Source organism: Parus major, chromosome 2, assembly GCF_001522545.3.
Source record: "Parus major isolate Abel chromosome 2, Parus_major1.1, whole genome shotgun sequence".
Classification (NCBI taxonomy): Eukaryota; Metazoa; Chordata; class Aves; order Passeriformes; family Paridae; genus Parus; species Parus major.
Genome location: NC_031769.1, coordinates 69,536,555 through 69,663,214, shown reverse-complemented (window position 1 = coordinate 69,663,214; position 126,660 = coordinate 69,536,555). Strand labels below are relative to the sequence as shown.

Below are 126,660 nucleotides of genomic sequence, written 5' to 3'. Positions count from 1 at the left end.
ATCACTCTCTTTTTTTCTCTCTGGATAAAAGATTAATCCGCAAGTCTCATCTGGGTAAAGAAAGAGTTAAAATCTTGCCCAGGCTGTTGTAGGTAGTTCTGTGGCCTCGGCCGATGCAGGGACTGGAGCCGTCTGTGATGGAGAGTTCCTCATGGCTGCTCTGGAGAGTGTAGTCACCGCCCCAGCCCGCTGCAGGCCCAGAGTGTCTCTCCTTCTTCACTCAGCAGTTCCTAGTGAATTTAGTTACAGCAAAAACCCTGCAGCCGAGCCAGAGATCGGCCCGGCCCGGCCCGGCCAGAGCCTGGGGAAAACCCCTCCCGCAGGGCCCGCATCTCCCAGCCGGGAGACGCGGCAGGCCCAGCCCTGTCCCCACCCGGCCGCATGGCCTGGGCTGGGAACGGGAGGCCGGAGCTCCACCACTCTTCACAGCCAGGAAACAAAGAGAACTCAGAGAGCTCTGGTTTTACACTTTAAGGTAGGGTTCACAAGTTGATCCCACTTTTCAATGGCCTAAACTGCTGTCAATTCTCAGCAATGACCGATAATTGGTCAGGAGAAAAGACTCCAGGCAGTTCCTAGAAACTTCAACTTTTCTTAAAGGCAAAGTAACTCCATGACAGTCATGTTAGGTGAATCTTCTTCAATGCACTGGAAAAGATGAAAAACTATAATTAACAATGCTATAAATATGATTTTCCAAGGAATTTATTAATAAAGTGACTTATAAAAGTGTTTAAGAAAAGGAAGTTAACATGGAAGGATTTTTCTATCAAAACAATAAAAAAAAAACACCTCTGCCAAGCAGCACACAATTCTATCATTTCAAGTGTGGTTAAAATATGTGACAATTACACTGAACAGAAGACTGAGAGAACTTGTAAGGTTTTAAATGAAGAGAAGAAGAAGAGGAAGAGAAGAGGAAGAGAAGAGGAAGAGAGAAGCCGGTGTATAGCATAAAATTAAATGAGTAATTTTTTTCTAGACCAGTCAGAGAAGCACCACTGCAGAATACTGAATAGTACACAACAGAAAGTCCATTTATGTAGGAATGCATAATAGTGTTCCATAAAACATGTGAGTTAACAAGCATATTATGAGGTACTCCGGCCAAGCTAATGTACCTTGAACATTTTTCAGAGATGCTGTTTTGGTATAAATACTGTAATATTCATGCAACCAACCGAAAGAGATGAGCATGTCAAAATTTACACCTTGATTTGTGTAAAGTTGCAAAAATAATGTGGGTTTCTTTTCACTCTGACAATGGTAGAGGGCAAAGCTACCAATAAATGCAAGGATAGTAGATGAAGATGAAGACAGTGCTCAATAGCATAGAATTTAGTAGGGCTTTCTGAAACTACCCGGTAGAAAAATCTGCTGAGTGGGCTGTCAAGTTTCTGAAGGCTGCCAAAAGTATTTTAGATTAGTCTCATCTTCTTGAATACTGCATCTTTGGAATTATAATATGTTGCATGCACTTGGGATACATTAAGTGATTAATTTTCACAACTATATCTGAAAGAAATTACCTTGAACATTCCTACATCTGCCAGAAGACCAGTAAGAAACAGGTCCTCATATCAAGTCCTTGTGGGACTGAAATTAGTGATTTAACTTTATCCTAGTTTCTCCAAGCAGCCACTATTACTTCATTAGGATGATAAAATAACATCTAAGTTTAAAACTTTTTTTTTTTCCTTTTTAATCACATATCAGTTCTTTTCTAGGACACTCACCATGGTTGAAGAGATACATAATTACACCAACTATCCTCATGTAATTTCATGTTTTTTGGATGCCCTGTGGAATTTTTTGTCTTTTAGGGAAGAATTTCTCTAAAAGATGCTCAACATAATTTGAAGTGTTTCTATTTCAAATCATTAAAAAAAAAGTATTTTACCTAGTATTGATGATTACATTTATTTATTTTCAATACATCATTCAACTGGTTCTTTCTGCATGTTCCATTCATTGTTCATTTATCTGAGCACAAGCACTTTAATAGAGAAGGAGATTTCTGTAAATTTTCTTTTCAGGAAATAAACCCTCTGTCTTTCTGCACCTAAAATAAAGACCAAAGTGGTATATTTGATGTACAATTTTGTCAAAAAAAAGGAATTAAAAGTAACGTTCCTTGAACCTTCTATGCAATTCCAGGAGGTATTTTCCCTCAAAGAAGAGATGACTTACTGATAAGAAAAAATGTAGCTTGAACAAGAATATGTTCTGTAGTGCAAGTAAATTTCTCTTTGAGGAACACAGTCTTCAAAGCAGTGAAAACACACACACATAAGATTACCTTTTTTAAAAAGTGCTCTTGATAGCTGATGTATCCTTTCAGTGAAATTTTTACTCAGTCTTATATAATATACAAAAGAAACAAGAAAGACAAAATGGTCTTATATAGATGGAGGAATATGAAAAGTTTATCAATTATTTTAACAAAAGGAAAAGAGATTCACAATTTTACAATATGAAGGGGTCTAATAAAAGTGGAGACAGTGTAAGGTTTTTTTTTAATTTTTGTAATGGGCTTCCCTCTTCCACATGAAATCAACACTTTGAGAGTATTTCTCTGTTACTGGAAGGCATCCAAACAAGTTTGCTCCTCTTGATTTTAAATACTTCTTACTGAAGGGAATTGCAAGAGGTTTTCAAAAGCAGATTAACAGTCATGGCTATGAGATTCCTGTGTCTAGTAAGTTGGCCTTCTGGAGCTCTGACAGGGAATCTTGTTTATTTTGCTTTTAATTCAAACCCTTGACATTTACAAAAGGTTTTAGAATTTCATCTTCAGAAACAAAAAATAGTAATAGGTAATTGTTTTTTTAAAAAGAAACTGTTTGGTGCTAGCATATAAAGCCCTGATTTTCATAGCTTTGGGACTTAAAGTTTTAGCAGAAGGAGAAAATAAGAGGGATAGTGTACACAACTGTGAAGAGCTGAAATACACAGACTGCAGCAACACACTTTAGGGTGGCCAAACAAGGGACCTTATTTTCATATTTACAGATTTACAAAGCATTTACAATTGTGCTTAAATAAGCTGTTATTAGTCTCTATGAAATTAGGATAGTAGCCAGTTTGGTTTTGTTAAAAGTCAAAGTAAAAATGGTAGTATTTGATTTTCATATTCTGGAGAGTATTTGACTGAGACTCAGTAGCTGAGAAGTTTTTCGGTCTAGACAAAAGTTTTATATTTAACTGAAACACCTTATATTCTCAAATACAACATTAATTTTTTGAATTTCTCAAAGGCCTCTGGTATTAGGATGTGGTTTTGGTGGCATTTTCTGGATTCTCTGTATTGCTTTATATGACCGTAGTCATTCAAACACTCAGGTAGCTCATTTTTCTGCTAATTTTCTGAAAATGCCACTAAAGCACTCTTTAAGCAAGAGGTTAATGGGTTTTTTACAATTTAAATTAAGATCAAATCCTTCATATGGATCATTATACTCGATTAGTATACTATATTGGTACATTATATTGATATACTAAAGATTAGCTTTGTATGGAACAGTTTGGTCCAGTTTGTCTCTCTTAGACTATTTAAGCAGAAAATGAAAACTCTGACACCCCCATCTATATGTTTTTGGACCCCTACAGGTTACACAGAGAAACCCTGAATGGTGGAGAATATTTCTATTTTCTCTTCTTTCTCTGCCATGAAATATGTTTGACTCCAATAGTCTGAGTCAGACAATGGCACTGGTCCCAGAGATACAATGAAAAATGGATGGGTTTACTCCTATTGTTGAGGAAAAAGTTCTCAACATGGTAAGAAATTAGTCTGAATCACATCCTGAATCCAAATCTGGTCTGAAAGGTCATAAATTAGGAAATCTGGAAAATAATAGTAAAACTACTGTTTCAACAAACCGAATTCACTTTAGTGTAAAGCTTTGATTTTGCAATTGCAGGTGTGTGCATCTTTATTTCATCCTTTCAAAATTCACAAGTTAATTTTAGGGCTTGTACAATGCTCATTTCATGTTAATCCTTCCTGCACAGGTGTCATGGGGTAGCCTTGTAAGTCTGTGAACAGAACACAGTTTAAATATGGCTATGGGATCAAATATTGATTTCTGAGAAAATGGACTTTAAAAGAGTGAAGGATAAGTTAAAAACAGCTTGGGTTCAATAATGCTTGAAGGATTCATGATGGGAAAAAAATGTGAGGTAATTAAAATGTCTCTTTCATGAGACTTGAGTCCAAGATGCCTTCTAGCAAAATAAAAGGGAAAACAAAATTGATATGGTTAGAATGAGAGATAATAAGTATACTGAAAAAGCCCTCCTCCACTTAATTCCCCATGGATTTCAATAATATATAGGAACATGTTGAGTGCCCAACAGGAAACACTACTTCAATTTCCACAAAAAGCAAAAAGTTTAAAACAAAAAGTGGTGTTCTGCCTACTCTCAGTAGTATAAACAAAGCATATGAGATGTCTGAGACATGAGCTTTGCAGGTCAAGAAACACTGAGCTGTACTAAAAACACCCACCTCATAAACACTGCAAACAAGGGTAGGGATCCTCCACCTCTCCCTCTCCTCTAACAAACCCTCAAAGGGGAGCTCCCCCTGGAATCCCAAGAAGAGAGCTATTTCTGCACAGACAGGGCTAGTCACATCTGACTTTCTCTGCCTATGCTACAAAGTGGTCCGAGATAAACTGGAAATTACAAAACTCTGCTGATACATTTCTCTGGCTCAGGGCAGCTTCAAAGCTGAGAGTTTCAGCCTGAGCACAGCATGATGCCAGTAGGGTTGTACATACAGTTTCCAGCACAGAAGTAGCTCTCACTATTGGGAACACAGATGGAGTGAGCTATGGACTTGATGTGTCTTATTTCAGCCACCCAGAAAGAGCATGCCAGGGCAAATTATTGAGTTTTCAGAATATTCCTACAAAACTTTTCTTCTTATGAGGTTATTTATATACTTTTTGTTCAGAAATACTTGACTACAAGTGTTATTGTGTGGTAGGCACTTTTCACTAATGTATTTTGCAGCCCAGCACCTGAAGTTCTGCTATGACTGCACATCATGTGTTTCTCTCCGCTTTAGATCACTTCTTAATGAGTTTTCATGGAAACCCACTGGAAGCCCATTTAAAGCTTGTCCTCTATGAGAGAAGCAATGTGTTTCTCTAATGTTGGCTTGTGTTAGAGAAAAGGACAAGTGGAAATAAGCAGCACTGAAGCTAAGCAGTTAAAGCAAATGAAACAAACGTCTCACCAGCAGTGTCATTTGGGGAACATAGGAGGAATACATTTGAGAATGGCTTACTTTCATTTACTTTCTAAAGAGGAATGAAAAAAATCCCCCAAAAACAGGGTCTTGCCTTTACAACTGGACTTGCCTGACTGTAAAATGAGAGACAATGTGCTTCCAGCAGTCTCAGGAAAATGTGATAAGCCAGGCTACTGAATTCAGCAGGGTCAATGCTGAATTCAGCAGAGCCTGGCTGCAAAGCTCTAGGACCCAGTGGGGATGCTCTTTGGCTTAGAGGGGTTAGAGTTTCTGTATCTGTTCTAGACACTGAACTTGATGGAAAGACTTCTGACTCCAGTCCTGAACCTCAAAGTTCATGTCATCAAGGATTCAAAGGAGCTGTTTGTGCCATGTAGATGAACATATTCAGTTTGTTAAATGGTTGTATTTACTTGTGTAATTAATCATGGCAGATGCAATCAAATATGTAGAGTCCACAAGAGAAATCCCAAAGGGTGTGTTCCAAATCTATGTTCAGCAAAAATGATTAATGGTTCACACTGTGGAACATACTAACAACTTTTATCCTGTATCCAATTGCTGAAAAAGTTTAATTCACTGCTTTCATTTTTATACAGCACTATTCAAAGAAATACTTATTTCACTGATAAATGCATACATCTATGTCAAATTAAATGCGATACATAGAAAAACAGCTACACTTTTTTCTAAAAGATGGAAAAGTTTAGCCTATTACAGAGCAAAATGGTGCTTCAGAGAATTTTATAATCATGACAACTTTTTTCAGTATTTGTAGCTAGTTACTTCCATATCATCTTGGAGGTCTCTTCCAACCTTATTGATTCTATGATTTTTTTTTAAAAGACTGACTACCTGGAAGAATTTCAACATCTTTAGAACAGAAACCATGGCACTTTTTCTTGGTTTACTCTAATTTTGGCTTCAAAGTTTTAGAATTTATTTGCACAGGAAAAAATAGTTTTCATGTTCCTCAGATGTAAAAGGACATTTAATACTGGGTACAGGAAGGTCACATTTAAAATGTCTGCTATTTTGTGCTTTACTTCCAGATTGGTTGTGAGAGCTGGTGTGACAGAGCAGCTATGTTATGTTAAATCTGATGTAATCCTGTTCTAGGGAAAACATGGTAACATTCAAGCTATTGCTGTTTTGTACAACCTCACCTAAGGATATCTAATAATGGCGATAGGCTGTTATGTCTACAGATATCCATTAAGCTCTTTATGAAATGCCAGGTCTATACTTACTCTCAAATCTACCTTCCTAGACCTCTTGTTGCTATGAATGGTTGTTGGACTATTCTATAGGGCAAAATTGCATTAATTTATTTCTGGAATGCACCCCTTAAAAATATTTTAGAAGATCATTGAAATGGGATGGCATTTAAAATTTTGTGTGGAAGCTCTTTCCCTCATTTCAAGAAGACTTATGAAGGTAAATGCTCTGCTAGATCAGGGTAGCAGTCTGTCTAGCCCACTAGTCAACACAAAAATCTCTTTTCTTGGCTGCAGCCCTCTGTTGCGAATCTTTTCACAAAAAAGATTGGGAATGGCTTCTCCCAAGGTGTATGTCCTTACATTTTCTACACTGATGCAGTTGTGATGAGGTCCCTCTTCACTGCTGAACTCAGCAGGTAAAAACTCTGCCATCTCAATGAAGCATCAGTTCCATTTTTTAAATTTAACATGCCAGTGTGCATGTTTATCTGAGGAAAGTGTTATAAACAACTTCTCACCAGTGCAGTTAGTTCAGAAAAAAAAACATTTCACGTGGCCATATAAGAAAAAGCATTTAACGAACCTTGGTTTGGTATTGAGACAATACTGAAGAAAACACTTGCGTAAGTCTGGAAAAATACAAAACAAATTTGTTTCATGTGGATCATGCACAGAAGAAGACTGCTGAACTCCACAGACCTTTTAAGGAGTGTTTTGAGTGTTGTATTTAGATTGCTGCAGCTGGTACCCAATTATATGTATTTAACACACTTAAAACCAAAGTCAGTAAGCAATCTGTAGGGATTCAGCATGTGATCCATATTACATGTTGAAGCTTACAAATAAGGAAGGGCAAGGCAGGATCTCTGGTTTCACCTCAATAGCAGGAAAGAGGAGTTGCCAAAGCTGGAACTTCAGAGTCTCCACCTAGCTAGTGATGGTTCTGCTGTCCCATCTAACATGATGATCAACAATGGGTAATCAGTGGATTAGGGTGCAACTGGAGATGCAGACCAGATTTGTATTTTGCTAACTGATCTCTGTCTTAGCATGTGGGCTCTCATCTCTCCTGAAACCAAAAGTGTCAAATTTAAATTTTCCTCTTCTTTTTTTTTTTTCTTCCTTTTTTTTTTGTAGAGCAATATATGCAACTCATAGGCAGCACAGCATGCCACACTAATGTGTATTGAGGTGTGTTGCCTCTGTTGTGGGCTTTTGTAAACCACAGAATGCAGTCAGAACTTTTTGTCAGCCTAAACATGTTCCAGCAGTAAACTCAACACACACACACACATACACACAAAAAACCCCCCAAAAAACCCAAAAAAAAAGCAACCAATTTTTTTCTTCATGGATTAACCCACATGTTCTTCAAGCAAGATAGCATTCTGCCTTTCTTTTTTCATTTTGGGAACCTCCAGGGAACAATAATTTCCTGTACTGAATATGATTAAAATATACTGCTGAAAAGAAACAGAAAGACACAAAAAATTTTACATGTAGAAGAACGCAACTGCACAGTGATAATGTATGCATTTATGCATAAATGTGTTCAAGGCTGCAAATCACCACAGGTTTGATTATTCTGAGAAGCTGCATTGTTGAGCATTGATCACAAACCCTCTTCTAACACCAGCTAGCAGGAAAATAGGTGGTATTTTAAAGACTACGTTCAAATCACTTACAGCAATCAGCTGTGTATTTTAATTTTGCTGTACATGTCTAAAATATTTATTTGTGCACAAGTGTGTGTATGGGTGTAAATAAACTTTAAGAAAGTTTGATTACATTTGCATTACTTGTGATGTGCAAAGTGTTTTCACTGTGGGAAACAGCATATTCTGGCATTTTAATTTTCATCACAACTCCTTCTTCCTGTTTCAAACTTGTTATCTGTCATCAGACATATCTCATCACATGTTTAAAAGTCCCTGCCACCTGAAATACCTAGGAAGCAAGCAGCACAAATTAAGGTGGTGAATGTTTCTAAGGAAGAAAGAGCTAAATAACTGATCAAGCAAGAGTAAGATTTGTAACAGAAACTCACAACTGACTCTTTCCACACACGACATTAGATAATTTCTTCGATAATTTTGCCCTCAAGGATAAAGAGGATAACTGAGACTACAAGACAAACTTGTTCAAGGACATGGAAGGAACCAAAACAGAATTATTCAATAATTAAATTATTTATTTAACACACGGGTTAAAGAAAAGATATCCAATGGACAATAACTATTAAATTGTACATAAGTCTGACATGATTTTCACAATAGACTTTATTGTATCTTTTTCCCTTCTCCCCATTCTGTATCAATTGATTTTATAAGTTAACTATGCATCCGGTTGATAAGATTAATTATATAATTTAAAGTATAGTTACATTATTCTATGACTCTTTTATATTCTTTTTTGTAAATATCCAGTATGAAGCAAATGGAAAATTATATATTGCTACAACATTTTTCATGAAGATTATCGCTTCCTTTAGTTCAATAGATTAATTCTGTTTTTTGGTCTCTAATACCTGCACCCAATGCAATGAGCAGACCTCTGCTTCAAGAGGGATGCTCAGGAAAGAATTCAAGGAGATGAGCCATTTCTTTTGCATCCCCATAGAAGGAAATTAGAAACAAACTGCCAAGGCCTTCCAGTATGAAGGACTGAATGTTGCGGTTTGGCAGCAGAGGTGTCCTCCCTTTGTGCCATGGGCCACCTCCTCTGAGCTTAGCCATAGAGACCCAAAGCCATAGTAAAGAAAGGATACTGCAGAGCCAGGCACAAGGCTTAAACAGGCTGTTTGGGGGTCCAATGGAAATCTCTGCTCAGTCCCTTCACTTGTCTTTGTAGGGGACCTGCTGGCCCTGAACCAGCATTGTGAGTGCAGAAACCTTCAGGTCAGGTGCATTGACCTGCTGCATCTCTCATAAATACTTACTCTTGTTTGAGGATTGAAAGCAGAAAACAGACCTTGTCAAGTGACACGTCTGTGTTGGTTATCAGAGTTATGTGATGCATATGTGAAGATTAAATTGGTCCTTTCCTGTTGTGCCTACTCTGTGCCTCAGAACTAGTATTAAAAATATACCCCAGCTCCTGTCTGGCAAAAGTGATGTTATAAAAGGCTTTGAACTTCTTGCCCATGGGCTAAGGAGGTTTTGTGAACTAACTGCTTTGTTCAGCAGTGACACCCTGAATTTCTGTCAAGCCTCAGTGGTACAGTATGCTATGAAACTATCTCAAGAGGACAATGTTATAGCTCATAATATTTATTTTTCAGTTTTGAAAAATAAGAGAAACAGTTTGTTCATTCTTATTTATTTTAATGCAGAGATAAAATGTCATCTTATTTCCTTTAAAGTGCTTGTTTCCAAGTTATTGTCTTGCTTTGTATCTAAGAGGAAAAAAAACAAGTAATGAACTGCTGAGCAGTTGACCTTCCTGTCAGTTTTGAAAATGAAGGCAGAAGAATGTACAAAGCCAAAGCAGCTAGTAATCTGTTGTTTGTATTTTGTTTGAGTGCCCATGTTTTGTGCTGCTGCTGCTGGTAGAGTAGGAGCAGGCAGGGCTCTTTTTAAAATTGCTGTTGACAATATGATCCAGGAGTGATCCATTTGAGAGAATGACTCAGAAAGCACCATCCTCATTTCCTGATGCTGAAAGCACCACAGAGTAGTTATTATATAAGGTTCAGGCTTTAGATAGAATAGATTAGTTCAAAGAGGAAAGTTGATCCTATTACCTTTGTCTGGGAGAGAAGGGATTCCAGACCCCACATTTATCTCAATGATGCCTATGTAGGAACAAACCTCTCTCTTCTTTCTATGTTGTATAATGCCAGAGGCCAGAGGTTATTTTTTCAGGAGCTACCATATCCTCTGTTTTCTACACAATATTTTATGGATCTGGACTTTGTAGAATATGCTGATCCCTTGCACAAGCAGTAGTATCTTTTCTAACAGAGTTTGTGCATCCTAGAAAAAAGGAAAACATGATCTTTTCTTACAACCCCAAAACTGGATACTGTGGCAGACTGTAGTCTAAATAAACTACAGTCACTTGCCAATAAAACTGTCAATAAAACTGTTACAATTAACAAAAGTGTGGTTTTATTAAGTTCAGAGAGGGTGGCAGACTGCAAAATCACACTCTTATTTCTGTAAGAAATGTTATGAGCAAAGCCTTCCTTTAATTTATCTTTCTGTACCCTTGATTTTGTCAGTCCAAACACTGATGAGCATGTAGAAGAGAGGTGAAGAGACAGAAGCTCTGTTAGCTCAGTGCACATAATAAAAAAAACCCCACCCCATATTATTTAAAGTACTTTGCTTGCTCAAGAAGCAGTTGTTCTAGGTCCCATGAAAAAATTCAGTAAACAACGGTATTTACTTCATAAAGTCTATACAATCAAAATAGGGAGAACTAGCAAAACAGCAGAGGGAAGTGAATATTGAATTATGTGGTTAAGAAATTTTTCTAGGCAGGGGCTTTAAGTAGAGTTTGAGTCTCAAAAATCCTAGTCCCACTCTTGTATTTCTAAGAAAATTGAGGTTGTGGCCTTGCTGTTTTATGTCGTTTGTGGCCCTGGACTCAATTTGCATGTGAATCATAGGCAAATTCAGCGGTCACTTAAGATTTAGATTTTTAATTTTGTAAAGATTTTCTATTTTATGTTTGTGCTTATTTATTCTGAAACTTGGGACTTGCATTAGATTATCTCTCTTGTGTATCCTCAAGATCAATGAGAGCATATATTAGTTATGATTTTAAATAAATAGAAAGAACTAATCTACAGAATAAGAAAGGTGGTTTTTTACACTTCAAGAGGAAAAAGAATGAAGCAAAACCATGCAGTATTCTTTTGATATTGCTTTTTACATCATCCTCAATTAAAATAGAAAATATGAAATCATATCAGGAAACCTTTTATTCTTATATCATCAATTTATTTTATTTTTTTTTTTAATCTGTCACAATGTGAACTTTATCAAAAAACCAAACAGGCAGCCTTTAAAATTCATATTTATTTAAAATTAATTAATCTGTGACCTTTAGGCACAGGGAGGCTAATTTCTTTTGCTACACTTTATTAATGTCTGATTTAGTTTGATTCTCTGATAAAAATGAAATTTAATGCAAAGTCAGGCAGAAAATAATAGAGCAGTGGGAACATGCACAAACTGAACACTGATATATTTGTTATACTCTTACTTGTTTCAGCTGTGTTTTGATATGAACTGGAAATTCCACACTCTTCATTACTTTTTCTGATTTAAGTCAGGAAGATTAAAAAAACTACAAACAATGTTAGAAAATATCTGTTTCAGGGTTTGATAGAATTGGATAATTTGGATAAGTTTTTAGATTTTTCTGGGATAACTGATTATGAGTGGTCATTGCTTTTTCTTGCATGTCTTGGGAATTCTTTGCAAAAAGCATAATAAGTCTTCACAAAATAAGAAAGGGACAAAGAGAAAGGGACAAAAGAAACTTATATATCACCTAGTTTATTATCTAAGTTGAAGAAGGTATCTATTTTTTTGAAGGCTGTTCCCTTATTCTTTGCATTTTTTGTTGATTACAAAAATGTTTTCTTGGACACAGATCTCATTTTCTCCAATGATCTGTCAGCCTTAACAGAATGGTCTATACTTATTTCTCCTTGGACCCTTCAGCAACAATTATCCTGTAAATAAACAAGCCATTACAATCTTCCTATGTGACATCTATAAGTAAGCTAAACCATTTTGTATAATGAAATTTTCATTCATTCTTGTTTCTAACAGAACAATTAGAATTAATGAGGTTTGCTTTTCCTTTTAATATTTTTTCTTTGTCAAATTTTAGCATTAACTGCTATAAACATAAGTTTATTAAATCTACACCTTTTAAACCAGCTATTTAAAGCCATAATGAGAACTGGAAATGAGCAAGACCCAAAGGAATTATGGCTCAATGTCATGCATTAAGTGTTTTTTTCTTACTGATTTCCCTAGAAGTTTTACCATATTCCAATCAATTCAGGTGCAAGAAAACTATACCCCACTTTTTTTTTTTTTTCCATGAAAGGAGTGAGTGGAGTGTCTGTGAAATGGCTTAATGCAGATGGAAAAGCCACCTTGTGCCTGTCATGAGTATTCTTAGAGTAAATTCCCATTTTGTGGTTTTGGTTTGCTTTGCCTGTTAAAGGTTTTCAAGACTCCATTACAGGGAATGCTGATATCCTAAATGTTCTCTAGCCAATCTCATTGACCTACAGCAAAAGAAAGGTTGATTTTCATTATAAAACTGCAAGTTTCTTTGTTGGCAAAATAAAGAGCAAAGCAGCTTTATTTTAACTGGTACATGTTTTCCGACCTGAAATAAGATGAGCTTAGGGTTCTGAGAAAGGATGAGAATTTTTCAGAGAAGTGATTACTTGGTGAATGGCAAAAGTTAGAAGATTTTTACAAAAGGACCAAATCAGGGATATGGGTGAGAATGAACTGTACTACTTGAAGGAAAAGAAATATTCTGACGATTTCATAAAAAGCAAAGCTTTTCACAGTATCTTCTAGTGAACAACATTCATTCTCTCTTTCAGATTATATGATGACTACATTAAGCTATGACACAGATTTGAAAAATATGTTCAAAAATAATTCTAGGCAAAACAGTGATGACAGTCTAGTCTAATGCATAGAAAAATTGTGAATTATTTCTACTTGTATCTTGCTGAAAGTCTGGTTGCAGTTGAGAAATTAATACTATTTCCTTGGCCTACATCATCTAACCCGTTTATAAATGCAAGTTTCATGAAGGACAGTCATGCAGTGGACTATCTGGGTAAATTGAGTCAGAGAGAGAGCAATAAACAACTCTAATTAGGGAACAGAAAACTAAACATTTTTCACATACACCTCATCTGGCTAATTTCTTAGGCGGTAACTACTGAACTCATTTGAGATGGGTCAGAAGTAAAAACCAGGACAAAACCCATTTATTATCTTTGAGATGGTATTAAGCAGCCCTGAACAGCAGCAGCAGCAGCAGCAGCATGAAGACAGGCCAGGTGAAAATAAAATGCTGTAAGGGTCACAGCCTTCTTGTGACATGGATTGGTTTTCTCAATTACTTTTATAGAGTCATTATGGTCATGATTTTTGGTTGTTTTGTTTTTGTTTTTTTAAATTCTGAAGAGTGTGGTATATTTTGTTCAAAGACATCTAGGCTGTTTTGAGCCTTGAAATGGGAATAAAAGAAGGGAGACAGGAAGAAGAAAGGTTTATGATTGACAACCAAGAAGTAAATGAGCCCACTTGCAGAACACACAGTAGTGATGAAGGAAACACAGTAAGCTTAATGCTTAGTAAAAAAACATTGAGTCCTATGCAAAAGAGTGCTAGAATTCTTTTTGGAGAAAGAGTGTTTCGGTTCAATGGCTATTTTGGGAAGGGATATTTTTAATATCATTTTAAAACTGAGCACTCTTGGAACCTCTACTTGATAGGAATCAAAAGTTATCTCTTAGAAAGAAATATTAAGTCATATGGATGCCCATTCTAATGCTCTTTTTATTTTTTAGAAATCCCTGGGAACTAAAATGAGAAACCAACCACATGTCACTTGAATTTCAAATGTGATTTTAGTAGAGACTCTTCCACTGAAGTGTGAGATACCTAATACAAGTTTTACTAATCAGGAAAACAACTGTCTGAAATGCTGCTTGTTGATCAGAAAGCAAAGGCTGTAGACATTGAAACAAACTGAAACACTGCATTTGCAACAGGGTGCTCTCAACATGTTATGTTTCCTATTTGGATTAATTTTTCTCCTTGCACAGTGAAACCTGTACCATGGCCATGATAACTTGACACAAAGCCCACAGATTTAGAAAGCCTGAATTAAGAAATAGCAAATAACCACGGAAGAGTTCTTCGATAAAACATTTGTGAACTTACAGGCTTTCATGAATTATGACTGCATAAGAGAGAATATTTCTCTCAATTTCAAACTGCTAACCTATGCCATTTTGTGCTTAGGCTGAGCAAGGTATTTTTCATGAGTGATAAACTGAAAGCTTGTCCTTCTAGTTGACATCTAAAGATAAATTTAGTAGTGAAGATAAATTCCCTACACTCTTTCCAGTTTGATAGTTATATTTTGTGTTTAAAACACTATGCATTATTCAGGAAAATAACACAGAATACAGCAATCAACTAGTATGCTCTCTGTTTGACAAATTCCATGCAGTGTTCCTGGATAATACTTTTACTTTAAGTCTGAGCTGTGAGTTTTGTGTTTAGCATGTAGAAGTCACTCCTGTATATTGTTTTTAAATTTTAGATATTTGAAGTATGGTGGCTTTGCTTGCAGTACTTGGCTCTTATAATTTATATTCAACTGATTTGAAGCCACAGTGAGCCACTGAGGTAATCTGGGGTATGTTGTCCCACAATATCCTTGCATTTTAAAAAAATATCTCTGAACTGAAATTTCTGTGAATAAAAGTGTACTGCACAGGATTCTGTCAATATGATGAAACAAGAGGAAGGAAAATTACTAACTTTGTGTATTTGTTAAAGTTAATAACATGTGTCAGAAAGTGTAAGTTAGTTCACTTCTGCAAAATAGATAGACTTTGCTGTAATTATCAGCTGAAGTGTTCATGAAGACTGGACTCATGACAGGATTCATGTGTCGGTGCCTGGAGATACTAAAGATGCTGGAGTATCACAGAAATTATATGAGTCCTTCCAGTTCAAAGCTCCAGTCATTTCATAAGTGCTTACATGTTTTTGTGGATTCTTCTGTTAATAACTATGGTTAACATGGTGCTCTGCACTCTGCAAGTTTGAGTGCTGTAAATGAGCACTCACATAGAAAAAGGCACTGCTTTAGGAAAAAAAAAAGAAGAAAATTTCTTTAGTTGATATGGATATGTTGATACATATTTTTCACTATCTTTCTGAATTGGTGAATATTATTATCTGCAGTAGAAATTCCAACATACTGCCCAAAATTTGCATGCATAAACAGGTTAGAGTTTTCAGTGTGTTTGCTGCTGACAATTCTCCATAAAATTTAATATGGGTTTCCTGAAGTTAGTTATTAAACTCTCAGCTGCTGTTCTTGAGACCAGGAAAACCTTCATCTTGATACACTAATCTACCTCCTCCATATATTTGTGACAGATAGTCCACCAAAAATGTAATCTTTTACAGGTAAAAGTTTGAGCTTTCTCAGCTTCAGCATTTGGGTGGCAGGTCTCAGACTCTTGGCAGACCCTGTCAGCTCACCTCCCAGCTTGGCTCTGTGACTTACAACCTGTCTGCAATGTTATATAAATGTTCTCTTACATGACAGCAGAGATACTCTGTGATTCTATGACCTCTTAACCTTCCTTATAAACACAATGCTGTGAGCTCCTTCAATGTCTGGTTAAAAAAATCCTGTTGTTTTTTTCCAGAGCAGGAACTAATTTTTGCTGCAGCTTACTGAGCTCTATTTTTCCGGGCTTCCAGGTGTGACTGGATGCAATGTGCAGTAGTTGACTCACTCCCATGGATCACAGGAACAACACCCGGCCCGAGGGACTGGGGGAGGCTGTGAATGAGGAAAGAGAGAGCAGCACCCACAGCAATGTTGATGAGAAGTCTCTGGCAAGTACAGAGTAGCTTTCTAAGCCCTTTAATCAGTTTTTCTGGAAGGCAAATGTAAGGCCCCTGAAGACCAAGTTCAAATACAGGCTGATGAAAATTATGGCACGTTAAAATCTACTGGAGATACATCACTATAAGTACTTCATCCTGGAGCTGCCATGCTGACAGATGCTATGAGGATGCACATATAGGATTTCTTCCCATATACTTAAATTAGGCAAAGATCAGAAAATGACAAAAAGACTTCTTAAAAGCAGCACCAAAGCTGATTAAAAAGAAGCACAAAGGCATTTTATAAATAATACATCATCTTCATGGTATTAGGCAAATAGATGAGAATTAAAATCTATCCCCACTCACAGTAAAGTATGAGTGTGACCTCTAAAACTGCTGTTCTCACAATCCTGACATAGATGTCACGCATTCCTGGAGTTGCCTCCGTTCTTTGCCTCAACACAAGCAGCTGGGGACTGTGAACGCCACCCCTAAGACTTACACATTTCATTGGGATGGTTTAAAAGGTTGATATTGCAGGGCTACAAGCTATTTCTCAATTCTATTTTTCTTTTTATAGGACCCTAAAGCCAAGCCATGTAACTATGTAACATTGGTGCCAGAGAAATTCCAGACATGCTGGTGGAACCTGGCTGATTTATAGAAGCCAAGGATCTGTTGCAATATGTCAAATAGTCAAATACATTGGAGTGCCCAAAATTGCAAACAGAGAGCTCCTTGGGGAAGCATCAGGGGGTTGTTATACAATAAGACTAGAAAATATGTAAGTACAGGGCTTCAGACTGCAGGAGAGAAAGCTTCTTGCTTCTTCCTAATAATCTTTATCTTCTATTAAAGTAGTCAGCTAAACTGCAATGAAAATATTTGTTCAAGTAATCAGGCTTCATTATAGTCGGGATAGATTTTTGGGGGTTTAATTTGTGTGTGTGTTTGTTTGTTTTAGCAAATAATGGAACTGAGTTAATTTCTTTCACACCTTGCACTTGCATCCTAACAACGCTAACAGGCAGCTGCTTCCCAAAATAAAAATAAACCTATTCTTTAGGAATTTGAGTAACACGGGGTTTTAAGATTAGGTTTTGTTTAGCTCCTTTAATTTTGACTGCAGAAGAAAGACTTGGTCCCTGTGGGAGATGAACACATTTTGTAGCAAATATGCTTGTTATTGGATATGTAAGTGTTAATCCCGCCCTTAATTTTCTGTATTAACTTTTCTGTCTGCACCATGATGATACATAATATTAATCTTTCCATTCACACTGAAGGAAAATCTTCCCATTTGACTGTTTCCCTGTACTTCAATTAAATGCAGAAAGAGTCTAAAAAATTTGACAGAATTAGAGAAAATGGGGAAAGTTGTTGAACACTGTAGGAACTACATTTCTTCAAGGCTTTTTCTGTACATTACTTCTGGTGATCCACTGCATTGTAATACAAGCCTCAGGTTCTGAAATATGCAGCAGCATTCCTATTTAAATGACTTGTATTTCCTTATCTCTTGTCTGACACTCCCCTGTGTGGAACTGTACAATTATGGCTACATTCAGGTGGCCCAAGCTTCACATGCATCCCTAGGTCTAGTGTTCTGCATTGGTGTGAATTTTTATTTATTGTGTTTATTTTGGTTTTTTGATTGTCTGGTTTGGTTTTCACCTATCTAATGGGTAATATTAGACACATGAAAGCAAGAAGAATTTAGGCTTTCTTCTTGAGAGCTTCTCTGTATGTAAAGTTTTGGAGCATGCTGTTCTACAAGTTTTAACAGGTACATATTGAGTTTGAATAGATTAGCAATGGACTGAGCCATTATGTCAAAAAAGTGAGTGCATGCTCTGTTTTATGCTTGCACCTACCCATTTCAAGTAAAGGAAAACCTCAGCAAGACCACACAATTTGGTTTGGCACCTTACAAAGGCTTCAAGCCTTGCAAGTATGCAGTAGATAGAAACCAGTTCCTAGATCTCCCTGAAAATTCTTCCCATTGCAATTTTCTTCCTTGTACTGAACAGCTCCCTCACACTTCACTAACAAATAGGAAACACCTTCATTAGTTCTGCTTGCTTTTGTTCTGATGATATTATGTGTTACTGCAGAAGATATGGGAATGCTTCTTGCAAATCATTGAGCTCTTACCATCAAGGTGCTCACAGCTGCATTGCAAATTTTCATGCTATAGGAATAGATACCTATATATACACACACTCTATATATATATAGTATATATATATAGGGTATATATATATATACACACTATATATATATATAATGTGTAAATATATATATATATACATATTTGCATAAATGTAGGTAGAAGACATTTAAGGGAACAATAATAGCAAATCTAGGATAGATGTGGATTGAGTTATTATATGCATTATTAAAAAATTACATAGATTAAAAATTAAAAAATTAAATAGATTCCTAAAAAACCATATGGGGTTTTTCTTTACTTGCACATGTGAGCTTGAGGGAAGAAAACCTGACTGGGAGCCAGATATTTCTGTGCTGCAGCTTGTGCTGTGGGCTACAGCTTCTATCTCTAGCTACCAAAACGCAGCCAGAATGAAAATAACCCTTCACTAGTGCTTCAGTTGTCTCCAGAGAATACTTATGCATATTTGCAGGTATGGCTTAAATTACTGAATATGTAGGGACATAACTAATAGCAGTTTGTAATTTGGTGACTCTTGATGCCAAACCAATATGTTTCAGATGGAAACTGGGACACAAGCTGTTTTCATTTCAGTAGTTACTGGGCACTGAGTCTGGTGAACATAAAATATTAATGTTTCCCTCCTGCTGGTTTTCTCTTTTATTCACTCATAACAAATATTTGACTGATCTATCTTATTGACTCTTTGTTCTAGTTTTTCTTTCTCTTTTCCAAGGGCAGTATGAAATAAATTGAGTTTCCCAAGGGGCTGGTGGGTTCTCCTTCAGTGCCTGTGTCTATTGCCTTAAAGTTATTTCAGGTTTGTATGACCTCTCCAGTTTACAAGTCCCAGCAGCTACATCTGATCACTAAAATGTCAAAGGAGTTGCAACAGTATATTAAGCCAAAAGAAACACTGAATCCCTTTGCCAACATGCGTGTGCCTGTGTTTATGCATGTTTGCACATTAGTGTGAGGTAAGGATGGGGCAGCGTACCTTGATTCTTACCCCAGAAATGTTCTGAATTTGAGGTTCTATAGATAAAACTTGGACAAATCTTTAATTAACCACAACAAAAGTAAGAAGGAACTGAATCTGTAACACTATACTTGTCAGAACTGATACAAAGTAAACTGCTTCTATTATGGGAGTGAACTCAGTATTTCTGAAATTCTATCAGAAAGCACCTAGTTCACATTTTCCAAACACTCTGAAAATTCTCAGCGTGAACTAAAGGAAAAAAAATAGCCTGACATCTCTTTATTAATATGCTAAAAAGCAAATGGGAACACAAAATGTTTTCTCTCTTGAAGGAACTGAAGATACCTCTCAGTCTCAAATTCCTAACAAATGTTTAAGATAGTAAATATCCTCATTTATGAGCATAATTCCTTTTGAAGAATAACTGACTCTTTTTCTGCTTTTTCCTTAGGTCAACATTAAGCCCTCATGATGTGTTATAAGAACTGCAAGCACAAAGAAATAAAGTTAACAATAAATAGTGAAGAAGAGAATCAGTACCTGTATTATTCTCCTGATGGTATTTGAGCTGGGCTGCCCTATAAAACTGACTCTGCAAAGAGGATGGGGGTATCTATTTCTACTTGCTGTATGTCAACCAATAGGAATATAAAAATATCATCTTTCTCTGGTTTACTTAAACATTCAAAGCCATTAAACTGAGAAGTTAGGCCAGCTGGAAATTCTGCACTCAGCCTTGTGGGGGAAGATGGAGAGAGGAAAGAAACAATTTGCCAGCTTGGGAAACCTGTTGTAGAGGACCTATCAAACTGCAGATAGACCTACTTAATAAAAAAACTAAGGCAGCAAGAACTTAACATTCCTCCTGCTTAAAATTTTTCTTTATCTGAGCCTATATCTGGGAAATGTTGGCATGTGCAGCATGATAGTATCTAGAATAGGGCAGTGTGTGTTGGGAATGTCAAATGCTATATCAAGGTGATTGAAAACATCCATTCTTTTGAAGATACAGCAGAGGGGGAGAAGATGTTGCTTGGAGGAGGAGACTACCAGGAAGCATAACTTTTTTTCCTCTTTCTAATGTAGCACTGTGCTGTCCCTAGCACGTTTTACTCTTTCTTTCCCTCTACATCATCTCTGGGGAAAAACAGCTTTAAAACCAGAATGATGCTGGGGAGCAGCCAGCTGGTGAGTTGGAGTTTGAAGTGGTGCTTATCCATAGCAGGAGCAGAGAAGGAAGAAAATCCGAAGCAGAGGGTCTGTATCATCCAGTGGAGACCCAACTGTACCTTCTTGCTGCTCTGAAACCTCGTTTGTGCTGTTCCATCAGGCACTACTCATTGAGCTTTAGCAATCAGCAGCAGCACCCACAAGCAGTTAGCAAATCTATTCGGAAAGAAGCTCTCCAAAGTAAAGATGATCTTTATTTTGTCCATACAAACAAACAAACATTAGATTCTTTGGCAACTTGTTTTTGTGCATGACCATCCTTCTTCTATAACAGTACTGCTTAAAAGAAAAAAACTCTCTGCAATTGTTCTTGGTTGGGCTTAATCCTCTTTTAGTTGAGATTCCCATGTCAAGTAGATAGACTTTAAGCAACTGCAAACTATGAAGAATATAAGAAAAAGCAAGAACACACTATTTTAAAACTGTGTCAGAGGACCTTTGAGGAAGTCTGGACATAATAATATATTTTTTCATAATTTCAATTGTACAAAACAATCATCTGATTTCTTTAAATAGCAGTGACTAATTTACAAAATTAATTCTCTCCTGCTGTTGTCACACATAAAAATGGAATTACCATGCTTTAAAAAATTGATAGTTACACAAGAGCTTATGACTCCTACCTCAAATCAGAAAAATATCTGCATTTTTTCTTTAGTTAAAGGAAAATTCTGCTACAGAAAGTCTCTGAAACATAGCGATGTTTGCAAAGAAAACGAAGAGCTCTACATTCTCAGTGAGAATCATCCAGACCCATGGCATATGTGAATCTTATTGTGTAAGGTAAAATTGACTTTGGAAAATGGTTTTCACTTTTTCTCATGTGAGAGCTCCTGACCTATTATGGATGTGGAGCTCAATAGTATGCAAATTACTGCTACCAGGGACTTGGCCAACAGCTACAGTTTGGCAGAAAAAGACCTACAATTGCTGGCTCTGTGGGACTTGGAAGGAGAAATTTGAGGAAATATGTTGAGAATTATTCTGTTTCTGTTGGCATACATGAATGAAAAGCACAGGAGTCAGGACCATGTTTCTGTTTCCCTGGATTCTGAATGGAAGGTGCATGAAAAGTGATTAATTAACCATTTCTGCTATCTACTGAATTTGCAGCTGCAAAAATAACAATCCAAATCCTTCCTGATTAATTTTTAATGAATGGATATTTTTTGTGATCATTGTAGATAATTTCTAAACATTATGGAAAGGATTTACTATATAAACAAACAAAAATTAAACATAAGATTCTTAGGCAAATTTTTAATATAGTTTTGAATAATGTAGTAAAGTACAGTGTAACAGCATTAGCAAAACAAGCTCAGAGAGCTAAGCATCAGTCATGCAATAGTGTAAATATAAATTCCATTAACTTTACTGACTCATGGTTCAAAAGAGACACAGACAAGCTGGACAAAGTCCAGAGAAAAGCAGTGAGAATGACCAGAGGTCCAGAAAACATGACCTACAAGGAAAAATTGAATTAACTAAAGAGGAATAGATAACGAGGCATATAAACCCAATAGGCAAATGTAATACAGCAGCAAAGATTTAGGAAAACCACTGGGAGAATAAAATTCATGCAAAAGAATAGAGAGTCAACCACTGCCAGCTGCCTGAATAGTGGCTGGAGGGCTGTCTGTCACATTTGTGTGCATAGAGAGAGCTGAAAATGCTGAAGGGCTCCTTCTTACTACATGGTTCCTCAGGGGAGTAAAGTCAGGGTTGAAGTGTCCAACCTCAAATAAACCGACGAAGGCCATCAACATCTCCTATAGGCATCAAAACATACACAGAACCTTGAAGAAGTGACTCATAACTTGTCAATACTTCTCTTTTCCACCCCTCTCTCAAGAACTGAGCTGTGAACACCATCATGGGTGTTGGAAAGACAGATAGAGTCTGCTCTTATGCCACACCACTCTTATTGTCAACTACAAGAAAATTTGTCTTCATTTTCACATTTGCTGCACAGTGCTCACATTCCTACAGGTTTTCCCAGGTGGAACAATGAACAAAGATCATCCATGGGCAATACAGCAGTGGCAATAGCTGCAATGAGCACCACTTTCATTGACCATCACAGAAAACTCCACATTGTTTTTTCTATATAGTAATCACCTATAAACATGCCAGCTGGCTAATGGAAAGTTTTATATTTGCTGTGTTGAGGTGAAGTTCAGAATCATCCTGCTTTTTTGTGTGCTGCACACTGCCAGAGTAAGAGTTACACACACTGCAATTATTCTGGAGTTACTTAGTTGAACAATATCCCTAAGCATGCTCTGTATCCAATTCTATAGCACTACTTATGTTTGGTCATTGACATCCATGCCAATTACATCTGGTCATCTCTGTGTAAAAAAAGAAAAACAATGTTTCATTTTTATTTCAATAAATTATGAATCTAGGTATCATTGTATCAGTTCAGTGGTTTATCTCAGCTGCAGTTTATTTCTGTCTGCCACATCCAGAATTCATTAACCTGAACAGGTTATGTAGAGATTTTACAGCGTCAAAAATCTTCAGCTTACTAAAACAAATATTTTAATGATCACCAAACCTTGCAATCTTTTAATTCTAGAAGCTTCACTGAATACTAACTTGAAAATTTTCTCATTAAATTCTTCTGTACTTGTCTTGACTTTCAGGAAAATGTCTAGAACAGCTATTTGAATGACATATCCTTTTTCAGGTGAGTGCAGCAGAAGAAAAAAATTGTGATGATTGAAGAAACTTGATTAGGAAGTGGTCAAAGGTAGTTTGCCATTACACATTTTCAGTGAAAATGGGCCAAGAATAGTCACTTGTTACTATTTGCTTTTCAGTCCTCTTCTAGCAGCTCATGATGATGATATTTTTTTAATTTTTTTTCAGGGGGATTTGAATTAAATTCCTTTTGCTTCAGCTTGGAAAATTCTGTTGGGCCCCATGTCATTGTCTAGTTAGGGTGTAAACATTGCAATTAAGGAAGTAGTTTAAGTTTATTCCCACAGAGGAGGAAGAAACAAAAAAAACCCTTGCTTCTTGCCTTGCTTCTAGCAGGAAGGCAAGCAGGAAGAAAGGATTATAGGCTGATGAGAGCAATAATTTTGTACAAGGAGGAGGAGTATTGCAGAAGAACAGTAGGATAACTCCAGCTCTAGATCTCAGCACACTCGCAGTGTGGCAGAGCAGAGCAGCTCTGGTGGCAGCACAAACCACACACAAGTGCTCCAGCACAGTGCACAGGAGGGTTTCCTGAAACATGGAAATCTCAGGGCAGCACAAGGACCTACCAGGAGCCTGAAGCTCATGCCACAGTGACTGACAAGGTGTGGGCAGGGTGAGGAGGAGAACTGGGCAAGGCCCTACAAGGGCCTTCTCCTAATCTCCTCTCTGAGGAGCCCCAGGGCATCACTAATGGCCAGGACAGGGTGCAGCAGCTCCCCAAGACAGGCACTGTAACACCGGGGTACCCCTGGCAGAGGGGCAGATCCTCTCGAGCCTCTCCACAACTGATGCAGCTTCACAGGTTGGTGGGATCCCGGTGGGATCATGCAGGGCACATCCCAGTGTGTGGTTATGTGATCACAGCTAAGCCACAGCTGCAGGTGTGCCCTGCTCCTCCTCCAGGACCGGCCACGAGCATCCCTGTGGGAGATGCGCCCAGGTACAGGAATTCCTTTGTACTCCCCGGTGCAACACATGCTCTGACAGTAACTGCAGTGCTCATCTATCTGAAATTATTCTCACTGTGGTAGCTGGGAGCTTGTTTGCTCAGTTGGTTAAAGCGTGATGTTGATGACATCAAGGTGGTGAGTGTGATCCCTGTACGGGCCATTCACTTAAGAGCTGGACTCAACGATTGTTTGGGCCCTTCCAACTTAGAGGATTCTGTGATTCTGTAATGAATTTCACTTTTTCCTTTCCTCCCACCCCTGTACTCTACATCCATTCCTGGAATAGGTGCATGTGTTTGTCTGTGGTGGCACTTAGCAGAGAAATAACTGAACAAAACCCCACTGCATATTTTGATTAGGAATTAATTTTGAGACAGACCAACCCATTATTTTGAACTATATTTTCTGAGTCAGTTACCAGTTACTCTGCCTGTCTTTAGAATTCATGTACTTTAGAAGAGGAAAAGAGAGCGTTCAGTGCATTCAGCATGAAAAGCCAGCAAGAAAAAAAATGGTGTCTTTCTATTTCTTAACATGCAGAGTTTTGCTTTAGTTGCTGTTGCAGACAGCATGTCCTGGTTGATGGGTCTCCTGCCACTGCCTAGTGAAGCACAACCACAGCAGATCACTTTCCCTACTTTAAGAGGTGATGCCTGGGTTAGCTGATATGTCTGACTTCAGAAATATCTGCTAATGCCCCCAAATGTATATTTTATACACTAAGTTTATAGACTCAGACATGCAGTTCAAAGAAATACTAACACACAGGTATATTATACTACTTTTCCTAATCAGCTCAAAGTAATAGAGTGACTAATTATGAGGATTTTGTGGCTGTTTTGGCTGAACCACAATTTCAGAGCATTAGGAAAAAGAGCTGGGATTTGCCAAAGAACTGCAAAGAAGAAAAAGAAACAGTGTTTGGTTTGTTTTTTATTAAATTTATTCTTTTACGATAAAATTTGCTAAATTTTACTATGAAAATTTTAAAGTGGGAAAAGAAAACATATTTTAAAGAATTTTTTCGCTCCAAAATATTTTTGACTGGGTTCACTAATGATACTTCTTTAGTTTCACATATAGTTTTCACCAATTTGAGGTAGGATTTTTTAGTGAAAAAAATATTTTGTGAAATTATATTAATCCATCCTGAATAATTTAATATACTTTTTTGTGTTATCTGCAATTGCAGTAAGAGAATGTAGCAGGACTCTTTGCCCTTGGAACAGTGACAAACAATTCCAACCATGCCCTGCTTTGTGGGCCATCAGTGATGAGCTGAGAGGGGGCTGCCATGTGCTGCTTTTGGAGTTAAATTTTGCTAAAACCAATCTGGCTCATCAGCCCCAAGTTAACATCCTGATAGTGAGGCAAAGGTTTGGCACACAAGCTGCCAAGCTGACCTGGGGACATATGACTCCAGTCAGTCACTTTACACTATCAAAGTCCAGCCCACTTTCAAACTGTAGGTTCCTCAGACATATTCCTTCTTGGAGTGTGAGTATGATGTTCCCTCTCTTGAAGTTGGGATGCCTCAAGGTCAAGTGACAGAAATCTGCCCACAAGCTTTGGTGTGGTGAGTTACATTGATCTCTATTCAACAATTGTTCCTTTTTGCTAGCTTTAATATAATTGCTTTAATGTATTTGGTTTTTTATAGTGCACTATATTGTATTACACACTACTAGCAGTTTTAGCTTTTATACTGGGTAGCAAACAATTCTAGTTAAGATATTTTATTTTTCATGATAAATAATTCATTTTATATAAATATATTTGATTTGCCATCTTTAATCCCATGGGACAAAGTTACTTAAGCTGTTGAAAAAGATGGTGCCTAAGACTGGATCCAGCTTCCCCCCCAGGCTCCTCTCTGAGAAGGAGCTTAGAAAGCAAGAAGGTTCTTTCTGCACCTCACAACTCCATGGGAGGGCTCCTCTAATAAACTTTGAAGCTCCCACTTTATCTGTGACAAAGAGCTTATAAAGAACTGTATTAAATCAGTTCAAGAACAAGCTAAGAAAACTCTTAAACTGAAGCTGAACTTCATACAAGTAAAAAGTTCTATTTCATGTGCAGAATTGCAGCTTTATGCAAAGATAATTTTTGATGGGATTAATTTGCATATTAGTTGAATTTGTGTATTCCTCCCAAGCCATCATCCACACAGTATTTACATAAAGTAGAACAATTTCTTAGGACATATAATTTCAGTTCATTTATTCTCTGTTGCTTTAAAGAGTACAATGCTATATCTGACAAAAGTTAGTCCTGTTCACTGTAAATTGATGATTTCATAAAAAAGAGAATAATTATAGTCACTGTCACTAAGGATGGATTACTGGTTTCTCAGTTATTTGGCAAATTGAATAGATGCATACATTTCAGAGTTTACTCAGTCTTTGTTTTGTATGTCCTAGCCTAAATGAAAGATGGATAACAAAAACAGATTTGGGATAACTATAACTAAGATAGAGAGGTATTTAATGAATTAGTACATTTTTTTCCATTAATTTCAGAAGACCTCCCACAACTGAGGAATAACAAAAGGTTCATACATTTCCCATGTATTCATCATATATTGTTTTAGCAATATATTCAGCAGAAGACACTGCATTTCTAAAAATGATATCATTAAAGAGTTTCAGTGTCACTTTTGAGAATAAAATAAAAAACCAAACTTTTATGGTAATTTTTTCTTTTACATTTTTTTAGATTAAGCTTCCGTGACCCTGAAAAGAGCTTAGGGAACTGAATTTGTATTTCAGAAAAGGATATGATTCAAATGAAGGTTTTAAAGTAAATGTAATAAGTTCTAGAAAACGTCTCAGCCTGATTGGGAAACTCAGAATTAAACAAAGTTATGATTCCCACTGTGCATGAAATAACTTAAGAGGAGAATGCACAACTCTTTCTTGCAGGAATGTAGCAATGGGAGAGAACGAAATGCTGAAGTCTCTATCCAGCCATAAGGTACTAAGTCTGACCACCACTTTAAATTAATTTCAAAACAGCAAATGAATGGAAGACATGAGAAGGTAAAGGGTATTTATTGTTTGAATTCAGAGAAGTAATATGAACAATAACCCAGGCTGCAGATAAGAAACCTACCATATACAAACACTGAATAGGGGAGACCCTGTGGTCTAGAAAGCATAAAGAAATGAATAAAATCCCCAAGTTACACTAGAATATTCATGAGTATTTTGTAGCATTATAAAAGTAGTAGTTTTTTTTCAGGAAACTTGTTCCAAAGTGTAGCTTGTTAATTGTATCTGCCACTGACCCCTGCAGAGTTGGCTTGGAAACTGTGTAGGGTAGAAAATGTCACATGATGCAGCCAATAAAAAACTACAGAGCTGAGCCTCTCATGAAGTTTGACCTTTTCCTTAAATGGCTTGCCTTTTAAAATTTTGATTGAAGTTGGTCTCTAGTCCCAGAAAATGCTCTGAATTAATAGGAATAGTGAAAACTGCACCACATTGATTATTTTGTGAGACTGGGTGCAGTATAGATTTCTCATTTAGGTCAAGATTGTAGAGGCCAGGAAAAGATTGCTTTCCCATACAATACTCAATCCACTCTGAGATGACAATTGTTCTTTGAGGACTATGGTGTCTATGACAGTGGGGTTCCATGCTCATTTGATTCCCTCAAATAAATATATAAAACACTTGAGATGAAATCCTGTGAATAAGAGGGATGATCTGCTAATTCTGCAGATACTGATCTGCAAATGTTAACAGAAGATTTTCTTTAGAAATCACATACCTTTAAACAAGCTTTCCTTCATGCCACTGACTTTCTAAAAGCATAGAAAGGTTTCAACTTGCTATTTTCATTAATTTTATGTCAATATGTATGGAAAACTGTCTCTGGGGGCATAATGCAAGATGTAAAGAAAATAATATATATTTTATGTGAGAGAATTCACCTGAAATAAAACATCACTGACCTTTAAATTGCTTGCTTGTTTAATACAAAGTACTTAGGCACTGTCATACAGCAAGCAGTGGGAGCACATTGCCATATCTTATAGTTAAAACAGACCAGTAATACTTCATCCTTCTTTCTCTTTTCTCTCCTGTAAATGAATTGAAGTGCAATTACATGTCTTCCATGACTCTGAGACAGAAAACTACTCTCTTTTGTCTCAGAGTGATTTCAAAGAAAATCACTTGCTTGAATTTTAGTGACCTTGCTAATTATCATTTGTGTGGATTTTCTGCTAGGAGAGGTAGGAAAAAGGGTGATAAACCTCACAAGGAGCTTGTTATACTGTGTTGCAGAAAATCCTTTTCATGCTTCTAGCTAACCATACAGAGAGATGCTTATAAGAGCTATTTTGAAATAAAAATCTTTCAGGACTTAGCAGTGCTGGCACTTCCCAAGAGATGAAAGTCACACATACATCTACACTCAGAAAACTTGATGGGGAAGGTTGTGCTCTTTCCATCAGTGGATTCTCAGCTGAAGTTAGGTCTGTTTTTCATTGCTTCTCAGAACCTTTGTGGGTTTCACAGGGGATATCAGCTGCTCTGCCAGTTATAAGAATGTCTCATTAAAATCTGAAGTAAACAGAGATACTTCATTTTGCTGAGAAGTTGTCATGAGGAAACTACGGCTTTGTTTAAGGCAGTGTTGCAACTGCCTCATTCTTTATATTTCTGGCCATGATGTGGCATAATTGAATTAGTCTGTCACTAAGCATGGGATAAATCATACAGATTTATTAGCACAAATAAGCTGGTTCACTCCTCTGTTTTACTATTCTCCTTCTGTCTCAACAACTGCTTTCTAAAATTATAAAGAAAATCTCCTCAAAGGCAGAGAAAAAAGATGCTTTTTTGATGTCTTTGAAAGAAGCTCTGAATTTCATTTATTAAAGAAAGGAGGATGAAGTAGAATTTTTTAGGAAAACACAATATATGATTTGATTATACTTTGTGTATCTGAGTTTGAAGACAATCAGAAAAAAACACTGTAGGGTTTATTCTTAAAATAACTTGCTAAAGAAGTTCTCTTGAATACTATCAGGAATAATTGCTGGAAATTGTTGCCCTTCTCAGAAAGGAATCTGAACTAGTCAGCTCTTGACTGAGCTGTAAATTTTACCATGTAAATTTTAAATGAGCTAATAAAAGCTTTCCAGGGTGATGAAAAATCCTTCTGGTTGCTTGGGCATTTTTTACAAGTTTCTTAATTTTCTGTGATTTTCTTTACCTGATTAATTTTTTACCATTTTCATATTTTGTTGTTTTTTTTTTTTTTCTTTTAATAATTTTTGTTAGTTATCTGCAGCTATTCAAGTATCCAAAGGTGTCACCTGCTGGCATGTTGATATATGGTTGTCCAGCCTAAAAGTCCTTGGAGGGATTTTAGCTTTGTTTTCTGTTTTCCTTTACTGGAAAGGAAATGCAATATGCATTTAAATTGGCTTTGTTTCCCTTGCACCCCATGTTTACAATTCTCTACCTCATTCTTGAGAAAGAAATCTCATCTCTGTTGCTCACATAGTGCCACAGTAAGATTCAGTCTGGAGCTGGGGACTAACTGAATGAGTCTACCCAAACTGGCCATTTAACATCCTAGTTTACACAGCTACAGAGACTCCCTTTCTCACTGAAAAGAATCTGACATATGGCACGAGGATCCTTTGGCACTTTGTTTTTCCCTGTTTAACTCTCAAAGGTTTCAAACAACCCTCTAGTCTCACAATTAAACAGTTAGCTTCAACAAAATCTCTTCAAAGACAGATAAAATAATACTAACACATTAAAGAATTTCAGTCCAGCTTGAGAACTTTGGGGCTTTTCTTGGTCACTTCTCAAAGGTGGTATACCTTCACCCACAGTTCTGTAGATTGCTTCTGAGCCTTATCAATCTTTAACTCACTTTTGGGATTTAGACTGCCACCAGTCCCATCTTGTCTGTTGAAGTAAAAGCATCTCCTAGTCCAGTTTGATTTCTCAGCCATCAAGGTGATAAGTGTTACCCTTCTAGCACAGCTACCTTCTCTCCCCTCTGTTCTTTTTTTCAACAACCATAGAGTGTGGAGTTTTGAACACCATAAAGACACAAGCTACTCTATTTAATTTATTTATTACCCTGTATATTACTCTATTAATTTAATTTAATTTGTTGCACTGCTGTCATATATACATTCAACCTTTCATTTTCATGAGAGTCTGTTATGGCAGAAATCATCATCATCAGCCTCTATCAGAGGAAGCCATAAAATCTGTATGCCATGAGTATGGAAGAAAATTATTTATAGGGCATGCTTTCTCCTGAAAAGCAAAGAAAGGAGACTCTACTGTGTTTATGAAATATAAATCTTCAGAGAGGGCTAGAAGTTCTCAGTAATGACCCAGATCATCTCTGCTATTCAAAAACAGGAATTGGTTCATGCCCTTGAGTTTTAGAAGACTTTTCTGCAAGAGCTTTGAAAAGAAAATATTTCTGCTTTCCAGTGGGTCAGCTTCATTATCAATATAATCTTGTAACTCAGACTTTTTAAAGTACCAGAGATCTTCAAAGGAGGAACAACAGTTGTCTCAAGATGAAAGGGGTATTTTTCTTCACCATGTGCTGATGATTGTTGTAAAGAGGTTATCAAGAAATCAGATCAAGAAATCACAGGCACACTGCAATACTTCAGAAGTCTAGACATTTTGTACTTTCCCCTTCTGTGGCCAGTTCTGAGAGAAAACAATGACAATTTTGAATTGTGTGTCAGTGACAATGCACTTACCTCAGGGAATTACTCTCAGGGTTGTCCTTTCATCTAGTCTTATCCTGACACTGCTGCTGGCTGACTCACTCACTTGTCACATCAGCTGGTGCATCTGCTTCATGTCTTATACTAGATTATGACTCCAGTTGCTTCAAAGAACTCCTATGGAGGAAAACAATTCACAAGTAGCTTAAGCACTCTCTGTGGAGTCTGTCCAAGTCTGCTCCAATATCTCTGCTAAGAAACAGAGTGCTTAGAGGAGCTACCAAAATGAATGGAAACTGTGAAAATCCACTGTGCAGATACATATATGTATATATATACACACAAGATTTTGTGCAGAACATTCAGGAAGGGTTAAAATAATCTGATTTTTGGTAACAGTGTGTATGCATGTATGTAAGCCCCTTCAGACACAAATTATGCACCTTTAACTGTGCCCACTAAGTACACAAATCTTCCTTCAGTAAAAGCTACTGAAGAAATGATGAAATGGCAATGTCTGACTTTTTCCATTGGAATAACAACAATCACACTCAGAGGTGACTTGACTGGAAGAAAAGACTCAAGCCAGTTAGTAGCTTTCCATCTCACACTAACTTTTGGTTATAACTCCACTCAGAGGACTTTTCTGAGAAACTGACTTGGAGTGATCTGACAGCACACAAAACAGCTGCTTTTTTCTCACAGCACAATCCTGGGCTTTCTTTAGATGATGATGTGTCAGGTTTTCTGCTGTGGCTCTCTACTTCTCATTCAACTATAATGAGGCATACCATATTTCATGGTTAGACAGCTGGACTGACTATATTGTTTTTTGACTAGAATAAAATGTTACTGCATTTCTCACACAGATAAAAATTGAATACCATTATGACAGAAAATGAAGATGATAAACTAGAAAAGTGAAGATCTTTTGAAACTTCATAATATAAAATTATCTCATGATCTAAAGACAGACAAAGAATGGTAGTGCTGAAAACAGCCCTGTCAGGTGCATATAGGGAGTGAAGAAGCATGTGTAGATGTTAGAAGCATTACTTCTGCTATATTTATGTTCAAAGGTCATGAGCAAAGGAAAAGACCAGGTTAACAGCTTATTTTAAAAAATCATAAATAATTTAAATAATGGCTTATTTATTAAAAAAATAAATCAATGTTATTGTTTTTTGGTTTGTTGATCTGTATTGATGGCAATATTTATTTTGTATTTAAACCCAGATGTTGCTGTATTTCTTTTTGAGAGATGTTTGGAGAGGGACATTAACACCAAGGAGATTGTGGAGTAACTTGGACAAAGGTCTTCAGATGAGTCTCAACAGACAAGCACCTAAATTTACAAGCAAGGAAAAGAAATTTGATTATTTGTGAGAGATGGGATGAAGGAGAAAGAACTACAAGAATGGTGATTGCTGCATTGATTTCAAATTAATAATATCAATGATCACAGTATTGATCACAAAATAGCAAAGAGATCAGATTTAAACAGCTTGGTGTTTAAAGCCTCTGTACTTCACATGCAATTTAAATGAAAAACATTCCCCTTCTGCACATTTACAGCATTTTCAAGTAAGTGAAAATGTATAATTTGCCAGAAAAATCAACATTTATGTGCTTTCAGTCTCCAGATTGACTAAACTGTTCTCCTGTTCTTGTAACTAGCAGACATGAAGAAAAGAGGCAAGCTACCAACACTCCTGCTCTTGACACTGTAGTCCCTTGAGTTAAAACTTACTTTCACTTTAAAAGAGTAAGATTATGAGGCTATCAGTGCCCTAAAATAAAATGCTAGGTGAAAATGTATTAGACCAATTTCCCACTGACCAGTATTTTTATTTGCATATAGTCCCAAAAGTTAGGACCAAAATCCTGAACACTGGGAAACAATAGAATTTGGGAATGATTTTTTATATCGCTATCACTAACAGGGATGTCAGTACAGAATGCCTCACCCAGAGATTTGCAGGTTGTAGTAAGCTGAAGGGGTGAATGGTGGAGACCAAAGAGCAGAGATTTGATCCAGAGGGATGTTGTGAAACCAAAAGAAAACTACTGGTCCAAAAACATGAGCAAACAAATGTCCCCATAATGCTCAAAGTCTAATTTAGTGAACTAGAAAGAATCAAAGAAGTGCTTCCAAAGACATTTGTGGATAGGAGGTAGAAGTATATTGCATTATTTTAATAATTTTTGGTGAGCATTTTGAGCGTTAGATGGAATTTGCCACTGCTGTAACATAGAGAGATGATGCAGACTAAAACCTTATAGAAGCTTCCAAAGTTTAATTGCCTGGCTCTCTTTTTTTAAAAAAAAAATAAAAAAATTCAAAACCAGCATGCTAAAATATACATTTTTTACTGTAGTTACAGACTTGAGATTTTGAATGCAGAGAAAAACTGGATCTGAGCACATGTAATCAAACTCATCCATGAATTACACTTGTGCATGTAGATGCAGCATCACATCAATACCAGTGCGCTCACACAACATCAAGGGACTGATTAAATGTTAATAATCTGATTCTTTTGGTTCCTCCTTCCACCCAGCTACCAACAGCCACCCTTCTATTTTCACTTACAGATGCTGGAGTGCTAAATATTACCTCTGTGCTGGAGTAACGTGGTCATGGGATTCAAAGCGATCTCCCACACTGTGCATTTGAGCAAGAAAGGGCCTGGGCAAACTCCCTCCACCTTTCTTTTTCTCCCACAGTGGACCTGTACAGCCTGCTCATGTCTCTGCCTGTCTACTTGTATCACTTTTGGGATTGCTCATTGATTTCAGTGAATGCTTTTTTCTGACTTTCAAATTCAACTGCCAGAGGATAATCCATCTCTCAAAAACATTGTGAGGTGGAGATGACTGTAACCCTGTCTGGAAGGTGGATGTCAAAGAATATCTGTAAACAGAGCATAGAACATGAGGGAATTATATTTAAAGGGGAGACTTTGCTCAAATCTTTGTTGATGGTTTATTTCTCTTAAGAGCTGGAGTTCATATTAGTATATCATTGTTATAAGTTTCTAGTTTTCTGCAACCATGGCTGGTTTCCCATGGTGCTGAAAAGCTTGCAAGCCACCACTTTTAAAAGAAATACAGCCTCAGCTTTAGTTTTTAAAATTCAAGAAATAATTTAGGCAATATCTGTTATATAGTACTCCTATCATCTTTGAAATAGATAATTGAAATATTAACGTGTCTTCAGGCATGAGACAGCTAGGATACTTTGAACAATTTTAGCATTATATGGTTTACTTCTTATTAAATGGCAGTCTGAGACATGCATCCATCCTTTACCATGGAAGTAATTAGACATATATACATCTTCTCTCATTTTAAAGAAGTGCTCATATAGCATGTTTAACCTTTTAGTTAGAGCAGGCTGATGGTACATCACCTCTTCAGTGCTTCAACTAAGTTGCTAAGTTACCTTAAGTCTGCTGCTTCCAGTCATGAAACTTCATCCCACAAATATGAGTGGTGAGCACCAAAACAATCGTGCCCCAAGAATGCAGAGCATAAGCAGAAAATTGGAGTGGAATGATGACTGTGGGCTTTTCTTTCCATTGTCATAACCAATTTTACATTTTTAAGACACATTCAGTGAAAAATCAAAGATGGAGCATCATCATCTGGATAGCTTCTGGGTGAAGAGAGCAAATGAAAAGATAAACAGGGATGTGCAGAGAAAGGGAGGAGCCAGGAGGGGAATAGACAGACAGATAATTGGAACAAATGGGGCAGTCCTCCCTGGAGGACTTTATTCTCTTTATTCTTGCCAGGCTTACCTGATCTAGGTCCACCTAAGTAGGTGAAGGGAGAAATCCCTGTGTTGTGGGCACTTCCAGCATGGAGAGGTTCATGAAAGAGGGTTGCTGAATGGCTACTCCCCTGGGATAAATTGAAGATTACACATTTCTGGATGCAGGTGTAGAAAAGATAGGTTATCTGGGGGGATGCTGTTCTCCCACATCAGACTTTGTATAATTTTTCTGTAGTTCTGTTCTTTAAGGGTTGGGTGTGCACGTCCTGTCTGTGGCAGGAGATAGTGAATACTGTATAGTAGCCTGAGGAACAGTAACTAGATAAATCTTTGAATTCTGGCTTGCATTATGTTTTGACTGGAAAGCAAATCTCACCCTTTCAGCAGCAAACTATTTAATTTCAAGCATGCTGCTGGTAAATGGTGTATTCTAAACTGATAAATGTGGGATTTCCTGTGCCACGAGTTATATTGTTTGTCTTGGTGGTTTATGTTTCAGCTTTATGAAGCAATCTATCTGAAGTAGGGGCCAGAAAAAATTGAGTGAGGCTTTTCTTCCAATATAGGTCTTCATAACCATAGGTCTACAGCAAATCAAAATGTGAAAGTAAAATCACGATTCATCCTGATGCTGATATGTTAAATACCAGGTAAGTCTACTACATGCATTCTGTCATCCTGTACCTCTTTATTAGCCCATTGACTTTAAACCAGGTAGTGCACAGAAGATGAAAACATTTTGAGACGTTATAGGAAATAGTCTTTTGCATCAGATACAGACCCCTCCAGAGCCTTCCTGGTAGTCAGCTGGAAATGTTCTTTCAAACAGTTTCCTTGTAAACATTATTGCCAGGTGCAATGACTAACTTTCCTATGGCCTTTAAATTCCATTTGTGTTATAGACTTTTTTCAGCATACCTGTTTTTCAATCCTCAGTTGCAATGCTTGAAGATGTAACAGCAAAACAACTTTTGTCCTGTCTCTTTGTGTTACTTCGGCATTCTTTTCTTCCTTATTCTCAAGGGCTTTTCCTGACAGACTGCACACAAGCTGATTTTTACCTCGTGGCCAGCAAGGCCAGGGATATCCCTGTGCTTCTAGGGCTCCTGGGCTATATGGACTTTTAGGAGATTTTCTTGATGCTTTTGAGTCATTGCCATAGTATGATCTCTGTTTCTTACTTTACCTACAAATGTTCCAACTTTGTCTCCTGCTGATTTGTTCTAAATACTGAATTTTCTTTTTCTGCCCAGTATCTTAATTCTTGACAGTGACAGGCCTTCTGCAATGAACTCCATTATATTTTTTTCTCAATAATAAGATTTTTAAGAAGTCTATTACCTGGAAAAAAATACTTTATTTACGACAGTTTATTAAGCCATTTGTGACTTTGGGTCATGTTGGTTTTGGTCTGTATCTTGCCTCCAAATCTTAAAAATTATAAGAATCTTACTAGAGAGTATAATGCAACCTTGCAACACACCTTGGAAATGGACAGCTAAGGCATAGAAAAGTAGCAAGGCAAAGGGGACCTGGCAGAGAGAACCAAGAGGAAATATATGTATTTTTTCGCTTCTTTTCCCTGTTCTTATTTTGCCACACATACGAGGCAGAACAAGTTTGTGCCACAGAAGGAGCGAGAGTAAATCAAAATCTGAAAAATAAAATCTATCACTATTGCAGCAAGAATTCTGTAAGATTGCTAGTACTGTTCTAAAAGTTTTGCTAATTGAAAATCAGTATCAAAATATTATTCTGCTAAGCTAAAGAAGAGAAGCAAATCTCTGGCAGCTTGTCTGCTTTCCTGTAGCTCCTGGTAACTTGTGCTGCATCTGAACCCGCTGTGCCGTGTTTCACAGAGGCTCAGAATCAGCAGCCCCTCCACTTTCTGCGGCTCCTGAGTCCCATTGGCTGGAAAGGAAAAGCAGAGGCGGAGAATGCCCTGAATATTTTCCCCTTCCACACACGGCAGCCAGCATGCACTGCCTGACAGAGAGACTGGTGCTTGCAGTTTGAAATAGTTCCTGCTCCGCAGCAGTCACTTGGGCATTTTATGATCGCGTCTCTTTAATGGAAAGCACCAAAAAAGCCTTGCAGCATCCCAGTGAACTAAGCAGGAACTGACCATATGGGAGAATCTGATGCAAACATAGGGACTGTTGGGACTCCGTGACATAGATCACCAAGGTAAATGTGATGATGATCCGAAACTGTGTCTGTAAGGGTGTAAACCAGTTCTTCTGAGTCTGAAATCTTGTTTTTTCACAGCAGTCAAAATGTTCTGAACAGCTGCCTGCCTCAGTCCTAGCTTATTTTTCTCTTTTTTTCCAAGCTGAAAAGTCAAAGAAGCTTTTCAAAGGAATGCAAAAGGAACAGGAGTTTTAAAAGCAGGAAGCCAAAAGGGATCTCCTAAGATGAATTTCACCCAGCATCGTGGGACACTCCAGCCTCTCCATTTCCGGAACCACAGCTACAGACTGCACGGAGGAGCCAGCGAGCCCAACGCGAAGGGCCACTCCTCAGGAGGCTGCTACGAGCAACTCTTTGTATCCCCTGAGGTGTTTGTGACTCTGGGCATCATCAGCTTGCTGGAGAACGTCTTGGTCATTGTGGCGATAGCCAAGAACAAGAACCTCCATTCGCCCATGTACTTCTTCATCTGTAGCTTGGCAGTGGCTGACATGCTAGTGAGTGTATCTAATGGATCAGAAACCATTGTCATCACGCTGCTAAACAACACCGACACAGATGCACAGAGCTTTACCATAAACATTGACAATGTCATCGACTCAGTCATTTGCAGTTCCTTGCTTGCATCAATTTGCAGTCTTCTCTCAATAGCAGTGGACAGGTACTTTACCATCTTTTACGCCCTCCAGTATCATAACATCATGACAGTGAAGCGTGTAGGGGTTATCATCACATGCATCTGGGCTGCTTGCACAGTCTCAGGCATTTTGTTCATCATTTACTCTGACAGCAGTGTTGTCATCATCTGCCTAATCAGCATGTTCTTCACTATGCTCATTCTCATGGCATCCCTCTATGTCCACATGTTTATGATGGCTCGTATGCACATAAAAAAGATTGCTGTTCTTCCAGGGACTGGCCCTGTTCGCCAAGGGGCCAACATGAAAGGGGCCATCACTCTCACCATCCTCATTGGAGTTTTTGTTGTGTGCTGGGCTCCATTTTTCCTACACCTGATTTTCTACATCTCCTGCCCCTACAACCCTTACTGTGTGTGCTTCATGTCCCACTTCAACTTCTACCTCATCCTCATCATGTGCAATTCCATCATCGATCCACTTATCTATGCATTCCGGAGTCAGGAGCTCAGGAAAACATTCAAGGAGATTAAATGCTGCTGTAGCCTGAGAGGGCTTTGTGATTTCCCTGGCAAATATTAAACCGAATGGACGGATGTGTTACTGTGTACACAACAGGCAGCACAGATTTCCAAGCCTTCAGATCCTCCTTCACAGCAGAATTTGGTTTAAATCTTTAACAGTGAGCACCTCCTTCTGCCTCCCCCCTCCACCCCCCGCCTCATTCTGCGTCCCATTCATGTGGAATTCATATTTCTGTATAATGTTTATGATGTCTGTAATTTGTAATTTATTTGGCTAGAAAGAACAGTAGCACTTCATACCAATTTGTAAGTAAGCAAATAAATGTAATGATAAATGTGAAATAGTAACAAACATGAGCAGCTATATATTCCAACTGCTGACAAAATAAATATCTTGCCTGACTTACAGTACATATTGGCTGATATCATTCCTTTTTCTGTTGAAGTAATTATAGCTATTCACTACACTATATTAATATAAGAATTGAGCATATGTTTTTACATTAGTGAATTACAGGTTCTCTGGAATTAGAAAGCAAATTTTTCAGAAAGGCTAGTGAAACCAACAAAATGTATTTATTAATTTTGAACTCTTTGTTTTGCTTCACAGCAGGAATTCTGATTTTTGTTACAGCTGTTGCCCACAAGAAGATTTTTCAAATACTTGAAACTCGGCCAGTTGAATGCTTGGGCTTTGGGCTGGGTTTGTTTTCAAGATGATGACTGCTGTATGTCTGAGAGTACCATTTTGCAAAATTTAAAGTGCTCCCCGGAGCATCAGGTAATCCTGGATATATCTGCTAGACTCACATCCAGCTAGGCTAGCTCCCTCCATTGAGGCATGAAACAGGTACAATATTAACTTTGACAGTGCCAGCAGCAGTGTAAAAATTCACCCAGAGATTTACCTGGTGAAGATAAAGAGTGAAGTTCAATTGGAACATTCTGTCCTTGTTCTGAGGTGCTGTGGGGAATAAGGCATCTGTGCTCCAGATGAAAATACATCCCTGTTGAAAACAAGCTGTCCTCTGTTCTGAAGCATGGTGTCAGCAGATGGGATCCACTAGGATCTTTACACAGGGGTCAAGGCAGGTGTTAATTTGGTCTGAGCACCTCAGCCCATACTGTGAAGCATATGGGCTTTGGAGGGGCAATGCTATCACATGGAATGAGTGCCTGCTGCTGAGTCTGGTTACCCATGCTCAGCATCCGGCAGCTGCTTGAATTCAATCCATTTTTGCAGGCATTTACTTGGTGTGTTCTCAGTTTCACCCTCAAATTCCACTCTCTTCACAGGTTGATTTAAGGACCTTGGGTGCTTGGTGTTAGTACTTTTTGTCACATTTAGTAGTCACATTTAAAATATAAATGTGACTACACAGGATTCCATGAAGATGTCCCTTAATATCTTGACGATATCAGTTTCTATGTAAGGAGAAAAAAAAAAGTAATTTAAGTATTCTCAGAAATTATAAAACATAGTGAAACTTGTAGAAGTTCTGGAAAGTTGTGATTTAAAAACTCAAAATTAAAACACAACTCAGGTTTTAATTCTGAATGCCTGCTTTTAACAGATTTAAGATGAACAGTGAATGAATGAATGAAAAACAGGATGATCAGTCCTATTTGTTTTCTTGGAAGCAGATTATTCTCTCCAGCTGCTTGTTTCTTCATCAAAGAAAAACATAAAATGAAAAGCTATTAAAAGAGAACAGTGTTTGCTATCTTGAATTGTCCAGATAAAAGCTGATATTTCAGTTGTGGGTAACTTTTCACGATATCATAAAACTACGACATTTGGTCCTCTGTTAAAGAGCATGAAGGATTTAGGGTGAGTCTTGGTGTTTTTGACTTCAGCTGTTTACAGGAAGGGCAAGAAAATCCTTTGACTTTGTGCATCAAAGTCCCTTGGTAGACCAACAACACCAAAATCAGGTCTCCTACAGCCTATTCTTGTGCTTGGGCCAATGCATGGACCATGCAGCTTGCAGCACACCACTATTGCCTTTTCTCAGCTTTAACAAATTATATTTCCACATCATAACAGTCACAGTATGAAGGGTATTGAAATATATTTACTACATTTACTCTACTATTTTCCTCTGGAAGAAACTATAAATGTTTCAGTAATACCTGGTTCCACTGGGCAGAGAATGAAAAATGCCAAAGAAGGAGAGTTAAAGCCCAAGCAGAGAAAGAAATGAATGTATTTAAATTAATATTCTATCAAAAAAATCCAGTGGGCTTTACTAAAGGCCTTTCCTTCTCCCACAAGACATGATACAAAAATGCTCAGGTAGTAGTTTAAACAAGGCATAAATCCTCCTTGATCTTTGCTTTGCCTCACTTTCTGTAGATATTTCAGGACTGTAAATCATTACACTGGGGGTTACAGCTTTCCCTTTTGTAGTTCATGGGTGCAGAGAGGGTCCTGATGAAAGTGACTGAAGAGCAAGATACTACCTTAGGTGCTCTGAACATTACCTTGAAAGTCTATTTCTCCCCTTCAGATGTACAAGGAGCAGATACCTTTGAATTCTGAAGATGCTGTGTTTCAAAAAAACCCAATGTGCATCTTTTTTATGCTTATTTGGACTAAGACTAGTCAAGAGAGCTGTGACCCCGTTAGGCTCTAAATTTCATTTATAATTTTTAAAACTAGGTTGTTCTAGAGCTTTAGCAGCTCTGAGCCTGCATAGCAGCACTTCTGTCTTTATTTCATAACAATAAATGTATATACATATTTTTTAATGGATTTTCTAATCAAAGAGGACTTTTTCATTTCATAGTATCATTTGTGAGAGTGCAATTAATTGAAATTGCTGGAACACCTGCTACACACATAATTTTCCTATTCCAAAATAGTCTATTTCTTCTGAGTAGCTGAATCAGTTTGCCAGAACCATAGAAATTATTGTTGTGAAAGATAAATAAATTAATCTAGCTTGTTGGAGAGTAGGAGGAGTGGAGGATTATGTTCCACAGTCAATTTTCTGGAGCTTTGTTCTTCTATTTGAAAATATTCCAGGAAAATGTGATTTCTTTCTTTAAATGACTGGGACTGTAATTGCTTTAGTTCTTAGCATTTTAGGTCATGTTGGTAACTGTAGTGGGCTGACCCTGGCTAGATGCCACCAAAACTGCTCTCTCATTCTCCTCTGCAGCTGGAAAGGGGAGAGAAAATATAACAAAGGGTTCATGAGTTAAGGACAAAGAAAGATCACTAATGAGTGATTTGTTTGTGAGCAAAACAGACTCAAATTAGAGACATTAATTGAATTTATTACTAACAAAATCAGAGCAGGATAATTAGAAGTAAAATAAGACCTTAAAAGCACCTTCCCTCCACCTCTCCCTTCCTCACTCCCTCACAGCTCTACCTCCTCCCTCCAGTGGCAAAAGGAGACAGGGACAGGGAATCAGTCAGTTTATCACACTTGTTTTTGCCACTCTCAAGGAGAGGAGTCCTTCCCCTGCTGCACCGTGGGGTCTCTCCCAAGGGAGACAGTTCTCCATGAACACCTCCAATGTGAGTCCATCCCATGAGCAACAGATCTTCACAAACTGCTCCAACGTGGGCATTTCTCCACAGGGAGCATTCCTTCAGGTACAGCCTGGTCCAGCATGGATCTCCCATGGGGTCACAAGTCCTCCCAGGAATCCTGCTCCAGTGTGGGCTCCCCTCACCTCAGCTCTGCAGGTCCCAGCAGGAGCCTGCTCCAGCATGGGTTTCCCACAGGTTCAGAGTTCTCTTTTGGGTATCCACCTGCTCTGCTGTGGATCTCCTCCATGGGCTGCAGGTGGATCTCTGCACTCCCATGGACCTCCATGGGCTGCAGGGGAATCTCAGCTCCAGTGCCTGGAGCACCTCCTGCCCTTTCTTCTCCACTGACCTTGGTGTCTGCAGAGCTGTTCATTGCACACATTCTCACTCCCATCTTCTCTGGCTGCAATTAGATCTGCATTCTTTTTTTTTCTTCTTCTTAAACATAGGAGTTCTTCTTCTTCTCCTTCTTAACATAGGAGTTACCCTAATTTCTAACTAGCTCAGCCTTGGCCAGGAGCAGGTTTGTCCTGGAGCTGGCTGGCATTGGCACTGCCAGACCTGGAAGAAGCTTCTGGCAGCTTCTACAGAAGCAGTTGATGCAATCCCAATACAGTAGCAATGGCATATATCTCTGCAGCAAGGAAATGGTCGTGTCTCCACTTTACAGGTCTAAGGATTTACATTTTCACTTCTTCTGAAAAAGAGAGAGTCTAATGGATTTATTCATCCTCCTAGAATGAAGTCTTTTCCTGAGCTAGAAATTGATGGTGTTCTCCACATTTTCCCAATAAGTGGCTTCAATGTCACACATAAAACTTTTGAAAGAAATGTCTTTCCTCTTCAAGAGGGACATTTCTTTAGCTTTGAAGTAGTTTTAGAACAAAGCAAAAGACTCCGAAAAGCACTTAGAGACTGCTGGTCTCAGTACAACAGGTTTTGAATGATGACCCAAAATCTCTTTTACACCTGAAGCATGTTGTTATCTGGAAGCAAGTATAAATGCTCTGATAAATTCACAGTATTAATGTGCAGCAATGCCTTCAGTTATGCGTTTAAGAGATGTTTGATGTATATGTTATTAATGTAATCCTAAAATTACTCAGTGGATATTAAACATCCTGTTTTACAGTGTGTTTATTGGGGCCTCCTTCATCCTCAAACTTAATTCTGGTGTAGAACTTTGATGTCATTTATAATACACTGTATTGTTTATAGGCTTGAGTAAGAATTGCTGTCCCAGACCCACTGGAAGGAACTCTCAGTAAATGTACCCTTGGGCATGAAATCTTCATTGTTTGTCCAGAAATTACCTTAGATTTTAAATAATATTCTGATCCCTTTCATTATATCTCAAGTATCTTAAAGTTTTCCCTTTGGATAAAATACTTCTCTCACTTACTAAAGAAAGACATCACATGTCATAGGTACCCTTAACAACTACTACAGATGCTCATTGTCATATAAGCCAGGTTATGAGTTGACCCTTCCTGGTTTTTTTTTCCTTTTTTTTTCTCAATGGTTCTGTTTTCCTAGATGTTTTCCATATTTTTGCTCACTTTGTCCATTTACAAAGACATTTTCAGATCACCCTCTTCAAGCTTTTACTGTGAAAGTATTTATCTGTTCTGCTTTTACTGGTTTTGCTCCCTTGCAAATATTTTTAATTTGTTTCAGTTCTTAGCCTTCATGTTTGGTCTATTTCTGGATTTGTGTATTTCTACACTGCCACCTCCAAGTTCTCCAAGTCATTCCCTGTCTGTATGGTGGGGCTCACTTTGCTCAACAGCAAAACCTCATCCAGTTGCTTGCTCACGCCTCATGAGTGGGATAAGGGGACAAAACAGGAAGAACAAGAATGAGAAATCTCATGGGTCTGGATGAAAAGAGGATTACTATTTATTTATCACTATCACAGACAAAACAGACTTGATTTGGGAATAATGAACTTAATTTATAAAGAATTTAAATATTTGCTTACTGATTCAGCTAGTGGAAAAAAATGCAAACACTAAAATAGCACCATTCTTCCCCAGTGCTTCTTCTCAGCTAGAACCTCATTCCTTCATTCCATTCCCTCCATGTCCTCCCCCCGAGCAATACAGAGGGATGGAAAATCGGGGTCTGCAGCCAGCTCACACCACTGCCACTTCTTCCTCCTCACACTTTTCCCTGCTCCATCCTGGGGCCTTCCCATGGGTCCCAGGGAAACACCTATCCCAGGGGGGCTGTGGGGCTCAGCTGTGCCCTGCCCTAGGCAGCTGGAGTTGGCTGTGTCAGGCTCAGGGCAGCCCCCCAGTGCTGCCACCACCACTGGGGCACCTGTGCTGGGCACAACATGGCAGGGGACAACACTATCAGCAGCATGTCAGGTGGAATCCCATTGCTCTGTACATCCTAGTTAAGTTTCAGAGAAAACTTCTCACTTAAATCATATGCCTCTTTCATGTCCATAGTGTCTCTTTTATGTTTTGATAGTTTTTCCCCTGAGATGAACTAATCGGCACAAAATGCTCCCTTCTTGGGCTCCTTCCTTCTGAAGAGCTCTCGCTATAGAGATTCAAAATCTGCTATTAGCTTCTCAGTTAATCTTTGAACATTTCACTGTTGAACCCTGTCCTACTTCTATTATCTTAATCCTCAAAACTATCCGCTTTTCCTAACTGACACTCAGACAGTCTTTTCCTGTGGAAATGGCAGCCAGACTTGTACCACCAAGTCCTGTCCCTGGCACAGCCCCCTGGACACAGCCCTGCAGGACTGGCAGATGAGGCTGCCTGCAAGCAGGGGCTCCACTAAAAATCCTGCTTATGTTGTGCCACACATTGATGAAAAGTCATTCACGTGACCTTCCAGGTGGCCAAAAGAAAACCGAAAATCATGTAGGTGTGCAATTTGGTGTACTTAAATGTTTTTGAAATAAACATGCAATAGCATATTAGAGCTTTATTCTTTGTAAATGCAGCAGGTGAGTACAGAAACAGAAGTCCAAACACATTTGGAGCTGCTACCAGCAGAGCATAAACAAAACACTTCTTTACTGCAATAATCTGCAACAACCATTTTCAAGTGTAGAGGAATTAAAGCATATAATGAACATAATATTTGTTATAATAGTATCTTCTCTTGCCATAACATCTCTGTGAAGTTCTGAGATTTCTTCTCATGCAAGCTCAGGTCAAGCAGAGTTCAACATACACCCCTCAAGTACATCACAAAAAACACTCAGTGAGGTTTCTAAAGCTGTATTCAGTACAGCCTGAAAGCTGATTTATGAAAAAAAAGTTGAACTTTGTTTTCTGCTGTAAGGGGGAAACAAAAGAAGATGTCTGAATTAAAAAACAAAAGGTAAAAATTAAAAAAATTAAATTGCTACCATTGAGGTAATCACTTTTCATACTCTCCCAATTTAGCCTTTTCCAAGTGAGCCTGAAAGCTTTCTGGAAAATGGTAACTATGCAGATATCTCTCCAGAGATTTAACTGTCTATGCACTGTTGATTTCAGATTGACTCGAGGGTTTTTACTTTAAGGCATTGAAAGTCATTTTATAGTGTACACCATAGATCATCACTGATGCTTCAAATTATCTGAATACACAAGCAACCACAGTAAGACTGGAAAAAAATCCTGGCTGCGCATGAAGACAAGCACAAATAACGTAGGTTGAATAAAAACAAATATTATACTAAAGTTTTTTCTGGGGAGATGAGCTGAATGCAATTTCTTTCCTATTATTATTTTCTTCAGCTTTACCCAAGGAAATACAGTGCTCAAAATAATACAGACAAACTTAATTACTCCTCTAAGACAAGGACTGTGTTTCTCTGTAAGAATTGTCTCCAGGTTGAATAGGATGTTATTCTATGCAATATTAAAGGCATTGCTGGTCAAAATTCTCCTTATTTGTGTACAGTGTACCAGTGTACACCAGTACCACTCAGTTTGGGACTATTCATCACCAAATAGCTGCCCAAGGCAAAGGACTGAGATAGTGAATCTTCTGAGGGGTCAGCTGAAGCAAGAGATGACTCATTTTCATTTTCTTTTTCAAACCTCGTTCAGACTTTAAAATCTGTTGGCATATCAGGAATACAAGACCAAACACCTGGGCATTTCAAGAGAGATTAAACTATGGATTTGGGCTGTTTGGACTGTAAATTCTGTTCTGACCCCAGCATGGAGAATCTATATCTGTGAAGCATTCCTTCAGGAAATCCCATGTTTCTCACTGCCTTAGAGGAACCAGGGGACCCCAGCTGTTCTCTTCCCTGAAAGCAACAGATAGCAATTGTCTGGCTAAGGAGAATGGGGCATTGGTAAAAACTCAGAGGTAGAATCTGAGCAAACAAGTTTGATTTTAGCTCAGGTTATCTTCTAAAGATGGTTTCATGCTCTTACAGGCCTTTGAACGGGCCATATTTCACATATATCGTTGTACCAACTTCAGAACTACTGTCCCAGTAAGAGCTTTGTCAATAATAAAACCTGCACTAAAATGAAAGTAGTATGGAACTTTATACACCCTGTGCATGTCATAAAATACATATATTTTAGCCACATAAGCTTTAAGAAGGCTTTACCTACTTCTGCATACCATCCATAGAGAACTAAATATCTCTGATTTTGGATGCACAAAATTAAGATCCTTTGTGTATCCAAATATCCTGAATGTTCAAGTATCCTTTGAGTATTCAAATATTGTGGTCACTTTATGAAACCTCAGTCACCTCTGCCACATGCAGTGCCTTAGTTATCAAATAGAATTATAAACAGGGCACCATCTGATCCATTCCCAACTTTGAAGATTCGTTTGATCTCAACTGCTTTAGCTCTGAAAGAAATGTTGTGATGGTATGCATAGAACCAGAATGTTTGTGATGCTTTACATCACATAAATTGGCTGTATGTAGATATTGAAAAACACTACCATGGACACTAATGGGATGAAGAGTTCATTTCTCCCTTCAAATAATTGCAATTTTTTGATTTGTCTGTGGGAGTAAAATCAATGAAGTGAGTAAGGTGCTGTCTTGTTAAGTGGAATTTAGATAGAAAGAGATTTTTGAGGCAGTGTAGGACACTTTTTTACTTTAAATGAGCCAAATGAGGTTTTCTGATGAAAAAGCTAATGGAATCCTGGGCTGCATCAAAAGCAGCATGGCCAGCAGGTGATTCTACCCCTCTGCTCTGCTCTGGTGAGACCCCCATCTGCAGTGCTGCATCCAGCTCTGAAATCCCCAGTACAGGAAGGACATGGACCTGTTAGAGCAAGTCCAGAGGAGGCTATTGTATTACTTCATTACTACTACTACTACTACTTCTGCTACTACTTGTTGCTGTGGTATTTTGGTTTCTTCAGGGCTGTGTTCTTCTGGGATGCCTCCTCAAAAGGGAGTTTCACTTATCTCAGTTCTGTTTCAGCAAAGATTCTCTAAAGGCTCGTTAGCTTCTTGTTTCTCATGTTTATTCATATATAATTAAAAGACTTGGCAGTCCTCCCTAGATTTTTTTGCACAAATTCAACCCCCCATAGCCTGGGTCAGATTGGCTTTAATAGCACAAAATGGCCCTGAACTACTCTTTATCTTTATACTTATTTTTATCCAATTAACAATAAACACATAAATTATTTTTCTTAATGACCCAATGACCTATCACCTGTATGCTGCACTGCAGCATTCTCTATCCAATCAGCTATTACTACCCTAAAACCTCTAGAAAAAGAACATGAAGAAGAAAGAAGGAAAAGAGACAACACCCAACTCTCCTAAACCCTCCATCTTGTCTTCTGTTTTCTAAACTAGCTTACACTCTAAATGTTAACTTTTTCACCCAGTGACTTAAGAAAACTTTCTAATCTACACACTTACACGTTTACCTTTTCTATTTAACTTTAACAATTGTTTTCACGATGTTATATGAAATTCAGTGTTTTCTTGGATGTTAGAGCTAGGTATCAAAGACAAGGGCACAAACTCTGTGTCTCAGATTCCAACAGAGGCCATCAAGATAATTAGAAGGATGGAGCTCCTCTCCTGTGAGGAAAGCCCAAGAGAACTGGATTTGTTCAGCCTGGAAACAGAAGGCTTTGGGGTTACCTGATTCTGGTCTTCTGGTACCTGAAGGTAGCCTACAAAAGAGGTGAAGAGGGACTTTGTAAAGGACGTGTAGTGACAGGACAAGGGAAGATGGCTTTAAACTAAAAGAGAATAGGTTTAGACTAGATATTACAATGAAATACTTTATTAAGAGAGTGGTGAGACACTGGAAGAGGTAGCCCCAAGAAGTTGTGGATGCCCCATTCCTGGAAGTGTTCAAAGCCAGACTGGATGGAGCTCTGAGCAGCCTGGTCTAGTGGAAGGTGTCCCACCCCATGGCAGAGGGGTATAACCTAGATGGTTTTAAAGGTCCTTCCAACCCAAAGCATGATTTTATAATCCTGTGATTTATCTCCTTTCAGACTGGATACATGTCCTCTCTCAAGCTGACTTCTACTCCAAATGAGCCTTCACCTCAAACAAACAGTTAATAACTCTGGAAGTGGTAGTAGTTTTTTACATGGAGAAATATTGAAGCAGTAAGTGACACTATTTTACCTCTATTATCACTGGGCATTTTAGTTTGCAACCACAGAGATACTTTGGGAAGAGCTACGACTTCAAATTTCTGTATTTTAATGTGTATGTATATGCTAGCATATACACCTATATAACAAAAATAATTACAATTGGTTTTGATACTTCATCAATCATGGAGCTTGATCTCAAATATAGAATGTTCATCTGCTATCTTCATCCATCTTTTGCTTCAATTTTGTGATTGCTATTCAAATATTGGGACACTCAAGAGATAAAGGCATAAGTGCTTAATGGAAAACTTTATTCTGAAAAATATAATTTTTAACTGTCATTTAGAAGGATGTTCTGAGCTCAGGAAATTCAAAAGAGAGATGCTCAGGGAGATGAGAATTTTTTTGTGTGTCTTGGTAAACAAAGAAAAGCAGAATTTTGAATTTGTGTCCTGAGGTACAAGTTTCCCACACACACATTATATTATGGACACAGCAGGTTAGCCAGCTGGTGCCTTATGAGACACTGTGAAAATATGTCTTCATAAAGTCTTAGTTTTCCTGCAGGATATGGAAAGAAGAGGTAAAATACATTCACAACCTTTCTTACCTTTCTGTGTTGCTTTAAGAAATAATGAAAAAAAAATTATTGTAGAAAAACGTAATTTTACTACAAAACCATTAAGTCCTTATTTAAGTCAGAGGAGCTCTGAGACCCTCTTGGGCTATTTTTCTTGCCTTCTGAGATTTAGTTTCTTGTCCTGAATATTGTAGTCATCATATATTCTTATCTTCATTCCCCTAAGTAATATCAGTGAAACTTCTTGATTCACTGTATCTGATGCCTAATGAAGGAATTCAAAATGCAGCCAGAAGTTATGATGTCTGTTTGGCATCCCTCCTTTCTGTTGCAGTGCCTTCACTGACAACCAGGAAATCTCAGCTGTAAACAATAATTTCCTAATGATGACAACAGGGGCAAGAAAAGACATTTGTATGTGTTCTTTCATCAATTTTCTGCTTTAAGGGCATCAAACCTCTTCTTGTGATACAGCTGCTATAGACTCTGTTTTAATAAAGGCCCATCCTCAAAAAGATTGGATGTGATCTTGGTAAAAAATGAATTAAACCCAACCCATAATATTGCTTCTATAAATCTGACAGCTACTTAGGTTCGAAGTGGACTGCTAGCTGTACAGTAAGCTGTGGCCTGATGGCTCCCAGTTCAGCTTATATCACTATTTGTTGTACAGATCATTCTTTTATTTTATTTCATGAAGGAACACATGAAGGTGATACAAGGAGGTAAAATCTGGTAAAACCTATTTCAAAATACAGGCACTCTTTTTCATATTAGATGCTGGAGCTGCAGAATAAAGATTCTGTGGGTTTGCCTTTTTTTTTTTTTAATAACATTTTCCCTTTTATTAGCTCATATTCTCAAAAGACTTTAAATATCTTGGAGATTTCTAATTAGATGGGCAAAAATCAGATCTGAGAGGGAAACAATTTTGTAGGCCAGGTAACTAACTCTACCTTGAGATTCATGAAATATTGAGTAGAAAATCTTCGTACCTGATTAATCTTACCTTATAATTAATTTATCTCTGTTTCTCATTTTTTCAAAATGGGTGTTCTGGAGCAGTAATGTGAGTACTAGCAGTTCAGGGGTTAGAAGTAATTTAGAAATGCCAAATGTTTTAATGCTAGAAATTAACTACAGCATAAGATGCACCCTCGGGACAGCTGAATGTAAAAAGCCCTGGTTACTGAAGAGTGTCCAGGGAAGCAAGTTCAGTGTCTGACAAACAGGAGCAGAAGCTGCTCTTTGACCTCAGACCTATAAAGCTTCTTAACTTACAAATCCCTCCATCTAACTCTCCAACCATAGCACCTCCTAAGAGAAAAACCAAGCCAGACAAAACAAAAAAACAAGCAAAATACTGTCACATGGGCACATTGAGATGGTAAATTTTTGGCATGCAGTTTAAATGTTTAATTCCTGAGAATCCTGTATTCTTTGCTAGGTGAAGAACTTCAGTTGTATTAAACAGTTTCATTTCTAAAAGAATTAATCACATATCAGTATATCTTTGGGCTGACATGCTTAGTTTTTTGGGTTATACCTCCAGATTCTTTCATCCTTCATCTTGTGTTGCCCTCTCCAAGTTCCACATCTGCCAGAAAAGTAAAGGTGGCCACATCTTCAGAAGGTAACACTGCAAAGACTGTGTTCTCTTGCTGCAGATCCTGATTCAAAAGAGAAAATTTCTAAAGCATAACCTTGGTGAGTGAAGCAGCTGGAGACTATTTTGTATGCCACAGACTCAGTATTAGTTTAATGAGTTTGCAATTCAGGGCCACGGTCAATTCCTTTTTCAATTACATCTCTGCAATTCAAATGAAATAATGAGCACCAGCAACATTTTTTAACAAAGAAACTGAATTTTTCAGTTTGAGAAAGAAAATGTGTGAAGTTGTTTTCTTTTTTTACAGCTTTTGCATAGCTTGAGGAAGTCTGGCTTTATAGCAATCCTGCAAGAGACTGCGCAGTCCCTCTCAAAAACGTGCTCCTTTTGGCAGTCTTAGCTGGGATCTCTAAATGACTGAAAGGAATTGCAGTTTCGGGATCCAGGTGATGAATGATTTTCACAGCTTCGTGTCCTATGAAGTATAATACATAGAGCATTTGTCTGTGAAACTGGGGAGGTTTATCAGCTCCTGAAGGACTTTTCAGTCGTGCTTCCAGGCTATTACTGTGCTCCAGAGGTCACATAATGCTTTAACATTACCAGTCCAAATAGCATAAGATGAGCTTCTGAGCTTCCATTTATTGTTGCTCTATAAAGGAAACACAGAGGAAAATTTAGCTCCAAGGTGAATTTTAAGATTAAATGGCCTGACAGTAGTAAGGATTTCAACAGTCTGAAAGGGCTGATACCTAAATAAATTGAACAATTAAGACATTATGAAGAACATGACTGTAATCTCCTGTGCTAGAAACAGAGATTCAATTTAGAGGAATTTACTTAGAATTTCCTGTTACAAAAGTACTGATATTTAACAGGTGCTAACTTTGATAGGCATAGACAGTAGAACATCAGAAATAAGCAGAAAAGCATCCACTTTTCTATATACAGATAGTTTAATGATTGCTTCTAATGAGAACCTGGCTTCTAATTACACTAACAAATGTACTTTGCTGAAATCTGCTCCCAAAATTAATTTTAAAAGAAAGATTACAATGCAACTTGATTCAGGAAATATTACCTATTTTTTAGGTTTCCTTTGCACTGCTTTTACTGGTTAATTCACTCGGCTGTCATTAGCATCCAAGTTTTCTTTACCACTGTATCTGCAGCATTTCGGGGTAGAGACCTTAAGTGCATTTTAGTTACATTCCAAACATACTCCCAGGTGACAGCTGCAAGAATCTTAGATGAGCCAGCAGTGCAAAAGTAAGAAATACATTTCAACTCTCAAGCAGTTCCTTTATTTCTTAGATTTTTGGCCATAAGATCAGCACAATATAGAACTCTGTCTGCAACAGCCCAATAAGATTGTGTTGATGACTAGAGCAAGTCTGCAGCAGATTATTTTAAGTATATTGCATGAATCTCAGATTGTCCCAAAAACATTCCCAGTTTCAAGCTGTGCTCACCTGTTTTGGGACATTGAAGTCTTCAACAGTTTTCAAGCATATTGGAGTTTGTTTTTGTTTAATACAAGCTTTCCATCCCTGCTCAACCCTAAGGGAGTAAGTGTTCAGCAAAACTTTCCTAGTGATATATCAGATTGGTTAAATGATCCTACAAAAAAATATGATGACCTCTTCCAAGTGATTTAGTATTTCTTCTGTGTTATTTTCTTGTTTGTAAAACAAAATATAATATTGATTGACTGCTCTGCATGTCCATTGAGAGCTTTATTTAATTTCATTTCATTTAGAAATGAAATATTTTTTACATTAGCTCCTAAATCCTGTAACCATATTGGATTCCACTGTGCTTTACAGCACTTTACAGAAGTATGATAGACAAATGTCATCTCAAAGACCATTCCTAGAGTAAGTAATATCTAGGTAATTTGATGAGTGTGTCTGTGTGTATATATATATAAAGTAGTTGTTATTAGTACTGAAACAGTGGAAGCTCTTTTTCCAGCTGGATTTCTTTGATATGTCATATGCTATTGCAATAATTTCCCAGGAAATTAAAATAATTTCTTTAAAATATATCTCCCTCTCACCACTCCCTCTCTCTCCTTCAGAAGTCTCTGCAGCTTTTGGAGGGGGGGTGATTAAAGCATTGGCAGGGAAACCCCAAGAAGGTTTCTTTTTTTCAATTGTAAGAATCAGAATTAATCTTTTCATCCCAATGCATTATGGAAACTGATGAGAAGGCAATACTAGTGGAGGAGCAGTGGAAGGAAAAATAACAATATGTATTTAGAGATTATAAACCTCCTTGGTGAAAGTTTTTGGTCCAATTCTGGTCTCTTTGTTGTGGTTAGGGAACCTGAGCTGACTTTGGTGAAGTATTTCACCTCTGACATTTAAATGTCACTGTTGTTCACAGTTACTGGGAATACACAAAGTGCATTATAAAATGAGAATAACCTTTGCACCAAGGTTTCCATCCCAATTGCAATATTCTCTGATGACATCTCATCATTTTTTCTATTCTTTTTAATGTCAGAGTGGCCACTTGAAAGACCCCAAAGGTCCAGGTGCTATTTGCACAAGCTTCTACATGATCATATAAATCAGATTCTAAACACTCCTCAGAAACCTCTGCCTTAACCTTAATCTCTTTTTCTTCACATGACTGATTCTTTCCCAATAAGCTGGACTGTATATTTACTGCACATATAGATATATAGACTATTCTTTCCCCAATAATTCTTCCTCTACTTTTTTTTCCCCCCATGTTTCTGTGCATCCCACCAGAGTTTCCACTGCTGGGAGGAGCTGAGCATGCCTAGCTGGAAGGCATGGTTGGGCGGCCACAAGAGCAACACTGCAGCTAGGGAACACTTGTTACAGCTCTGGTGTGATGGAGAGAGTGCTGGGGAGAAGGGGTTTCACTCATTTTTCTTAAAGGTGGAGGGGGAATAGTGCAAACCACACTGCAGATCAGGAATGTACAGAAAAGTGGTGGTGAAAGCAAGTATGGGGAAAAGTAGGAGGTAATTTGTTGCCAATTTTTTCACTTTCCTTAATGCATCTTGTGCAACAGAGCTGTGCCAAAAGGTTGTTGTTGTGACAAAGCACACTTTGGAAGTGTGACAAAGAACATGATTTTTAGAGACTGACAGCTTTTTCCAGGAGTTTCACACAAAGAAAGGTGCTTTCACTGCAAAGCTCTGGCCAGCTCTTCACACAATGCTGCCCACCACACACTGTTTTCAACTGCATAAACCCAAGTGTGGGAAAAAAATTCATTCTTATGACTTACTTTTTCATGGATTCTTGGGGTTTAGCTGAAAAAAAATGTTTTTCTCTTCTCTGTAAGTAAAGTCTGTAAGTACATTAATCTTGTTCTGCTTTCACTGCCTCATCTGAGGTTTACCTGAAGTTTCTAGTGAAAGGATTTTCAGTGCTTGCCATAAAAAAATGGAAAAAGGCCTTTTTCATAGCAGCTTCCTGTGAGATTAGAAAACAAAACATTAAACATTGATTCAAAACTCAAAAGCTGAATCTTTAGGCAGCACCAATAAATATGACTTACCACAAATGCAGCTTCTCTTTGGTCACCTGGAATATTTTTTCATGTAATTTCAATAATATTCCTATTTCAAACCTGTGAATTACTACATTTTGAATGTATTTTCTATTAAGGAAAACCTGTGTTACATGACATTGTTATATAACTTAGAACCAAAGCCTAGATTTCTTATGAATGGGTTCAATTCCTGCTCTTTTTGAATATGTTGACTTTATTAGGTTTAATTTATATTTTCAGTATCTCTGTACTGAAAAAAAAAAAAAAAAAGTTGCTTTTTTTTGCTTGTAACATTTCTTAGATAATAGAAAATCAATACTTAAGGAAAATAAATACAATTCATCACATCTCCTATAACAGCTTTATTTATTACTATGACAGCATGAAAATAAAGGAAATATTATGAAGTTTTTTAGAGTGGCCAAAAGCCTCACAGTGAAAATGTAACAGTCATTTAAGGCACTTTTCATTGTGCTTTTAATGCATAAGTACAAAAAACGTGAATTTGTTGGAAACAGGTAATTTTGGAGTACGGACAAAAATTAATAACATGTAAGGTGTCAGTGAACTGTGCTGCAAGAGAAAGCCTTCTGTGCTTTTTCTTATGTTGCCATTGAATGAAGTCTCCTGGCTTTGCCAGCTAATTCATGATGATTCTAAGTGTAGCTCCTCAGGCTAGGCCATGGCAGAGGGGGAGACATCTGCCTATGCAGAGATGACACAACCCGGCTTAAGTGTAGCAAAATGCATTCCCAGATCTCCAGTTTTCCAAAGATAGGTCTGCAGGACCACTAAACTGCAGGTAAATGTGAACCAGAACAACCTTTTGGCAGCAATCCTAGGGAACAATAAGCAACTGATGTCCTAGACAATTGTCTCTTATAAGTAAATTTTTGTTTATTACAAACTGAATTGGAGATTTTTAAACCAAAGTGATAATGGGGATTCAAAATCTTTAAACTGTACCTTGAAGGTGAATATAGCTCTAGGTAAGTGATATAAAGCCCCAAATGCTATTTCATTCTAATGACAACAATAACTTTTTTGTGTCACTCAGGTAGGAAAGCTCAGGTGTGTTACTAGAGCTCAGGACTAGATACCAAAATCTGTCTGCATGCAGTTGGGATTTTAGAGACCTGTTTGTTTGCCTGCTAAGTAATTTATTTATTTATTTATTTTTTACATACTGCAGGTGTTTGGTATTTGCTTTATATTTGAAGCAAAATTAAAAATAGAAGAACTGGATATCGTTCATATTACTTTCACAAGGGAAAATTCAAGATGGAGTAATGACATTTGAAATGCTTTTGAAGGATTTTAAATTGAAGAAGATATAGTCTTCTTAATACAAATTCAGAATTTCATTGCAGCACATTTAGTGTTTTCTTTCTCTCTTTTTGCTTTTTGCCTGGCAATCTCACCACATCCTTCTACCTAGAGTTGTTCCTACTTATAATTATCTTGATCCTCCTCTCTGATCCAAGTCTCCCCATCTATGACTTCCAAAAGTCTTTGTAAGTTACCATTTGGGTGAGTCTTGCTGCTGGTTCTCAAATGTGCTGACTGTCTGGACAGTCTGCTCTAAGTTTCATGCATGCTCTCTGAAGTTCCCCTGCATAAGAAGAAGTTCTTACTGCTCTAAGGAGACTTATTATTTAATTTATTTCTGAAAAAAAGAACAGCATGTAGCAAAGTGACTGACAATTGAAGACTGGGGCATTAAGCAGAGGTCTGGTTGGAGGGGCTGGGAGAGGAAAAGATGTTTGAAGAGAAAGCTCTGAATCATCTCCTGAATATACTGGAGAAACATTTTAAAGACCAAAAATCTATGGGAAATTAATTAATATTGTGGTGGTTTGACTCTGACTGGACACCAGGTGCCCACCAGAGCCACTCTATTACTCCCTTCCTCAGCTGGACAGGGAAGAGAAAATATAAAGGCAGCCTCCTGAGCTAAGTGCAGGGAGAGACCGCTCACCAATTACCATCATGTGCTAAACAGACTCAGCTCAGGGAGATGAGTTAGATTTGTTGCTAGTCAAATACCAAATCTTAAAAACCTCTTCTCCACACCTCTGCTTCCTTCCCAGGATTAACTTTACTTACAATTTCTCTACATCCTCCCCACAGTGGTGCAGGGGATGATGAATGAGGTTTGTGGTAAGTTCCCCACACATTGTCTCTACTGCTCCTTCCTCCTTAGTGGGAGGACTCCTCACACCATTTTCCTGCTCCGTGGTGGGGTTGTCCAGTGGATGCAGTGGATATCTGATCCACCATGGACATCCATGAGCTGCAGGGGTATAGCTGCCTCAAATTTCTGAGCAAAAAAATGAGATCAAGGCAAATCTTTTAATAAACTTTCATTATCTTAATAATTATCTCTCTTAAAAGTTTCTAACAATACTTTGCATTAACAGAAGCAGATTGGTCTGCTGATTTTTGGGGTGTCTGCTCGACTATTTGTAGCAATGTTTTAAGATGAAAAAGTAAACCAGAGGGCAGCTGCACAGTGTGCAAACTTGATGACTATCTATGGAGATTCAGTTGTCTTAATCCAAGCCTTTTAAAAGTTAGGTCTGTAGACTAAATTACTCATCTGCTATTCCCTCTTCGAACAGACAGGAAAAAAGTGCCTCTGGAGGGCAACTGATCCCATTTTCAGATAAATCATTGAAGATGTTATCTAGAAACGCCAGTCTGACTTCATTACCTTGTCTCAGGCTCCCTCTATAGTCAATTCCCCTGAAAGTTCTTGACAGGTGTCACTAGCATGTGCTGCAATGCCCACTGTTTGTCTGAATTCAAAACTGATCTTCTGAAATGCAACTGTGTTCTAAAAAAACAAGTCAGCCAGAGCCCTGGCCTCTGGCTATATGACAAAACAAAAATTAGAAATTCTGTCTGAGGCTTTGGTGAAGGAGTAAGAATTCAGATATACTTAATCCTTTGTCTGTAGGGAAGTCTACATTCTTCTCTGCTGAACCTGAAGGACATTTGGGATGCTTTTTTACATGTCCTTTGTTTCCCAGTGAGCTGTGTAAGGAGTCAAAGAATGTCAGCTTTGTGATTGGTATTTTGCATTAGAGGCCAGGTACCTTAAAGGAAGCAGGATATAGTCCTCTACTGTGTCCATGCCTTAAGGGTCTGCTGAAGTCTGCATGCCCAGAAATGTATCTGCTGAGCACAGCCTCAGCTTCCTCAGCTTTCAAATGAGCAAAATTTAATTGAGACTCTTCCATATTCAGTGAAGGAGCAAAAGAATCAGAGTTCAAGCTCTGTGCACAGTAAAACTTCCCAGCAGTGACGAATGGGAGTGAAATAACTCTAGGTTTTTAGTTGTTTTTTTTATTTGAACCAGAGAGCATTTTCTGATTGTGTGGCCACCAGGGCAGTGACCATCCCCCTGTACTCAGCACTGGTGAGGCCGCCCCTTGAATCCTGCATTCAGCTCTGGGCCCCTCACTACAAGAGGGACATTGAGGTCCTGGAGTGAGTCCAGAGAAGGGCAACAAAGCTGTTGAAGGGTCTGGAGCACAAGTCTGATGAGGAGCAGCTGCCACAGCTGGTGTTGCCAGTCTGGAGAAAAAGGAGGGTGAGGAGAGACCTTAATGCTCTCTACAAACTACTTAAAAGGAGGGGACAGGAAGGTGGAAATTGGCCTTTTCTCCCAGGTAGCAAGCTATAGCAGGAGAGGAAATGTCCTCTTTTAGCACCAGGGGAGATTTAGATTGAATATTAGGAATAATTCCTTTATGGAAAGGGTTGTCAATTACTGAAAAAGGCTGCCCAGGGAAATGGTGGAGCCACCACCTCTGGAGATATTTCAAAGATGGGCAGATGTGGCCCTTAGGGACATGGTTTAATGGTAGATTTGGCAGTGTTATGCTAACAGATGGACTTGATGATCACAGAAGTAGCTTCCAACCCAAACAAATCTATAATTCCATGCTGTCTTTCTGAACATCACTGCCACTTGGCAAACAAATGTCTGTGTCACCAAAACTGTATCTCTGTTCTGCTGAATGTACTAACATTCACCCCAAAAATGTGTGCTAAATGGCAAACCAGAATATTTGCACAGTTTCTCACCATTGACCCGTCTTCATATGAAATTTCACTGCGTGCCAAAAAGGGAGGTGGGATTAGTTATTAACTGGTAGGAAAGTAATAGCACTGTTTTCTAGACAGATTTTATATAGTTCATACTAATGGTTTGGACCAGAGAGAAAAAGAATAAAAAGAGGAGCAGCAAAGCATGATAGTCAAATAGTAGAGCATCTTTTCATTCTGTGAATGGGACAGTGTTGTTTGAAAATGTCAGCAGCAACACACAAGCACAGAGGTGGGTTTAAGGCTACTTCATATGGTGTAGAAACAGCATACTTTGGAAAGCTGCATTTGGAAAAAATACAGTAGCTGTTTGGTCCCATGGGAAAGTTTTGCACTGTTACCTTTCTGGGCATAGAGGTATTTGCTCTGAGACCCCCTGTGACATGTTTGAACTTCCCCAGAAGTCTGTCCTCCAGCTGTGACAAGGATTTTGGAGGCAACAAGTCTTGGTTCCAACAGCCTGAAGTAAGGATATATTCACTGCAGGCGACAGCAGTTTCAGAGGAAGTTTATCTAGACACCAGAACATTTTTCAGTGAAAGATTAGGGCTAATATTTAAACTAAGTACTTACACACTTATATGGAAAACTGAAGATAATTTAATTTTCCTGTTTGCCTCTACACTCACAAAAAGAGATCAGTATATTAATCAAACTTCATTTCCCAGTGATCAGATGGCAAGAAAAACACCCAGAAGCTATGGCAAGACAGGGGCTTTTATGAACATTAGTATATCTGAAATGCTAATAATACAGACATAAGAGAGAAGCTAGAAGACCTGTGAATGACTATGGAGAGGCTCTAAAGTAAAAGGGTGAGCATACTTCGTGGGGACATGGGAATCATGAGTACCCTTAACAAATACCTCTTTCTGTTTGGATTTCTGGTGGTGTTTTTTAGCTCTCTTTTACCTGAAGTCATTACATTGAACTATTCATATAGCCTCTGGACTTCCAAAATAGCATATTTCTTAGAGGCTGGGGACAGAAGAGGAGTTAACTGGAGCTTTGGCTTCAGTTTCCATGTTGATGCTTTGTGTATGCTTGTGCTTCCTGCTTTTCTGTAGTGCTGGATTGCTCATTTTAGACTCATCAATGGTACTTCTGGCACCATTGTGCATGTCTCTCTTCAACTTGAGTATGAAGTGAGTATTACCTTAAAACCTCTGACAGCTCCACTCATGCATCTGCTGAAGAAATCACTGCCTCTTTTGCATCATCACTCTCACACAAATGCTTTCTGGGAAGTGGGATAGGTGGGGTGAGACAGCTTTTCTTGTCCAAGGACTTCTAGGGCCATTCCTGTCCCACTTGCTAGGTTATTTTTCTGTTAGTAGTGCTCCTGGTTTTTGTCTGTCTACTGGATTGCTCCTTCCTTGTATCAGAGTAACAAATTTGGTGCTCCTCTCTATCTATGAGTAGATGGTTTTCATTACTGGAGCAGCTGGTGCTGTGTAAGTGATCTATTTCTAATATAGCACTTACTGTTTCTTTCAGAATTTTTTTCTACAAAACTTGTCCAGCTGCCTAATTGTGGGTAAGAATATGTAGGAGCTCAAGAATAAAAAAAAACAAACCCAAAAGCAGTATGGCATGGTGGCTCCCAGCAGTATTTTGTATATTCTGTTACTGAATGTGACAGCTCTCACCCGTGACCTGAGATACAAAGCTGGCCTGGGAGAAGGAAGCATCATGGCAGAGGTCCAGAGCACCTCTCTTGTCTTGACAAGAAGCAGGCATGAGATCAAGTCTGACATGTAAAGTCTTTATCATAGAATCATTAAGACTGGAAAAGACCTTCAAGATCATTGAGTCCAACCTTCATGATTGATTAATGGTCAATAACCCTTGTCTTACAGTAAACAGTTTAGTGGCTGTAGATTCAAGAATCTTTTTAGGAATATTTTTTGTCTCTAACTTATCAATAGATCAAGGCTGTTATTCTGCCCTGTGCTCTTTTTTTATTTCTGCTGGTAAAAGGGATAATAATCAACTCAGACTACTTTCTTGAGTATTTCCAAAAGGCAGCAGTGTCCTTAAGGGCCTGACAAAGCAGCTTTATAATCAGATTTCCAACATACCTACCAGCACTGCACAGGAGCAATGAGGAGATGTGATCAGGATGCTCATGGTTTGTTTTGTCCATTGAGATTTACTGCTAGATATAACTTCTGCATATTAGAGCCAACTAAGCAAAAATATTAGGAACCAAAGATTTTTCTTGCAGCATCTCACTGATGGATATCTAAGGTATTTTTTCTATGCAGGCATTCTTGGCCAAAATTGTCAATTTTGTCCCTCCCTTTTTCAGCCCAGTCCAGTATCAGAAACATGTCTAGGATGGAAACTATGAAAACTAAACCCAGAAATAATTAAGGTGAGATGACACATCACATCCAAGGCAAAACTGAAAATCCCACACAGTGGATTAAACCTGTAGGAGTAAATATTTATTATACCATTAATACCTCCAGCCACTGCTTCTCCCTAACCTGCTAATGCTTCTGAGTTAAGAGTAGGAATTATTAAAGTACAGGGTGTTGAAGAAATATTCTGCTATGGTCCACTGTGAAAGAAGCACAAGCAAAAGTAGATGTGACACAGAATGGCAATTGCCTGGACTGCCTGGTGTAAATAAAAGCTGATGTATTTCAAAGGGCATGGCACCCTGACTTAGTTTGTAATGGAAAAACAGAGAGATTATTATTAAGTGGTTTTCTGTTGCCTTTCTCTGCATGAGCTCTTTTGTTTGGCTGGTCCTGACTGCAATAAAGAAGAAGACAAAAGTCCTCCCTCCCTCCAGAGTTTCCACTTCCTCTGCATTATAGCTCCAAGTTCATCACGTCCTTTTGACTAATTTTTTCTTGTAGGTGGAAATGCAGAGCTGCTGCTTTAAAATCTCCCCTTCCAGCCAATCTCTCTCTTGCTTGTCACAATGTCCTGTCCCAGGGCACTGCTGCTCTGACCCTCCATCCTGACTCCAAGGGCAGCTGTGTCCCTGCTGAGTGCAAATCACTTCTCTGGGCTCTGTCTGCAAGTCCAGGGCCCTGCTTGCCTCAGCCTTGCCTGACTGCAGAGATGTAACATTTAGTTTTCTTTTTTCAGACCTTATGAAGCGTGAAGTGTGATTTCAGCCACAGATGTTCATAAAACACAAAGTGGGAACCAACAATGCAGCAGCGTGTTCCAGTGACTCTCTGGCTGTCCTTGAATGTGCCAAATCGACTCTCAAGAGGCCTGAGCTCTTCCCTCATGGCCCTTGGCCCTCTGTAGAATCCATCTGTGTGCATATCCAAGCTTTTAACCACGCACAGTTGGTTGAAAGGGAGTACAGGTTGCCTGTCTGCCATTCCAGCAGCTAATTATCTTGATGTGGTAAGGGTCTGGAAGTATGCAGATGTAATCATGTGAAGGTATCAACATTTGTTGATATGCTTGGTTATCCTCAGTGGGCAGGTAAACACCAACCTTTCTTTTGTCTTCATCTTTGCACAGTAGCTAAAACCACAGCCAGGCTTTTGCAGATACCTTAAAGCTGGTCTTGCCCTATCATTAATGTCTTTTCGGACATCTATTGTATTTATTCTCTTAAATAAAGACTCCCTGCCAGGAACATGATGGATTGCTGAAAGAATAAAAATGATGGCTATAGCGACATTACATAGCTTCTTAAATATAAATAAGGAACTGGTGTCTCCATGCAAGTACATTTGGGATATTAATCAGCCTTTCTCTCTTATGGAAAGCATAATTTCAAGCTAATATCTTGCAGTAACATAATTTCAAACAATCTGGCGTAATTCTATCATATTATTAGGTTTCACAAGACTGTGTGCAGAAAAAGAAAGGTAAATTGAAGTGAAAAAATTTCCTGGAATTATTTTTTCTGCCTGTCAGTTAAAATCATAGCAATTTGTCATTTGCACATTAAAACACCTGTTTTTTCCATAAAAATACATATTTAGATTCATGAAGTCTGCTGTTGGGAATTATGTAGGAAGGATCATTACAGTTGATCAGAATGTATGGACTCTAGCCAGAGACAACAAAACACTCTGGCCTACTATAAATTCTGCAAATACTCTTGTGTAAAAGAATGATAGAATTTGACAGATAAATTATTCAAACTACCAATAGTTTTAATACGCTATTAAAAAAATCCAAATTCTTAACATGCAAAAATGAGACCTATGTGTTTCATGAGGAGGCAGAACCCTAACCAGTTAATTGCATGTTTTAACTAAATATGCATTATTTGTAAATTCATAAAACTGCCTGTCAGTTTATCATGGGCTTGAGTGGTTTGAATTTATGGCTCTTTACTCTATTTGGTTCATTCTGCTGCTGCATTCTCTCAGAGAAAGCTCTATATTCAAAAGCTCAGCTCGGCCTGCCAAATTAAAAAATCAGTACAGAATTTTTTTTCTTTTGGTTTTACACAAAAAAAATGACTTCTCTTTTTCATTGTCATGAGAACTCAAAGGATATTTACAAAGCATTTTCTTTTAGAGGTCTTTTTTATTTTAAAGACAAATTAAAGTAAATTTTGTAACATAAATCAATACAGTCCACAAATCAACCCCTTCCTGCAGACCAGTGCAGGTATGTAACCAAGGTTTTGGGTTTCCTTCCATACAGTGCTCTGCTTGAAGCCCCACAAGAGCTGGCAGGTCAGGCTGGCTGCCCATGAGCACCACCAGGTACTTTCTGCAAGCAGCCTAGGCAGGCAATTGAATGTGGGTGGAATATGAGGAAATGCTGGGGGAATTGAGTTTGTTCAGCCTGGGGAAGAGAAGGCTTCATTGTGACCTAATTGTAGCCTTCATGCAGCTGAAGGGAGCCTTCAAGAAAGATGGAGAGGGGCTTTTTACAAGGCGTGTAGTGACAGGGCAGGGGGAATAAAGAGGGCAGGTTTTGATTAGATATTAGGAAGAAATCCTTTACTATGAGGGTGGTGAAGCACAGGAACAGGTTGCACAGAGAAGATGTGGGTGCCCCTTCCCTGGAAATGTCCAAGACCAGGTTGGACAAGGCCTTGAGCAACCTGGTCTAGTGGAGAATGTCCCTGCCCATGGCACGAGGGTTGGAATGAGATGATCCTTAAGGTCCCTTCCAACCCAGGCCTTTCCATGATTCTATGATTACTTGGTACTAGCATTTTTTTTATAAAGCTTGAGCATTATGTTTTGCTTGATATGATCATGATATGGTCCCTTCAGCACAGAAACATGTTCTGGTTTCTTCTAGTGGAAGGTCAGGATCTAATTTCTGGGAAATGTTTTTTGTCTGTAACTGTAAGAGCACATTTCGTGTTTCTCTCAGTTTATTCCAATAAATAGAGCTTAATGCTATCTCATCTGTGGTCCTTCTGTGCACTTATGTCACTTCCATAGGCTTTTTTTGTCCCACAGCACAAACCAAATTTCATATGGATTAGGTTTGACCTCGTGGAAGGATTAATTGCAGTGTGTCTTTGTTTCTGTTTCATCACGTATTTCTATAATTTACTTTAAAGTAAACATTTAAATAATTGTTTTCTTCATACACGTTAGTAAGCTTTTAGAGTTATATATATATAAAAACTGTTTTAACAGTATCTTTTGTTTTTCCATCTTGCTCATTTTATAGGCTTATGATACATCCTCCTGTCATTAGTAAATAGGATGAATCCAGCTGCTTAATATCCAAAGTAATGGAACAGTCCTTTTTCCTGTGCAGCACACACAAAATGCAAACAGATGTTTTCTATTGTGGGTAGTGTTTTTTTTAAAAATTTCCTCCTAGGGAACTTTGTGAAGTGGAATTTCATCAACAGACAAGGGGAGAAGAAACCAGGACAGGACCTAGATAGGACAATGCCAAATCTGCTTGTCTGCTGTGCAAACTTCCCAGTCATTTTGTTGCTCCAGTGGCCTTTAGGACATATAGGTCATCTTACTAAGAGCAGGGAGAGGTGCTGTTGGGAGATGCAGATGCTAGTAAATATTTTCTTCTTTTTGGTTAAGCCACTTTGAACTATTTATTTTGGGGAAAAAAAAAAGTGGAATTAATTTGTATGTCCGACAAGGCTGTAGAAGCTTTGAAAGCTTTTTGAAGACATTTATTATTGCAAAGTCAAGCTGTCACTTTCAAAACTGGGAGAGGCGATTGTGGGACCTTGGAATTAAAGGAAAAGAAATAAAAATGATTAAGAAGTTTCCTAGTTACAACCCAAATTTGTGTTTTAACACAGGAAATTGAAAAACAAAGCTAGCAGTAATGCTACAAGCCAAATAGCACCAATGAAAATGTTCTTCATGTCTGCTATCCCTGCTAAGGCAGAGAGCAGCCCTGGTGGGAGCTGTGCTGCACTAAGGAGCAGCTCTGCAGTCTCTCAGGCTGTGCTGACTGCCAGGGTGAACTGTGAGCCTCTGCACAATGCAGCAGTGAGGTTTGAAGGTGTAGTGACCTCCAGATTTCTGCCAGGAACAACTAATAGTAAAAAAAAAATAGAGTTTCATAAAGTAGATAAAGCTAGAATAATAAACAGCCAGTCATTTTGTGCCCTTGGGCTTTCCTTTCCCAGAACATTCTGGTTGTGTTGTTAGTCTGAAACCTTGATGGGCAAAGTGGTTGACTCAGTTCTTATTTCTTTCACCTCTTCTTGACCCTTAGAAGGTGATATCTTATTCTTCTTTAATATGTGTCTGCTTGGCTTAAAAATATTTCCTGCAGTACAAACCAAATTGATTTTATGTGTATTTTGGACCTTTTTTTAATTTTTATTTTATTTCTCAGTTCAGGATCTCCCCCACAACTCCCCACACCACAAAGACATGTCAACAGTAGCGGTTAGAAAATACTCAAATTACATTCTTCTTTGATTGCTTCCTCTTTTCACATTTCAACTCCTTAAATTTTATGTATCTTTATCTGAATGCTCCCAAAGAGTTTCTGTTGCCATGCACAATTTTATGATGACCAACTTGACTGAACTTAATCCCAATTCCTAACACTTTTTGTCATACTGGAGCTCTGCAATGAAGCCACGAATAAGAGCTCTGATATTCCTTTGGCCCTCATGTGTGCTGCTGGAACTGCCAGGAAAGTTTCTGTCACTTGGTAAAACTTGATACAATGATTTTATGCCACTCTCAGTACTTCAGAGAATGTTTCTTTCAGAGGTGAGGCTCACATAAAATCAAGAGTGGTCCCATCACTTTCAGCTGCCTTGTTTCCCTCAGACAGGCACACACCTTTCTCTGCAGCCTTAACATCTCTCAAGAATTTGTCATATAACTTATGAAACTACACGTGTTACAGTCATTGTAGCTTGATTAATTTTTACTTCTGACTGAACCAGCTGGGTTCAAGCTACTTGAAACTCTACATAGAGTCTGCACACTTCTAACAGCATTTCCAACCCCAGCCTAGGTGTCTATTCAGGCATCATCACCTAGCAGGTTTTTTCCTCATCTTTTAGCTGACTCTGATAAGAGCTAAGCAAAATACTGGATTGTACATTCTATACAGAGGTCATAAAACCCTCTACATTCAGTTCTTTTTATTGAGGAAACTTTGTTGTTTAGTTAATATCTGTACAATTGATCTCCTGTCAGAGGCACCTCACTGTATCACTCAGATACGGTTTTGGTGTGGGATAGCAGGGTAATAGCAGATGTGTCTATATTATGGGAATTGCTACAGAATGCCACAAATTGAAGGGTATTTTTCCAGAGGAGTCAAACTCTAAGGTTTTTTAAAACCAAATTCCAGCAGCTACCAAAAATATCTAGCTTCTCAGCTTGCACAGGCATTGAAGTTTCAGGTATTGAGGTATTGTATGTTTGTGTAGTGAGCCCTTAAGTGCCAGCTACACCATGTGACAATAAAATACATTTCCCTTTACAATCAGTCTCTGTGAGATGATAAACAAATCCAGGTATATTCACTCTTGAAGTTGTTCTGCTTTTGAAACCCTTATCATCCTGTATTTCTTCTCTGAACAGTACATTCTTGTTTCCCTTTGTTCTGAATTTATTTTTCTGATCTCAAGTACTAGTTATTTTTGTAAAATGTATTTCCAACAAAACTCATCTTCCATTTTCTCTGACACTTGGATAGGTTTTGAAACACTGGCTGATGCAGCAGTACTTTTCCATGAGTTTTCAACATGTTACTTGATGTTAAACCTTTACAGAAGCCTTACAACCCGTCTATAGGGCAACAGATCCTATCTCTGCACTATCTCAGCACTGTTACTTTGCAACGTGATGTACGACAGCTAGAACACTCATGGACTCCATGTATTAGTATTAGTATTAGTATTAGTATTAGTATTAGTATTAGTATTAGTATTAGTATTAGTATTAGTATTAGTATTAGTATTAGTATTAATATTGTATTAGTTTATTTGGATGAAGGTTCTCAAAATTTTGAGCATTTTTTTTATCAATACTGAGGCTGTTTCCACTACTATCTTGGTACAAAACCTCAGCTGATTTTGGAGTGTCTCACTGGAAAGGCCTGCTCATCATGGTACCCTGGGCTGATTGAAACATCTCTGTAGAAGTAAAAGGAAGGTTTTATCCATGTCAGATTTGAGGAACTTCTTTTCAGACTAATATTGTTTTGTAACAAAGAGTTTATTACAGTCTCTGTACTGTAATAAGCTGCAATACAAATATCATTTTATAAATAAACCCAAAGGCTATTGCACAATGCAGTTGAGCACACCCAGAATCAAATCAAGTGTGATTACACTGTATGACCTGGCACTTGGAAATCTGTGATGAAACTTGAAAAAGATAGCCGTGAATCACTACCCACCTACTTGAATTTAATTCACATCCTGTTCCAGAGTGACTGAGAAAGTGAATTGAATGTGTGCTGATCAGGAATCTAGAAAATGTCTTACATCCAAACATCTTCTGTACTAGGAATTGACAAACCAGATAATTATTTATAAATTAGTTTACCTTCTCTCACTTCCCTCCAACAGGAAAAGTAGCTTTTAAAATGAAGAACATTCCCACTACCTTTTTTTTAAAACTACAGAAGTCCAGTTAAGGCTAAGCTGATAAGAAAAAATAAGTTTCAGGTATTTTCAGGATCAAGAAGGGGAGAGGAGATAAAATTGGTTTACCTTGCCAAGATTCCTTTTTGATTGTCTTCAGGGTGACAAAACTCAAGTGTCTACTTTTTCTATTCTCATTTTCTTTCGCCTACAGTATAAAATAGGACAGATTCCTTATGGCTACTGAGAACCAAAAGCAGGTTTTGTTGCTTATGTTTTGACTGTCTTTCAGTAGATCCACCAATTTCCAGTGACTCCTTCTTCATTCATTAGCTCTACAAGCATTTTAATTTGGGGGATTTGGTTAAAGAAATGACAGAAAGCCACCACCATTTCCCATTGGTTTTGTTTCACAGCTTAGTGGGCTGCAAAACCAGTATCAAGGTTTGTTTTTTCATGTGTATGTTGACATGGGGTGGTTTAATACAGTCTATTGATTTAACTTTTTTTATCAAGGTATCAGAGATGACATATCTGTGATTCATGCCCACAAAACTGTGACTGATGGGTGCATGCTGCAGTGTTGCACCTTTTTTATGTTTTTATATATTTAGAATGCATTTGGTGTGAAGGGTCCCCAGACCAGCAGAAATCATGAAGAATGCTGATATTTCTGATTAGTGGCTGAAAGTAAAATTAAATATGTTGTTGAACATGCACTGACACTTGAAGTCCAGAGAGATCATGTGTTCTTGACATCCTGAAATTCACTTCTGCCCTCCTGCCACTGACTTTTTTGGTATATTTTCCCCGTTTCATTCTCTCTGCAGAAATGATGTTCCTGTCCTCTACAGCAATTGGAAAATTCCTAGCTATCTCTGGCAAAGCACCTCTCAGGAGAGTTGTTCTATCAAGGACTGAATAGAACTTCAGCCCAGGACTTTGCTGAAGGTGTCTGCATGTCTAGACCTGTGCTTTAAGGTAAATTATAATTCAGCTTTCAGCAGAGGAGTGGAATCCTGATCTAATCACCATGAATTTATTTTCACAGACTACGAGAGGTCCATTTTAAAGCAGAAGAGTGCTAGAATAAAGTAGAAGGGGATAGAACAGAGCAACAAAATTTTTATTTGGTGTTAGTATGCAGAAGGCTTAAAGTTATGCAAATAAAGATGCAAGCATGGTTTTGCCAGACTCTTTTTTTTTTTTTTTTTTTTTAATTCACACTACAAGTGGTAGTTCCACATCTGATGATTAGGATATAGATGTAATCAGGGAGATAAAATTCCAAAACTATTTTTGACAGAAACCAGGAGAAGAGACAAAAAAATGGAGGAATCTGGACTCCTGAACAAAGGAAAAAAACCCCAAACATCTCTGTCTTATAGAGATAGTATGAATCTTTCAAGCACATGACATAAAGTGTGCATATTGTTCTGGTCCAACGTGGTGACCAAGGCATGTGCTGGTGCCAAAGAAATATGGTCTATATGTGAGAGTACTGATGTACTGATTAGGAAGGAGCAGACTGGGCTGAAAATTGGCTCAGACCAGAAGTACGCAAACAGAAGTTTAAATGTTTGTAAATTAAACCTCTTTATAAAGTGTAAAGAGCTCAGCTATAGGCACCTGAATTGGAAAATATCTGAGTGCATGGCCTTCATGACACATTGGCAAAATAGCACAGACATGAAAAATGCCAGTATAGTCCTAAAATACTTGAAAAGAAGTATTTCTGGTGGAAGAGGGGTAATTGACATCAATATAAACAGCTCTGCTGTTGCCTCATTTGTAAATATCCTTTTTGCTCAACTGTGAGAAGGACTTTGAGAAACAATGAGCCCATTTTTTTAGGGGAAGCTAGAATGCTTTGGCTTAGATGGTATATTGAGAGCTAGAAGGGGATATGATTATGAAAATAAATGAGATTAAACATCAGGTCATAATTAAACTGAAGGACAATGTCACCATAGGAACAAATGGCTATAAAAAGTGCACTGATTGGTTAAGACTGTAAAACAGAAGCATCATGATTTTAAACAATCTGTTTGGGTCAGAACAAGCCCCAAATTCACAAAACCCCACGATTAAACTCACAGTGTAACTTGCTTAGCTGATGAAAAGGTGCACATAAAGCAGTGAAAAGATGTTACAGGATATCATTTAGTGACTCAGGACTCTTTCAGTTCCTCTGCTCCTAAACATTACAAAAGACATTTTTACCTAACGATGATGAACACTGGACTGAGCTCATACTGCTGAAAGATATCAAATGACGAGGATATGAAGTGCTGCTCCCAGCAACCTGGACAAAAGGTAGAGTGGCTAAAAGGTAACTGTGCAGGTCTGGATTTACCTCCCAGTCCCTGGAAGGTCTCAGAGCTGCTGGGATCTCTGCCACTGTACAGGAGCCGGCTGTGTGTTTGGAGGCTGAGGCAGAGGTGCTGAACTGTGTTCCTGTGCTGTCAGTCCCCGTGTGCAGTGAGGGGTGAGCGAACAGAACACGGCTTGGAGAGCCTCAGTGCGAGCACTAAACTGGGGAGAGCTGCTCCTAAACTATGACAACTTTTCAGTAAACAATATGAGTAATGTCTCATTTCTGTTTTCTCTCTCATCCATGTTGCTCTAGGAAAGCAATTTACTTATACAAATGGACTGGGGAGAATTTGCTCTTTGCCTGGGTGCTTTTTCTCATTTTGGGGAAAGATTTTTTTTTCTGCATGTCTCCCCTTGACTCTGCCATTCTTAAGTTGCAAACAAATAATTTGTTCTTTCCTCCTCTTTTGTGTGTAAGTGGTGGAGGAGGGATGTTGATTTCCTCATCTACCTTTGGATGTCTGGGCCAGGCTAAAGAAAAACATCTTCAATTATTGCAAGTCTGCAATTAGACTTGGCAGCTCCACTGTTTTTCAATAGGTCCAGTTCCCTGCCTCATGTTTAACTTCAGCAATAACTGCAGGAACTTCACTTCATGGCTTTGCTCTGCCTACAGTGACTAATTGCAGGGGACATAATCTGTAGCTAACCACTTATTTATATATTTTTGCACTAATACCATGCCTGTCTTTTCTGTGGAATGAATGTTCCCAGTTTTACCAACTTTGATCTAATTGGAATCAATTTTCTGCTTTCTCTTTCATTTAGGTGCAATGGCACTCAAAATAAATGTTCTTTCAAACATGATGTTGGACCACAGAACACACAGCAAAATAATTCCAGTTGCAAGAGCCATTTAAGTATCTAAATTTCTACCCCAAAATTGTTTTCTGTGTCTTCAAAGACTCTTATTTTCCTCAAACTGAGATGGAAAAAAATAAAATATTGGATTGGTGGGAGGAATGGAAACATCTAGAAAACAAAATGAGTCAGAACTGACCCTGCAATGTCTGATTTGGATTTATTGACTTAAAAAAGAGACTCTCCTTTGTGTCTGGGTTTTAAAATTGGTTCTACATGCCCACATTAATAAAAGCAGTAATTCAGGGACTTTAGGCCAATTTCCCATTTCTACCAGCCAGGCTACAACACTTGCACTGACTAAAAGCTCTTGGTGAGCTTTAATAACACAGTAATATTGAAAAAGACACAGATATTGCCAGAAAAGAATGTATACATGTAAATATCTCTGACTTTGCTTCACCGCAGGCAGGATCAGTAATATAAAACCCTGTCCTGGTGGGCACTGAACCCTGTTCTCCCAGCTTCCACACCCAGAGAAAATAACAAACATATTTGGTCTGACCCATCATTAAGGAAAATTATTCACACAGTATGTCTGGGTGGGAAACCAGCCAGAAACTGGAATGGTTTGGTGGGGATGTCTCCACTTGAGCTTTAGCTACAGTGGAGAATGTGGCTGTCTCCTCACTGCTTGCTTTGTAACTGAGCATCTGTGAAAGCCTTAGTGTGATGCATTCAATATTTTGAGGAGGAACCCAGATATCTGCCTAGAGAAGGTAGTTTTGACACCTAGGATGTCCTCATTTTGTCATTCACAAGGATTCATGTGAATTCATAAAGATTCATATGAGTTGTGGTTATAACAAATAAAAAAGGTGCATGAATATAAAGACAATTTATTTATTGGGTTTTCATCATCTTGTTGAAATCAATATAGCCATGAATGCAAAAAATCTTAGGAACCAGAGCTACATATGACCATACAGCTTCACACAACCTTAGCTAATAGAGACCCTTCTCTGACTTTCAGGAAAATTCGTTTGAAAATATTTTTATTTTGCTTTTCTTCACAGAGAAAGAAACCCTCTGTGTCATGGGAATTTTTAATCTGAAGTAATTTTATGATAAATTTAACAAGATACTTCTGTCCTTCTCCAACTGATATTACATCCTCAGTGGTAAAGGTCCAGAGTAAGACAAGCAATAAAACTTCCTAGGGGACACCAGCTGGATTTCTTCTAAATAAAGTAGGTACAGTTGCCGGGTCCATACCACTCTGAGTATTAATTTAAACTTGAAAAGAATTACTAGCTTTTGTGTGGAACCCAGAAATTTGGGCTCTGGGAAGACTAATTGCCACCTGACTCCTTTGTTCTGCATGAATGGATGGTATATTTCTATTTAAATACTTACTTGATTACCTGGTCTGTCCCTTTGGTTCCACAGACAGGGAGTTACCCTCTGAGAACAGGCTGGAGTAAGCTGTAGCTGGAAAAATCTCATCATGTGTCTGACAAACACAAACACTGTCTTGTGTAAGAGAGAAAGTTTTATGTCTGAGCTGTTTGTTGAGAGCCAGGACACAGGAATCTGCTTAGCTCAGTATGTACCCCCATAACTGGGTCACACAAGAAGAAATAAAATCAGTACAATCTGAGCTATCTGGTTTGTGGGTTTATTTCATACTAATAGGTACTACTACCCTCCAGGCATTTTGGGTCCTAATTGTTATTTACTTAGCAAAGCAATTTGTTTAGCTAAATGGCTTCCATAAAAGGCATATCATCTGATCTGGATATACCAAGAGATGATAGATCTGCTGCTCTTGTTATTACACTGTTTGATTAGTCCTTTAAGAAAATTAGTCATTAGCCTCATTGAAAATTCATTTTAGTAAGTGCTATCAAAATCTATTTATTCCTTGTACTTCTTTACACTACATTGAAGAACTTACATTTTTTAGTATTCTAAATTCTTTTGCATTTTCTTACTGTAGAATTAGGTAATAAATACTTAAATTTGCTTTTTGGTTTCTCTTTGACAAACTTTAGAACAATCTATTAAGCTTTCTCTGTAAGAACTCTTTGCCAGCAGTCAGATTGCTTTATCCATAATTTCTCCACCTTTCTCTGTTTCCTACAGAAAATGACAGTGAGAAAATACATAATAAGGAAATTACATTTCCACCAAATTTTAAAAGGCTTTTTAAGAGAAATACAGTTAAAACACCAACAGCATGCTTGTTTTACACTTGTGGTGATGTGAATGGTCTAGTACAAAGCAGTCAAATCTCAGGCTTTATGCAGTTTTTCTATTGATGCATTTCTTTGTTTTTGCAAGCAATTAGTCTTGCTTCTCACTGTGTGTGTTTAGAGGTAAGTGGCAAAAACTCACTACTGTAAATTCTTGTATCGATCAAGACTAGCTCCTCAAATACTTGGGAAAAATGGTGTGACGATGCCTTGGTTTTAACAGTGTAGAATCCAATAAAAAATGTTTAAAAGTCTGTAGTATTCTATCCATAATACAAAAGTAATAGAGGCTTTTGTAACATTTCTAAAGAAAATAAATTGGCACCCTTTTCCATTCACATGAAGACTGCAGTGTCTGTTTCATGTCAGATACAAAATAAAAGTTATTATTTGTCATATAGTGCTCTAATGAAATATACTGGATAGCACAGCTATATAGACTTGCAGACCAGCCAGAAAGAGAGGTTGGCACATTCTGTGCCCTCCTTCTCCATTTGAAAGAAGGCAGACCTGCAGCAGTGGGCACCTGGGATGTGGGACCCTCTGCTGATGAACAAACACCCTTTCAGACAGAAGCTGTGGGTACAGCTGGCTTCCCACCAGTCTGCAGCTCCTGTGGCAAACAGAAACTCAGCAGATCATACCCTGAGCTCTAGTGCACCTCTGCAAAGCATCCTGCACCCTGGCAGTGGCCTGGGGGGGCAGCCCAGTGCTGAAATCAGATCTGCAGGAAGGAATGAGGCAATCCTGATGACCTGTGACTAAGGAAAGCCCATTTCCCCTGCCTCTCTGACCTCACCGGATCCTTTGAAATTGCAGAGAATACTTGCCAATACTTTGTGGCTGCTTTCATTTCACAAAAACCATGTGAGTTAATTCTGCTGTAAATATTTCTCCACCACATTGGAAAGATGTCATGAGCACTTGATAATATACATGAACTGCATGTCAATCCCCTGCTCCTACCTGATCATTAAAAGCAGTTTTGCACTTTACACCCTACTGGGTGCTGACATTGTTACAACCCAATGCCCTTTCTGCTTGAGGAGCATGGTAGCAGCTTGAGATCTACCTAGTCTGTGCCACTGAAAATCTTATTATACTTATGCTTTTTCTTGTCAGAGCTGACAGAAAGTTGAAATCTTTGGCAGGTGTTTCATTTCCATAACTATGTGCACTGCACTGTGTCTCCTACTGTGAGCCCACACAGTACCTGCTTGTCTGATGCCTGTAATGAGAGAGACTCACTGAGGTGCCTTCCCTGCCTTCTGTGATCACTGTTGGTGAAATAAATCTTGATCATACATGGCATGCTCTCTTTCTGCTTGTTTGTGGATATAAGCATAAGGGTTCTCTTGCAGATAGGAAGTAAAATCTGTACTGCTAGAAGATAATTTCTCTAGTGTCAGAGCTGACAGACCAGAAAAAAAAGAGAATGCTTTTAGGTGCACAGATACACTTTAAAGTGTAACTAGATTGAATTAGATGGGATTTCTCAGCATTATTTATAGAGAGAGGGTCAGACTTTCACAGAGGATGATGTGAAGAGCACTTGTCTGGGAAGACTTCTAGCTGCTGATCCTAACACACGTGACAGCAGTGTAAATGGGAAAGTGAACTGTTTACAGTAGAAAAACTGCAGGATGACATTTGGTATTTCTGTGTTTCCTTGACCATTACTTGGTGGGGGGGGAGGCATTGTGTGCTCGCTCATCAACAATAGTTGTAGGGTTGAGCTGTTTGCTCTGATTCTTTCTGGGAGAAGCAAGAGCAACCCAAGAACAGGAGAGGCATGGGAGCAGGCAGGCAGGCAAATCTCCTAAAAACTCAAGTGGCTACAGCTTGCTCTGCAAGTGTGGCACAATGACAGCCTATATCAGAACAGATTCAGCCATTTTACCAATTACCAGGCAATGCCAAGAGCAGTACTTAGGGCTGCTTGGTAGCTGCTGTTTCAGCTGTCAATTGAAAACAGTAGTAAGTGCAGTCTTGATACAAATGTGTGGAAGAAGACCAGCTGAAAGCACCATGGGGTTTGATAGTCTTCCTGGGCCTTCCTCTTCCTTCTCAGCAGAATCTGCTTCTGGGCTGAGACAGGCAGGTGAGCCACAGGTGATGTGGTGGCCATGATGGTAGAAGCTCCCACCAAGTTGGCTCTTCCCCCAGGCAGAGACTCTAGCTGGGTTACTGCCACCAGCTGTGTGTTCACTCAGGCTCACAAGGAGCTAGCTGTTCAATACCAGGACAGCACTAATACAATCACCTTCCTGATACCGCCTCTCAACAAACCATCCCTCCCCACACTGAATTGCAAGGTAGAAAGACGAGGAGTTCTGAGTGACAGAGCCATCCTCGCATCAGCTGGTGTCTGTTGCTGGTGATATCAAGCTGTTGGTATCAATTTTGAAGCCAGGACTGCCTTTTTTTTTTTTTTCTTCTCTTTTTCTTTCTATGTATGGATTGCAGGCTTTCCTCTTCTCTTATCCTTGCTTTCCTGTTCTTTTTTCTTTTAATATTCCTCTTCTTTTTCTTCAAACCATTTTCTGCACCTGGAATAAAAATTACTGGAGGGTTTAACCTGGGGAATTATGTTTACTTTGCTTGCCTGTTCAGATAAGGCTTATACAGTTAAAGAATACTTATAGCTGCTGGAAGGCATTTAAACCAGGGGATTATTTCCAGGTGCCTTAAGCTGAGTTGCCCTTCAGTGATGGGAAACAAAAGTATCTCATTTTACAGCTGCTAAAATTCTATGCTAAGTCAAACATGCTATGCTAAGTCAAGAAACACTTCTGAGTTTGCTGGTGTATGAAATGTGTGAACTCTGCCAAGTGAACTGCAGTTCTTGGGAGAAGCAGTAGCAGTCATAGACTTCTGTACTAGGAAGCAATCTACTCCTAAGAGGTTTGATGTGCTCTCTCAACACAAGCTTGTGGTGATGTTATCTCAGAGAAAAATAGACCCTACCTATGCTTTTTCCCTTCTGCAAACAAGTAGGAAGTTTTAAACTTTTTTTTTTTAATTTCTTTCTTGTTGTTTTTGTTTGGTTGGTTTAGTTTGGGGCTATTTTTTTTTTTAATAAATAACATATTTTCTTGCATTTTGTTAAAACACTGATCTCAAATTTCTCTGTTGCTGAAGGGGGTAAGGCCTGAGGAAACAGTCTACTATTTCTAAGCAGGTACAGTGAGTTCTTTCCTGTTATAGCTGGTAATTTTTATAAAGTATTCCAGAAAATTTGACAGCTAATAATAAACCTTAAAAATCTCCTATCATTATAGAGCCAGTATAAAATTTTCCTCAGTTTTGGGCTGATTACCTTGTCACTATGCTACATACAGCCTATGTCTTACAAAGCCACTGTCTTTGAATAAAAGGATTTCAAGTAATGGTGAAGCTCATGCTACAATCTGTTCTCATGCTTATCCACCCTAATTTTTGGAAATGCCTGTATTTTACAGTGGAAAATGTTCTAGTTTCAGAAATGTGGCAATTGTTTTGTGTACTGTATGAGTGCCATCTGAAGTGCAGCGTGTCTCCTTTTGTGTTTAAGCCATTTAATTCCCTTTTTTCCTTATTCTTGAAATCTAGTGATTAAATATGACCTCCCGTTTCAACTTCTCAAACTACTGTTGATGTGTTTTTTTTTGAGTTACTGGAATTGTTTGGTCAGGAGCAGTACATTTCATGTAGTTTCATTCTACTATACATTTCAAAGAGCTGGGAAGACAAGTAGAAGATGGGAAGGCTTTCTCAGAACAAAGAAATGTGCTTCAAATTAGGTCTGTTTTTGTTACCATAGCAATGTAATAACACAGCAAAACTCTCCAGAGTTATTATTCCAAATATCCTACCTTTGCAGTTTCTCATGGACATAAAAAGACCAACTACAATTCTTATCCTTGTCAAATCTCAGAATGTGGGAGTAAGGGAGTAGGGAGAACCCTCTTTAAGTGTTTCTTTGTAGATCTCTATTAGTAGATTAAAATATTTTATCACAGGTTATAGTTATATTCATGTTTTGATTTAATTCCACAATTATAGCTGGCATAAACATGCAAAATTGTACTGAAATAAGTAAAAGACAATAGAACAACAAAAAAAGGAAACTGATCATATTTCAGGTACAAATTACATGGAACTGGGATATGATTCCAGGCTATGTGCAATGCAGGTAGATCAGTCAGCAGGCACTAAAGAAATTCAACAGAATGCTGAAGTGCTGGTAAGGTCAAACGCTTCAAACAAAACAGGACATCAGACACAGCAGTGAAAACCTGATTATTCACCAAAGCCAGGGTGAAGAGGCAACGATCAGACAAAAGGTTAGGGAGAGACTGACAGTCTGGGAGACTTCTTGAAATGGGAATAGAATTTCAATAAATGCTTGCTGTTGTCCCAGCTCAGAAGGAAAAAGCATACCTGTCTTGCTATAGAGTAAGAGACAAGCTGATGATGTGGTTCAGCTCACTGGCTCTCCAGCATAGGTCAGACTGGGCTCCAGAAGAGTATTCCACTTGGAGTGACTTGCTCTCAGACAATTGTCTGCAATAAAGTTATGTATTGGTGAAAAGAGATGGTTAGAAATGGATCTACTTGGAGCCCACAGCTCTGTCAGAAGAATACCTGCAGGATAATAGCTCTGCCACGATTCAAAGCCTTTGGCTGAACTTCAGAACACCTTTTATTAGCCTAGCCTTTGTCTTCTGATTTGGTTTAGATGAGAAGGCATCAGTGCTAGTGAGTCAGCTTACTGCAATTAAAGTGCCTGTAAGCTTTTAAATGCTCATCTCATCAGTGTGTTGAACTGCTGTTCTCCAGTTACAAATGATTACTGAATTGTCATCTGTACAGCCATTTGGGTTCTTTTATTATGCTTAAAATTGGTCCTTTGCCCTGATGGATAAACCTCAGTTTTCAGATGTTGTAGCTTATGATTTCAGCTGACCCCACATAAACTAATATTCAACTAGTTCTCTGGAGCTGAGTCATATTTAACTTTCCCTTATTCCCAGCAACCAGACATCAAAATGCATACTTGAAAATTTCATAACAAAAATTGCTGTCTGACTGACTCCAGTGGTGAAGTTGGATTTTCTGTACATTTCCTTTGCTTTTTCTTTCACCACACTAATCATGCTGGTCCAATTAAACAATTGAGGTTCTAATGCTTTCAAAATTTGATTTTGGGTTTTGACATTGAATTTGTATCAATTTAGGCACTGTATGTGTATTGTGACTGTGCTGGTCCTGAATCCACTGAACTGAATCTCTTGTATTAACTCATTTTTTACAGTGTGGTCTCAAAAGGGTTTCTGTCATCATTGAGATGTGTGATGCAAGGGGATGGACACTCAAACAGGTGAAGTTCATGTCCCACAGAGCTTGTGATCTAAATTTGCAGTAGGCAAGCTCTGTTCTTGTTTCCTTTCAGAAAATGAGACAACAATGGTTCCCCAGGGACTGCTTTAGCTGATGCACTTATATCAATTTTTCTTTCCATTGGTCAGTTAGGGCTCTCTATTGTTCCTTTATATCTGCACCAGCACAGAAAAGAATATGAAACTGACAGTTAAAAAAGTGTTCTCTGTTTTTCATATAGCATTTATTTAACTTAAAAAAAAATCAATCAACCAACCAAACCCAAACAACAACAACAAAAACAAAATAGCCAACCAAATAAACAAATAAAACCAAATCACAATGCACAAATGCATATCTTACTGGCAAAATCTCTACCAAGGGGGCAAATCAGCATAGCCCAGAGGGGTAACAATTTATCCAGCCATAATGTTCTCAGTTCTCTCATCACTGCACTGCGAGCTCCTGAGAGAAGAGCTATGAGCATCATCTTTACCTTTCTCTTTTGAACTCATGTATGTGCTGCAAATCTGCAACACCAAACTAGGATCAGATAAAATTTGTAAAAACACCATAAAGACAGCACAAGCTTTCATTACTCAAGGGATGTCAATATCTTTTTTCCTTTGGGGGAAAAAAAAAAGAGGATGTTTATATGTGAGACAGAATCTTTTGTTCTTCAAGAAAAATAAATTAAATCCATTAATAATATGAAGGTTGGATTTTCAGTTCTGCCAGTCTAGTGTTCAGAGAGCACCTGTTCCTACCTGACTGTCATAAAGCCAACAGAAAACTAATTAGGAGTGGGAGTAGCAAAGGATGTGTTTTTAAACGAGTTTTTGATTCTCTACCCAGTTTTTAGCCTTTAAGATATAACAGCTGTATATTTCAAATTCTTCTTCATAACCATGTTACTTGGGCAGGAGATATAGCAGCAAGGGGAACCTACTACTTCCCTCTTCTCCTCTGCCTTGAAGAAAAGTTTCCAAAATCTGAGTCTTCTAAATATTGCACAGGTGCTTGGACTTCTTAAGCCATCTTCAACCTACAAAGTACAGAAAGAGCGAAGTCCTTTGCTCACAGAGGCTGATTAATTCACTTTTTGTCTCTTTGCTCAGATACTGATAGTGAAGGAATATATCAGATACCTGAGCAAGACAGCCTGAAAGTAATAACATGCCTATTTAATTCCTGAAATTAAAATCAGACTCTCTACATAAAAACTATATATAAAACATAAATTGACAAATATTTTAAAAGTGTTTCCTTCCTTTAAGTCACCCATCTATTAACCTGACACTTTTTCCTGGGAAATATTAATAGCATCGACTTTTGCAAGAGGAACAGAAAATGACAAATTTGTTCTCGGTGTTTCATGGTTAAAAAATTGACCAAAAAAAAGCCTCCATATTAGACTGTCACAACGTGAGTTGATCTTACATATCTTATTCTCTTAAAACTTACAGTGGGTATCAGGCATTGAAATGAATGTTTTCCTTGCAGGCTTATAAACTGGAAAATAGATTACTGCTACTCCATGAAGATGGAATCGTCACTTTTAAAAGAATAAAAGTGAAGTTTCTTAAAAAGGAAGTGATTTTTTTAGTATTTTTTTTATTATTATTTAGTAAATGACAGTAAATATCCTGAGTTTTAGCTGTAAGTCCCAGTAAAACGACTATGTGTGGTTTCAGAGCTGCACAAAGATCACTGCTGGATGTTCAGTGCAACAGCACCCTCTGTGTCTGATGACTTCTAAATGCATCCCTTGCTCCAAGGTGCACTGTGCCAGGTGACAATGTCATTTCTCGTTATCTACAGATCTCTTCATCTGACCTCAGTATCTCATGAAGATTAAAAGCAAATTATAAACATAATTAAAGACATAAAGAACTTTAAAAAGTAAAAAAGAGCAGGAGTTCAGCACAACCCTGTTATCTTTTTTTTTTTTTTTTGTTTAGCAAAAACCCCCTATTTTGCTGGCAAAGGAACTGAGATGATGCAATTCATGCTGCCTTTAGTAAAGGTTTGGTGTAATATGTCATGAAAAAGTTGCTAATTTACAGAAAATGGAAAGCAGTGCAGCACTTGAACAAAGAGTCAAAGGAGACACAAGAGTGGGTTTTACTGAAACAAAAATAAAATTCTGGAAGACAGTTACTTGAGGAATTAACTGTGAACTGTAATTTGCAAAATAGGACCACAGGAATCATGGTAAATGTAGTTCTAGGCTACGAGAGATATATTATTTCTGCAAAGATAAGGAGTGTCGAAGTACATTGTCCCAATACAAAACATTGCAGAATCTTCCCTGGCATATAATGTGCAATTATGGTCACTAGTAATTTTTAAAGTAGCAGTGCAAAATCAGACTGGAGCACTAAATATATATATATATATATATATAAAAGAGAAAATACAATTGACTTGTTTCTTTAAGAAGGAGACAAAGGTATCCTTGTTGTTTCCATTTGTTTTTTTTTTCTTAATAAGAATGTTCAAAGTTTGCCATCACATGAATGTGGGCAAATCAAATCAATTTTTGTTCCCTCTTAGTGAAGTTAGTGCTTCACTTATCTGTTGTGATTTTTGGTGAGGAGAATAAAGAGCAAAGCCTCCTGGCAATAAAAAGGTCAGAGGAGGTATGGAAGTTTTCAATTCATATTTTTGGCCCATTATTTTCTTATAGGTAATAGATGAACCCTTCAAATAGAACAGCTGGAGCTGTTGCCTGCATTTTCTTCTCAGGTGATACCTTTACCATAAATGAAGTTCTGATTAAAGAGTGAAGGTTTCCTCTTCTGTAAAAGCATTTTGGTTATGGTACTCTCTGTTTGTGTGTGAGGGATGCAGTGGCTGCACATTCTATTTTTTATTGTCTCCAAAACAGATGTATTTGCTCTTGGATTGAAGTAGCAAAAGCTGTCAGAAAGGTTTTGTCATTAATTTCATACAGAGCTGGCTGTTGATGTTGTCAGTGGCTCTACTGCTGTAGGGCTGCCCCTTTCCCTGGAGGGCAGAAATACAAAACATCTGGCTCTTATTTAGAAGAACTACTGGCATATACTGTGGTGAAGGACTTTGGTAACACTCACAGTATTTGTTCGCCTATTCAATATACCTACAAGTAATGTTTCCAAGGTTCGTTAATCCCTGCATTATTTCTGTACTATTTGAATTTTTTTTTACTATTTTTAAATGATGTTTTCATTGGAATGTGCATTCTGAATCCAACCTTCAAAGCCTTCACTCATTTTCCCAGTCATGCTCCAAGTCCTTGCTGCCAACTGTATCAGTCCCTTTAGAGTGTTTTTAGGGGAAGTTCACAAGGTGGTGCTGTAAGATTTTCCACGTCATAGTTTGGATAGCTACTCCATGACACTTTAAATTTCAGACCAGCTTCTGCCTCCAAGGCTGTTTGTTGCCTGCCTAGGTTTCCTGTCATGTTATTGGGGTTTTTTTAAAATGTTATTATTAGAGCAGAAAATGTGGAGAATTGTTTGTTAGTACTGATCTACAAGGAAAGCGGTCAACTACTTGCTAACTTTTGAAGTGGAGTACAAGAAAAATTAAATCAGATGGTGTTTGAGATTCACCCAGAAAACTGCATTGTTTTCTCCTCTCTAAGAATACTTCCATAAGCAAATGTAGTAACTGCTTATAAGTGATACTTTGAAGAAAACAAGCATTGTATTTAATAACTGCATAACAGAAAGCCACAAACCCGCCTTGCACATTTTCATGGCTTTAGGGTTGAAATTTTACAAGGGAATTTGGAAGATTTGACTACTTAGGTCACAGAGAAAACAAGAGCAAAAGGTTTCATTCTCTGCAACACATTCATATTTTGAAAGATCTTTCCCTTCTCTTTTTCCTTAGTTAAGTTTTTACTATTTCATTCAATGGATTTTTTTTCCATTTAATTTAAGTCCACCTCAGACATTTTTATAATTTTCTCACCACTGCCTCTGTGACCTCTAGCTCATTTGATTTGCTGTGTTAACATCTGCTTCAAAAGAAGGTAATTTTACTGTTATGAGTCAAGTAGTCATCTTGCTCACTATAAAAAAGAGGTCATACAAACTTTCATATACAGATGCCATTAAAATATATTTATAAATATTTATAGTTAATACTGTATTAATATAAATTTAGTTATTTTGCATCTTATGTTGTATTTTACACTTCCATTTTATGAGACTATAAGTACAGGAGCTGAAAAACAGGGTAGTGAATTTTAAAACTCCTCATGAAAGGAAGCAATTTCTAAATGTTCAAATAAGAGGAAGCAGACAAAGGTGTTGAGTGTCCTGTGCTTACTAAAGCAACAGTGACTGAAAAATGTCATTTCAGCCTTGAGATGTAACATCTTATGTGGCACACTCCTAGAGAGGTGCAAACAGAACTTGTGCTTGAGAGTTCTGCTTTCCAACGGAATAAACAAAACAGTTTGGTTTAAATTGCATCTTCTTTTCAAACATCTGTGTACAAAAGCGTTTGGTGTCCAGGTATGCAGAACTTTGTATTTGGTCTTGTTAAACCTCAAGAGATTCCCATGGACCCACTTCTCAAGCTTGTCCAGATCCCTGTGGATGGCATTCTCTCTGTCAGGTGTGCCAACAGCACCACTCAGCTTGGTGTCACCTGCAAAATTGTTGAGGGTGCACTCAATCCCTTTGTCCATTAAACTGAGGAAGATATTAAACTGTACTGAACGCAGCATGGACCCCTGAGGGACACCACTTCTCACTGATGTCCACCAAAACTCTGAGGCATAGACCACTACCCTCCTACCAATTTCTTATTCATCTAGCAGTCCGCCCATCAAATCCATATCTCTCCAATGCAGAGAGAAAGATGTTGTGAGGGACTGTGTCACAGGCTCTACAGAATCCACAAAAATTACTTTTGGAGCCTTTCCCCTGTCTACTGATGTGATCACTCCATCATAGAAGGCCTAAGAAATGTACTTGCACAGCATCTGTATTTCTAACTAGTTCCCCAGCATGGTTACATTTACCTTGACCTGTGGCTCTTGTGCTACTGTCTCTTATCATGAGGACAATGAAGCTTCCCAGCAAGCTTCAGTTCCAAGAACTCTTTTTCTGAGAACTGGCATCCTCCAAAAATGAAGGGCAGAAAAAAGCCTTTAGGCTTTCAAAGATTTTTTTATTATTATTCTTATAATGGTTTTAAATGCATCTCAAGGACTTTGATGGCAATTAAAGAGGAGTTACAAAATAGCAAGTCATTATAGCTTTAATTTTAGTATTTTTTCTCCACTGCTTTTTATTTTTTAACCTTGTATATTATTTCTTGATAAGGCTTTCTGAGAGAGTCTCCAAGGTGTTTGTTCCTTCAGTCTACCCCAGAGATACAGTTCAGGAAGGAAAACAAGGATGGGAATAAAGCAGAGGCAAGACCATGGTAAATCAGCTTACAGTCTCTTCTGGAGGCATTGCAGCTCTGTGCCAATCCCTATTTGGATCGATACCCAAATACTTCACTGTGGACAGGATTTCTGAGCCAAAGAGACATTTCAGCCTGTCAGGGGCTCATTTGTTCCCAGGGAACAGTTCCTGGGAACAGTTTCCCTCCAGAATTGTGTTATTGTAAAGAGGTAATATTTCTCATAACAATATGAACAGATGTCCTTGATGCGTTTTCTCTGGTCCCACCAACGGGACCAATGTGGGTGTTGTTCTTTCTACCAATCAGGGTAACCTGGTAGAAAAAGCTTTATAAGGTTAGAAAACGTTGCAACAAAAAGGCTTTTGCCTCACAAAAGCAGCTGCGGTGTGGATGATTTCTGGACCTTCACTTCATGCTTTGTGTCCTGTAACGACACTTCACGTTATTTTGAATTACAGAAAATAAGTAATTTTATTTTTGGGTTACAATAACTAACTGTTAATCTAATTTTGTTGCTAAACAAAAATAAAAGGCCCCACAGGAATCTTCTGGGCTCGATAAAAGTTCAGAAGAAATATCCTTTTAAAAATTAATACTCTCTGACCAAACTACAGGTTATACTTGCAAAATGAAATCTGGAGTGCTTTTTGGAGTCAATATTATGTAGAGGAGTAGTGACAGCCTAAAACATTATATAAACTACTTTTAAGTAGCAAATGTAATAATATTGACAAAGTATGTTTTCTTTAAACTTTGCAAAAGCATCTTTGGGCACATTTTGGTAAAAATCAAGGTAAACACTGGAATTTTTGGCTAAAATTAAGACAATGAGAAATTGGGACAGTCATTTTCTATTTTTTTTTTTTTATGTGGGGGAACAAAAATTAACTAAAGCTTTTAAAAATGCTAAAAGAAAAAATTCTTTTAGTGTTACTAAGTCTTTAGAAATTGAACATTGACTATGAGAAAATGTATTTCAACCACGACATGACTGAAATTGGTTAAAAGAAGAAAATAACTTCAGTTAATTGTTCTAAATAGTGATTAAGGAAAAAAAACCTTGTCACTTTTTCATTCTGATTTCTGGTATAATTTTTCAGCTATATTTGTCCTACAATTCTCAGAGTAGGAAAAAATGCTTACACTCAAAGTGCAATCTCCTGAATTTCAATCACATTCTTTTAGATAAGAAATTGTCTCAGTTAAGAAAAAAAAAAGTTGAGCGAAATTAATTCATTGCCAGCTTTTCTGTGAAAATTAAATGCCAACAAAACAATAAAGCCCACTATTAAAAAGCCACCTTAAAATAAAAAATTAAATACTTAATATTATTAATACTTAAATACTTCTAATTTTAGAATTTAGTAGAAATATTTATTTAAATATCAGCAAGCTATTGTTTTTATTTTACAACTTCATCTCTTCATTATTCAAAGCAATAGCCACCTTGTACAACTTGAGAAACTCATTATTCTGTGATGAGTGTAAGTTGCCTGCGTCTATTTTAGTTTTAAGCTTATTTCAAAGTATATTTTAAATAAAGGCCTTATGGCTACTGTTGTATTATGGAAAGTGGTTTAAGTGGTTTAACTGCACGTCTTAGTGGGATTTAGCAGGGAATATTTCTGGGTGCAACACATATTGTTTCATTTTTACTAGAAGCATGAGCAATCCTTCCCAGTATCACTTGAGTTTTACTTTTAGAAGAAACTGTATTTGAAAGTATAGCTATATCATCCCGGTGATTAAAAGTGTTAAATTACTGTAGTTATAAGAACTTGTAGGCATAAAGGAGTGTTTTAAATTTTCCTAAATGTCTGAGTACTATGAGCACCACAGCAAAACATTAACTTCTTCCCTTGCAGAAATGCTTTATTTAGTAGCTGTTTCATATTCTTGGTATTACTGATAAGTCTGTATCATTCTAAAGCACATTTTTTAAATTTAGCTTCTGTTGATATGCTATTAGCAGCTTTGATTTGCTGTTTTCAGCTGCTGGTAGGTGTGTGTGCTGATTGAACTGGCTTCATTCATACACCAAGGAGAAAAATGCTGTAAACTGATGTTTAATGTGCAGACCATTTGTAAGCAGTACCAGTTTTCCAAATTGCCATATTAGCAGCGTTGCTCTTTAATGGTCTTGGTCTCTCTGTCAAACCCAGCTCAGTTACAGGCTGATTACTGATTTGCATAATTTAAAACTCCAGAAATGTGTGAATCAATAGTGCACCAGTGAGAGAACAGCCCTGCAGTGTTTTCACTTCTCTGCATGCTCCATAGCAGCAGCTAGGAAGCTGAATCAGTCAGGCTATGCCCCAGGAATTCCCTGGGAACTGAGAAGATGTATCCTGGGGAAGAAGTGTCCCCAGAGCCCCATTCTCTGATGCTACAGCAGGGAGTCAGGACAGCTGCTTTCACTTTGGAGAAGTGCACACATAATTAATAGCAGGTAGGAAAGCCCCTGGGGTGTAAGACTTGTCTGTTGAAGCCAGGACAACTTTTGGTTCCTAGTCTTCAAGCCATAATGATTTGATGCTACAACACTTTTGTAGGCAAGTCCTGTTATTAATAACCCACTGGTGCTTTGAAATGTCTAACATTCCTTTAACCCTGGACATGATCCTCCTGTATTTATAAAGGTTGGGGTTTTCTTTATTTCTTCTGTACACACTGCTTTTCTACTGTTCAAATCTGCACGTTGCTCTGTGTCTTGCCTTTTGTTGTTCACTTAGCTAACCAAATTTCTACTTTACTCTTATTTGGGTATAGAACTTAGTCCCAGGTATTTTTTCCTCCCTCCCACCTCCCTTCTTCTTACATCTCATTTGAAAAACTTCATTCTGTTTCTATAGCATTTCCTAGACCTTATAACAAAAGCTATTTAATTTCTGGGTGAGGCAAGTGATTATTAGTACCTATATATCACTCAAATGGGACAAATGTTTAACATCTGTGAATGATATCAAGAACTGTTCAGCACTCTCCAGAGACTTATTTTGGATGTCTTGAGACATTGACTCAGAGTAGTATGTTGAGAGCACCAGTAGTTCTAGCTTCCTTCCTTTTGTTTTCCATATTTCAGCCTTTCAGTTGATGCTTGCTGTTTGCTTTGGGTTGGTTTTGAAGTTGCTTGTTGCAATGCAGAATAGAGGGCAGCTTCCCTTTGGTGATTTATCAAAACAGCATTTCCAGTATCACTTCAAAACTGCCTCATTTGTGTTTTCATCACATAATTGTTAATCTAAGTTAGATTATCTCATGAAACATAGAGGGTTGTACTTCAGTAATCAATAGAGTCTTTTATAGCCTCTTTTTGACATCTACTGTTAATGTCACACTTTTCTTCATACTGTCATAAGAGGCAATACATTGAGATGTCTTGTATAGGCTTGGTCCAAAGATGCGAATTGCAACTGAACTTGTATGTGTGTGCCACTCAGATGACTCGCTAAACATTTTAACTTTTTCCACACTGTAGATTGCAAGTTTAAAGTCAGAGACTCCTTTTTTTTTAATTCTGCAAGTAAGTGTTGAATATTTAATTATTTTCATCTGGATGCCCCAGCCCCAGATTAGACACAAAGAACAGTAAAGTTTCTAAAGGGCCATCAGTTAAGATAAATAGTGCAGTATAGTATATCATGGCTGACTGCTGGTATTTATTATTTAGGCATTTTTTACACAAAATGGCAAATGCAACAAGCGATGTTTTTGCAAGTGTCATGACACCTTCCAAATGTGATAGCTGAGAAGATGAAACCAGACAAGCACCTGTGTGGTGATGGCTGCACCAGCAGGCCCAGGATGATCCTTCTACAGGTCTCACTGGTGTTCCTCTGCCCCATCTCTAGGATCACCTTGGCCTGCAGGTCTCTGTCCTCAATTTGGCTCTCCACAGCTGCTCGTAGTCGATCTATAACCTTTAGGAAGGGCTCAGAGGGGAGCTGGTTAATGTCGAAGTAACTCTCCATTACTTCCTCCACTGGCAGGATCTTAAATGCCTTTTCTGCAGTTCCCTTTATTAAACTGAAGACAGGCATTGCGATTTCTGCCACCTGCTTGTATGGATCAGCCCACTCTCCTTTGCCACAGACAAGATTAAAAGATAAGTAATTTCCATTTAAATCATAGGCATTGGAGTCCTGTAGCAACCCAGAAAGGAGGTCCCCAAGTAATTTCTTCCATGTCTTGTCCCACAGAGTGAACACTGAGGGAGAGAGTAAACACAAAAATAAACCTTTAAGGTCACTAAGGACCAACACATTCAAGGAGAAGGTGGCTTCTAACAATCCTTAAAAAAACCTCACTGTTCCTCCTGAATTCTTTCTGGGCTCTACAGAGTTCTTTCGTGCTTTGATATGTTAAGGGCTCCCAGTTTGGGAATTGCACACTTCTATAAATAACCAGTGCGGCGAAGCGAAGGGCCTCCTGCTCCTAGTTCCCGTTTCCAGGCCTGCCACTTCTGGCTCTCAGAGCATGGGAACCGGAAGGAGGAAGAGGGAGGGTGGAACTGCAGAAGGAGGGTGCGGGAATCTGGGCGGAGTTACTTGAGGAGGTGGGGATTTCAGGTGATGCCATGTGGGGGAGAAGCAGTGTAGCAGTAGGGCATGGCGGCACAGAAGATTTCGGGATGTAACAGAGTTAGTAACCCCCCCTTCTCCACATAGTATGGTAATGACCCCTGCAATTAGCCAATAGCACCTAGCTGTGATGAAAGCAGATGGGAGTAACACAATGACCCTAGGTTATAAAATGTTAAATTCTCCTGCAATAAACGCTATCTCCGCCATCCATCACATTGATGTCTTGTGGGTAGAATGGTCCGTGTGGCCAAGGGGGCCACAGTGCTGGCTTCTGAACCAGGGTATTTGCCTTGCTTGAAAGGCCACAAAGCAGTGGGTGGAGTGAAGGGTGGAGCTGAGGGCAGTGACACAAGAGAACGGTTGGAATCCATAGAGGTAAGGGAAGTTGGGAGGAAGGAAAAGGTTAGGTGGAAGAGGGGTAAAAGGGAAAAAGGGATTCTGGGGGGAAGAAACCCAAGTGGGGGGGCCTGTCATGTGGCACCCACCATCTTGAGGCTTCTGGGAGCCATTTTGGGAGGTTGAGGGCAAACTCTCTGGGAGAAAAACTTGGGGCTTATAACTATGGTCAGAGGGAGCAGGAAAAGGGCTTGGGTGCAGTTCCTTGAAAGCATGGCCAGTACTGTAAGGGCAAGGGTACTGAGGGGGTTGTGGAAAACCAGGGTGTTGGCTTGCAGTGGAATTGCAGCTGCCCTGCACCTTTTGGTGGACTACTCTGCACAGCCTTCCCAGTGTAGGGAAAGAAGGGTTAGGATCAGGAGACAAGGGAAGAGGGGCTTCAGGAGGAACTGGGGATAACGGGTGGCTGTTTTTCCATTTCTTTTAAATTCTTTAACTTCTCTCATTCCTTTGTGGCCGCTAACATTAATATGAAAAATCAATAAAAATCATTTCCAGATTGATCTCGTGATTTTGTGAATGCTGTTAATTTTTGTCCCACTTTATTCCAAAATTCTACAGTTTTAATATTGTTTGGGGTCAAATTAGGGAAATGGAAAAATAACCATCAAATAAACCATTTTAACGTTCCCTTCAAAAGCTTTATTCCCCCACCCACAAGGGTACCCACAACTTGGAGATAAACCTCCTGCTGCTGCATTGACAATTTGGACCCCATTATGTCAGTGCAGCTTGACCCACCCCCAATTACAGCAAAAAAATGACACTTAAAAGGGTCTGGAGACAGCCTAAGGCGCTGGGTACTGTGTGCAGCTAACATGGGGCTTTTAGCCCGTTGCATTCCCCTTTCCCCATGTACCCCTATCCTTATACTCACCCTGCGGCTGCTCCGGAAAGGGAAACTGCAACTGGGGTCCCTGGTCCGGGAAAAGATCCTCGGGTCCAGTTGGGTTGTCTCCTCCTCCCCTGAGAGCACCACTGACCAAAAAGCAGCATGCTCATGCAGGGGTTCTGACACACCATAGCTGAAGACCAAAGTCCATGGCAGCTTTGCACCTAAGGCTGCCCACTGCAATCCCCACGGTGGTGGGCACCAGCTGGCACAAAAAAAGCCAGAGGTCTTCTGTGCCTCGAGATTAGCGCACATTGGGTGCCACACACCGTTGTCATGTCTGAATTTGGTCAGCCCAGGCTAGCCTGTGGCATGGCAGCAGATGTGTGGGCTGTCCCCAGAAAGCTGTGCCATCAGGGGTACAGCTGATGAGTTGTGTGGGTCAGGCTGGCATGCTCTACGGCTTTTGGTGTCAAAGGAAACGCCGAGGATGGGTAAAGAATGGAGAGGAGCCTTTGGTGTGACTCCCAGAGAGCTTTATTCCCCAGGGAGATCAGGGACCAAAGACCGCCCCAAGTGTTGCTGTGCTCAGGATTTTATACAACTCAAAATTGATGGGCGGGTACATACAATCAGCCAATGGGGACTCCAGGAGGGAGGAGCAATGGGAGGGCATTACAATGCAGGGGCCAACAGGGATGAGAGATTGGAGAGGACCAGTCACATATGGGGCCTCGAGGGTTATGGGATTGACAGGGAAGGTTCCAAAACAAAGGCTAGAGTTTGCAATGATAGACAGAGAAGGGTCTGGAACTAGGGGTAGGGCATGTAATGATGGGCAACTGGGAATTTAGGATGATTAGACAAGGGGGAGATTGACACAGACCATTATGGAAAATAGGGAAGTGTCTTGGGGTGAATGACATTCAGGAAAAAGAGGAGATAAGCTGTGCACAACCATTCCCCTTTGGGGGGTGAGTAACCAGGACAAACCATATGTAAAACATGTATTAACAAAATGCACCACCACACACCTGGAAAAGGGAGCCCTATCCTACAGCTAATCCCAGGTTTGAGGATGGAGACAGATGTGGATGTTGACATGGACAGAAAGTGGAAGAGTTTTCCAAGGCTGGCTGTCAAACTGCCTCTGTGGTGCCCTGGTGCTGAGGAAGCTGTAGGCATGCCTCCACCCACACTGAAGACTAAATGAATGCTCTTTAGTGGGTTTTTAGGCTTTTATTTTGGGCAGGGTTTAGCTTCCCATTGTCCCTAATAATCTGTGCACTAGGCTGTCCTAAATTGTGGTGCCATCACCACACAGGCAAACCAGCTGTGAAACATGTCACTTTAACCATAAATTCACTCAGTATTTCTGTGCAAGTGCATGTATGGCGCATTCATCTTATACTCAAATCTTAAAAGATCTCAGGCTATGGCTGCATGGTTGCTTTAAAGTAAAAAAAAATGCAGATGGAGCTGAGGAAGTAACCTCACTCATGTCCCATCTCCCTCCAAAAACTGAGCCTGCTCATGATGTTGTAGTGCCCCTGTCAGCAACAGAGGGAGAAAGGGACAGTAACTTAGATCAAATGTCTGACATGGCCTTCTTCAGAGACTGCTGTGGCAGTGGCATTATGAGAGAAGCAGATGGATGCTGTGGGTGTTGGAGGGCAGGTTAGACTGCACTTTCCAGCTGAAGAACATTGTGGATGGGCATTGGGTTAGAAGGCAAAACAGCCAGTTTGCACTGTGTGTACTGTGTGATCTTGTCCAAGGGAGAATTGAATATCTGGTGAGGCAAAAGCCTCTGAACCACTGCAGGCATGAAGCAGTGCCTAGTAAAAAGGCAATGTAGATGTAATTACAGTAAGGCGATACCTAAGCAAGAATGACCCTCCTGTGGTCAAGTGGGTCAGTATTAGGGCCTTATAGGATATTGCAGGTAGTTAATCTAAAAAGGAAGCTCAAGAGAAAAAAACCCCAAACTTCTGTAAAAAAAAAAAAAAACAAAAAAAAACCAACCTGTTTGACAAAAGAGAAGAGCCAATGGCTACAAAAGCCCTCGTCAGTCCATTTGCTTTATCTAATTAAAGTCTAAGAACATAAAAATGGCATATCTACTGATTTTCAAGCTTTTGGTGGGCTGTGTATTGCCAGTGAGTCAGTAATTACCCTCTTACTGCCCTTGATCTATGTAAAGAGGGAACAGGAACAAGCATTTCAGAAGCTGTAAAAGCTTTGTCGTTCAATTACTGTTGTTGAGAACATGGAGTGCTCAAAGGAGCTGTTTGAAAGGAAAACGTAGATTTTACAGCTTCCAAAATTGTTGTGACAGGCTTTATTGTGGTCCTTGTCTTATCTTTTTCTGAGGAAATTGAAAGTGAGCAGCCACTTTAAAAGCTTCTTTTCTGTCCTTCTCCCATCCAACACCTTAAATGGGATGTAAGTTTGTGCCTCAAGAGTGATGTCTAATCTGATGAATCTTTTGAGCTAAGTGCTTTCCTCTTAACTCTCCCAGCTCCCTCTGAATAAATGAATTCAGAGAGGAGAGAGCTTCTTGATGTTATTTTGCATTTATCTTTCACACATGCAGGTGGGCTAGTGATGCATTATTCCAGTTTTAAGGAGAACAAGATCTCCTAAGCCATGAGGAAAAGGCTTTATGTTGGACATGAATGAAAGAGGCTTCACACAACCTTAAGATGGTGCCCTGAGAACAAGAATGTTTCCTTTTATGTCTGTTTTTCTTGTTCTTTATCTGGGTTAGAGAGACCAGCCATGCTAATTTTGAAGCATTCTTGTGCTCAGAATTCAAGACATCTGTTTGCTCGATGTTTTTCTTGGATGTGTAAAGAAAGGGCTGTGTAGCACCCAATACAGCAGTGTACGACCAGGTGGCTTACTGACTGTGCTGTCACATCTCCAGGCTGGTGAAGATACTGGCTGAGAGAAGTGATGCAAATACAGTGTAAATTAATTTTGCAGAAGAAAATGGAGTAAATCCTTTGGGAGGTTCTGCTCTGGTCTTTTATAATTCAGTCTCAGTAATTTCAACTGCTGGTAATCTATACAAGCAGTTAAACTTGAAGTCAAACATTTTATAATCTAGGCATCAAAAATCTTGACATTTAATGCTTTGAGGTCTATTTCCACCATTGCTTTATATTCATATTAGCCATGTTTAAAATTAAAAATTTTAATGCAATATTGCTTGATGAAGAGTAGTTGGCTTTTCACATTCCTTTTCTGAGGGAAGAATAATTAAAATAAATGTGAAGTTCAGAAAGACTTGGTTTATTATAATATGCATTTTATAATAGAAAAAAATAGCTGAGAGCAAAGTTAACAAAAGCAAAGGCCAATAGTGAAAGTTTAGTAAATTGTAATGGCTTTCATGTTAGACAGTCACTGAAGGCAAATATTTCATCTGTAGATGTGTATATGCATTTCTGCTAAAACGAATTGAAATGAGGTAGAGCTAACTGAAGGATGAAATTTTAAAAAGAAAACTCTGAAAGCTGTATGTGTGAAATCCATTGGCTTGAAGATACATGAGCAACTTCTGCCAGACATTATAGTTTTTCACTTCATGTGCAGCAGGGAGCATGTAGGTTACTGTACACGTGTATGGAGGTAGCAATTGATGCCAACAGATAACATGAAGATGTTTGCCTCATTTCTTTGTGTAATGGCAATGGAAGCAATGGAAGACTTCTTTCTTACTGCAGTAAAACTTCAACAAAAACACTCTACCAATTTGCCATTAGGTAATGAAAAAGGTAATGTTTCAGTTCCATTTCACCAACTTACTTCTGGAAAATAAGCCCAAATCTAGAATGGAGCATATCAGCAAGACTTACCCCAGCAAATGTTCTAAAATAAATTGTACTAGTGCTCCTGTCACTCAATCTGGATCCCAACACTTAATTTTTCAACCCAGGGTTTGATAAGACAAGGGAAAATTGAACTTGAAAGGTTTCTTCTAAAGATCCAGATCTTAGATCTTACATTCTGACTATCGTAGCTCCCTAAACTGTACTTCATTCACCATCCTCATTTCCTTGACTCCCTCTGTAGGACAGGTACTGCCCATACAGTTCTTCTGCTGCAGACAAAGAAAGATGACACAGGAGCGATGTCTTACAAGAGCTGGAGGTTAGACAAGTATCCTTCTCAAGGAGGGAAGGGAGTGCTTAAGAAAACTATGAGATATGTCAGAAAAATTGTTTGGGGTTCTAGCAAAAAATTTTACTTTAAGTGACATGTTTTTTTCTCAGAAACTTCTGGTAGAAAAATCTCCACTATCCTAATCACCTGTAGTCCTCCATTGCAATGGAAATGAGAGCAAGAAAAACAAAACTGAATCTGAGAGTCAGTTTGTTAGTACCTTCTATTAAAAACACAAACACACCTGATGAGCATTATACTAGCATAAAAATATCTCTATAAGATAGAAGATGTTTACAGAATAAACAGTTAGGGCCTAAAAGCTGCTATTTCTGTGCAGTTTCTGTGGAGTCCAGGGTGGAAGTCAAATAGTTTCCTCCCTGCAGCGAGCTTAAAAAACCAAAAACTTAAGTGAATGACATTTGACAAATCATTGGGAAGTAAACAAAACATCTACAAAAAAATATAGAAACCAGTGAAATTTAATATTTTCCATTTTTCACTGATAATTATGGCTCATCGAGAGAGGCAGAGGTGGAAGGAAGGAAGGAAGGAAAGTAAAACCTTTCAAGTTTCTTCTATTCTCCTTTTCATGAATAAGGACTGAAAAAGTGCTAAGTGAATCAATATAACCCTTATTTTGAATTGTGAATGCTAATCATGCTCCTCAAAAGGAGGTGGCATATGTTTCTATTGATAGCATGCTATTGATTCCTTGTCTCATTAAAGTCTAAAATGCAGGTGAGTTCTTTCTTCAAAAAATAAAATTTTGTATTTGCTGTGAAAGGTTTTTTTAAAAGCAAAAGGTGCTTTTAATAATTTCATTGCTAGTTACTGACATTCTCATTCTATGGTTTAGTGATAAATACACTTCAATTAATCCCTACTTGATAATGGGTAGGTATCAATACTGATATTGTAGTTATTTTAATTGTATTAAATATTAATATTAAAATACACCACTTTGAGGAAAGTATTTCTCATTATATAAAAAACTAGCTAATAGGAACTTTAGAAAAGTTACAGGATTCATCAGATACATAAAGACTGAAAGAATTTTAAGGGTTTTAGGTTTCATCTTTGGTGCTTATGGAACCACTTCATTTAGTCTTTGGTGTTTTTGTCATTATACAATCACAAAAGGCTGGTCTCTTGTCTACATGGAGCTGGTCATGAAGGGAAAAATTTCAGATGCCTCACTATTTTCAGCTTCTCTAATCTGTTTTTTTGAGCATCCTCCCCTATGCAAGACCAAAAGGTTACTTTCATAGCCATGTACCAAATCCTATCTTCAGCTAAATTGGGTAGAGACCCCATCTTATAGGTATGGATGTTCTTAAGCTCCTAGTAATACTTTTTCTTATTCTTCTCCCTCTTCCTTCATCCTTATCCTGATGTTATTTCTGCAGATGAAGACATTCATTTTAAGTGTAGAGAGGCAAGCAAAACTCATATCTACAGTTTCCAGCAAGAGGGTGAGGAGAGAGGAACTTCCACCAAGAGCTTGAAATTATTTTTCAAATACCTATGCATTAGGTAAGCCTAAATTAAACAAACATACAAAACCCTTTTAATAAGTGATTACTATATTTTAAATGTTAGAACATATCCTTTTCTCCTGGTCTTTTGGGAAGATCTCACAGGGCCTGAGTAGGTTGCTGTGCAGTAATATGGCAGGTAGCATAGCAGGTGGTATCTAAGGACCACCACTACATGTGAGAGAGAAGAAAGTGAAGAACTGAAGGATGCTGAGTGTAAAGTTCCCCTTTCTCCAAACTCTGCCTCTGTGCACTATCATTCTTCACAATACTCACAGTCTCTTTTGAAAACTGTTGAATCTTCTTACCCTTCAGACTTACCTAGAAAGAAAATTTTCTTTATTCTCATCAGGGCAAGCCTGAGAGAAGAGTATTTGTTGAGGTTGTTGCCTCAGTCAGAGAAGGTGAAAGTTGCTGATGATGTGGATTCCCAAAACAGTTGTGCAGAGCATTGAAGGAGACTAGCCAGGTCGTGGAAATCTTTTCCCATCTCCACCTATGCTTGTCTCTCCCCCTGAAAATATGAAGAAACGTGTTTTCAGGACCTCATTGAGGAAAGAGAGATGTTCACCTTCTGTGCTCTCCACTTCTTTCTGTGAAATTACACTGGTCATTCTGGCAGCCACCTCTGGAGCAATGGGAAAATTTATGGATAAAATCTCCCTTTGTTGCTGAGAGGCATGCTTTAGCATTGCTGCTGGAAGGTGGAAATAAAGAGCAGTAAACCACTGTGTCCTGGGAATGACTGCAAAGGACACTATTGCTTCACTTCTCACCCTTCCTCAACTTCCCCATGGGCAGATGGTCACTAAGCAATCGACAAGTCTCCCACAAGTCAGGTGTGTATCTGCGGCACTTCAGCTGTCAAAGAAGTACAGCATGATTAAAAATGTTGCAGAAACATCCATGTCTTATGGTCCTATGTTTATAACTATGTTTTTTCCTTTCTTCATTGTTTTTTTACATCCCCACTGCTGTTTGATTGCCTGTGAAATAGATATGTGGGGAGAAACACAGCAGGGTATTCATAGCCACCAAAACAGCCTCTGACCACCCTGGCTGAGCTGTTAAAGCTTAACACTGATTTCCATTTTCTTATTTGTGCACAGGCTTTTTACCTGCTAAAAATGCTGAAGGCTTCACAAAACAGCTTTTTCTTGAGGTGGCAGAGATTCTCCTGCATTACATTATGAGAATTTCTGATGGAGAAAATAAAGTCGTGAAGTTTCACCACCCTCATAAGGTTATGGAAAGCTTGAAAGGGTTCAGCCTGGAGCTGTCTGACCAGCCAGAGCCCCTGGAACCAGTACTTGCTGAATATGGGGATGCCTTAAAATATGGAGTTAAAATAGGTAAATTAGCAAAACCATACATGCTTCATTTGTCACATTGTTTTGTGCTTGAAATATTGATTAATAGATTGGGCTAGATTTGTATGGTGAAAAGTGAGGTTTATCAAATGTGTAGTATACATTTTGTAGTAATTCTCCATTTCCAGTGATGTTCATGGTGCTGTGAAAATGTTTTGTTATTACAGGAGACATTTGGTGAAAAGAGATGTATTACTCTGGGACCAGTTAACAGATCAGAAGAGTAATTTGTCCTGTCTCATTTAGAGTTCTCTGCATGGTCAGTGGAAAAAAAAAAAAAAAAAGTCTCCCAGATTTGATACAATAAGTATTACTTCCTTAGTTAGATACTGAAGTTTGATATGTACCTGTAAATGCAGGAGGAAAATTCCCCCTTTACTCAATCATTAGTGTTAACATTACCTGAAACAGTACCTGCTTTTCCAGGTCTGGCTTGGGTTTTGCATTTTTCCATTTTCACCCTCTTTCTCTTAATTATGGCATTGCTTATTACATGCTTGACTGACTTCTCATGTCCTTTTTCCCCCCTCTGCTTTCAGCTACCTTCTTTCCTGTTTTTACAAAGGCATTAAACAGCACAGTGCTTAACTCTGTACAGTCCAGGAAGCAAAAGAATGATATAAAACTGTTTGAATTTGTTCAGATAACCAAGGCCATATGAAGGTCTAACCCTAAAATAATAAGGACGTTTCTGAACACCTTCCAAAATAAATAACTTTAACAAACATGTGTCATCCTAATGTAGATATTAAATATAGTTGATTATTATTTTTAGTAGTGCCTAATGCTTTACAGCTGCTATTATATTCTTTTCTGAGGAATGTCTCTTTTCCAACATCAGTGTGAAATGTCTTGTATTCCATATTGATTTTCTTTTTAACTACTTACTTTACTTAGTGAAGTACTACTTACTTTAGTAAAGCATGTGCTGAGAAAACTATTAATTAGACAGAATCTCTTTCATTTGTTTATCATCTTAGGACATCCTCACTACTTGAATCACTTTTTAGTGGCCTTGACACCATTGGTCTAGCTGTGGAATGGTTCACAGCTCTAGTGAATGCAAATATGGATGCGCTGTAAATGCCAGTCTTTCGTAGTAAGTGAAATTATAAGAATTTCTCCTGTATCTTAGCCTTTTAGGGCAGCTAAACCGAAGGTGTGGACATACATTTCTTTTTTTCAATAGTGGTGGACAGCATCTGATAAAGAATTGTTTTCCTGACTCTATCCCCAGTTCTCCCTTGCTCAGCAAGGGGTATGACAAACATGTTGTACAGGGCAGACCTCAGCTCTGCCAGCACAGGGCAGCCAGCCTGGCTGAGAGCCTTAGCTGAGAGCTACTGCTTGTGTTTGGATATGGAACTTTATTTGAAAGGGACTGAAAAAGTCTCATTCACCTCTGAAAGGCTATAGTATAATTTTCAGGGGTAAAAGTGGACTGGTATTATAAAATGTTATAAACCACTGTTTTTCATTCCTGATGTTTGCAATCAAGCATTCATTCACCTTCACTGGTGATAGCAAAGCCATTGTCTATAACTAATTTGATTATTATGAAAATCTGGCATGCAAACACAACTTACTGCTTCCTAGCCTAAATTTTTGTGCTCCAGGCAGACTTGGCTATATGGAAAAAAAAAAAAATTGCATGCAGAAGGTCAGAAAGACACATGGTATTCTGTCGGAATTTTCATGTTTTTCCTTCCTTGGTTTAAAACTCAGCTATTTATTTGTTATTTCCTCCTCATGCTACTTGTTATTTAGTGGTTGAAATTACCCTGGTCTGGTTTTTACTTCATATGTTGGTGTGATATATTAATCTGAGCTGGTTAGATTATAGTTACTCTGATGTTCAAAGCTAAATGTATAGAACTGTAGTGTTACAGACTTTAACTAGAAAATAGCAATGCTTCAATGTCATGTCTAGTAAGTCTACATTGAATACATGCTTTTTATCAGCTTGGTTGTAGCCATCTACTTTAAAGTTTATAGGGCAGCAAGTTACAGGAATGTTCAGTTAAAGGAAAGAGAGAAAACATTCCCTTGGGCTCCAGTGCTAGGCAACAGCACCTCACTATGCCTTCTAATCACTCCTTAGAAATCTGTTTTCACAAAAAAATCTGTATGGCTTTGTAATGTACTAGAGCAATATAAACAAGTGAAACTGATTTCAGTTACAAGTCATTAAATAATGTAATATTTTTGCATGTTACATAATCTACTTTTTTCCAAACCCAGTGTGTTCTCCTCTGCATTACAGGTGGCAGAAAACAACCTGCAAGCCTTTTCCCCCTGTAAATATTTGTTAGTGGCTGGAATTTCCAGCTGTCCTCAGGCTTGTTTGGAGTTGGATGATCAAGTGGGCTGGTATAGCCCAGTAATATCTGTGTACTAAATGTACCTTGCTAGGTAGTATTGGCTTCCTGACTGTCTTACAGGTCAATTTTGGTTAAATTTTTCACTCCCTCTGCAACACATGTCAGGAAGCTGTCAAATCCTGCTGCTCCACAGAGCATAAATTGACAGGAATATAATTTCACCTTAAATCAGACCTCAATGATTTGAGTTTATTGTAGTCTCACAGAGAAAGTCTCAAACGCAATGGTGTAGCACAAAGACTGCTGCACAGTCCAGTGTTAATTTTCAGCAAAAATAAATGAAGTCATGACAGTGAAATTCTGGAGTATTTCAGTCCAATGAGCTAGAGCTCACACATAAACTCAGTTTTGTAGCAAAAGTCTGAATGTGAACTACAGTCTGTAGAGTCTGTAGGTACAATTACCAAGTGTCCAATGACCTCATAATTGTCTGTGCATAAAAAATGCAGCAACTTTCTCCTCTGCAGGAAGGCAAATATTAGTGTGCTCTCGTCTTGCTAAACCAAACCCTCTGTTCAATGATGTTTCTCACACATTGTGACATATTCTTAAAATAAGCTGTTACTTTTAGGGTAAATATATGTATATGTATATGTATATAAAAATATATGTATATATATGACTTCACATAGGAAATGGCTCCTATGTTCTGATTCTATGAATCAGATTCTTAAGAAGAAAATGCACTAAATTATAGGATACAGGGAATTTTTAACAGATAGCTCTTAAGAGTAAGGTGGTAACCATATATATTGGTTATGTCTGTCTATAAAGTCTTGTAGCCTCACTGGATTAAGAGAGGCTTCCTACTTAGATCAGGCCCTAGAGGAGGATGAGTTGTTGAAAGTCAGAAAGAGCTTGCCACAAGGTAGGCAGTAACTTTAACTTTCATTTTAATCTAGAAGCAAATAGCAGTGGAAAAATTTTGGAGGCAGATAACTTTGGTTATATGTTTTTAAATATTATTTGTGATTTCATCATGTAAATTGTTACAACTGAAAAATACTAAATGTGGTAAAATGTTGTAAGAATACCTTCTCAGCCAAAAAAAATTGCAGAGAGGAACATTTTCAGATTTGGAGGTACTAGAGTTTTGAGGTTTTTTCAATTAGGTGATAGAAGTCAGCCTCAATTAAAAACCAAATAAAACAAAAACAAAACCGCCAAAACCCCCCCCAAAACCAAAAAAACCGCATAACTTTTTAAAAAGAAGTTGACTTCAGTGATAACTTGGGGCAATTAATTCTTCTTCCTTGATGCTTTGGTGTTCTATGACCCGAGACTTGACAGATCAAGGAAAAGGGCCAAATGGGCCTAAAAAGCATTCCTGTAAATAGTGCTGTAGTACCCATCCCAGGGCACACAGCTGGGACTTCTGAAAATTCCAAATCTTTCCACTGTGTGTGTTTGAAAGTACTCCTAGTGATTTAGAACCTTTGGTCCTAAATTTGGGGCTGTGGTGCTATGGGCCTCTGAGTCACAAGGATTGTGATGTTTACTGTGTCTGCATCCTCCAGGTATTTGAACCTCTGGTGCACCTTGAATCATGGGGAGGTCTGCATAAGCACATTGCCTAGAAATCACTGTTACCTGAAGGCAGACCCCTGAATTAACCACCTTTTCCTTCTTGCTACTGCAGAGAAGGAGCTCTTATATCTTGCTGACCCATATCAGCATATCAAAAGCACACATTGATATATATTTTTTTCTTTCTCTTTTTCTTTTAACCTAGTCATTGTAATTTTGACAGTTTAAAAGAATTGAGAAAAAAGTTATTCATCAGCCAAAATGAAGTATGACTTTTCCTTACAAAGAAGAGTATCAAACAGTCTCTTGTTTAAATTAAACATTTCATTTCAATAAAAAATTACTGCTAATATTGAATTTGATTTTTTTTTACAGTGCAGAGTTAGGCATTTCAAAAGTAAACTCATTTTCTGCTGAAAGAACTTAACATGGGATATGAGCATCAGAATTAAGCATAGGAATATTCTTTTCATAGGAATGTTCTTTTTTTTTCACTATACATAATAAACAACTCTCAAAACAGTGAGATGATCATAAATTCTGTGGTCACTAAGTTGCTGTGTATTTTTTATTTGTCCTTTTTAATTTAATAATAATGCCCTTTGTTGTAATTTTTAGCGGGAGAATCACTCTGTCCTTTGTTAAGGAGGCACAGAGTGCAGCTCTCTCTATTTCATGGACCAAGATAGGAGACTGTGTGACCAGGCTGCTCCTACTCACAGCTCTGTGGCACAAAGGGCCAGTGATGCTTGCAGAAGGCATCTGGGTGACATTGCTCTGCCCTGCAGCCACTCTGGCCAAGCCACTGCGTGCTTGTCACGTCTTGGTGCCACAACAGACTTTAAAAGAGCTCTGATGTGTGCTGAAAGCTTTCTGAGGTTTGATCCCAAGCCAAGGGAATCAGGTGGCTTGTGTGCCAAGCTGAGTGGGCTTGGCACCGAGCTCCTTGGCCCTGACCTTCACTAGAGTTTGGGGAGTGCAGGGATTTGTGGAAGAAAGCAAGTAACACACTCTGGATAATTAAAAGCTGACTCTAGGGTCTCAACAGCATTGGCAAAACTGAGCATTGTTTTCCCAGGCATGAGAATCTGCCTGCTAGGGTGACTCACTGTCAGCTGGCCAGCCTTTTCCTCCTTCCCCCACCCTGCTCCCAGCCTTGTCGTGGGGGCTCTCAGAACACCCTGCTGTCACTTGGTGCTGTGGCTGCACAGCTGTGACTATTATTCAACTCCCACTTAGATTTTGGCTAGAGTAGCTCATGCTATGATGTATGCAGGAGCAGTGCCATGAGGTAGCCAGAAAGAGCTAAAGGGTCATTGTGCAGCCATTGTCCTCTGCAAATTGCTGTCCGTCATCCATGCCTGGCACTTTTGTCAGAATCTGCTGCCCTCTGGAAATGGTGGAGATCAAGCTTCCAAGATGAAATATCAAAAAATATCAGCTTTCCCCCCCCAAAATTTTAAGTTATTACAACATCAAAGCTGCTGAGGCCTTCATGTTTCCAGTTGTGACATAGGATGTACCCACACTGTAGTGTAGGAGGAAGGATGAGCACACTCACCATGGGCTAGGTAGCTTTTCTTTAACCTTATAGAAGCACAAATTCAATTAAGTGTTATAAGTCATGAAACCTTGTGACCTGCAAGGTAAAGGACTAAATTCATGTGATAGGTTACTCTGCTAAAAGCGGATTGAGCTCCTGTTTTTCATGATTGCTAGTTGTATTTTTTTAATGAGCTCAGGAAATAAAGTTTAAATTAGAGTAGCTGTCCTGTAAATCCAAGATATTCAAATGGACCATGACAGCCCTCTGATGAGCGACTGCCTCCCTGCAGGTGTTTGGAGAGGAGCTACATGTCCTTCTGGATGTAGGATGGGGTCACCCTGATGCTGCTGCCTCAGCTGTGTTTTGGGGATGTTGTTTCAGAGGGCAATTCTCTCTATTTGCCTGCTTTTTGTTTTGTCACTGTGAAGGCATGTGATAAAAGTTAGCAAAGATTTTCATGGTTTTAGTCTTCCACTTTAATGTCAAGGATACTGCTACTCAAACAAATGCAATGGAGAATTGTTCAGATACGTTTATTCCTATATTTATTCCTTTATGCAAATCCCTTAATATTTGATCTGAAAAATTCTAAGTAGTTACACATCTCAGTGCTTTCACCTGTGGCTTTAGGATTGTCTGCACTGTAACTGACCACTTACTAAGTTGCATCATAAATACTTACTGAATATTCACGATACAAACATCAAGTTACTACTATATTTTAAATATTTAATGCTATTGCATGGCTACATGGTAATTTTAACTATAATAATGCCATCATAATCTAAAAGGAACATTGCAAATTTGCTTGAAATTCTCATATTTTTTAGTAAACTGCTGAGAACCATGCTTACGTTAATAATCTATGAGTATATATATATATATACTACAGAAAACTAAACTGCTTTTTCTGAATGATGTGTTGCTGCTCCTGATGAAGACAAAACCCAGCAGAACACTGGTGACCATAAAGGGGAGCTCCTCTTTAATGTTTTCATTTCAACATCACTGAGACATGCACAATGTATCTCTTTAGGATGAAAAGAACGATGAGGAACATGCACCATATGTAAATATATATACCCATATCATTTATATTTCATGTATGTGTGAACATGCTTAAAGCTCCCTCAATCTCACTGTTCTTTAACAGTAATTCACTAAAGAAAGCAGCAGCAGTTCTTGGAATCAGGGCAGATAATGCAATTACAGTGAAGTGTAATAAAAATTAAAGACAGACCACGTCTATCGGGAATATTTGGTTGTGCTTAACTGGCTTTGCCTTTGGTTCTGTTTCCTAGCAGGCATCCCATTTCATAAAATGAACACTGACTGTCTTGAACAAAGTTCACTCTTCATAAAAACAGAGTTCAGTTTTACAAGTTGCTTTTTGTAGGTTTTTATTAAGTCTTGCCATGTCCAGCCAAAGTAAAGCGTAGCTCCTGAGCTTGAGGAAAAAGTGAAGTAAGACATATTGGACTCTTGTGGATATATTCCACAATCTCATTGAGTTTTTGCCTCTAGGAGATGGTGCTTTTGCTCCCTGCTGCCTCAGTGGTTGAATAATTTCAGTCTCTGTATCTATACTGTCAAGCATGGCAAGCAAGTCAGAAGCTTGGCATATTCCCACACTAAAGGTTTCAGTAGTTTTGGATGAATAGGTGCTGAGAAAGATGAACTTAGGAGTTGGTTCTTTAGTGTTGGGTTTTATTTTTCTCAACAAAAATGAATTTTCATCACAGTGATGACATGAATTTTACCATAGCTGGTAAAATTTTCACAGAATACAAACTTAGTAGCATGGTAAATAATAAAGAACATACAGTTCTAACAGTTTTACAAGTAGAATGTTATACCAGATTTTATATTTCAAGGCTAATCAGAAGAATAAATGACATTATTCTCCTTGGTTCTTTTTCCTCTTGATATTTGACACTGGGAAAATTATTCCATCTGATTTGGAAGCTGAAATACTGAAAACTGACATGTTTTTGTTTTCATTCTCTTTTTTAATGTTAATGTGGAGTTGAGTCTGACAATGTTCTCTGAAATCTGGCAGCATTAACTTACATGAAGCTGTCATTGATACTGATTATAAATGACAAAGCAGGATATATTCCCCCTCCCTGGAAGTTGTAATATAACTGAAAACTCTTATTTTTGAAGAAAATGAGAACTGACTACTAATTTTTGTCAAATTCTGACCTTTTTTTCCAGACAGTTTTCTTCAAATAGAGAAAAATTTGAAATGTTTCACCTTGATACATTTTTTGAATGAAACATGTTAAATCTATGTTGGCTCATAGATTAACTATTTAAAAAAGTTACTTAAAATGATTTTGATACTCGATATATAAGTATTTCATTTCAGGTTGGTCTGAAATGGGGGCTTTTGTTATTTTTGTTGTTCAATTGCTTTTCACATTCCTGAAACTATGTGTCTTGGGGAAGAGTCAAGAAAGCTCAGAAAATGTTCTTCAGCATCATTACTATTACAGCAGGGATGATATCTACATTTGCAAAAGTACTTAAGACCCTGTGGTATCTTTGGATAGCTTCTGATCAAAAGTAATGGAAGTTTTCTGATTGACAACAATACTTGGGTTATTTGTGTGATAAATATATAAAGTGCTGTTATAATTTGGTCAGTGATGGTTTCTGGCTTCTTTTTTTTTTTTTTTTTTCTAGTTCACCCTGAAACAGAATAGGAAGAGATGAGATAGTTAAGAGGAACGCTCTTCATTATAAATTACAGACATAACTTCTGCATGTCCTCATGCAGTAATCTTACACATCCAATTGGTTTTTCATGCATTAGCTAATTCCAAAAATTAAACACACTACCTGTGCAACTTTTGAGCTCCTGAATTACTGTATGTCTTCAAAGTTTTTGTTCAGTTTCTCTTTCTGCATGAGGATACCTGGCTTTTAACAGAGTAAGGCTGATTATGCATCCTGAACAAAATTCTTCCCTCCAGTGCAAGTCTGTGGATGTAGGGGGGAGGTTGCCAACTTTGTTTTGTGGCCATTGCTATAGTTGTGAAGTGATGTGTATAATTATGGCTTGTATTTTTAGCCAATTTTAGTATTGTGTTTACTAGACTCTGAATTTTTCAAATTTAGAAGTTTATAGCACCTTTAGTCCATTAACCTCACCTGAGAACTTCTAGATAGATGTTGTAAATAGACTTCCATTCCTCATATTAGGAAAACATTTTTAATGAAATATTGCCTGTTGCACATAAAAACAGTTTAATGTTGAGGGGCATAGTATAGATTTCTTCCATGGATTACTCCTTTTGGGGGAAATGGACTGAAACCCAGGAGTGGGCTCCAGGATCTTGCAAGGTTGTGTAAAACAGGCTTATCTTTGTTTATGTGTTATAAAGACTTAAAATTGAAGCACAGAATTATTATGAGGTTTGCATGGTACAGTATTTGAGTTCTGATTTTTCCAATAAACACAGGCGTCATTTTATAAGCTGTTGAAAATATTTGGAAGTACACTGGATAAAATATTTGAGAGGTGGTCTATCAGATCTCAGGATCAGTTGTTATTGCCTCTTTGTATGAACCAGAAGAGTACTTCTCTCTTCTCTCACTTCTCTTGCCTTTTCATTAAAATGTCTGTGGAAGCTGACACTCTTTCAAGAGAAAAGCTTGCTTGCCAAAGTAATGGCAAGTAGATGTACTCTGGCAAACAGAGTACAGAATAATAAAAGTTAATCATTTGTATTGCTGTTTTCCTTAGTACAGTATATGAGTTCAGTCTGGGAGTTTTCTTTGTAAGAGAAACCAGCATTCAGCAAGAAAAGGTATAAATTTATAACATGTTGGCTACTTCTATTCCTTATGCAAATAGATCTTTGAATACTCAGCATGGGATAGATTTCAAAATGCAGCAACCTACCTCTCACAGAGATGCTTGGAGCTTACATAGGCAATGTAACATTATTTTACAGCCTAGCTAAGTGCCCACTAAGTTTCTCATGCAGACAATTCACATGATAATGTTCTACTAGGTGCATTAATTATCTGTAGGGGTTTGTAGGCTTTAACCTTGATATTTTATAGCAAAGACACTCAACTATGTGGTACTATTATGAGAAGTTAAGTGTTGGTTATTTGATGGTTAGGTTTACCAGCATCTGTGCTGTCATTCTAAGCTGCAGGAGCAACAGCAAACATTGTCTTGGACATTAAGTTAAATGCTTAAAAAACACAATTGGGAGAATGAGTACTTTTAACATAACATGGTGCATCCTCATGTATTTGACAGGCTATTAATTTTCATGGGTCTAATCTGGGAAGATCCTCTTACTACTTTATTAAATTTTATTTCTCTTCAGTTAATGGAGGTGTGTCTCAGAACAAGGAGAGATTTTTAGTCCTGCTTCCTTGCCTTTAAACTCTAGTTAGAAAGAAAAACCTGAATTTTCCTGAAGAATTATTTGCACATATATAATTTCAAAATGGTTATCATATCGTTTCACTAGGTCTTCTACAATTGTGTAACTAGCTGCACACAGGCTCTCTGTTCCAGCCAAATAAATAGTATGGTACACCTTTCATCATAGGGGACAAGACAATTCACTGTGGAAAATATGTTGCTGTGTTTGTCCTTTGGTTGATGTCAAAAGAAAAGTTAGGAAAAAACTCTGAAAAGTATAGGTTTATTCCAGAAATATTACATGTTCATTTCCCTGTTCCAGACTATTAAGTGTTTGAAAACAAAGATGAAAGTAAACTTTAAACCATATTGCAGCAGGAAATATAATCATAGAATCATAGAATATTTGGGTTTGAAGGGACTGTATGGATCATCTAGTTCCAACCCCTCTGCCATGGCTGGGGACACCTCTCACTAAGCAAAGATTCTCAGAGCTCCATCCAACCTGGCCTTCAATACCTTTACAGATGAAGCATCCACAGCTCCTCTGGGAAACCTGTGCCAGTTTCTTACCATTCCCACAGTAATGAATTTCCTCTTAATATCTCATCTAAAACTACTCTCAGTTTAAAGCCATCAGTCACTTTACCTGCTCTTATAAAAGTCTCCATTTTTGTTGCAGGCTCCCTTCAGGTAGTGGAAGGCTGCAATTAGGACACCCAGAAGCCTTTCCTTTTCCAGTCTGAACAAACCCAGTACTCTCAGGCTCTCCTCACAGGAGAGGAACTTCATCATTCAAATCATCTTGTGCCTCCTCTGGTCTCACTCACTTGCTGTTCTGAGGATCCCTGAGCTGGATGCAGCTTTGTGATCTTCCCAGGCACAGAAGTGAGAATGAGAAACCAGAGGACTCAACATTTTACAGGGGAAAGTTATCAGTACATGTGGATTTCTATAGAAAGCAAACACAATGAAGAAAGTAACAAGTAGCATTGACTTGCAGTAATTATCAGCCTTGGTGAGGAAAATAGTTCTCTAGATAAAGGATAGAATACCTCAAAAATGTGACTGATGGAGTACAAATCATGTGGGAACTGCTAAATATACCTAAGAGTAGGAGAGGTTTCTGTTGTGATTTCAGTTTTCTTAAGCAGAGAAATAAACTTATTTTGGTTTTGAAGCCTGAGCTCACCCATATGTGCTGCTGGAACATCTCACGGAGGGAATAGGATGAATTACTTCAGATATTTTTTTCTAACATTATTCAGTGAATCTGGGGAATATGAAGGCACTGAGAAATAATAGACTATAATAGAATAATAATAGAAATAAACACTGAGAAATAGTTCTCAATAGTCTGATCTCTTTTGTTTGGCTGAGTGTAACCAGGATTCAAACATCAACATTCAACTGATATACAAAGACCAACAGCATCAGAAGTAGAACTGGAAAAATCATAGAATTATTAGAATTATTTAGGTTGGAAAGGGCCTCTAGGGTCATTGAGTCTGTGTTCATGGTTAAGCTAAAGACAAATAAAGCAGAACCTCACATATGTATCATGCAAAGAAAATAATAAGACATTGTTTGAAGTGTTTGTGATCATGAAGAGGTTTGAATTATTACCACAGGAGTAACACAATTCTGAATTTGTTGTAATTGTGATGCATTAATACAACATTCCTCTCTGAATTTAGTCCTGTGTTAAAGACTGAATGACCCAGCCTTGCTAAGTCTCTACTACCATCCTTATTCCCAGAGTGGTCACAATAAAGCTTGAATGAGTTTTTCCCCTCTGCTGAAAGTGATGGACTAAAGGGAAGTTACAATCACTTTCTCTGGTGTTTTGGTGGAGTCAGGAGGAGAGTGGAAGAATAGTTTCTCCATCCATGGGATTGCAGGAAGGTGCAAGACCAGGCAGAAAAGTAGGGAAATAAGGATTTTGCTGGAGTAGGTGATTTCTAACTCCAGTTGGGCAGGATAGCAGCCTGGTGTCTGTTGTGTCTCCCTTGTTTGTTTAGCCACAATGAAAACTTCCTGGGGTTAGGACCTGTCTGATAATGAAATAAACAGTAATTGAACTAATAGAAGAGATGCAAAAAAGTATGAAATAAAGTATGACTACTGAAAGCATTACTCACATCAGATACTCATCAGATAATCCCCAGAATGAACACTTGCATTAATCCTTTACCAAATGATTTTAAATCCAGGGGCTTACTCTCCTTGTTTTGAACTTACTCCCTTCCTACCCTTGTTGCTTCAAACAGAATTCTTTCAGTAAAGGCCACAGGTTTCTTAAAAATATGCGATAAAAATGATGCATTGTTCTTTTTCTTCTGAAAAATTCATTCTCCAGTTAGAGACATCTCTGTGAAACACTTTGATCTGGGGTGAACAGCATGCTAGCTAATATTGCAAAGCCAGGTATAGAAAAGAGAGGAAAAAGCAGCTTTGGTCCTTTCCATTTTCTTTTCTCTTTTTGTTTGTTCAGAAGGACTCTTAACCACCCTCATTCTCATCTTGTATGCAGATTGGTCCTGAGATCAAACCACAGATGACAGCAGAAGGACTAACAATGGTTACCTATAAACCACAAGATGAAAAAGCTAACTTTTTCAGAATAGTTTTTTCCAACCCAGCTCCCAGAAAACCCGATGTTTACTTTTTCCTTGAAGAAATTGAAATACTTAGCTAAGATTTGTGTTAATGAGGTAGTTACACACAGGAGAATTTTTCAACTTGGTATTAACACAGTGTTAATTATTCTAAGGGTAGAAATAAACTGTTATCATTGGTATGCACTAGGAGAAGTATAGATGTTTTCACAGCACTCATCTTCTAGATGATTTTTATATTTTTTTTACTTCATCACAAAGCCTGAAATTTGTTTTGTGATTCTTCCTTGACTGAAGGGTTCTTTTTCACTATATTAAGAGGTTATCTGAACAAACAAACTTTAATTCTTGTGAATTTGTGTGAATCCTACCCTCTCTGTGGGGCTGATATTTTTTTTCTGGCTAGGTTTGCATCTTGCAGCAGGAACTGACTGCTATAAAAACAGCATTCTCTTCCATCAGCAAAATGAGTAGAATAGAAAGTCACAGTTTGACAGACCTTGAATTGCTGCTGTCTTCCCTACAGTCAAGCCAAGATTTTGATGCTGTGTTTAGCCTTCTCATTGTTTTAGAATGCTCATGGTTGCTTTCTGCTGCACTGCATCACTTCTTCATAGGAAATGTTCAATCTAAGTTTGAACATGTCAGTTCTGTGTGCTGTGATGTACTCAGTCTGTATTTTGCTCTCATCTGCAATGTACATCTGCAACACTGGCTGAGTCTTGTAACTTGTCTTGTGTGCTTGTGTTGCAGCATGTGAACCCTTAAAACTTCCCTCGATTCAAATTAAGATTTTTTTATTCCATTAGTTGGTCCCTAGTCTATCTACTGTGAAGTTGAGAAAAAGTATGCCAGTTTAAAGCTACTAAGGGGCAAGAAAGGACTTACTACACAGGGATAAAAAAGATTACCTTTCTCTTTAGGTAGCATTGGAAATGCCTCAGAGCTTCATGTTAAATTTTATGTCCCCTGTTGGATATTTCCTTTCAAGAAGGATGTGGGCAGCCTGGAGGGAAAACTGAAGGTCTGAGAATAGTTAGAAATCCTGAATATATTACATACAAGAAAACATTGAAATAATTTAAGTTCTTTAGGAAAAAGAAAATTGGAGGGTGATCTTGAAACAACGAAAAAGTTGAACAGCTCTTGCTAAAATGAATTATATTCCCTTCATATTCATAGTGGATAGGAGAAAAATAAAAAAAAAAAGAAGAAAAAAAAGAAGGAAAAAAAGAACAGTCAAGAAGGTTTTTGGGTTCAAAATTAAGAGGCACCTCCTGATGGTAGGGACAAACAAGTACTAGAACATGTTAATTTATAAAAAGAAAGCATAATCATTTGCCATTTGAGGTTTTTAAAACCAGATTAACTAATATTTTCATGTAATAATGTAGATATAATTGATCTTGCCCAGGGCTGAGAAAGCACACCAGATGTTGTCTTGAGGTTTCTCTACTCTTATGTTGCATATGCACTTACCAGCTTCAAGTGGTGAAAAGAAAGGAGGAGTGACCAGGTTGCTGGAACTGGAGAGGAGCTTTCCTGACTGGACCATGGTGACCAGCAAAGGCCTGGGTTTCTGTTTGTGTCATAACTCACGCACAAGTCAGAGCACAGCGTTGCACAGACCTTGAAGTAAATTGGAAATTGTACGTAAAAATTAAAACACCCTCACCCACTGTACATATAAAGTCGTGATTAGATCAGTTCTGCTCAGTGTGTGTATCCTTCGGCAATTATTAGAGTAATTGCTCTATAAAACATGGTATAGAAGGATATCTTTCAGTTTTTGGAATGCGAACTAATTGACTTAAAATGAATGTTATATTTTATAATTTTTATTAAGATGCAACATTTGAAGTAAATTGAGTTTAATACATCTTACGAGGAAATAAGATTGAATTAGATATTTTTAAAGGATATTTCCCTCTCCTATTTAAGTACTTCCTTATTTTAATGCTTTGATGTGTGTAGGGTTTGTAGATCACCTACATAAATTTGATTATACCAAATTACTCTATTTTCTCTGAGCCTGGAACATTTCATGTACACATAGACAAAAAGAAATCTAATGATAGAACACATCAGAAAAATCACATCTACATCTGAAATCTTTGTGTATCCCAGTTTCACACGTTAGTTCTTTAAACAAAATAATGCAAAGACAATGTACAATGGCAGGGTGCTTTATGGCATGTTCTATTGGCTGCAAATTTGCTGCAGAAACATGGAAATGGAGTAGAAAAACTGTCAGTATGAGTGCTGAAAGAGACTTGTGCTACAAATGGTAACAATTAGCTTCTCATTTTGCCAGCATCATTGAGGAAGAAGAGATTAATCATATTCTGATAAATTCAGAAACTGTAGCAGTTGTGAAACTTAACATCTTTCAACTCAAGGACCACCACCAGGAATGGGAGCGCTGAATGATTTCCTTCTCATAACAGGAGACAGCTTTCAGTTCCACCTCTGTTCCTGTCTCTTCTTCACAATCTGCTGGATGGGAGACCCCAATATGTCATTGTGACTGACATCTCAGGAATAAGGCAGTTCCAAAGATTGCTATGTTTCAATTAGTTCACTTAGCACATATTTTTAAAATAACCTTGTGCACTAGAGCAAAAAGTGTTACCTGTTCAGTAATTGCCAGATAGTTATTGGCGGACATACAGGTCTCCAATTCTCCCAGTTGAGAAAATTGATTTGATCCTTAAAAAGAGCAGTTGTATGCTGCTCTGTTTCAGGATCAAAAAGATGAAGAAATAAATACATGATGGTGTTTTTATAAAATGACTAATCAAGTGTCAAATGGATATCTGAGGAAGAGAAATATCAGAATGAGAGTAGTGGAATTTGTGTCTGTGCTTACTGGTGCCTTAGGTGGCTTTGAGTTACGACTAGAAGTCTTGCAATAAACTAGATTACTTATTGTTTTTTATTATGTTTCTCTTGCTTTGATTTTGGTCTCAAATGGATGTCAATAGGCTTTGAGATGATTTACTGGTGACTGATTTGCTCACAGCAAATGTAGAACAAAAAATTACTCTTCCTACAGAAATTTCAGTCCAAGAAGAACTACCCTTCTCCTCTTCCCTGAGTCCCAGGGACATCTGAGATCTGAGACCTGAGTAGCTCACTCTGAGAAGAATGTGGCAGGAGAAGACTGGGAGGTATTCTGACCCTTAAACTAAGTTAAAAACTAAACTAAGCATGAAAAGATGGCAGGTACCCATTTCCTTTTTGTCTTCTTGCTCAATAATGGGAATCACAAATATATCCCAAGACAATTAATTTACAGGGCTGCTCGTATTCACTCAGAACTCAGTATGGTCCAAATCAGACTTTGATGATTCAAGACTGACAGCAAAATATTGAAGATTTTTGGAGATTAGGGTGTGCTTTTCCTTTCTATTTTCAACAGGCCAAAAGTCATTATGGTGACAGGAGCAGTAACAGCTACAGGATGAGAAACAGGGACAAGGTAAGTGTTGCTAAATTTAGTAGTTCAGAGTAGAACCATGTGCAGCTGATACATAGCTGTAATTTCTTTCTTGGTTTTGTAATTATTTTCCAGGATAACTGTGATATCAGTGCCTTACTGACCTTCAGAGTCCAATCTCCTTCAGATGCACTCCATGTTCATTTCTAACCTCTCTTCAAAATACCTTCTTACTAAAATACCAACACAAATTTAACTATCAGAAAAAAACTTCATTTTCTCTCTTTGTCTTTAAAAAGAGGATCCAAATACTTCTTCTCAAGTCCACACTTCACTGATTCATATTCATCTAACAAGAATGCATCAGCAGCCCTGAAGAGTTGCAAAGTATTGTCATTTCCCAGGACATTTGGGGCATTGGAGTACAGCTCTTTATTGTTGAATGATACAGCTGTTGGACTGCTTCATTAAACCTCCTTGTATTTATTAAAGTTACTAGGGTTGCCATTGTTTCTTTATGGACTGTTACTTTTCAGGTATGTCATTCAAGTTGTGGTACATGCATGATATGCAGCATGCAGGCACAGTTTAAATTTAAAAAAAAATGTGTTGTAAGCAGAAAGGAGTAGAACAAAATGATGTAAATTAACTCCAACATAATTATGACCTGGAGTGACCTCCTTCATGTCCTAAGCCCTGTTGTGTCTATACTCTTCAAATAAACTTTCAATGCTCTTTTTAATTTATTTCATCAGTACAGTTTCAATTACATCCTTTGGACATGATACCAGCATGTTATGGTTTTCATCCCTTAGGTGCTTTAATCCTGATCTTCCTGTGATTGGTACAACTTCTAGTACTGTCTCTACCTTCTTTTTACTAACCTAGTTACTTGTGCTTTAACAGCAAAAGGGAAAATTGAATTTTCAGGAATAGACATAGAAAACAAACCTTGTGTTTTAGCAGCTAATTTAATCTAGGCTCTTAATAGAGGATGCCTGAAAGGTCAAGTGGGCAAGATCACCCAGGGCCTGGAAAAAACATACCACATCTCTTACAGGCCTACAAACGCTAAATCATTTTAAAATTGGTTTCTAAATAAAGGTTTGAAGTTTTTTTCTACGCTGTTAAGTCCATGATTCTCTTAACTTGGACAGATTCCCCAGCAAAATGCTGGTTTTTGTTAAACTGTCAAAGGTCTTTAAGGGGCCATTTCAATTTCTGCAGGACCACTTGCTGGGTAATATGTGCATTTAGAATACATTGGAAAATACTGTTTGTATGATGTGGGTTATCAGCAGTGATGAAAGACCAGTGGGGTTCTTTTAAAACTGCTGACTCTTTTGTAAAATTGTGTAATGATTTATGAAAATTGTATCAAGGGTTATTATTAAGCAAAGCCTTTCTAGGAGACTCTCATTTGTCATTCTTAGGCACCAGTGAAAACCATGCTCAGTATCCTGCTTTCAATCTGAATGTCCACTTGCCTTTTTAAGGACATTGATGTAGATGGTTCCAGTCCTGCTCTGAAGCCTGCAGTCTGTGCCTCTCTCTTACAGTGAAGTTGTTCAAACTGAAGTAGTGAGCAGTAGAAGGGAAAGAGAGGTTTTACAATCCCGTGACAATTTAAATACAGCTTGATTAGAGAATTGTATGGGCTGTGAGTGTCAATTGTCTCCTGGCCCAGCTTCATATCTATCAATTTCCCTTCTCTTTCAGAAGTTTGTATTTTCCCCTCAGCATGACAGGTTCCAGCTCTCTGTCTCCAGTTTTTGTGCTTTCTTTCCCACCTTCCCCATCTAATCCTTGTGTCTCTGCTTCAGTTAAAGCCCTGGACTCTTTTTTGTGAAAGAAAGCAGATCCAGGCTACCCTGTAACCTGCTCAAATGAAGAAAAAACTTCTCGTTTCACTTGAAGCTTTGACAAGGTACCTTCATTATCCTTGAGGTGGTTGCCGTATTGAAGGTTTGGGGTTTTTTCTTACTGTGGTTTTGTGCAGTGAAGCAAAAGGGATGTAGAGAGAACCACCCAAAATTCAGTAGACAATGGCAGAGGTGCATGGGCATGGTTGGAGGGACCACTCCTGGAGCAGAAGCTGTAGGAGCTTGAACCTTACCTGATTCTCTTGTGTATTCACGCTCTTTCCCAGATACCACAGATGCTGGACCACCAACACTGGTGGGGTAGCTGTGCATAGCACATAAATAGTGTGGTCAGCAGGACCAGGGCAGTGATTGTGCCCTGTTCTCAGCACTGGTGAGGACACTCCTCGAATACTGTGCTTGCTTTTTGGGCCCCTTCATGCTGGAGCATGCTTCCAGAGAAGGGTGACAGAGCTGGTGAAGGGTCTAGGGACTAAATCATAAGAGAAGCAGCTGAGGGAGCTGGAGGTGTTTTTCCTGGAGAAAATTGCTCTTTACAACTGCCTAAAGGAGGTTGCAGCCAGGCAAGGTCCTCTTCTCCCAGGCAACAAGTGACAGGACAAGAAGAATTGGCCTCAGCTGCAAAAGGAGAGGTTCATGTTGGATTTCAGGGAGAATTTTTTCATGGAAAGTGTGGTCAGGAACAGACTGCCCAGGGAAGTGGTGGTGTCACCATCCCCAGAAGTGTTCAAGAAAAGACTGGACATGGCACTTCATGCTATGGTTGATTGACATGGTGGTGTTTGGTCAAAGGTTGTACTCAACCTGATCTTGGAAGCCTTTACCAACCTTAGTGGATCTGTGATCCAAGTGGGTCCATGTGCCCTACCTGAGCATGCTCGACATGCAATCTGTAAAATCACTGTGGTGTGTGTGGAAAGAAAATGTCTGTAAATTCCACAAATTTCTTCTGAATGCTTGATTTCTGGTTTAGAAAAAAACATTTCTTATTTAGAAATTGTTTATTAGTCAATATTTTTGTCCTTTGGTTAGTCACTTCACATTAGGCTGAATACTAACTTTCATTCTTTTCTGAAATGCAATGGATTGAACTACTCAGGAAGGGTTTCTTTTATCTTTCTACTTTTCCTTTTGTTTGGTTTTGTTGGTTTTTTTTTTTAATCTGATATTTTTTCTTTGCATTCAGCACTCATTTCTATTCTATCTTTGAAAAGCTTTTCAGTGCTGTTAAGCCCTTCATAAATTCTAGGACTGAGGTCTTCTGAACAATTTTAGTCACCAGTGTTTTGTACCCTGGAATACACAAGACAAAATTTGCCATTCTAAAGCCTACCTGGTAAACCTCGTCATCATCAGAGTGAATTTTATAACTGCACATCATTAGGATGTGAGAAAAGCCGGCAAGCCATTATATCATTGAATCAGATTTTGTTTGCTCCCAAATGCCAATTGTAAAACAAGTGGATTCCTTTTTCCTTCTCTCTTCCTGTGACTAGGTTCATTAATATCAGCAGGGTGGGACTCAGGAAGAGACTGTTCAAAGGAATCATACATGCTGTTAAAAACGTGTGAAACATGGTTTGCTCTACCTCCTAAGAGACTTAAAGTTTTAGTTCTTTTTTTTTCGAGCTATTTATGAGATATGTTACAATGTTACTTTTGAGCAAGCTAATTCAGCTCTTCTGTAATTCAGTGCAATAAATCCAGAGTATGATTTGTTTAGTTGTATTTTTTTCAAAAGCTTGCATATTCTGTAGTATCATAAATTTAAAATATTATTTTCTTCTCAGTTGAATTATTCCAGCAATAAAATTCTGAGCATCTGACTTGAAATGCACATTTCAATTTAAATAAAATTCCTGATGAATTAAGCTATTAGCAGAGTGCATGCTATGACTGAGATGAATAGGGATACTTTCGTATTCAAACACCAAAACTGGTGACAATATTAGATTTCAGCTCAGATTTCAAAAGTGAGTGATAGCTTTTGGAAGTGTTGGAAGCTTGGGCCCTTACCATCAATGAGGTGTAAGAATCTTACTTGCAAAGTAATTCTGAAAACACCATCTATTGTCACTGGCCAAAAAACCAAAACAACCAACCAAATAGAAAGCCATCTTAAAGAAATAAATAGTGAGCATTACTTGGAATTTTAATCCAGAGAAACAATTCCCACTGGTAATGCAGAAGTATTTAAAGAACAATTTCCAGTGAGTGGTTTAATTTTTCTGGCTTGTTCATGAATAACAGAGCTCACTGCTTTCACACTGTTGATCTAACCATCAGATAGTAATTAAACTTCTCTACATAGCAATCTCTAAGATGTTATGATGCTATTCTCAGAGGCTGAAACAAGGCAGTTCTGTAATAAAATTATAACTCTGTCATAAAACATTAATGGAGGCAGAGAGCTTTTCTCTTGTGTTTCTCATACATCTCCAGAAAGACCTTGAATTACCAAATGAAAATTAAGTTGTTAGTGATCTTGTTTAACTTCCATTGAGTGAATTTTAGTAGATGTGTTGTTTAAATAATAATAAAAAAGCAATGTGATTAAATTCCCAAGCATTAAACCTCTTCTTCGTTATTTCATTCTCACTAGAATTATCTTAGAAAGAGAATACACAGGGCTCTGAGCTCCAAAATCTATTTCTGTATGTGCAGATGTCATTTTACTGTCCTTATTTAGCAATTGCTACTTCTGCCAGAGTCCTTCCCCATTCAGGCCATTTCTGGACTGGCAGAGTTTATGTCAACCCTCATTTCTTCAAAAACCTTGTATTGGGGAGATCACATGTGATATCTTACATCATGTCTCCTCCTACATTGCAAGACAATGCAGGAGATGTGAAAAATCCTCCCCTGTTCTGTATCTCAAATCCCTTTGGTGCACAAGGGAATCAAAAACCAGTGTCCATTCCCAGAAAAATCCAGTGCAATGGTGGGATAAAACAGACCACCAGCAGATTATACAGTACACTATGAGCTTGCAAGTTTGCCATGACATTTCCCACTCCTCTGTCCCTTTGTGACTCTCCTACAGGGGCTGGCTGAGTGGGGAACAGGGTGCATTTGGGGTAAACAAGGGTTGGAGGTATTCCTGGCTGGGGCACATGCTCTGCCCTGGGATGTGGGGAAGACTGCGCCTAAAGCCGAGATGGTCTCTGAAGCTTTGCCAGAAAAGGGAAGCAGGGGGAAATTCTTTAGGTTCTTTCCTTGTCCCAGGCCAGGCTCTCACTACTGTTAGCAATATAAACTGAGACTGAGTACTCTTAGATCCCAACTGTGTCAGCATGGCAAAGCAGGGGCTGGAAAGATGTACAGCCAAGAGCTTGGGAGGGGCCTGTATCCTGCATAGCATGGGGAGAACCCAGTCTTAACAGGAACAAAGTAGTAGCAGCACTTTTCATGGAGAGCAATCTTGGGCCACAACAGCAAAACTTCATGTGGAGAGAGCCTAAGGACCCTTTTTCCCTCTGTAGAAAAAAAAAAAGGATAAAAGAGATGGTAGATACATGCCATGCTATGGGCAAATCACTTCTAAGTGCCTTGCATAAGCATATTGAGGCATGGCACTGAGCCTGACTTGGTTTACTCAGCCCCATATACATCCAGGCTGGGGGATTATCTTGGCTCTGTGTGGCTTAAAACAAAATAGTCAATACAAAATCAGCATCAATCTTTGGCTGACCAAGGAATAAAACTGGGTCTTCCCAGATGCTAAGTCAGTGTGCCAGACATCAGAGCTCCTTATGACTCAAAGGACATGTAATGCTGTCGTTCCTGAAGGACCTGAGGCTCAACTTGCCAGGGCACTGACTGACTTGGGCAACCTAAGTTCATTTTGGAGAATGTGTAGGATCTCAATCATTCAACAAGTTCAGTTTTCTCTGCAAGGTGCTCGCAGCCATCAACCCCCACAGCTGACTTTTTCTCTACATCATGGGAAGAACAGGAAAGTTTAATGTCAGTTTTCCAGTTTCATTTTAATTGTGGTCGAACCACATCAGGTATCCCCAAATGCTACACAGAAAAAATCTAAGTCAGGACATAAAGGTTAGCCACGTAAAGATGGAATACTGCTCAAGAAGTCAGACTTAGAGGAAGGTTAAGGTTATTATTTAAATGTCATTCAAGTTAAGTCAGATATAATGCTAGGCACAATGTAGCAGTAGCTATTGTACCTCTCAGCTTTTGTAAAATGCACATAATTCATACAAGGAGAGGGATTTTATAATTTCAATAATAATCAGATTAAAATTCACAGGGTCTCATTTGTCCTAGGTCTGGATAAAAGTGGATCAAAATATCTGCCCTCAGATGATGCTGGAAAACTTCAGGACACTAACAATGCCCCTCATTCCACCCTCCCTTTTCTTCTGCGGGACCAGGCTGAGAATTGAAGACTTCATCTGCATCAGATAATATCATCAATAGTCTTTAACCCTTGGCCTTCCCAGGTACAGCTAACTGCTCTACTAGTAGTCATTACAATGACAGTTCTTTCTACATGGAACTAAGAAGATCTTAGAATCCAGTTTCTCTTTCTTATGAGTATAAAGAGAAGTATATAAAAATATGTAGGCATTTATACATGAACACATTGATATGTCCTTTTATACATACATTAATATAAAGAACTAGGAGCAATAATTAACACTACTACTTTTTTCTATGTTAGGTAATTGCATTAGTCTTCATGAAGGCCTTGAGATCTTCTTTATTTTGTTGTAAGGAATAAAAACATTCTGCATTTTGAATGATCTAGAAGAGGAAAAATAGAGTGGAGCAGAATCAGCAATGGTAATACTCATATTCATACTTCTCCCCTCTATTGCCACTTCTTTCCAACTAGCTCCACTACTGAGTATGTGTGATGTGCAGAAATCTTTCTGATAGCTTTACCAAACACATGGAGATGAAATATTTTTGGAATGCTGTTAATTACAGACTCTTTCTTTTTAAATTATGTGTTAGCCTCAGGTAAGTTTTCTACCATGTCTATGTTCAATGTCTACCATGAAGCCTGCAATAGAGGTGGCTGAAGGGGAATACTCAATGCCACGATTATATTTTCTTTTTTGTTGTTGTTGTTGTTGCATGAATATTCTAGTCCATACAAAATAATCTGGGCTCTTTATTGTCTGCATTTTATTTCTGTAGCTCTTACTACATCTATCCTTTAAAAACATATGCTCATGGTCCTGGGATTGCCTGAAAATTGTGTATCAAAACACAATTTTCCAGGAACTAAACAGCTTTTAACTGATGCATTCAAGCAGTGTCTGCCTTTGCCATTTAAAATTATGTGTATTTTATTGTAAAAATATCCTCCTTGCTGTGCCTCAGTCCACAGTGATTTATGAAGGGTGAGGGTCTGTGTGACAAAAACCCAGCTTCAGATTACAGCTGCCACAAAGTTTGCACATCCTCAAATTCAAGAGTTTTGGCATCTTGGTGGTGCTTTTTTTATTTTATTTTTTTTTTCTTGTACTCAAATCCGTTGAGAAATCAAACAGAAAATATAAATCTTTGACGGTGTGTCGTGTGGGTTGATTGCATACAGGCAGCCGGGCTGGCAGAGAATTGCATCACCAGGCGGTCTGTGAAATGGGAAGGTGAGGCTCATTGCAGGATGCTGGTTGCTTGTTCCAGACACTCCCGCACTTCTCACAAACTCCCACAGGGTGGCAGAGGCAGCTCACGGTAACAAACAGTCCGGCTGCAGGTGGAGGAAATCCTGGTACTCTTACATCTGGAAACGTCCGGCTAGCTAGCTGTGGGATTGTGGAAAGCCTGCAGGGGAGCTGCCTTTGAATGCCCTCTCCTCTGTGCCCTCCGGACTCTCCGGCTTCTCCTTGCGGGTACATAACGCCCACGTTAACCCCAGCTATTTTGGGGTAAATTTGGTGTCCAAATGAAATGTTAGCATTGTTTTCTATATAGCACCAAATAGTCCTTTCTCCTTGTTAAAGTTTTTAAACTTAAGTGTTTCCTTACAGTTTGCTTTGTTGCTCTGTGAAAAGATGTCTGTAAGTGACTTGGAAAAGGAGTGCTAAGGAAACTTCTGTAAGGTTCTAGTAGAGGAAAAGAAAACTTAAAACAGCTCTAAAGGTTAGGATGTAGGGAATGCATGAAGGTTTTGAATATAGTCTCAAAAGATCACACATCAACAGGAGTTATTATTGTATAATGTTGCTGTGTGGTGATGTTACAGCACAAAGGAAACTGCGTGTTGTGAATCTGTACATTAAGTGTATTTTGCAGGTCTGCGCGCACTCATCCATCAATGGTGGATATTTAGGCTTGAGAATATAAAAAATTCATTTTCTGTATCTTTTCTATCAGGAGTAAAAGAAGACTTGACATACAGAAAGAGAAAAATAAATGCTCTTAGAAGTGAAATTAGAGCTCCTGAGAGAAGCTTCCTGCCTTGAAGACCTCATGACCTTGATCCACAGGCCTGTCTACTACCAAGTGCCCATGAGGACAGTTTGAGAATAAATAGTGAAATTTATTACACTATCTTGTGCTAGTAAAAACAGACTGATAATTTCTGCATTTCTCCTCTGGCTGGGAAATGCCTCATCCTTTTTCAGCATCTCCTCTTCTCTCTGCAGTCTTTATCTTAAGGAAATAAGAAATGATCTATGTTGTGCCCAGGAAGGTCTTCTTTACCTCTGCTACTTTGGAGGTAAGGTCTGTTCTTTCTTTTAGGTTCTTCTCTACACCGATGAAGTCATGAAGAGCAGAATCTAGACCTGGCCTTGATTTTTTACCAGCTTTGTTCTGTTGTCTCCCACTCCCTCTCTCTCTCAGGAGTTGTGTTCATGTTCCTGTCGCCTTGTTTCTGCCATTTGGCCCTCCATGAGGAAGGTGAAGACAAGTTTTCCTCTATCCTACTGAGCCCACTGGCCTTGGAAAGATAATCCTTGTTCCACATGTTGGCAATGATAGAGGGAAAAGACTGAAGAGAGCAGGTATGGTAAAAGGGTAAAGGAAAAAGATCAAATATGTGAGCAAAAATGAGTACAAACCAGCAGAGTACAAAAAAAACCACCATCAAAATGAGGCAGAGACACAACAGAGAGGCTAAGGAGAATTTTTGTTCCTGCTAGATTTGCATGCTTCGTGTGGCTTCCTTTCACATTAAATATTCATGTGCCTAATAATGTGACATATTGGTAGCTAAAAAGTTATTTTTCTCTCCATAAGCATATTTTAAGAATTAAGGACTTGAAAATATTTCTAATTTAGTAGTAACAAGAAAAGGTTGAATCAATTACAGAATCACAGAATAAGAGTATGCTGAGTTGGAAGGGGCCCACAAGGATCATTGAGTCCATTTCTTAGCCCTGCACAGGCCATGCCCAAGAATCACATCATGTGCCTGAGAGAATTGTCCAAATGCTTTTTGAACTGTCAGGCTTGGTGCTGTGACCATTTCCATGGAGAGCCTGTTCCAATACCCAACCACCCTCTGGGTGAAGAACCTTTACCTAATAGCCCACCTAAACCTCCTCTCACAACTTCAGATCATTCCCTCAGGTCCTGTCACTGGTCACCAGAGAAGAGAGATTAGTGTCTGCTACTCCTCTTCCCCTCATGAGGAAGCTGTAGACTGCAGTGAGGTCTCCCCTCAGTCTTCTCTTCTACAGTCTGAATCAAATGATCTCAGTTCTTCCTCATATGGCTTCCACTCAAGGACCTTCACCATTTTCTTGGCCCTTCTTTGAGTGTTGTCTAATACTTTAATGTTTTATATTGCAGTGCCCAGAACTGCCCCCAGCACTGGAGGTGAGGCTGCCCCAGCTCAGAGCAGAGCAGGACAATCCCCTCCCGTGCCCGGCTGGCCATGCTGTGCCTGATGTCCCCCAGGACAGGGCTGTCCCTCCTGGCTGCCAGGGCACTGCTGACTCGTGTACAACTTGCCATCTCATTTCCCAATCTGTACATACATCTAGAGTTGCCATCCCATCCCAATCCAGCACTTTCCCTCATTGAACTTCATACGATTGTTGATTGCCCAGTCTTTTAATTTATCCAGGTCTCTCTGCAGGGTGTCCCTGCCTTCAAGGGAGTCAGCTCCTTCTACTTTTGTATCATCTGCAAACTTCCTTAATATCTCTTCCAGTCCTGCATCCAAGTAATTTATGAAGATGTTGAAGAGCACAAGGTCAAGGATGGAGCCCTGTGGAGTCCCACCAATGACGGATCACTAGTTTAATTTCACCCCATTCATTACAACCCATCACTTGTCCACGATGTGTCATACAGCTGTGTTGTGGACATTTCATCCAGAAAGATCCTGTAAGAGATGTTATCAAAAGCTTTACTGAAAGCCAAAATTATTACATCAACTAGCTTCCCTTGATCAACTGGATGGGTTACATTGTCATAAAAGGAAATCGGATATAATAAGCAGGACTTTCCTCTCTTGAAGCCATGCGGGCTGTGACCAATGACTCTGCTGTCTTTTAGGTATTTTTCAATACCACCTAGAATAATCTTCTCCATAATTTTGCCAGGCACTGAAGGGAGACTGACAGGGCTTTAGTTTCTTCTGTGTTGAAGACAGGTAAAGAATGCATTTAACACCTCTGCATTGTTCTGTCCTTGTTTGTGAGGTGACCATTCTCGTCCTGGGCAATGTTATTCTTACACTGCCTATTGACATTAATATATTTGAAAAATCCTCTTTTTATTGTCCCCCGCAGTTCTAGTCAGCTTCAACTCCAGCTCAGCTTTGGCTGCATGCATTTTCTCCCAAGAGTGTCACACAGCATTTCTGGATTATTCTCACATCCCCTGACCTTGCATGCACTGAACGTGCACCTCTCTTTGTTGCCTTATTTCCAAGAGAAGATCCCTGTTCATCCAAGCCAATCTTTTGTCTTGCCTGCTTGACTTCCAGAATTTGGGAATTCCCCACTCCTATGCCCTTAGGAGGTGATGCTTGGAAAGTGACCAGCACTGATGCAAAAAACATTTTCTCAGGGGAGCTCACTCACTAATTCCCTGAGCAGCCTGAAGTCTGCACTCCTCATGGCCAGACTTGAGGCTTTGCTGGTGCTTTTCCTCCTGTCAACAGAGATTCCAAACTCAATCACTTCATGGTCACTGTGGCCAAGACGGCCACCAACCACCACTTTTGCTCATGAAATCCACCCTGTTGATTAGAATTAGATCAAGAAGTGAATCTTTCAAACTCAGTTCCCTTATGACCTGTTCTATAAAGTTGTTTTCCAGGATTTTTAGGAATCTTCCAGCCCATGTTGTACCAATCAAATTATTGCTATTTTGAAATATTTCCCATTGCAATTTTTTTCCAGTATTAATACGCTGAAATGTCTAGAAAAGAAGCAAGAAGTCACAGGAAAATAAAATACTTCCATTTGAAACTGAGGTACCAGGACATATAAACTAGGGGGCTTGTGTCTAGATTTTGTTGGCTTTTTTTTTAAATCCCTGTATAATCTAGAGGCGTATGAAAAGCCATCTTTTTTCCACCACCAGTTCTGTTAAATCTATTAAAAATGTTTTGAAAGCAAATACCTGGCCAGCTCTACTTAATTAACACCGTGAGACAGTTTAAGATTCCCTTGTATTCCTGATTCCTATAACACTTTAAGCAGCACAGTTATTTCTGTCAGTTCTCTGAGTGGGACGTGTGGCATCTCCAGAGTACCCTATTCTGCTGAACATATTTCTGCAAAGAAAGAATCACAACTCACTTGGACTTGTATGCCAGGTTTTGTTTGCTTGGCTGACAGGCTGATGGGTGATATCTCTTCACCTACAGCATGTTTGCTTTACAGAGACATATTAGTACTTGATAAATGTGGAAGCCCCTGGACTCAGATACAGAGAGCAGCAGGCGAAGTATGGTTTAAATGCTGTGATTTAGTGGACATTGGGCAGTTGAGCAGATATTAGATGGAATGAGGAAAATATTTTATATCAATAGTTACTCTGAACTTGCATTCAGCTAAGAATATGCAGCTGATCATTATATCCTCTTTTTAGGTTCACATTTTATCTTCCCAGAAAATGTCTGAAAATAACAAAGATAACATGGTCTCTTTGTGCCCAGTTGAGGTGTCCAGGATCCAAGAGAGAGATTGAGGTACTTTGCTCAATCTAAAGCTCAACATCTTACACTTTGGACTCTCTTTGGGGGCAGGTTTGACTCAAAAACAGGAGTGAGACAACAACCTTGTGAATTTCTGCACTGGACAGAATACTCAAAGATGAAAACTATACATAAATCTCTGCAACTCTGAAGGCTTCATTTATGAGGAGTACACAAAGGCAGCTTTCTTCTAAATTGAGGTACCCAGAACTCTGGCTATACACCCTAACAGGGATCTGGTGCCACACCAGAATGAGCTGAGCGATCTCCAAAATGCTGCCCCCATGGGAAGGAGGGCCAGATATGTGGAATATGTGGGATCGTTTTTTTATCATATTCAAAAATAAACTTGGGAAATATATGTAAATAGACAGAAGAGGGAAAGGAGGGGAAATATAAAAGAGCTAAACCCTTTAATTTACAGTGAAATTCAATGGTTCACTTGATTTGAACTCTTTTCCCATTCAACAGCTGGGTGGAAAGGTGAAGATATAAGTTTTTTAGCTGATAAGAAATCTTCTTTTCATGCATGAGTGTCTGGGAATGCTGGTCAGAGAACTAAGAATTCTCTTGTGTAGCTTTAGCTACTGTGAATGATGGAAAAGATGAAGTACAAGGGACTTTGTGTATGTGGTCAGGCTTTCACATGCATTTTACAATATATAGAGTCACTTAACTGAAGCAAGAAACAGCAAATATTTAGGAGCATCTACATAAACTTTAATTTTTTAATTCAGGTAACTGCAAAGAAACAGTTAAGATTTTGTTTACATCCCTAAGTACAGACTTGTATCTAACCTAACAGCTTCATGCTAAGAAGCTAAAAGGTTTATATCTCATATGCAATAAAGGTGTTCACAAAACCTGTCATCTTACTGCTTTAGGGAAATATTTGCAAAGTGTCAAGGATTAAAATGTTAATTTGAAAGCAGAAATTACTGCTTGTGCAGGAAAAAGTTTTTTGAGACTGCCATGTTCCTTTCAAGAACAAAGTAAACTAGTAATAAAATCAGTTCAAATTTGACTTCTAGTTCCATTGAAAAAGCAAAGTGAAAAATATTTGGAAAATCCAATTTTTTGATTTTAAATTGAGCTTAATGGTCAAATTCACCTAAATTTAAGGCAGAAAATACTACAGCGGAAAAAATATTTTATCCTATTACATCCAGTTTAAGTGATAGTGCCCAGGTTTATGGTTTAGTAAAAATTCAATCCATTTTAAAAGGAAAGGGGATGTGAATTAGTTACTAGAAATCCATTTTTTTAAGACACTGAAATAAAACTCGTTTACTGGTAGGGCCACTAGAAGGACAATTGGCTCAGGGGCTCAATTCAGAAGGGAAAGAAGCTAAAAGCTTTCAAATAGAGAGATGAGGAGAGAGTAAAAAAGATTAAAGATAAATACTTAACTGATATGGTTCTGATTTTTTATGCTCGCTAGGATTTTACGTGTCTCTGACTGCATCTCATGCAGATATTTTCTTTTTATAAGGAATTTTTCTATGCTTCATAAAGATACACCAACTTTCTGTACAGTGAAAGAAAAAGTGGCTGGGAAAAACTGGAAGGGAAGATAATGCAAGTGTAAAAGGCTTGTCCATCATAAGGAATAGCAGTTTGGGCACAGTAACTACTGGGTTATTGTTGAGTAGTACATGGGTACCATCCAGATGCAGGCTTGTCCAAGAGCATGCACATTTCAAATGGTTGGTTTGAAGAGAGACAAAGATTTACTAGCACCTGCCATTATCTGTGTGCCTTCATGTGTAGCTATGGAACTGAGATTACAATTTTGAAAGCCTGGTTTATCTGTATCATGTAGGGATCTGTGGTTTGAGATAGATATATACACATATATAAAGATACACATAATTGAACTGCTTATTCTGTATTAAAGTTATTTTTAAGTATTAAAAAAAAAAGAAAACTATCTTACTGTTCTGATATAAAGCTAATCATCTAAGCAGTTTGAGAACTGGGACAAGTTTTTTATTCATAACAGGAAAATACAGAAAATAATAGGTAGATAACATGCAAAATTCCTGGTTCCTGATTGTTTGGAACTTCTAACTCAAAAAGAGAAGTAAAACTATATTTATTATACATATTTATAACACTGTGTAGTCTTTTATGCTCACCACTGGACCCATACAGTTCTATGTATGATTCCAGAAAATTAACACTTATTATTACAATGCATCTATTCTCTAAATGAATGGGAATGTTAGTCATTCCACTCAATAACAGCTTTCACAGTACAGCTGGAATATTAATGCTAGGTATTTAATGAAATACACCTGAGTAATTTAGGCTTTTCTTGGAATGACCATGTAAAGCAGTGAAATGGCATAATAAAATACTTATGCCAGTTGTTGTGGTGAGTGATTGAAACTCAGTCGATTCACAGAACAGGTCACACATGATAAGATACATATTTAGGCTCACTCCTTCGCAGCTTGCATCTCAGGAGGCATCCACTACAGCTAATGGCTGCTTTAGGCCATGCTGCTGAGCCCTGCTTCAGTTTTCTGATCCTACTCCCAGCCTCCCAACATTTTAAAGACCACACAGGTAGTGGAGAGCTGCTCCATCTGCATCCACTTCCTTCCTTCCTTCCTTCCTTCCTTCCTTCCTTCCTTCCTTCCTTCCTTCCTTCCTTCCTTCCTTCCTTCCTTCCTTCCTTCCTTCCTTCCTT

The 126,660-nt window shown here is 38.4% G+C and overlaps 1 protein-coding gene and 1 long non-coding RNA gene across 10 annotated transcripts; both read left to right on the top strand.

The window, feature by feature from the left end:
• The first annotated feature begins 25,573 nt into the window (after nt 1-25,573).
• Nucleotides 25,574-82,525, top strand: MC4R (melanocortin 4 receptor). 9 transcript variants are annotated; one of them, XR_004495999.1, is made up of 8 exons: nt 25,574-25,735; nt 33,476-33,776; nt 35,225-35,308; nt 48,017-48,133; nt 67,786-67,936; nt 69,142-71,382; nt 77,684-77,749; nt 79,252-82,525. XR_004495999.1 is itself a non-coding variant. In XM_015619989.3 (4 exons), the coding sequence occupies exon 4, from the start codon at nt 37,073-37,075 to the stop codon at nt 38,066-38,068; it is 996 nt and encodes a 331-aa protein (XP_015475475.1). In that variant the 5' UTR covers nt 25,575-25,735; nt 33,476-33,776; nt 35,225-35,308; nt 36,991-37,072; the 3' UTR covers nt 38,069-38,423. The 9 variants fall into 9 exon arrangements, 5 of the variants coding, with proteins under 5 accessions (XP_015475475.1, XP_015475478.1, XP_015475480.1 ...); XR_004495998.1 differs by lacking the exons at nt 33,476-33,776; nt 35,225-35,308; XR_004496000.1 differs by lacking the exons at nt 33,476-33,776; nt 35,225-35,308; nt 48,017-48,133 and adding an exon at nt 27,081-27,197.
• Nucleotides 82,526-118,128: 35,603 nt separating this feature from the next.
• LOC117245464 lies at nt 118,129-121,003 on the top strand. Its single transcript, XR_004500183.1, has 3 exons — nt 118,129-118,293; nt 120,182-120,527; nt 120,653-121,003. It is a non-coding gene; the product is annotated as an uncharacterized LOC117245464 (long non-coding RNA).
• The last annotated feature ends 5,657 nt before the right edge of the window (nt 121,004-126,660 follow it).

Coding starts and splice junctions, on each gene's coding strand:
- MC4R (XM_015619994.3), top strand. CDS start 37,073: ATGAATTTCACCCAGCATCGTGGGACACTCCAGCCTCTCCATTTCCGG.